Source organism: Arachis ipaensis, chromosome B9 (genome assembly GCF_059453495.1).
Source record: "Arachis ipaensis isolate K30076 ecotype BB chromosome B9, ASM5945349v1, whole genome shotgun sequence".
Lineage (NCBI taxonomy): Eukaryota > Viridiplantae > Streptophyta > Magnoliopsida > Fabales > Fabaceae > Arachis > Arachis ipaensis.
The window spans coordinates 47,970,880-48,115,058 of NC_142444.1; the positions used below are offsets into that span (position 1 = coordinate 47,970,880).

Below are 144,179 nucleotides of genomic sequence, written 5' to 3' on the forward strand. Positions count from 1 at the left end.
AAGGGTGATGTAAAAGGTAGGCTAATTTTGGGATAAGTGAGCTAAAGTCAAACAATGGCCTCAATCATATGCAAGCATGTAAATACACTAAATATTGGACATATAGAATGGAACAAAAAATAGATTACAATCATAGAGAAGGAAACACACAGGAATAAAATATTTATGGTTAAATAATGTAACCATATAAATAAGCTCAAATCTCACAGGTTGTGTGTTCTTTGGCTTAAAAACCATGTTCCAAATACAACTTCAAACAAGTTTAACACAAAAATCTTCATTTTAAATTAGTGAAATTTTTCAAAAATAGGGTCCTAAAAAGAATTTTATTACTTTAACCAAGTAGTAACTAAATGCATAAAATCAAATAAACATGCAATCAAATATGTAGATGCAACAATGAACAAATTAACATTGGTGTTGAAATAGGAAATAACTAACCCATGGAGATCGGTATCGACCTCCCCACACTTAAAGATTGCACCGTCCTCGGTGCATGCTGAGATATACAAGTGGACGGGTTGCTTCAACTGGGGCTCTTTTTGTTCCTTTCCTTACTGGTGATTTGGGAGTAGCTTTCTCTTTACCCTTCTTGGTGGCCATCCTGAAAAGGGAAAAAGAAAGTGACTTTTAAAGCTAAGGGTTAGAGCAAGGAAGAGAGCTGGAAAAGGTGGTAATCAATGCACAATAAAGAAGAATGACGTTAACACATGCTCATGAGTACATGTGAAAAGTCATCAATAAAAAATAGCTAGTGCATATGATAACAATTGAATGCAAGGTGTTTATTGGCATGCAGGCAAAGGCATGAGTAGCATAGATCAAGCATTTAATGTCCAAGTTAGATTACCAAGTCTTTCAAACTAACAACATATTTGTAATGACAATTATATTGAATGAATATGATATGAAAAAAGGTTTTGTGAAAAGCAGGCATTCAGAATAGTAGGATAAAAGATACTAAAAAGCAGTGCACAATGCCATACGGGCATTTTTACAAACACATAGCATGCATGGTAAATAATCTAATGAAAATAATAAATTGAACATGCAAGCAACCCTTTAAAAATAAATATATATAATTGTCAAATAATTCCTCTAATAATCCACAAGTAAAATATAGAAATAATGACCCAAATAAATTTCTAACACCAATGAAAATAATGCAATGAATGAAAATATGCAAATAAATTAAAATAAAATAAAAATAAAAATAAGAAGAATGAGAAGGGAAAGAAGATAAGAAAGGAAGAAGAAAGAAATAAGAAAAGATAAGAAAAATAAGGATTAGAGAAGAAAAGATAAGAAAATTGGCTGATCTAGATATTCTGTGCGCCGCTTGTGACGCGGACGCGTGAGTGACGCGGTCGCGTGGTGCGTGATAAGGTCAGGTGACGCGGACGCGTGGGTCACGCGATCGCGTGACCTGTTTTGTGCTATTGGCGCGAGTGCAGCCTCGCGATCGCGCAACTCTCTGTTCGAAACTCTTTTGCCAAAAATCTGGGTGACACGATCGCGTGGGGCATGCGATCGCGTGAATGGCCATCTTTTTAAAAAACGACGCGGACGCGTGGGGCACGCATTTGCGTGGTGAGGCTTGGGCTTCCAGCACGAGTCCAGCTCAACTCTAGCTCAACTTTCTGCCATACACCCATTTACGTCGACTTCTCAGAGTCACGCGGTCGCGTGGGTGACGCGATCGCGTGGGAAGCTATTTTTCCAAATGACGCGGCCGCGTCAGCGACGCGGTCACGTGGATCAAATTGTGCCATTAGCACGCCTCCAGCCCTGTTCCTGCATAACTCTCTGTTCAATTTCTTTTCCTCCTAACGCACTGGTGACGCGGACGCGTCAGCGACGCTGCCGCGTCACGTGCGTTTTTTTTTTTTTTTTTGTAATCTGAAAAATGCAGAATGCAGTGTTAATATGAATGTGATGCAAAACTCCAGGTTCAATATGACAAAATAAAATAAAATTCAAAAACAAAAAAAAAACTAAATAAAATTAAAATTGAGAAAGGAATGATTATACCATAGTGGGTTGTCTCCCACCTTGCACTTTCAGTTAGAGTCCTTAAGTTAGACATTTGGTGAGCTTCCTGTTATGGTGGCTTGTGCTTGAACTCATCCAGGAATCTCCACCACTGTTTGCATCTCCAGTAGCCTCCGGGGTCCCAAACTAGGCACAGAAAGCCTTCAAGTAAGCTAAAGCAAGTGACAAGGCCCCAAGAGTGCTGATTTCTCGATTGAATTCCGGGGTCCCAGACCTTGCCTTTACACCCATCTTCTTGTTGATCATCATTTTTCCACTTGGGTGGTGAACAGTCGGAATTCTCACTGAGACATCCAAACAGCTTCCTAGACCCATTCAGTTGAGCTTTATACCAATATTTGCGTTTAAACTTAAAGCTCCCAACCATAATGAACTTTGCAGGACAGTTCTTACCACTGACCATCTTTCTCTTACTCTTAATGCCACAAAGAGTTCTAAGTTGACCATCCGTCTCCAGTAGCCCATATTCAAGTGGAATTAGAAAGCTAGGAGATATGAAATTTACACACTTGAATGTTGTGAAGGATGATGGCAACTTAGGGGGAGGTATTTTCAATGAAATTGCAAGCTCCACTCCCTTGTGCTCTTTTCTGATAACTACCACCTCCTTGCAAGCTTCTTCAATTTCAACCTCTTCCTCTTGGTAGCTTTCTTCCAATTCAATCTTCTCTTCATTGCTTTCCAAGGGCATGGGAGGTTGTGCTTCTTCTTCTTGAATCTCCATCTCTTGATCAACCTCTTCCAAGTCTTCAACTGTGATATGCCTTGGAGGTTGTACACCCTCCTCAGCATCAATTTCAAACGTCTTGGAAGGGGGTTCTATGACTGGACTTTCCTATGGAGGTTCTGCATCTCCTAAGTCTTCAACCAACTCTTCTTCTTGAATAATGACAGCTTCTTCTAACTGTTCTAGTACGAATTCATTCTCTGTCTTGTCCACTGGAGTTTCTGATATCTCCTTCATGCTACGCTCTTCGTTAGACTGTTCACATGGGGCTGTGGCTGATCCTTGTGTATTTGAGCGCCTAGAAACCCATTGAATTACTGCTTGTTCCAGTTGTCGAAGGGTTGCCTGAAATCGATCCACTGTTTCCTTGAAACGATCCTTTGTCTCTTGATGCACTCGACTTTCATAAATAGGATCATAGTGCTCTTGGATTGATGGATATGGAGATGATGAATATTGAAGTGGTGGTTCTTGTGAGTAATTGGGTTGGAATTGGGGTGGTTCTATATATGGTTCATATGGCTCATAAGGTGGTTGGTATGGTGGTTGAGGGTCAGGGTCATATGGAGGTGAATGGCGGAAAGGGGCTTGTGAGTTTGGTGGTCCAAAGTTATGTTAAGGAGAGGGTTCATAGGCATATGGTGGTGGTTGTTGATAGTCTATTGGAGGTGGTTGTTTCCATGAGGGTTGACCAAATCCTTGTGGCTCCTCCCATCTTTGATTGTTCTAACCTTGATGCCTGTTCTCATTGTAATTTCTTCTTCCTGCAACATAATTGTAACCAGACTCATAGCCAAAGGGGTGAGAGTTCATAGTAGCAAAATAAAAATTAAAAATGAAAATAAAAATAAATTTAAATTAAAAGGTTATTTAAATTTTGAATTTGAAAATTAAATTTTGAAATTTAAATTTTAAATTTTTGAAATTTGAATTTTTTTGAAATTTGAAATTTAAAAATTTTTAAATTTGAATTTTGAAATTTGACTTTTGAAATAAGATAATATAAAAATTTTAAAATAAAAATCAATAACCTCTTAATTTAATAAAAATAAAAATAAAAACAAATCAAAAAGCAAATATTTACAATAACCAATAATAAGGCACACGTTTGCAATTCCCCGGCAACGGCGCCATTTTGACGTTGGGATTTTTGCCAGTAAAGAAGTTCATAAAAACAGTCGCGTTGTAGATATAGTCTCTAAACTGACAGAAATCCCTTCGTACAAACGTTTTGGTTGTCACAAGTAACAAACCCCTTTAAAATTGATAACTGAGTATTTAAACCTCGGGTCGTCTTCTCAAGGAATTGCAGGGAGGTATGTTCTTATTATTGGTTATGAGTTTGTAAATTGGGAAAATTTGGAGTTTGGGCAATGGGCACAGGTATATTTTCAAAGCAATAAAAATAAATAAATAACTGTAAAGCAAACTTTTGGCAAGGTATGAGAAATTGGAAGTCCAGACTTAGTTATTCTTATCAACAACAATGAAAGTTGAATCTCAATTCCACTTAGTCAACCTTTACTAAAGTAAAGGAAAGTCAAGGGACTAATTAGTTTAATCTTCGAATCCTATTTATTTCCTAAGAAAAGGTTGGGATTATTGAAGCTCAGTTCAATTAGCAAAGATAACAGTTATCAATTATGCTGTTGAGTTGGATAACTTCTGAGTTACTGATTTCTTAACCAAAACCAAAAATGTAAAAAGCTAAATATAAATCACAAATATCTGGAATAACTCAAATAAAATACATTCAAAGCAGTAAAATCTAACATGGAAAAGTTCATAAGCCAATTGGAAAAATAAAAATAAAGAACCTGGGATTGAGAGTTACTCCTAAAACTAGAAGTCCTAAATCCTAAGAGAGAGAGGAGAGAACCTCTCTCAAAACTAATCTAAATCATGAGAAGTGAATTATGAGAGCCTCCCTATGAATGGATGCAATCCCCCACTTTATAGCCTCTAATCTGTGTTTTCTGGGCCGCGAACTGGGTCGAAAACAGCCCGGAAATCGCTGGAGAAGAATTCAAACACGCTGATTTCTGTCACTGCGACGCGCCCGCATGGATCACGCGGTCGCGTCGCCTAGCGTCAGGGGAACTATAGCATATTATATATCAAATCGAAGCCCCAGACGTTAGCTTTCCAACACAACTGAAACCGCGTCATTTAGACCTCTGTAGTTATAGCTGTTTGAGTGCGAAGAGGTCGGGCTGGACAGCTTAGCAATTTCTCCAACTTCTTGTATTCCTTCCACTTTCGCATGCTCTTTTCCATCCTCCAAGCCATTCCTGCCTTATAATATCTGAAAACACTTAACACACATATCAAGGCATATAATGGTAATAAGAGAGGATTAATAATAAGCAATTATAAGATCAAAGAAGCATGTTTTCAATCATAGCATAAAATTAGGAAGGAAATATAAAACCATGCAAATATTATGAATAAGTGGGTAAAGAGTTGATAAAATCCACTCAATTGAGCACAAGATAAACCATAAAATAGTGGTTTATCACTAATTTTGAGCTCAAAACCGCCTTGATCAATCTTCTACCCAAGTTCCATGGACTTCCCGCTCAAGATCCTATTAGACACCTTAAAGACTTTCAAGGTGTATGCTAAACAACTAGGCGGGAGGGTTCCGATGAGGTTGTTATTTGGTTGTTTGCCTTCCCATTCTCTCTTGAGGGAAGTGCTAAAGAGTGGTTTTACACTTTGCCCGATGAGATTGTTGGCGATTGGGATTTGCTTAGAAGGGAGTTTTTAGATAAATTCTTTCCTCTGGAGGTGACGGATAGATTAAGGAAAGAAATTTCATGCATTGTCCAAGGTGAATTGGAAACTCTTTATGAGTATTGGGAACGATTTTGGAAGCTTCTTGACTCATGTCCTCACCACATGATCGACACTTTAGTGTGGATTAGCTATTTTTGCCAAGGAATGAAACCTCAAAACAAGATCCTCTTGGATGCTTCAAGCAATGGTTCCTTGACAAAGTTTAGAACGGAAGAGGAAGCATGGCAACTAATCACCGATTTGGCCGAGTCTATTGACGAACGGATTTTTGATGGTTTAGAATTCACAATAAATTCTCGTTGCAAGTATAGTTTCTAAACCAATATTAATCCTTTCATACAAAAATTTGTTTGTCACAAGTAACAAACCCCTAAAATTATAAACCAAAGTATTAAACCTCGGGTCGTTCTCCCTAGGAATTGCGATAAAGTGTCCTGTTATTGGTTATAAGGTATGTTTTGGGGTTTTTGAGATTTTAGACAAGAAATATAAATGGCAAGGCAAATAAACTAATAGCTACAAAGGTCTTGGCAAGGATTAGTGGTCAAGGATCTCTATCCCTATCACTAACCACAACATGAGAATTGGCAAGGATCAATCCCACTAAGTCATCCCCTAACTAATAGTAAAGGAAAGTCAAGTGAGCTATATCAATCCAAGTCCATAAGTTCTAGTTCTCCACCAAATCAATTAGTGAGATCTAGAGTTAATGGCTCCCAATCATCAATTACTTGGACATTAGTAACTCAAGAGTTCCTAAGTTACCTTCCCAAGCCAAGAACATAAAATCCTACTCTAAAATCCTTCCAAGCATTTTATCAAACACTTGGAAGGTATAAAAGGAAAACATAGTAAAATTGCAAGGAAAGTAAATCTACACTACTCAATTGCAAGGAATTAACAACAACAAATCAAATGAACAATAAAGGAACATGAAAACATAAATTGCATTAAAGAGAAATAGAAGAACAAAAGTGCATCAACATAAAAGTAGAGAATTACAAGAATTAAATGCTAAACTAGAGAGAAGAGATGTAGAAGAAGAAAAATTACAAAAGGAAAAGTAAATCTAAGTATGAAATTAACCTAGATCTAAGAATTCCTAATCTAGATCTAACATACTCCTAATTCTAGAGAGAAGAGAGAGCTTCTCTCTCTAGAAACTAACTAAAGCATGATAAAACTAAAATAAAACTCACTAACTAACTAGATTCCCCATCCCTCTTCAATCCTTGGGTTAAATGGCATCAAAAATGAGTTGGATTGGGCCAACAAGGCTTCTAAAATCGCTGGCCACGAATTGCATTAAGTGAATCATGTGCAACCATCGGCGCGTACGCATCTAGTGCGCGTGCGCGCCCATAAACGTGATGCAACTCTGGCAAATCTTATATCATTTTGAAGCCCCAGATGTTAGCTTTCCAACACAACTAGAACCGCATCATTTGGATCTCTGTAGCTCAAGTTATGGTTGATTAAGTGCGAAGAGGTCGGCTTGACAGCTTTTGCGATTCCTTCATTTCTTCATAAGTTCTCCATTTTTACATGCTTTTCCTTCATTCCCTTGATCCAATCTTTGCCTCCTAAATCTGAGATCACTTAACAAACATATCAAGGCATCTAATGGAATCAAGGTGAGTTAAATTTAGCTATTTTAAGACCTAAAAAGCATGTTTTCACTCTTAAGCACAATTAATAGAGAATTTACAAAACCATGCTATTTCATTGAATAAATGTGCGAAAAGATGATAAAATCCTCTAAATTCAACACAAGATAAACCCTAAAAATGGGGTTTATCAACCTCCCCACACTTAAACCAAGCATGTCCTCATGCTTAAACCAAGAAGGATAAGAGAAGGGGTATGGACATTTATTCAATGCAAAGAAACTATATAAACCTATCTACATGCATCCTATCTAAATGAATGTAACTAAATGCAAAATGATTCTACCTACTTGGTTAAAAATAAATCAATCCTCCAAGACATACATGCACAAGTAGGGCCAAGATTATATAACAATTCATGAATCCTACCAATTCAATTATAAAAATGAAGTTCAAATAAACTTGCAAGAAGAACGCTCATGAAAGCCGGGAATCAAGGAATTGAGCATCGAACCCTCACCGGAAGTGTTTGCACTCTAGTCGCTCAAGTGTATAGGGTCGATTCTCTCAATTCTCCCCTAATCATGCTTTCCAAGATTTGTTTTTCATCTAACAATCGACAATTATTCAATGCATGCATACATTCATCATGAGGTCTTTTCATAGGTTGTAATGGGGATAGGGTCAATGTAGGATCATATATGGTTAAGTGAGCTAAAAATTTGAATCTTTGATCAACTTAAACTTTCCACCTAACCTATGAAAACCTATACAATTTAAGTGCTAACCTAACTACACATTCTTCACTTTTTCATATACTTATACATTTTCTTTTTTATTTCACAACACTTATGCATTGACTCTTATTTTTACTTCACTTTGGGGCATTTTGTCCCCCATTTATTGTTTTTCTTCTTTTTCTATCTTTTTTTTCTCTTTTTTTTCTTTTATTTTCTTTTTCACATTTATATTTTTTTTCTTATTTTTATTTTTTCTTTTTTTTTACAAGAAATGGTATGTTACACTGAAATAAATCCAAGTTCAGGACAAGCAAGGTGAGGATAAGAGTTTGTAAGGTGAGGATAAATGTTTCAAAAGATTCAAGCAACAACCAGATACGGAGTCAAGCAAGGACATGCACGAATGATAATACAAGATTAGTAAGAAATAGAGAGCATACGTCGAAACGGAACTAATCTCTAGAATTTAGTTTCTAACGTCCCCAAAATCTCGTAATTTGCATTAACCTATCACTTTTATTTCGTCTATGATAACCCATTAGTGTTCCATATACATAAATCATTAGTATTAAGTTGGCCAAACTTGATACTATGAGGTATGCAATGGTAAACTAATAGCGTTAATCATCAGACAATCATGCATATAAAACAAAAACTCTCGTCACCAAGACAAGTCTTAAGGCATGACAGACACTCAGAGTATGCAATGAAGCATAGTCAGTCCATTCCCAAGGCTCTACAGGAAGGACTGCTCTGATACCATATTGTAACATCCCTTCCAGCAAAATACCTTGCTTAAGTCTGGGTATTTCTACTAGAAAGAACGTTACGTGACCTTTTCTAATATTAACTACTTAATTACTGAGCCTTTGTATCGATTTTGCATTTCAGTTTTAAGAAAATGCCAGAAAATTTTGTTTTTATTCATTAATGACATCTATCAAGGATAAACATTGCAAATAATAATAACAATCACATAAGTATTATTAATAGTAATTCTTATACATAAGGAGTCATATAAACCCAAATACAACACCTACCCCTCTGTTAAAATAAAACCTCAAAGGACAAGAGCGAGGGGACTCTATGAAAGCAATTAAAACCACAAAGAAAACCTACTAATCGTTTGCAGCTTCATATTGCATCTTCAAACCTGTGTCACTGAAAGGGTGAAAAATTTAGGGGTGAGAACCAAACCACATGTTCTCAGTAGAGGTCGAGAATGCCGTGAAAGTAAAGAATAAAGCGCAAATAGTTAATTTCATTCAGAGACATCTAAAAGAAAATTAACCTTTTTTTTTAAAAGCATTAGTTAATTCTTCAAAATCCTAGACCTATATTTTCTTTATAAAACTCTTAAAAGTTTCCTAGACTGTATGAATGACCAACCTGTTCCAAGCATAGGTTCATTAAGTCTATGCTGAACCAGTTTGATTTTTCATACTTTATTAGACCATAACATAAAAGAAGTTACCTACGCGGTATAAATGATCATCCTGCTCCAAGCATAGGTTCATTAAGTCTATGCTGAACCAGTCAGATACTTTATACAGAACTAGACCTCAAATATACCAATCACGGCCTCAGGCCCAAATAACTCAATCAACATCCAATCACCACAATCCAAACAATCAGTTACAAACACAGGTAATGAGGTTCAAACACAATCAAGAGCAATTACATCAAGTATAGCAATTAGCAATTAAACAGAATTATTTACTTAGGCAAACCAATTACAATATACACACCCAAACAATGTCACATAGATGCATATGATGAATGTCTAGTCCTAGTGCAGGCCATGAGCTCATGTGTTGGTTAGCACCTGCATTCCCGATATTTATCCGGTCACGAGTTCACGATTTTCCGAATACGATTTTCCGTTCAAATAAATGCGCATATAATTATTAGCAGCTCTATTGAGACAGCCTCTGCTTTCTACTCGCAGGAAATATACTCTTGGGAACGAAAAATTGCTGTAGGTATCCTAGTTTCCCTACAGAAGCTCTTGGGTTGCTTTAAGCAACAGATAAATAAATATTATCTCTTGGGTTGCATTTAAGGAACAAATAAGCAAACGATATCTCTTAGGTTACCTAAGCAAGAAACAAACATCTCTTGGGTTGCTTCAAGCAACAAACTAATAAACAAATATCTCTTGGGTTGCCTCAAGCAACAGATAATCATACCATAAGTACTTTACTCTTTCCTTTTTCTTTCATAATTGCAAATACGCAAGCGGGACAAGACCCACGCCCTTGCCAACAATCTCGTATACCAAATAATCTTTTCTTAAAAGAATCATTGAAGTTATTATCATTAAATAAGCCTTAAATATTGATTTTGATTAAGTCCTTATACTTTTATAAAAATTTCGACATAATCTCCTTTAAAAATAGGACTTAGCCACCCATACGGGTTCCTTCTTTCTCAACATTTCATCAGCCTCTTTCAGCAATTGCCACAACAATATATTCTCAAAAATATTTGATAATAGTATAGAAAATCTATTTCTTAAATTCCATATCCAAAATAATTACCAACACAACTTGGCAGCCTGATTTCCATTTTGTTTTTAAAATATCCAATGAATTCGGAATCATGCAAAATTTATATCCATGTGACCGTCTTGGATTAAAATTTCTATTAAACCAAAAATCATAATTTTTCACTGACTCTAGCTTCAGGAATATAAGCAAAACCGTGACTGCTCTGCAGTGTTTTAAAACCAGAAGACAGCAGCAACGTACAACATTCGAAATTTCATATAAATTCCAAATTAAATCCAACCACCTTCAAAATTAATGTGGTTAAACATAACTTATCCAAATTTCTTTCTCAATTGGTTCCAGGGTCATACCATTTTTAATGAAGAAGTAACGTAGCTTCGAAGTTAGATAATTTTCTGCTGAATTCTGTTTTACAAATCATTGAACACAACCTCTTCCTAGTCCCATAACTCACTTATTAAAATATGAAAAACCCTGAAATTTAAATCACATATGCTAAACATACTTAATTTTTACCTCCAATTGGTTACATCTCAATATCTATCCAGGATCAAAAGTTATAAACCCTCAAAGTTACTAATTTAAGAAAACAGAATCTGGCTTTTTCTGCATAATGCATCATCTTTCAAAACTTTATATCTTTAAAACTACAAGTCCAATTGTTCTGAAATTTTACGGAATTAAAATAATAGGAATAAAGTTTTATATAAAATTGGTTCCATTTCAAAATTCAAACTGGAAAATTTCCAATAGAAGAAACAAGTTGCTGATGTGTTAAACGTTCTGCAGAAAAAACCAGATTTGACATCCATAATTCAAAAATTTACCATAAATCATAAACTTAATGAAAAAGTCTCAAATTTACCAGTCCAACTCCCTATATTCCCAAGCTTAATCCAGACTTAGTCCTACGCAAATCCGATCATCATAGAATTAGTTATAGATTTTTAAAGTTTCTAATTTCATTTAAAATAGTGCAGAAAATCAAATCCACGATTTAACTTTGAAAAATCATAACTAATGTTCCAGTTAATACGAAACCTTCAAAATTGAATCTCAACAATCACACTTAATATAATTTAACATTTAAATTCTCATCATTTCAGTCACTATAGAGCCACTGATTCACTTTCAAAGTTGCTGTTTAATTTCAAGAGAATCTGATTTTCAGTAAACCATGTTGTATTCAAAATCCAACCCTTCAATACCCCTCAAAACCAGTTCCAAATCAACCACCAACCAAGTTCATTAACATTACAATATACCAAATAACAGCTCAGCGACAACAAATCCAACATTACCCATTAAAATTCAGAAATTATCAACAATTAGTCATCAAACAATTCCCAATCCACATAATCAATCAATATCACTAATCAACAATTCCAAATCACAATCTCAACCATTCCAATCACAATTTCAGCCACAATTCAATATTCACATAATCAATCAATTACTCACAGCTATTAAATCTATTTGCAGTTATTCAATAAACCTTGTAGGCATTCTTAAATTAAAATCGTTTTAAACCCCCTACCTCGATGTCGTAATCACAGGATCTAACACATCAATTCCCTTTATTTCCTAGTTCGTGGCAGCAATCGCAACAGTGGTGCCAATGACTCTCTGTAGCAGCGATGTCATCAATAATCGTGATAATGATGGCTAGACGGAAACAAAAATATTTTTGGGCATTTTTCCTATAACGATGAAGCAGCAAGCAGAGATAACAATAATCAAAATAGGTTGTTAATGATACAGATTCAGATACAAGGATGAAGGAGGCTGTGGTAACCGAGCAATACCAGGACAGCATCAGCGATCTTGAACCCAACAAACAGCAGCGGCAGTGGCGTTTTCTCCGATTCCAGAAACCAGAAGCAGCGGCGGGACAGCGTCTTCTTCCTTTGATTCTCGTGACGCTCCTCTTCTCTGTACACACAATAGCAGCAGCTTCCTCTGATGGCAACGGCGTGTAGCTCGACAGCAACCTCCGTCTCCAGCAACAGCGGCAGTGTTACGAGCCCTTATCTTCCTCGTCACGTCTCTGTTCTCTATGAACTCCTATCTCTCCCTTCGTGCTCGTCAGTAGTGGCAGAAATGGCGGTGATGAAATCCCCTTCAAGCGGCGACAGGGGCGTCGTTAGTGGCTTCATCAATTGCGACGACGATGGCGGGCTTCAGTGACAGCAACAGCGCATGGCCTCTCGCAGCAGGTCGCGCTCCTCCTTCACATGCATCCTTCTTTTCCCGACGACATCGACGGCGTGGCGAGCAGCTGGACGGCGCAGAGTATGGCTCCCTCTTCTCCGATTCCAAGCTCTCTGTTCTCCCTTTCCATTTATGCGTTTCTTTCTTTTGTTTTTTGTGTTAGTGTTTTAGGAAGAAAGGGGGTGGGCTGCGTGCTTCAGGGCTGGGGAAAGGGAAATTAGGTTTCTGATTAGGGATTTAGAACTAGGGTTTCAATTTAGAGAATTAGGGTAAAATTAGGATTTTTATAAAGGAATAAAGATAAATATGAATAGATATTTTGATAAAATTAAAGGATAGAATAATTTTAAAATCAAACATACTTTATTAAAAATATCTAAGAACATTATTTATCAACATATTGGTAAGTTGAATTAATTATTTCTAATTTAAATTATAAAATAAGCATATTAATCACATTTTTATAAAATATAATTTAAACTCAATACTAATTAGTCAAATTAAATGATTTAACTTTTTATTATTTTTCTATCACCAAAACTTTAATTTCAATTTACAAAATATCTAATTATAATAAAATTATTTAAACTTTAAGTATTTATAAAAATCTATTTAATCATTCCTAATAAATTAATCTCTAAAGCTCAAACTAATAAAATAAACCATAATTCATTCATAATAGAAATTACCTAAATTAAATTATATAATACTTTCATTACTAAATTTTATTTCCAAAGCATATGAAATAACCAATTATAAAAATTACATAAGAATATTAATCAACTTAAACTCCAAATATTAATAAAACTAATTTAATTACTCTTAATTAATTAATTTATAAAATAAGATATCAAATTAATAAAATAAATCATAACCTTTTTCAGGATAAAAGTTACTTAAATTAAATTGTACAATTCTTTCTTATTTTTCAATTACTAAAATTATACCAAATATTCTATTATAATAAAATTACTTAAAAATATTAATTGATTCAAAATAAAACTATCTCCGAATCTATTTAATTATTTCTAAAAAAATAATTTCTAAAATTACAAAATTTAAACTTAACAAGATAAAATCACAATTTATTTATATTTAGATTTTCAAAAGTGCAGGATGTTACAGGCGGGGGCTAATGCCAAGTAAGAGTATGGTTCTCTACTACATGGTAGCTACGCATGTGAGTAAGAAAGCAATATAGGGAAATGGCATATCAACTAATACTTGATGCAAGAGTAAAGTTAAAACATGAAGAGCATATTGAGCATCAAGATAAATAATAAAAAAATGGATCATGAAAAACAATATGAGCTCATATCAATGCACAAGGGATACAAGAGTCATACAAGATGAAGCATTGATTTAAAAGTGTCATCACCCATCAATATCAAACAAGTCACGAAGCACCAAAATAATGCAAGAAATTCTCAACAATTGAGTAAGAGAATTCAACACCATTATTAAAATAAGAAACTCGAAAAAAATAAAGTAAAAACAAGCCATAAAAATAAAATAAAAATGCAAAGAATAAAAGTATGTGAATGCAATGGACAAAAAAAAATGGAAGATGAGAAAAAAACTTCTTTTTTTACCGGCGGGTACGCGTCATGCACGCCCACGCGCCGATGCGCAGTTTGGCAGAAGGACGCGTACGCGCCAGGTATGCGCACGCGGGGGTCAGGTTAGGCGCAGGGCATAGTGTCAGCCCAGGGTTGGCCCAACTCTCTGGAAAATGTACCAGGTATGCAGTGCCGCTATCGACGCGCGCGTGTACGGCATGCGTACGCGTGCATTGCGCATTTGGGATCATGGACGCGTACGCGCACCACGGGTTGGTTTGTGCCTTAGGTCTAATGTTTGCACAGTGCAGGCCTAACTCTCGGGTTTTTGGCTGGGGATGAAATTTTTGCATCCACGCGTACGCGCCATGTACGCGTGCGTGTGGATGGTCAAAAATGCTTGGGCACGCGTACGCGCCAGGTGCGCGCACGCGTGGGTTGGTGCTCTATTTTTCAAAATTTTTTCAAGTTCTTGCATCAAACCAAGCTTTCCAAACCTCCAAACAGCTACCAAAACACCCTAAAACCTTATTTAACATATTATACTCCCAAATATACTCAAGTAACTAAACTAAACATGAAATTAAACTAATTCTATTAATATGTACAAAAGAGAAAAATGAAAAAAATTTACCATGGTGGAGTGTCTCCCACCTAGAACTTTTGTTTAATGTCCTTAAGTTGGACTTATGGGGAGCTCCTCTCAAGGTGGCTTGTGCTTGAATTCATCCTTGAGCATCCACCAATGCTTGAATCTCCAATAAGCTCCATTCTTCAATTTTAATATCTTCAAGCTTTGGTGGAGTTCTTCACAAACCATGGGCTCCCAAATTTGATTTTCCTTGTGCGATCCGGGATCCCACACTTTGTTTTGACACCCGTCCTTAAAGTGGTCGTCATTATTCCATCCAGGTGGCATAACCTTAGAATTCTCAAAGAAGCTTCCAAACAACTTCCTAGACCCATGCAATTTGGTTCTCCATCAATAATTATTATACAACTTTGAGCATGCAACCATCATGAGCTTATAGTGATATTTCCAACCACTACACAACTCTCTTCTACTTTTAACTCCACAAAGAGCTCTAAGTTGACCATCATTTTCAATCAAACCATATTCAAGTGAGAAAGTAAAGCTTAGGGATAAGAATTTTACCCACTTGAATGTTGTGTAGGATGGTGACTTAGGAAGCAGTGGTCCTAATGATCTTGCAAGCTCCACTCTTTTGTGCTCTTCTTTGACTATCTCCACCTTTTTGCGAGCTTCTTCAATTTCAACCTTTTCCCTTTTATCACTTGGCTTGGTGTTGTCTTCAAGGATTTCGATTTCTTGCTCAATGGGAGGTGATTCAATTTTGGATAGGAATTCATTGATGAATGAATCCGTCTCTTGATCAACCTCTTCATATTCTTCAATTTTGATATACAACATGCCAACTTTTTCCTCTTGGTAGCTCTCTTCCGAGTCACTCTCTTTCTCATTGTTCACCAAGGGTATGGGAGGTTGTGCACATTCTTCTATAATTTTAACTTCATGTCCAACGGGAGAGGATTCAATTGTAGATAGAAATTCCTCCATGATTGAATCCATCTCTTGATAAACCTCTTTCAAGTCTCCAACTACGATATGCCTTGGAGGTTGCGCACCCTCCTCAATATCAATATCAAGCTTCTTGGAAGAGTGCTGCATGATGCTACATTCCCATGGACTTTCAACATCTCCTAAATCTTCAACCACTTCTTCCTTTCCTTCAATAACCATAGGTTCCTCCAATTGCTCTAATACGAAATAACACCCCTCATTTTCCACCGGAGTATTCAATCTCTCCTTCATGCTATGCTCTTCAATTGATTCTTCACATGTGGCTATGGAAGCACCTTGAGTGTTCAAGTATTGGTAGGCTAAAGGATGCACTACCTTAGTCAAGTTAGTCACAAACTCTAAGGTGTTTCTTTGCATATCCGCTTGTCCTTAAAGTAGCAAGGTAAGAGAGTCATCTATTGGAGCTTGGGGTGGATAAGGGAGTTCATTATTTTGGAGAAATGGTTCATAGTAGGAAGGTGGTTCTTCATAGTAAGGGTATGGAGATGGTGTGCATTGAGGTGGTTCTTCATAGTAGTCATGATAAGGTTGTGGTGGTTCCAAAGGTTCTTGCTCAAAATGGTCATAAGGATATGGTATGGGTGATTGGTTATATGATGGATATGGGTCACAAGAAGGTGCTTGGTATAGAAAGGCTTGTGAGTATGGTTGAGGTTCATGTTGAGGATAAGAGTCATAGGCATATGATGGTGGTACTTGATTATCACAAAAAGAGTCACCATAGCCATTGAATTGACATGCATTAGGATGGTGATTATACCTATAAGTATCCAGAGGTTGTTGCCAATAGGAGTGATCAATTCCTTGATACTCCTCCCATCTTTGTTGATTCCATCCATAATGAGTGTCATTATTGAAGTTCACATTTCCTACAACACAATTAGAACCAAGCTCATAGCCAAAATGAGAATTCATGATAGCAAGAGAAAATGAAAACAAAATCAAATAAGAAGCAAGAAAATTGAAACCTAAAACTAGCAAGAACTAACAAAGAAGCAAAAGGAAAACATATTCACAATATTCACATATATACAATAATCAATAACACAACACCATTGCGATTCCCCGGCAACGGCGCCATTTTGATGAACGGATTTTTGACGGTTTAGAATTCACAATAAATTCTCGTTGCAAGTATAGTTTCTAAACCAACATTAATCCTTTCATACAAAAATTTGTTTGTCACAAGTAACAAACCCCTAAAATTATAAACCGAAGTATTAAACCTTGGGTCGTTATTCCTAGGAATTGCGATAAAGTGTCTTGTTATTGGTTATGAGATATGTTTGGGGGTTTTTAAGATTTTAGACAAGAAATATAAATGGCAAGGAAAATAAACTAATAGCTACAAAGGTCTTGGCAAGGATTTGTGGTCAAGGATCTCTATCCCTATCACTAACCACAACATGAGAATTGGCAAGGATCAATCCCACTAAGTCATCCCCTAACAAATAGTAAAGGAAAGTCAAGTGAGCTATATCAATCCAAGTCCATAAGTCCTAGTTCTCCATCAAATCAATTAGTGAGATCTAGAGTTAATGGCTTTCAATCGTCAATTACTTGGACATTAGTAACTCAAGAGTTCCTAAGTTACCTTCCCAAGCCAAGAACATAAAATCCTACTCTAAAATCCTTCCAAGCATTTTATCAAACAATTGGAAGGCATAAAAGAAAAACATAGTAAAATTACAAGGAAAATAAATCTACACTACTCAATTGCAAGGAATTAAACAACAACAAATCAAATGAACAATAAAGGAACATGAAAACATAAATTGCATTAAAGAGAAATAAAAGAACAAAAGTGCATCAACATAAAAGTAGAGAATTCAAAGAATTAAATATTAAACTAGAGAGAAGAGATGTAGAAGAAGAAAAATTACAAAAGGAAAAGTAAATCTAAGCATGAAATTAACCTAGATCTAAGAATTCCTAATCTAAATCTAACCTACTCCTAATTCTAGAGAGAAGAGAGAGCTTCTCTCTATAGAAACTAACGAAAGCATGATAAAACTAAAATAAAACTCACTAACTAACTAGATGCCCCATCCCTCTTCAATCCTTGGGTTAAATAGCATCAGAAATGAGTTGGATTGGGCCCACAAGGCTTCTAAAATCGCTGGCCACGAGTTGCATTAAGTGAATCATGTGCAACCATCAGCGCGTACAGGTACAGTGTGCGTGCGCGCCCCTAAACGCGATGCAACTATGGCATATCTTCTATCATTTTGAAGCCCCGGATGTTAGCTTTCCAACGCAACTAGATCCGCATCATTTGGACCTCTGTAGCTCATGTTATGGTCGATTAAGTGCGAAGAGGTCAGCTTGACAGCTTTTGCGATTCCTTCATTTCTTCACGAGTTCTTCATTTTTACATGATTTTCCTTCATTCCCTTGATCCAATCTTTGCCTCCTAAATCTGAAATCACTTAACAAACATATCAAGGCATCTAATGGAATCAAGGTGAATTAAATTTAGCTATTTTAAGATCTAAAAAGCATATTTTCACTCTTAAGCACAATTAAAAGAAAATTTACAAAACCAAGCTATTTCATTGAATAAATGTGGAAAAAGATGATAAAACCCTCTAAATTCAATACAAGATAAACCCTAAAAATAGGGTTTATCATCCACCCAACATGCTAGACAAAGAAACAACCATCCAAGAGCCATAAATGAAGTTTCTTCTAGTGGTACGACTGCCGCCCTTACCAAAACCTTGGGAGAGATGACTAATATTCTCAAACAACTCCAACTCAATCAACAACAACCTCCACCTCCTCAACAACAACAGTGTCAACAGTTGGTCCCTCAACGAGTGTACGAAATTTGCTCGTTACTCCCATTACACCGATGAATGCCCAAGTCTCCACGAGGACAATACCTTGGCGGCTACTTATGCCTATTATAATCGTCCAAACCAAGGTTATCACCAACAAGGAGGCAACTATAATCAATGGGGTAACTACAATCAAGGCTGGCAAGACAATTCCAACCAAGGATGGAGGGACAACTATAATCAAGGAGGAAGGGACAATGGTAGGAACCAAAGGTGGAATAACAACAACCAACAAAACTGGTACCAACAAAACCCTCCATACCAACACCAAAACCAAGGAAAGACCTACCAAACCTACCAACCACCTCATCAAAGGCAAGCACCTCAATTCAACCAACCACAAGTATCCCAAATCACCTACCCTCCTTCTTTCCACCAACCAAGATGAGACACTCCATTCTATTCTTCAAGGACAAAAAGAGTTTCAAGCTTCGCATAACTCTAGCATCAACGGTCTTACCTCTACCATCCAAGCCCTTCTTTCCCGTATGGAACCAACCTCTACCTCTAATGTTCAACCCTCAAGCTCAAGTGCACTACCTTCTCAACCTTTACCCAACCCAAGGGTGGCATCAATGCCATCACCTTGAGGTCCGACACTAAATTGCAAAAGATGGGTCCCAATGAGCCAAGTTCAAGACATGTTACTCAAGATGAGGATGTGGTGGAGGTAGAAGACATTGAAAAGGAGGATGAGGTACAAAAGGTAGTTGAAGAAGTGATTGCTCAACCAAGGAGCGGAGTTCTTAAGGATGAAAATGTCTTGTGAGAAGCTACTCCAATTCCATTTTTCACATTGGCAAGGAAGACCAAGAAGCAAGTTGAGCTAGATCCCAAGATGGTGGAGATATTAAAAAAGGTCGAGGTAACCATTCCTCTTTTTGATGCTATTCGCCAAGTTCCTAAATATGCAAAGTTTCTAAAGGATTTGTGCATGAACAAGGAAAAGATCCACGAGTTAGAAACTATTCCATTAGGAAGCTCAATTTCAACTTTGATGGGTGATATACCGGAGAAAAGGGGTGGCCCCGGTCCTTGCCTAGTCACTTGCAATATAGATGGGATACAATTTATTGATTGCATGTGTTATCTAGGCGCTTGTGTGAGCATTATGCCTTTGTCTGTTTATGAGGTCTTGAAACTTCCACCGTTGAAACGGTCGGCTGCCTGGTTTGTTTTGGCGGATAAAAGCATAATTTTTGTAGTTGGCATTACGGAGGATGTTCTAGTGAGTATAAAGGAGTTGGTCTTTCCGATTGATTTTCATATTCTTGAGATGCCCCCTAGTTATTCCGGGAGAACTTCATCTATCTTGCTTGGGAGGCCGATTTTGAAGACCTCCCATTTCAAATTAAATGCTTTTTCGGGTACATATTCTTTTGAGATCGATGGAAGAGCTGTGAGTTTTAATCTTGATGAAGTCATGAGTCATCCACCGGAGGACCATTCTATTTTTTGGTGTGATATGATTGATAATGTGATGGCCGAAGTCCACTGATAAACCCCATTTGTAGGGTTTATCTTGAGTTGAATTTAGAGGGTTTTATCATCTTTTCCCACATTTATCCAATGAAATAGCATGGTTTTATAAATTCTCCTTTAATTGTGCTTAAGAGTGAAAACATGTTTTTTAGGTCCTTAATTGTTTAATCTTAATTCACTTTGATTCCATTAAATGCCTTGATATGTTTGTTAAGTGATTTCAGATTTAGGAGGCAAAGATTGGATCAAGGGAATGAAGGAAAAGCATGTAAAAATGGAGAACTCATGAAGAAATGAAGGAATCGCAAAAGCTGTCAAGCCGACCTCTTCGCACTTAATTGACCATAACTTGAGCTACAAAGGTCCAAATGACACGGTTCCAGCTGCGTTGAAAAGCTAACATTCGGGGCTTCGAAACGATATAAGATTTGCTATAGTTGCTACACGTATGGTGATGCGTACGTGCACTGTACGTGCACGCATCGTTGCTGCCATATGATCCACTTAAAGCAATACGTGGCCAGCGAATTCTAAAGCCTTGTGGGCCCAATCCAACTCATTTCTGATGCTATTTGACCTAAGGATTGAAGAGGGATGAGACATCTAGCCATTAGTTTAGTTTTATTTTAATTTTCACATGCTTTTAGTTAGTTTCTAGAGAGAGAAGCTCTCTCTTCTCTCTAGAATTAGGAGTAGGTTAGATCTAGATTAGGAACTCTTAGATCTAGTTTAATTTCATGCTTTGATTTACTTTTCTCTTTGTAATTCTTCTTCTTCTACCTTTCCTCTTTCTAGTTTTGCATTTAATTGATGTAATTCTCTACTTTTATGTTGATGCACTTTTGTTTCTTCTATTTTCCTTTAATGCAATTTATGATTCATGTTCCTTTATTGTTGATTTGATTTGTTGTTGTTTAATTCCTTGCAATTGAGTAGTGTAGATTTACTTTCCTTGCTATTTTACTATGTTTTCCTTTTATGCCTTCCAAGTGTTTGATAAAATGCTTGGTTGGATTTTAGAGTAGATTTACATTCCTTGCAATTTTACTATGTTTTCCTTTTATGCCTTCCAAGTATTTGATAAAATGATTAGTTGGATTTTAGAGTAGAATTTTAGTGCTCTTGGCTTGGGAAGGTAACTTAGGAACTCTTGAGTTACTAATGTCCAAGTGATTGACGATTGGGAGCCATTAACTATAGATCTCACTAATTGAATTGGTGGAGAACTAGGATTTATGGACTTGGATTGACATAGCTCATTTGACTTTCCTTTATTAGTTAGAGGATGACTTAATGGGGTTGATCCTTGCCAATTCTCATGTTGTAGTTATTGATTAAGATAGAGATCCTTGATCACCAACCCTTGCCAAAATGCCAAGGCCTTTTTGTTATTTGAATTTCATTTCCATTTACTTTTCATGTTTCTTATCTTAAAAACCCCAAAACACCTCATAACCAATAACAAGACACTTCATTATAATTCCTAGGGAGAACGACCCGAGGTTTAAATACTTCGGTTTATATATTTTAGGGGTTTGTACTTGTGACAAACAAATTTTTGTATGAAAGGATTATTGTTGGTTTAGAAACTATACTTTACAACGAGATTTCATTTGTGAATTCTAAACCGTCAAAAGTCCTCTCATCAAAATGGCACTGTTGCCGGAGAATTGCAATGGTGTTATGTTATTGGTTATTGTATATATGTAAATATTGTGAATAACTTGATTTTTGGATTGTTTGCTAGTCTTTACTAGTTTAGGACTTTGTTTCATTATTTTGCTATTTGCTTTTGAATTTTATTTTCTCTTTTCACCATGAATTCTCACTTTGGCTATGAGTGTGATTACAACTATATTGTAGGAAATGGGAGCTACAATGAAGATATGCATCAAGGATGGAATAACCAAAGGTGGGAGGAGCCATATGCATATGATCAATCTTCATGGCAACAACCTCCACCTATGCACTATGAAGAAGAGCCATTCTATGATGCATACCAATCCAATGGTTATGGTGAGTCCCCTTGTGACTTCCAAGAACCACCACCATACACCTATGAGCCATACCCTTAACATAGCCACCTACCACACTCACAAGCCTCTTTTCACCAACCACCTTCATATGACCCTCATCCATATCCACCATTACAACAACCATATGAGCCATATGAACCACATATAGAGCCACCACCATCCCAACATCAATACTTTCAAGAGATCAACTTCAAGGGATCATGAGTCAAGGGATCGTCTCAAGGAAGCATTGGATCAATTTCAAGCAACCATGGAGTGTGTTGTGCAACAAGTGGAAAGGATAGAAAATATTGAACCACCACAACTCTACCAAGAAGAACCACCTTCCTACAATGAATCCTTCCCCCAAATTGATGAACCCTTCCATCCACCCCAACCTCCAATGGATGATATCCTTGATGTTCTTGTTCAAGGACAAGAGGAGATGAAAAGGGATGTAGAACAATTCACGGCCGCCTTGGATGAGGTGGTAAACCGGTTGGCATCCCAATGGTTAAATACTCAAGGAACTCCCATGGCTACATGTGGAGAATCAAATGAAGAGGATAACATGAAGGAAAGATTGTTGGAGAATGAGGGAAGTTACTTTGTATTGGAACAATTGGAGGAAGCTACAATTGTTGAAGAAAAGGAAGAAGTGGTTGAAGACTTAGGAGATGCGGAACCACCTTGGGAACATAGAGTTGAAGAAAATCCCTCCAAGATGATTGAAATTGATGCTAGGGAGGAAAGTGCACACCTTCCAAGGCATATTCCATATGAAGACTTGGATGGGATAGAGCAAGAATTGAGTTCCCTTGGTGAGGAAGATCAAGCATCAAGTCTTAGTGGTGAAGAATCCTTTGAGCATGAAGAACCTTCTCCCGTTGAATTTGAAAGTGTTGTGGAAGTAAATCTCTCTCATCCTCCCATTTATGATTTGAGTAAGGGAAAAGGATTAGGTAGTATTGTTGAACAAAGGATTACATTTGAGAAATCTTGTAAAGAGGTGGAAGTCCTTAGAAAAAGGAGGAGGGGAATTGAATACGCTTTGTCAAGACCCTTGGAATCACCTTTGCCTAGGTTGCCATCTACACCTTCATTTGAGTGGGTGAAACTCATTTCTATTAGCTTTATTATCCCACTTGAATATGGTTTGCTTGAAACGGATGACCAACTTAGGATGCTTTGTGGGATGAAGCGTAAAAGAAAGATGTTTCGTGGTTGGCGTTGCAAGTCAAGGCTTATTATGGTTGATGCATCAAACATGAGATATAAAGGTTGGAGTAGTGCTCACCTAGATGGGTCTAGAAGGATTGTTGATCACTTTATAGAGAATTCACCTTGTTCACCACCCGGTTGGACTAATAATGATGATCAACTTCAAGATGGGTGTGAAAATTAAGTGTGGGATCCCAGATCACAAAAAGAGGATCAACTTTGGGAGCCCCAAACTTGTGAAGAACTCCATCAACACTTGGTGCAACAAATAAGAAATCTTGGGGCACAATGGAGAACCAAGCATTGGTGGGAGTTCAAGGATAGCTTCAAGCACAAGCCACCTTGAGAGGAGCTCCCCATAAGTCCAACTTAAGGACAATAAAGAAAAGTGCTAGGTGGGAGACACCCCACCATGGTAAACTCTTTTCATTTTTTTCTTTTGTAAATATTGGTAGAATAGGTTTGATTTCATGTTTTGTTTAGTTTGTTTAGTTTAATTGGTAGTTTGGTATGTTAAATAAGGTTTTAGGGTGTTTTAGTAGCTGTTTGGAGGTTTGGAATGCTTGGAATGGTGCAAAAACATAGAAAAAATTTTTGAAAAAAAAAAAGCACCATCCGAGCATACGCGCACTGCCCGCGTACGCGTGCATCAAGCATTTTCGCCAATCCGCGCGCACGCGCCATGTACGCGTACGCGTGGATTGAGAAATTCCACCCCCAAGCCAAAAACCTGAGAGTTGTGCGAACGTTACGCGCGTATTGTGCCTTTCGCACAAACCAACTCGCGCGTACGCACACATGATGCGTACGCGTCACTCTCAAAATAAGCCATCGACGTGGACGCGCCATGTACGCATACGCGTCACATCCATTGCACCACCATCAGCGCGCGCGCACCATGCACGCGTACGCGCGGATGCCCTTCTTTTAACACATCTCTTTTCTTCTCCTCTTTCCATTTCTTTCCTTCCCCTTTCTTCTTCCCTTCTTCTACCCCTCATCCAACACTCCCAAACACCATTGATAACCATTTATTTTAGTTAACTAATTAGTTAGTTAGTTTGTTAGTTAGTTGGTTTTAGTTTAGTTTTCATTTCATTTTCTCTCTTTTCATTATAAATGTTGGATTATTGATTTTGTTTACTACACATTGCTGCCTCTTATTGCCTAAATGCTATGTTAGCATAAATGTTTTTAGATGCTCCTTGTTGGATTCTATTGTTGAGGTTATATTTTGCTACTTGGTTTTGAGTTTTTCATGCTTACATGAGAATTGCCTTCGAGTTTGTAACTCTTCCTGAATTGCATGATTTGGCCACCATGTAATTTCAATTCTTTCTTTCGATTTGGCAATTTCTTGATATTGGATGTTGAGCATTTATCTTAATGCATTGTATTTCATGATGATATGCATCCATATGCTTATAGCTTGAATGCTCTCATGCTTCTTTAATGCTTGTTTTACCTTACAAGTTTACTTAAAGCATCTCAAGCATACTAGGATAAGTAAAATACATGCTTCTTTTGTGACATCGCTTTTTATGCTAGTGTGTGTTCTAAACCGCGCAATTTAGAATTCACACACTTTTTTGTGATTAATGTCACACTAATTCACTCACTTAATTTTAGTGATTAGTACCTCATTCCAACAATGCATGCTTCCTTGCTTTTGTTTTCTCATCTTATTGTGTTATATTTTTGTCTTTCATGAATGATGCACCGTAAGCAAAAATGGAAGCAGAAGAAAGAACACACAGCAACCAGTTCGTACCCCCTAGCTCATCTTTGAATGCACCGAGGACGGTGCAATCTTCAAGTGTGGGGAGGTCGTCCGACCGGTCGGCGATTTTGGGTGACAAATTTCTAATCTCAAACTTTTGCATTTCATTTTAGTTTTTTTGGATTTTTGTTGTATTTTCTTAATTTTGCATATATATATACACAATAAGCTTAGTCAAAATAATGAGATTTTTCAAGATTTCTATCTATAGGGCACCAATTGATTTGAGTGAAAACTTTTCATTAAACTTGCTTGAATTATATATATTTTGGAACATGGTTTTGAGCTAAGAACACAAGCTTGTGAGATTTGAGCCTAATAGTGTGGTTACATCTTATAACCACTTATTTTTCCTTCTTGTGTGCATTATTCTCTTTCTATGATTGTAATCTTTGATTTGTTTGATTCTCTATGTCCATTATTTTGTGTATTCATGCATTTATATGATTGAGGCCATCATTTCATTTAGTTCACTTACCCAAATAGCCTTACCTTTTATCTTCCATTGTTAGCCAATTTGAGCCTACGATTAACCACTTGTTCTTAATTTATCACATTACAAGCCTTAAAGCGGAAAACAATAAATATCCTCTATTTGGATCTTTGATTAGCTTAGGCTAGTGTGTGTGAGTATCATTCAAGTGTGAGAACCTTGGGACATTAGGGGAATAAAATGGTAGTTTTGTATTTTTGTTGTAGATATTGGGAATTGGGTACATGCTTAAGTATTGATAAAATGAATAGACCTTATGCATTGATGTTCTTGTATATAGTTTGAAAGAAAGAAAAAAATGAGAAAAGAAAAGAAAAAAAAAGGAAAAGAAACAAAAAGAAAAGTATAGAAAAGAAAAAAAATATATAGAAAAAAAAAGAAATAAAAAGGGGACAAAATACCCCAAAGTAAAGTTCAATAAAGATCAATGCATAAGGGTTGTGACAAAGAAAAAGAAATGCATGAGTGTGTGAAAAAGTGAAAAATGGGTAGTTAGGTTAGTTTGAATTGTATTGGATGTCATAGGTTAGGTGGGAAGTTTAAGCTTATCAAAGATTCAAATTTTAAGCTCACTTGACCATATATGCATCCTACCTTGACCCTATCCCCATTACAACCTATGAAAAGACCTCATGATACTTGTATGCATGCATGAAATAAATGTTGATTGTTAGATGAAAAACAAATTTTGGAAAGCATGATAAGGGGAGGATTGAGTGAATCAACCCTAAACACTTGAGCGAATAGAGTGCAAACACATCCGGTGAGGGTTTGATGCTCAATTACATGTTTTCACCTATGATCATCATTCTTCATGCAAGTTTGTAAAAATATTTAATAGCTCAATTCGATTGTGGTTTGGCACGGTTGTTAATACCTTTGGCCCTTGTGCATATATGTATCCTTGAGAATTGATTTATTTTGACCAAACAATTGCATTCATATAGATAGTTGCATATAGGTAGGGTGCATTTAGTTAGATTTCATTGAATAAATATTGATACCCTTAGCTCTCTCTTGGTTTAGGCATGAGGACATGCTTGGTTTAAGTGTGGGGAGGTTGATAAATCCTATTTGTAGGGTTTATCTTGTGTTGAATTTAGAGGGTTTTATCATCTTTTCCCATATTTATCCAATGAAATAGCATGGTTTTGTAAATTCTCCTTTAATTGTACTTAAGAGTGAAAACATGTTTTTTAGGTCCTTAATTGTTTAATCTTAATTCACCTTGATTCCATTAGATGTCTTGATATGTTTGTTAAGTGATTTCAGATTTAGGAGGCAAAGATTGGATCAAGGGAATGAAGGAAAAGCATGTAAAAATGGAGAACTCATGAAGAAATGAAGGAATCGCAAAAGCTGTCAAGCCGACCTCTTCGCACTTAATCGACCATAACTTGAGCTACAGAGGTCCAAATGACGCGGTTCCAGTTGCGTTGGAAAGCTAACATCTGGGACTTCGAAACGATATAAGATTTGCCATAGTTGCTACACGTATGGTGACGCATACACGCACTGTATGCGCACGCTTCGTTGCTGCCATATGATCCACTTAAAGCAATACATGGCCAGCGAATTCTAAAGCCTTGTGGGCCCAATCCAACTCATTTCTGATGCTATTTGACCCAAGGATTGAAGAGGGATGAGACATCTAACCATTAGTTTAGTTTTATTTTAGTTTTCACATGCTTTTAGTTAGTTTCTAGAGAGAAAAGCTCTCTAGAATTAGGAGTAGGTTAGATCTAAATTAGGAACTCTTAGATCTAGTTTAATTTCATGCTTTGATTTACTTTTCTCTTTGTAATTCTTCTTCTTCTACCTTTCCTCTTTCTAGTTTTGCATTTAATTGATGTAATTCTCTACTTTTATGTTGATACACTTTTGTTTCTTCTATTTTCCTTTAATGCAATTTATGATTCATGTTCCTTTATTGTTGATTTGATTTGTTGTTGTTTAATTCCTTGCAATTGAGTAGTGTAGATTTACTTTCCTTGCTATTTTACTATGTTTTTCTTTTATGCCTTCCAAGTATTTGATAAAATGCTTGGTTGGATTTTAGAGTGGATTTACATTCCTTGCAATTTTACTATGTTTTCCTTTTATGCCTTCTAAGTGTTTGATAAAATGCTTGGTTGGATTTTAGAGTAGAATTTTAGTGCTCTTGGCTTGGGAAGGTAACTTAGAAACTCTTGAGTTACTAATGTCCAAGTGATTGACGATTGGGAGCCACTAACTCTAGATCTCACTAATTGAATTGGTGGAGAACTAGGACTTATGGACTTGGATTGACATAGCTCATTTGACTTTCCTTTATTAGCTAGAGGATAACTTAATAGGGTTGATCCTTGCCAATTCTCATGTTGTAGTTAGTGATTAGGATAGAGATCCTTGACCACCAACCCTTGCCAAAGCCTTTTTGTTATTTGAATTTCATTTCCATTTACTTTTCATGTTTCTTATCTCAAAACCCCCAAAACACCTCATAACCAATAACAAGACACTTCATTGTAATTTCTAGGGAGAACGACCCGATGTTTAAATACTTCGATTTATAGATTTTAGGGGTTTGTACTTGTGACAAACAAATTTTTATATGAAAGGATTATTGCTGGTTTAGAAACTATACTTTACAACGAGATTTCATTTGTGAATTCTAAACCGTCAAAAGTCCTCTCATCATCCACCATGATGGTTTTGATGAGAAAAGTATGATTCAAGGTCCAAGTGTGGGGAGTTCCCATATATGTGAAGAAGACGCCTTACCACCTCCGGTGTTACCGGATGATCGAGTGCCAAGTCATGAACAAGATGTAGACTTGAAACCACTTCCACCTCACCTAAAATATGCCTTTCTTGAAGATAATCAAAAGCTCCCGATGATTATTGTAAAGGAGCTCACCTCCCAACAAGAGGAGAAGTTGCTTAATATCTTGAGGAGAAACAAAAAGGCTATTGGATGGAGCTTGGCGGACTTAGTTGGCATAAGCCCTCAAGTATGTGAACACCGAATTTTCCTAGAAGAATGAGCCAAACCCATTCGGCAACCTCAAAGGCGTTTAAATCCCACCATTCTAGAGGTTGTGAAGAAGGAGGTCACCCAGTTGCTAGAAGCCGACATTATTTATCCGATTCGGATAGTGAGGGGGTTTGCCCCGTGCAAGTGGTTCCAAAGAAATCCGGTGTTACTACAATCAAGAATGAGAATGAAGAGATTATAGCCACAAAGGTCCAAAATTCATGGAGGGTCTGTATTGACTATAGGCGCTTGAACTTAGCCACTAGGAATGATCATTTCCCATTATCTTTCATCGATCAAATGCTTGATCGCTTGTCCGGTAAATCTCATTACTGTTTCTTAGATGGCTATTCTGGTTATTTCCAAATCCACATTGCTCCGGAAGACCAAGAGAAAACCACTTTCACATGCCCCTTCGGAACGTATGCATATAAAAGAATGCCCTTTGGCTTGTGCAACGCACCGGCTACGTTCCAAAGGTGTATGATGAGTATATTTGCGGATCTTCTTGAGCATTGCATGGAGGTGTTTATGGACGATTCTAGTGTTTATGGGGACTCCTTTGATCTTTGTTTGGATAATCTTGCAAAAGTATTATAGAGGTGTACTAAATCAAACCTTGTACTTAATTTCGAAAAATGCCACTTTATGGTAAGACAATGTATTGTTTTAGGGCACATCGTCTCTAATGATGGTATTTCTGTTGATCCGGCAAAGGTCGATGTTATTTCTGGTTTGCCTTACCCGTCTTCTGGGAGGGAAGTTCGTACTTTTCTTGGTCACACAGGTTTCTACTGGTGTTTCATCAAGGACTTTAGTAAGGTGGCACTACCTCTCTCTCGATTATTGCAAAAAGATGTGGAATTTAATTTGAGTGAAGATTGCATGGAGGCATTTGACAAGTTGAAGATTGCTTTGACCCAAGGTCCTATTGTGAGAGGGCCTGATTGGAGTAGGCCATTCGAGATTATGTGTGACGCCTCAAACTATGCGGTAGGAGCGGCGCTAGCTCAGCGCGAGGGTAAAAATTCTTATGTCATTGCCTATGCCTCTAAGACTTTAGATAGAACCCAGTCTAACTATACTACCACCGAAAAGGAATTGTTAGCAATTGTCTTTGCCTTGGATAAATTCTGGGCTTATTTACTTGGCTCTAAGGTGGTAGTATATTCGGAACATGCGGCTTTGAAGTATTTGTTGGCCAAAAAAGAATCGAAACCAAGGTTAATCTGATGGGTATTGCTTTTTGCAAGAGTTTGATCTAGAGATCAAAGATAGGAGTGGTTCCCAAAATTTAGTGGTGGATCACTTGAGTCGCCTTGAGCACACAAAGGGCGATTCCACTCCTATCAATGATTCATTTCCTCTTGAGGGCTTGCTAGCAATATCTGAGGTGATTCCTTGGTATGCACCTATTGCCAATTACTTGGTTGGTCGCACATTTCCTCCCAATTTTTCTCAACATCAAAAGGATAAGCTTAAAAGCGAATCCAAATATTATGTATGGGATGACCCATACTTGTGGAGATGTGGTGCCGACCAAGTAATTAAAAGGTGTATTCCACAATCCGAATTTCAATCTATTTTGGAGGCTTGCTACTCTTCTGAGGGTGGTGGCCACTTTGGTCCTCAAAGAACTTCTCGAAAGATCTTAGACTGCGGGTTTTGGTGGCCTACACTCTTTAAAGATGCATCTCTCTTTTGTAGCTCTTGTCCACAATGCCTTAAGTTTGGGAATATTTTCAAGAAGAATGAGATACCCCAACAAACCATGTTTTGCAAAATTTTTTATGTTTAGAGTATTGACTTCATGGACCCTTTTCCAAACTCTAATGGTTTCATATATATTCTGCTAGTTGTTGACTATGTTTCCAAGTGGGTGGAGGCGATTCCCACCCGAACTAATTATGCTAATGTGGTTCTCTCTTTTGTTTGGAATAACATTATTTGTCGTTTTGGATCACCACGAGCAATCGTGAGTGATCAAGGCTCTCATTTTTGCAACAAGAGAATGACAGGGTTGATGAAGAAGTATGGCATCATTCACAAGGTGGCATCATTTGTTTGGGGGTGGTAAGCTTTAGCCACCTTGTGAATAATGTCATATTTTTTCATCAAACCTGTCATTCTCTTATTACAAAAATGAGTGTCTTTATCACTCACGATTGCTCGCGGTGATCCAAAGCGACAAATGAGGTTATTCCGAACAAAAGAGACAACCACGTTAGCATCGTCAGTACGGGTTGGAATTGCTTCCACCCACTTAGAGACATAATCAACAGCTAATAAGATATACAATAAACCATTAGAGTTTAAAAAGGGACCCATAAAGTCAATACCCCAAACATAAAAAATTTCGCAAAACAACATGAGTTGTTGGAGCATCTCATCCCTCTTGGATATGTTTTCAAATCTTTGGCATTGGTGACAAGAGTTACAAAAAAGGGTTGCATCTTTAAAGAGTGTGTGGGCCACCAAAATCTGTAGTCTAATATCTTCCTAACAGTTCTTTGAGGACCAAAGTGGCCACCACTTTCAGAAGAGTTGCAAGCCTCTAAAATAGACTAAAACTTGGATTGTGGAACACATCTTCTAATTATTTGGTCAGCATCACATCTCCACAAATATGGTTCATCCCATATGTAATATTTGGACTCACTCTTGAGCTTGTCCCTTTGATGCTTAGAGAATTTTGGAGGGAAGATGCGGCCAACCAAATAATTAGCAATGCATGCATACCAAAGAACTACCTCGGATATTACTTGCAAGCTATCAAGAGGAAATGCATTTTGATAGTAGTGGAGTCACTCTTTAAGTGCTCTATGTGACTCAAGTGGTCCGCCACCAAATTTTGGAAACCACTCATATCCTTAATCTCTAAATCCAACTCTTGCAAAAGCAATATCCAACGAATTAGCCTTGGCTTTGATTCTTTCATGGCTAGAAAGTACTTCAACGCCACATGGTCTGAATATACTACCACTTTGATTCCAAGTAAATAGAGCCGAAATTTATCTAAGGCAAAAACAATTGCTAAAAACTCATTTTCAGTAGTAGTATAGTTAGACTGGGCACCATCTAATGTCTTAGAAGCATAAGCAATGATATAGGGATCTTACCCTCACGCTAAGCAAGCGCCGCTCCTACTACATAGTTAAATGCATCTCAAACGGCCTACTCCAATCAGGCCCTCTCACAATAAGAGCTTGGGTCAAGGCATTATTCAACTTATCAAATGCTTCCATACAATATTCACTCAAGTCAAACTCTACATCTTTTTGCAATAAATGAGAAAGGGATAGTGCAACTTTACTTAAGTCTTTGATGAATCGCCAACAGAAACCTGCGTGACCAAGAAAAGCACGGATCTCCCTCACCGAGGAGAGGTAAGGTACTCCAGATATAACATCCACCTTGGCAGAGTCAACAGAAATACCATCATTAGAAACGATGTGATCCAAAACAATACCTTGCTTTACCATAGAGTGGTATTTCTCAAAGTTAAGCACAAGGTTTTAAAGTGGTGCATCGTTCTAATACTCTAGTAAGATTATCCAAACAAAGGTCAAAAGAATCACCATGAACACTGAAATCATCCACAAACACCTCCATACAGTGCTCAAGAAGATCCGAAAAGATGCTTATCATGCACCTTTGAAACGTAGCTGGTGCATTACACAAGTTAAAGGACATTCTTTTGAAGCAATATGGATTTGGAAGTAACCAGTATAGCAATCTAAAAAGCAATAATAGGACTTACCAGACAAGCAATCAAACATCTAATCGAAGAATGGTAATGGATAATAATCCTTTCTAGTAACCAAATTCAAGCGCCTATAGTCGATGCAAACCCTCCACGAGTTCTGTATCCTTGTGGCCATAAGTTGCCCACTCTCGTTATTGACGATGGTGACACTAGACTTTTTCGGGTAGATAATGTCGAGTTCTAGCAATCGGGTCACCTCTTTCTTCACAACTTCTAAGATTGTGGGGTTTAAGCGCCTTTGAGGTTGACGGATAGGCTTGGCTCCCTCCTCTAGAAAAATGCGATGCTCACAAACTTGAAGGTATACCAACTATATCTGCCAAACTCTACCCAATAGCCTTCTTGTTCCTTCGCAACACATCAAGCAACCTCTCTTGTTGAGATGTAAGCTCCTTTGCAATGATCACTAGGAGCTTTTGATTTTCTTCAAGAAAGGCGTATTTAAGATGCGGTGGAAGTGGTTTTAAATCCACACTTAACTCATGGCTTGCCACTTGATCATCCCGGCAACACCGGAGGTGGTAAGATGTCTTCTTCATACTCACGAGGTTTTCCCACACTTGCACCTTGAACCATATTGTTCTCATCAAGGCTATCATGGTGAACTTCATCCACAATGTCATCAATCATGTCACACCGGAAGATAGAATGGTCTTCCAAAGAATGTTTCATAGCCTGATCAAAATTAAAACTTACAACTCTTTCATCAATTTCAAAGGAGTAGGTACCAGAGAAAACATCCAATTTAAACCGAAAGGTTTTCAAAAACGGCTTCCTTAACAAGATAGATGATGGTCTTCTACAGTCATTAAGGGGCATCTCAAAAATATAGAAATCAATTGCAAAAGTCACCCCTTGATGCTCACTAAGACATCTTCCGCAATGTCAACCACAGAGATTATACTTTTATCCGCCAAAACAAAACGGTCTGCCGACCGTTTCAACGGTGGAAGCTTCAATGTAACACAAAAAGACAAAGGCATAATGCTAACACAAGCACCTAGATCACACATGCAATCAACTAATTGTACACTATTTATAGTGCAAGTGACTAGACAAGGACCGAGATCACCACATTTCTCCGGTATAGCACCCATCAAAGTAGAAATTGAGCTATCCAAAGAAATAGTTTCTAAATCATGAATCTTCTCTTTCTTGATGCACAAATCTTTTAGAAACTTAGCATACTTGGAAACTTAGCGAATTGCATCAAAAAGGAAAATTATTACCTCAACCTTTTTAAAGATATCCACCATCTTTGGATCTAGCTCTAATTGCTTCTTGGTCCTCCTTGCTAAGTTGGGGAAAGGAATTGGAATAACATCCTTCAAAACATTTTCTTCCTTGGAGACTCCATCCCTTACTTGAGCAACTTCTTCTTCAACCATCCCTTGCACTTCATCTTCCATTTCAACATCTTCATCTTGAGTAACCTTCCTTGAACTTGGCTCCTCAAGACTTCTCTCTTGTAATGTAGTGTCGGACCTCAAGGTGATGGCATTGAGGCCACCCTTGGAGTTAAGTAAGGGTTGAGAGAAAAGTGCACTAGAACTTGAAGGTTGAGTGTTTGAAGTGGAAGGTAGAGCCATTCGAGATATGACTTTGGTCAAAGTGACCATATAAGATTCTTGCCTCTTTTGGAACTCCATTTGCTCTTGAAAGAGAATGTGGAGGGTGTCATCCGTTGGAGCTTGATTGGAGGAAGAAGAGGGGTAGGTGATTTGGGGGACTTGAGGTTGAGTGATTTGAGGAACTTGAGCTTGTCTTAGGTGAGGTGGTTGGTATCTTTGACCATAATTTTGAGGATACCAATTTTGTTGGTAATTATTGTTCCACCTTTAGTTTGCACCATTGTCTCTCCCTCCTTGATTGTGATTATCTTGCTAACTTTAGTTGTTGATACCAGTTTTGTTGGTAATTATTGTTCCACCGTTAGTTTGCACCATTGTCTCTCTCTCCTTGATTGTAGTTCTCTCTCTATCCTTAATTGTGATTATCTTGCCAACTTTGGTTGTAGTTACCCCCTTGAGTCGGACGGTTGAAGTAAGCATTGGTGGTCGCCAAGTTATTGTCCTCTTGGAGTTGTGGACATTCATCGATAGAGTGAGTAACAAGCACAAATTCCACATATTCTGAGGGACTATCTGTTGGCATTGTTGTTGTGGAGGAGGTGGAGGTTGTTGGTTGAGATGGATTTGCTTGAGAATGGTGGTCATCTCCCCTAAGGTCTTGGTGAGGGCAGACTCATTAGAGGAAACTACATTGATCGCCCTTGGATGATTATTTCTTTGCCTTGCATGTTGGGTAGATTCGGCTAGATCGACAATAAGTTGCCAAGCTTCTTCCACCGTTTTGTACTTCGTTAAAGAACCACTATTTGAAGCATCCAAAAAGATCTTGTTTTGAGACTTCATGTCTTGGCAAAAGTAACTAATCAACACCAAATCGTCAATCATGTGATGAGGATATGAATCAAGGAACTTCCTAAAACGCTCCCAATACTCATAGAGAGTTTCTAGGTCACCTTGAATGATACATGAGATCTCTTTTCTCAACCTATCCGTCACCTCCGATGGAAATAACTTATCTAGAAATTCCCTTCTAAACAAATCCCAATTAGTGAAAACCTCCTCAGATTGGGTATAGAACCATTCTTTAGCTCTTCCCTCAAGAGAGAATGGGAAGGTATATAACCAAATGGCAACTTCATCCGCACCATACCGCCTAGTAGTTGAACAAGCCGTTTGAAAGTCTCTAAGGTGCTTGATGGGATCTTGAGCGAATAGACCATGGAACTTAGGAAGTAGATTAATCAACCCGGTCTTTAGCTCAAAATCGGCATTTAAATCCGGATAATGCGCTTGAAATTATTGGAGAGTGAAATCCAGAGCTCCCGCCTCCTTGAGAGTGATTCTTCTAGGAGCGGTCATAGTGTCAGTACCTAAATCAATGGAAGAGTTATCAATAGTATCAATGGAAGAGTAGATAGTTCCTTCCTCAAATGACGCTTCGAATTCAACATTGGATAAGGTTGGTGAATTGGCGGAAACTCTTTCACCACCTCCAAAGGCTAACCGACGCCAAGCTTGCCTAATGTGAGATAAAGTCCTTTCAATTTCGAGATCAAATGAAGTTAAGCTCGGATCCGACAATGAACGCGTCATTCAATGATAGAAACATAGAGCTCATGATAACAAAATATACTAAGCAAAGTAACTACTAAATGCTACTAAAAATGAATCCTAACTATAACCAAACTAGCAAATAATCAAGGGACGTGCAAATATTCACATATGAACATATTTACACCAACCAATAACATGGCACACATATGCAACTCCTCGGCAACAGCACCAAAACTTGACGCGAGGATAAGCGTCGGTTAGGAATTACCAAAGAGATTTTCCAATTCAAAGTCGCGAAGTATAGTCCCAATCAACGAGATATCCTCTAGTCAAAGTTAGAAAGTGTGTCACAACAATAAGATCAATAACCGAGAGTGGAATCTCAGGTCGTGAAATAAAAACTAAAAAATTTTAAGAGATATCTAAGTTAATATATATTATACGTAAACCTCATATGCAGTATGCACTTCCGATAGGCTGATTGTCCGCTCCTCTAAGATTAACTGCTGCTCCACCACAAGATTCATTACCTTAGATTGTGAAACAGTTAGAGTTCCATCAGTGCCAAAATACTTGGTGAACATTCTTAAGAATTTAATTAGGCAGGAGAAAAAAGTATTTGCCATTCTGCCTTTTATGTTCTTCAAAAATTTATTTTATGCCAAGAAATGGTGCAACTAAGAAGCCGAGTAAGAGTACAAAATATAGTTATCACCGGGGTTGGAAAGCCATTGTGAATTTTGATGTTCCAACATATTTGCTACAATATACCTCAATTTATAGTAATTTGGTAAGAGTCGTACAAAATATTTCATATAATACCAGTATTGAAGTATATATAGAAGTTATTGAACACCTTTAATACTATTCTCTTGTTCACAATTGGTCCTGGACAATCATAATGAAAACTTATCTTTTGAGCACTATATTTTACTTAACCTAAAACTTTAGCATGACTAATTGGAGCATAAAAACCCCTTGTAATTCTAGTACTTTATTTTTTAGTGAAATCTAAATTGGTATAAAAAGAAGAGTGAATTTACACAACTTACAGTAGCTCGAGTAATGTCTGGAAGACAGTAATCAGCATGAGGTGTTAGGACACAACCCTTTTTAACTATGAACTGCACCAAGCAAAGCAACAAATAATTTGAAGTGTAGCAAATCACTATAAAAGGAGAATCATATAATCCTTCTAAAATATTGAGACTTAACGGAATTTCCCACACTTCTAGTATACAACCTAGGTGAAGAAAATTAGCAAAAAAAAATTGTTTGTACTGATGGATCTTGTAGGGAGATGATTTTGCATAAATTATGCATTGAGTTGACTGATATTCATCAATCTTCAATATTTAAGGTTATCTATGCTAAAAAGATTATCTTCTTCCTTTCAAAGTTTTTTCATATATCTATAATGGCGTACGATGTTTGTTGCATTGGTTTCAGACAGATAACCATCTTTGTCAAGCATGATTGCATCATCTGCTTTTGCATTATTGCCTTCAATCTGCAATGGACAAAAACAACATAATAAGGAGTACTATTCAGAATGGCAGCATATCATCATAACAAAGTTTTAATAACTATGGTCTCCGGCATGGTTGCATTAATCAATTATCATATACAACAGTTCCTCTTGTAGTAAAATGTAATCAATTATCGTAAACACTCCCAAATTGAGAATGTATCAGCATGCACAAGGAAAAAAGAGAGTTGCAATTTTTTATCTTATAATATAGTGTGCTCAGTACTCTAGATTGATATTACTTTGAAGAATAGACCTTTCTAAATTCATGATTAGCTCAACAACCATCATAATTCCAATGTAAGATAATCTATCAGCACTTGTACTACTCAAACTCAACACCCAACATATTTTTACATACATTACATGTAATAATTCATTAGGAGAATAGGAAAATACCTTTGCAAGTATATTATTAAGGAGGTTATTGTGATGAATTTTTGAATCCAGATTCTGGTATGAAACAGAAAAAAGGGGGACATGGTCAACTGATAGAATAACAAAGTGTGTAGCTCAAACAGGAATTTTGTTAGTTTCAAATGAATCTAATGCATTCATTGGCATAGCCAATGCAATGCCTTCTCCATTTCAATTATTAAAAAAGTTATATAAACAAGAAACTTACATTTGGTGAATTACGGCGTGTTGAAGCAGTCACAAGAACTATACCATGTGTATTATCATAAACTGGGGGCTTCCACTCAGCAAGAACTGCACATTTCAAGAGGGGCCATGTTCAGCATAAAATTGCTTATCCATTTGAAGAGCACATTGGATAACCCATAAATTTAACAAATGTAATTTATAAGCAAAAAATGAACTCATGAAAACCTCCTTCATAGCTCCATAAAAAACTCAGGCATTGTTCTAAAACTAAAATGGTTCCAACTTCCACATTACACGTGTAAAATCTTGAATTGTTGCTCTTACAAGCATCCCATGTTTATTAATCCATTGTTTATAATATGATAAATCCCTAAAAAACATTATTCCTAACTTGGATCATAAGAATTTGACTAAATCATGCTGTCTAAGGCTACATGAACAAAATCTTGCTGCTAATATAATTGTTTTGGAACCAAATATTGGACTTGATGATACATGCCGACGAGGACAATCTGAACATCCAAACACAAAGAGACAAAATGAAAATCTTACATTGTGTGACGGTGCCATCACTAGGGCACGTCCAAAGAAGCTCAAGGAGAGCTTTGAGAACTTAGCAACACATGAAGAAATGCATCAATTGCTAGCCAAGGAAGAGAAGATCAAGCCCAAGAGTTCGTTTCAAGTTCATTAGGAATGAACTGAGACAAAAGTTTAGAATTAAATTCAAAGTTGATTTTGATTCTTATCTTCTGTTCAAATTTCAAGTAGGATAGTTTAGAGTTAAATTTGATTTACTTTGGGTCTTGTTAAAAGATTTGATTTGGTTTTGATGTTTTTAGCATATCTTTAGGAGTTTAAATTTTAAATAAAATCTAATCTAATTTATTAAGATAAAATTTGATTTAAATTTATCAGAATCAAGTCTAGAACCATATCTTTAGTTTAATTTCAGATTTTATAGTTTTACTCTAGGGAGATCTGACCCACATTAAGACCGGTCAATTAGGGGTCTATTTAAACAATTTTGTAAGACACTTTGATGCGATTTTGATGAATAAAATTCTCTAGTTTCTAATGAAGCATGAATTTCTATGTATTCAAGTAAGGTGAACAACTTGCATTGCTTGTTGCATGAAGAAATTGTTTGTTCTTTCAATTTATTCCTTTGATCTAGGTTATCAAAGACAAGCTTTTTTGAAAGCCTAGTAAGAAAAACTCTTTCAGTTACCTAGGTTACTAAGAATAGGTTTTTTAGAAGTCTAGTAGGAAAACTCTTTTCATTATCTTATAGTTCCGGTGTGTCTTTTATTCTAGGTTATTTCTCCATCACTTAGAATATCAAAAGCCATTATACATTCATTGCGAAAGTTGCACCATTTCTTCGGGTAACACCAAACTTAACAAAAGTCATGTATGCAATTAATACCAATATACCCATGCTTTTGCCCATGCAAAAATCAAATAAATAAATAAAAATGGAAACGATAAAGCAGATCTTGGTCTACTAATCCAAAATTACTGTGCAAACATTGATATACAATTAATCTTTTGGGAATATAAATATTTTTTATACCAAAATCAATGTTAATTGGTAAAGGATAGGACGTTACCAATTAATGTGCATCCATACCGATTGAATGCTGGACTCATGCCAGAAGTAACCTTGAAAATAAAATAATATTTTTTTCCGTCAGTTAAAAGCAAGATTATTCAACAGAACTATTATGTTTGATGACTTCGTAGCTGTTGCTGAAGAAAATGAAATAACATATTGCCACATAAAAATATAGATTATCATTCGGCTTATGCATATTGACATCAGATTCATTGATAAACCACAGTGGCAGTAGGACACTTACATAAGACCAGAGACTCTTAATTTTCATCAATTGTATCAATCAATTTCACTTAGATATTTATTATACTTTATTGACACAAAACTCATTCAAGAGGTTTCTAATGGACCACAGTTTTTACCATCATTGAGATTTCAGGTCAGTATAATAAATAGAAGAAACGGAGTTGAAAACCTGCAGCTTCTACCATACATTCCGGTAACTTTGATGAATAAATTTAAGTTTGGATTCATTACAAAAGAGGAATCTACATAACTGAAACTACAGAGAGAAACTGGGAGAAAGCAAAACCTTCTTTCCCCGTGTCAGAGAAAGCCGGATGTGGGAATTGTCAAACATTCCATTCGTTACAAGTGTTTGGAAAATAGCTTCCTTGATCTGCAATGCCATTACAACAATATTCACTATGAAGAACTAAAAACAAGACTGAAGACAACAGAATTAGCACTCCTTTTTTGAAGTGATGCATGATGAAGGCATATTCAGACTCACCTCATCTCGTGTTGGAACATTCTCAAAAGCTAAAGCTTTTGCTGAATCAAACATCCTGTTGAGAAGCAATAAATGTCAAGAGATAACAAACAATAGTGAGGGAAACCAGATCATTTTTCAAAATAAAATACTATATCATGAATCCAGAGTAAATTATGAGTCATTCAATCTATTGCTGCCCATGAGGGGCATTGAACGCCTAGTGATGGCTTCCTCACTGGCTTCAACTTTGACACTCCATTCAGAGTGCTCTGTTTTTACTGCTGTGAAATTCTGTCTCTTGACTGAATGCTACATATGATCATGATTCTAATAACTAAAAGCAAAACAAAATGAAAGAAAATAAATATAGTTGAGTAAGGTTGGGTTGCCTCCTAACAAACGCTTCTTTAACGTCACTAGCTTGACCTTTAGCTCCTTACGGAGTTATGGGCTCAGATTTTCGCCCCTTATAGTGAATTTTCTTTCTGTCCTCTAATGAATGATCTCTACATGCTCTAGAGACAGGACACGACTCACTGTATATGGTAAGGCTGGCTTCTTAGTGAAGATAACTCTCATGCCAGGTGAGAGGCCTTCAGTTGGGACTTTCTTGTCCCTCCAATCTTTAGGTACTTTCTTTTTAGTACCTTTGTACTTAGAGCTTGTTGATATCTGTCCAACACCAAACTTAGAATTGATGTCTAGGGGCTCTGTAAAGTTCTGCACAGAAAGAAAGGGTTGGAATACTAGGTGTTGCTGATGAATGGATTTTTGACGATTTAGAATTCACAAATGAAATCTTGTTACAAGTATAGTTTCTAAACCAAGCAATAAACCTTTCATACAAAAATTTGTTTGTCACAAGTACAAACCCCTAAAATTATAAACCGAAGTATTAAAACCTTAGGTCATTCTCCCTAGGAAGTGCAATAAAGTGTTCTTGTTATTGGTTATGAGGTATGTTTTAGGGTTGTTGGCATAAGAGACAAGAAAATTAAATGGCAAGGAAGTAAACTAATAGCTACAAAGGTCTTGGCAAGGTTTGGTAGTCAAGGATCTCTATCCCTATCACTAACTACAACATGAGAATTGGTAAGGATCAATCCCATTAAGTCATCCTCTAACTAGTAAAGGAAAGTCAAATGAGCCATATCAATCCAAGTCCATAAGTCCTAGCTCTCCACCAATTCAATTAGTGAGAACTAGAGTTAATGGCTCCCAATCATCAATCACTTGGACATTAGTAACTCAAGAGTTCCTAAATTACCATCCCAAGCCAAGAGTATAAAATTCTACTCTAACATCCTTCCAAGCATTTCATCAAACACTTGGAAGGGACAAAAGAAAAGCATAGTAAAATTGCAAGGAAAGTAAATCTACACTACTCAATTGCAAGGAATTAACAACAATAAAGCAAATAAACAATAAAGGAAATCAAAACATGAATTGCATTGAAGAGAAAATAGAAGAACAAAAGTGCATCAACATAAAAGTAGAGAATTACAAGAATTAAATGCTAAACTAGAGAGAGGAGAAGTAGAAGAAGAAGAATTACAAAAGGAAAAGTAAATCTCTGAGATTTACAAGATGACCATAGCTTGCTTCAAGCTGACAATCTCCGTGGGATCGACCCTTACTCACGTAAGGTTTATTACTTGGACGACCCAGTGCACTTGCTGGTTAGTTGTGCGGAGATGTGAAAAGTGTGAATCACGATTTCCCATACCAGAGGCTGATGTCAGGGTATCTTGGCTAGTTTCACAAGCCATTTTGAGTATGTTTTAAGATAGTTTCATGCATTTTCTTAGGTAATAAGCAAGCATTTAGATGAGTTGTGCATTCATGTCTTAATTCAATCAAATATTGTAAATTCTAAACATTTTTCATGAGAATAGTGCAAGGATTGAATGATGTAATGAATAATGCATTATCTTATGATTAGAGCAAGGCTTTGATGCAAATTGTTTGATTGATTTCAGGTAAGAAGAAGAAGAGAAGAGCCACGTTAGTGGCCACATTAGTGCCACTAACGTGGGCAATAGGAGAATAAGCCACGTTAGTGGCTGAGTTAATGCCACTAACGTGGGCATTAACGTGGAAGAAGGGAGCAGCTTGGGACGTTAATGGTGAAGTTAACACCATTAACGTGAGCGAAAGGAGAATCCAAGGAATAAGCTACGTTAGTGCCACTAACGTGGAAGAAGGGGCAGCTTGGGACGTTAATGGTGAAGTTAACACCATTAACGTGATCGAAGGGCAAGGAAGGCCACGTTAGTGGCCACGTTAATGCCACTAACGTGGGCATTAACGTAGGCTTAAGGCAATAGTAGTGCCGTTAGTGCCACTAACGGCTGTGTTAACATGATTCAAGGGAGATTGGGGACGTTAGTGACCACGTTGGTGTCACTAACGTCTTCGAGCCAGGAATTTGCACATCACATTACTCACACTAACGGCCTAACTAACGTGACTACTGCCTAACTTAAACTCCTCTAGCAAGCTGAGCAAAGCCCAATGAGTTTGTTAACTGCTTCAACTAAGGCCAAGGGCCCACATCCAGATACTTGCAGACTCAACTGAGGATCAGAGAAGTAGTATATATGGGAGTATTTTTGAACTAGAATGGGGATTGGGACCTGGGGGATCCAGGATTGTAAACACCCACAATATACTTTTCTCTGTACTAAGTTTACTTTCTAATGCATTCAACATTTTCATTTTCATTTCCTAGAGCCATGATCAACTAAACCCCACTTCATTGGAGGAGGGAGCTGTGCTGTAATTCAATGGATCAATCATAGTTCTTGTTATTCTTCTTCTTTTCCTTCTCTTTGATTTGATTGAAAGCTTTCGATCTTCATCCAATTGAGCAATTGTCTCGAAAGAGAAATTGTTCATACTTGGATTTCCTCAGAACCTTGGAAGAGGAATGAGAAAATCATGCTAGAAATGGTTTCTCATGTTGGACTAGATTGGAGGTTGGACGGATATAGTGACATATAATCCTCCCGATACTTTGATCTAGAAAAACATGTGGTATAATCAGTGATCGCACTCCATCGCTTCCCATGAGCAATTAGATCAAGGAATTGGGCAATTGTTCAAGTTTAGAGAGATTGAATTGCCAAGAAATTGGGATTCAATCACCTAAGATTGCCAAGAGGTCAATGAGTTGCATGGATTGAGGAAGAGATGAGAATGAACTTAATCCGGAGAATGCAACATCTCCTGAACCTAATGAACTTCCCTATTCTTATCTTCCTATTCTCTATATTCTGTTATTTACTTTGATGTTCATCATCCCCATTCCCATTTACTTTTCTGTAATTTACTTTCCGAGTTTTACTTTCTGTAATTTACATTTAGCTATTTACTTTCCCGTCATTTATATTTCTTGCTATTTATGTTTTCCCGCCATTTAAATTCTGCAATTCTCAATTCAATTCTGTTTAGTTCAACTAGAACATTCCTCTGATTAAAGTTGCTCAACCAATCAATCCCTGTGGAATTCGACCTCACTCTACTATGAGTTTTTACTTGATGACAAGTTCGGTATACTTGCCGAAGGAAATTTCTTGAGAGACAGATTTCCCGTGATCAAGTTTATGGTGCCGTTGCTGGGGATTGATTTTGCATTGACAATGATTAAATCGAAGGATAACTAGATTAAACACTTTTCTTTTCTTTTGTTGATTAGTTTTATTTCAGTTTGTTTACTTTCATTCTCAGCAATTTCAATTACTTTTCATTGTTTATTTACATTCTTTCACACTAATCCACTAACTGTTTGACAAATTGCACCAATCACTCTAACCACACTTCTTAACAAGAGTGATTCCTTCACTTGTTTTCTTTTGTTTGCTTTGCTATGTGTATGACAAGTAGAAGAGGAGGAACCTCAACCTCTTTTGATAGTGAACCTGAGAGAACCTTCCTTAGACTAAGGAGGAGGAAAGCAAGAGGTAAAGGAATAGCTGGTGAGGAAGAGGTGGAAGAAGATCTATATGTTACCATAGAGGAAGAAGTACACAATCATGTTGGAGAGGGTGCTGGTAATCATGTTGGGCATGAGAGAAGAGTTTTAAGCTCTTTCATCAACCCAAACTCAGAAAATTGTGGAAGTAGCATCCTAAAACTAACCATTCATGCCAATAACTTTGAGCTAAAACCTCATCTCATCACCCTGGTTCAAAACAATTGTTCATTTAGAGGAAGTGCTCAGGAAGACCCCAACCAACATCTAACCACATTCTTGAGAATCTGTGACACTGTGAAAGACAATGGTATTCATCCTGACACCTATAGACTGCTTTTGTTTCCCTTTTCTCTTAGGGTCAAGGCATCTAAGTGGCTTGAATCCTTTCCTAAGGAGAGTCTTACCACCTGGGAGGATGTTGTCAACAAGTTTCTAACAAAGTTTTACCCTCCACAGAGGATAATCAAGTTGAGAACGGAAGTACAAACTTTCAGACAACTAGATGGAGAAACTTTGTATGAAGCATGGGAAAGATATAAGGAGCTAACAAGAAGATGTCCCCCTGATATGTTCAACGAATGGGTGCAGCTGCACATTTTCTATGAAGGTCTCTGTAGAGAAGTAAAGAAGGCCTTGGACCACTCTTCAGGAGGTTCTCTCAATACCAAAAAGACCATAGATGAGGCCATAGATATCATTGAAATAGTGGCTAATAATGAGTACTTCTATGCCTCAGATCAGAGCACCAATAGAGGAGTAATGGAGCTGAGTCATATGGATACATTGCGAGCTCAAAACAAGTTAATTACCAAGCAGATGGAGAAAAATCAGGTTGCCGCAGTCAACACTCAACCACCAGCTCAAGAAGGGGTGAACACAAAGGAAAGAGGTGATTGGGAACAAGCCAATTATGTTGGAAACTCATCAAGACAACCTTATTATCCACACTCCAAAACCTACAATCCTGATTGGAAGAACCACCCAAACTTTGGGTGGCGAAGCCAGCAAAACCAAACACAAGATCATAGGCCTCAAAACTCCAACCTTTACAACAATTCCACTTATTAACACTCCAAACAAAGACCATATCAAGCCCCACATAACACTTCCTTCCAACCTCCATATCAAGCACAAAACAACCATCGTCAACCTCCACTTTCCAACCCACCATAACAATCATCATCTGAGGATAGGATTTCCTGGATTGAGGCATTACTTGAAGAACTTTTCTAGGAGTCTAACGACAACAAGGCATTCAAGGAGGAAGTAAGGTCCAGTATGCTAAACCAGGGAGCTGCCATCAAGAAGCTTGAAGCCCAAGTAGGATATCTCTCTCAGCAAATTCCTAAACCCACTGACAGCTTTCTAAGTGACACTAAGAAGAATCCAAGAGGAGAAACAAGGAATTTGAAATAGGAAGAATGTAAGACAATCACTCTAAGGAGTGAAGAGATCTTGGAGGAAGAAGTTATCAGGCTAATAGAGCACAACAAAGGGTTCCCAAAGGAGAAATTAGAAAGGACAGAACAAGAAATTAACCCTGCACAAAGGAAGGATCCAATGGAGAAGGGAGTCTTGGAACCATATGTACCAAAAGCACCATTCCCTCAAAGGCTCAAGGGTGGTGCTAAAGAGAAGTAGTATTCTAGGTTTCTGGACATATTTAAATCTCTCCATGTCAACATATCGTTTATTAAAGCCCTCCAACAAATGCCTTCATATATCAAATGCATGAAAGAGTTGCTAACCAAGAAGAATCCCCTGAAGGATGGACAGACAGTAGTGATGACCAAGGAGTGCAGTGCTCTTATCCAGAAAGACCTACCTACAAAGAAGAAGGACCCAGGAAGTTTTCACATCCCTTGTGCTATAGGGGATACAATGATTGACAGAGGGTTTTGTGATTTTGGAGCGAGCATAAATTTAATGCCCCTGTCTCTCATGAGGAAGCTGCAAATCAATGAGTTGAAATCCACAAACATAACCCTTCAGTTGGCTGACAAGACCCAGAAACAAGCATTAGGAATGGTTGAAAATGTGCTGGTGAAGGTAGGGAGGTACTTCCTCCCTACAGACTTTGTTATTCTTGAGATGGAAGAAAGCTATCTTCACCCAATCATTCTGGGAAAACTATTCTTAGCTACAGCCAAAGCACTCATAGATGTTGAGAAGGGAGAGCTAATATTAAGAATACATGACGAACAACTCACCTTTCATGTCTTCAAACCCTTACATGAGTCTGAGCAAGAGAACAGAGGCCTGAAGGATGATTATGGGAAAGCAATTGTGAAGGAGACAAGCAGTAAATCACAAGCAGAGCCTCTGAAGGCATCTCTGGTGGACAAACAGGAAATCCAAGTGGTACAACAATAAAAAAGATCCAAAGAGGAGCTAAAACCACAAGATTCAAAAGGGACAATCAACAAGGACCCTCCTGACACAAGAATCACTGAAGCACCACTTGAAGAAGAGAAGAAATTTGACAAGAAGATGCCAATAGGATGTAAAAACAAGAAGATCCCTACAAAGGACTTCTCTCCAGGGGACAGAGTGATATCAATTCACCAACCACTAATCTCACCTCATCTTCCTATAATTCCATCTCAGCTACCTCAAGTGTACACAATCAATAGAGTCCTCTCCTTGGAGCATGTAGAGATTCTCAAAGAAGAAAGTGGAGATAGATTCACCATGAGAGGAGAAGACCTGAGACACTGCCAACCTCCCTAACAAGGGTCAACCGTCAAGCTAATGACGTTAAAGAAGCGCTTCATGGGAGGCAAACCATGCTTTATATCCTTTTTAGTTTATGTTTTGATAATAGATAATAAAGTAGTACTCATGATAATCAATTCAAAAAGTGACAAGCACTTAATTGAATTCTTGCATAAAACATATAGTGAATGACAAGTTTGGTGTGCAAGGCACCTAGGATGATATATAAGGTGCATACTATGTATATCTTAGGAGTTTAATCAATTTTCCTTGCACCACATGACCGAAAACTAAGTTTGGTGTTCACCAATGTTATACGCATACTCATAAATAGTCAAGTTGATTTTAATTCATGAGTAATACTTAGTTTGTTTTATTTGGTTAATTGATGAAAATTCAAAAAGTAGTTAGCTACATTTCATTTTGCCACCACCAATTGAATTTAATTTTTGGTTCTTGTATTGAATAGGGAAATGAAGGAAGAAATGGATGGAAATGACAAGTCAATGCAAGGGAGGATTCGGCTACTTTATGAAGGGCTAAGCACATAGCCTTGAATGGTATTCCTTAGGAAATGTTACCATGCAAGCATTGGGTAGTTGAATGTGTCATAGCCTCCACCTTTGAAGACCGAACCCAACCACCTCATAAAGTGGTGATCCTTGTGCCTATGCTACTTCATATACACACCATCCATTCTCACCATACAAGATTAATCTCTACCCTTCATTTACCCACCACCTTGCAAATAAATAGCTCCCACTCTAGGTGACCGAACCTCATATTCACTCCCACACTTCAACTCTTCTACACTTCAACTTTGCTTCCCTTCCATTGCAAGTTACTTGCTAATCTCCTTCATACAATATACTCTCCACAACTATCCACACTTATATCTTTTCTAATCAACTCCTCACCCATGACAGCACCAAGTTCAAAGAGACGAAAAGGAAAGGAGCCCGTGGAGGACATCCTTTTTGATGAGTGGAAGTTTAAGTCCATATTCCATGAAATTCAATTCGATTGGATGGCACCCAAGGAGATATTACTTGATCTGGCTTTCCAATTCAAAGATGATGAATGTCCAGAGATAAAAGAAAAGATTGAAAGGAGGAGGTGGCAATTGCTCACAAACCCACTCACAAGAATAAACGCAACTCTCATCAAGGAGTTCTATGCTAATGTAGTGAGAGAAGACACCACAAAGGCCCCCACTTTTAAGAGCTATGTGAAAGGGATGGAAATTGATTTTAGCCCCAACACCATCATGAAGGTTCTTCAGTTAATATCAAGGCCCTTTGAAGAAGCTAGTTGATGAGCGGATATTTTATACCTTTTTTGGCATTGTTTTTACATAGTTTTTAGTATGTTTTAGTTATTTTTTATTATATTTTTATTAATTTTTATGCAAAAATTATATTTCTGAACTTTACTATGAGTTTGTGTATTTTTATGTAATTTCAAATACTTTCTGGCTGAAATTAAGGGACCTGAGCAAAAGTCTAATTCAGAGGCTGAGAACGGACTGCAAATGCTGTTGGATTCTGACCCTTCTGCGCGCGAAGTAGATTTTCTGGAGCTACAGAAGCCCAATTGGTGCTTTCTCAATTGAGTTGAAAAGTAGACATCTTACGTTTTCCAGCAATGTATAATAGTCCATACTTTTTCCGAGATTTGATGGCCCAAACTGGCGTCTAAACGCCAGTCAGAGACCCTTTTCTGGTGTAAAACGCCAGAACTGGCACCAGAAATGGAGTTAAACGCCTAAACAGGCCTCCAAGCTGACGTTTAACTCTAGAAAATTCCTATTCACATGTAAATCTCAATGCTCAGCCCAAGCACACACCAAGTGGGTCCCGGAAGTGGATTTCTGCACTATCTGCACTTAGTAACTTATTTTCTGTAATCCTTAGTAACTAGTTTAGTATAAATAGCACTTTTTACTAGGGATCTAGAGACTTTTAATCGATCTTTGGACTTTTATGTTACATTTGGGAGGCTGGCCATTCGGCCATGCCTAGACCTTTTTCTCTTATGTATTTTCTACGGTGGAGTTTCTACTCCTCATAGATTAAGGTGCGGAGCTCTGCTGTTCTTCATGAATTAATGCAAGTACTATTGTTTCTCTTTCAATTCACGCTTACTTCTTCTCTAAGATATACTCTTATACTTAATTCAGTTAAGTCAGAATGAAGGGGTGACCCGTGACAATCACCCACTATCTTCGTTACTCGCTTAGCAAAGATCCGCGTGCCTGACAACCACAAGCAGTCTACATGATGTTCAACGTAGTCATTGGACGACAGCTGGAGTATAATCTCTTGGGTCTCTAATCCACGGACCGAGTCTGTGAGATTAGAACCTTCACGGTAGAGGCTAGAACCAATTGGCAGCATTCCTGAGATCCGAAAAGTCTAAACCTTGTCTGTGGTATTCTGAGTAGGATCTGGGATGGGATGACTGTAACGAGCTTCAAACTCACAAATGTTGGGCGCAGTGACAGTGTGCAAAAGGATAGACAGATCCTATTCTAACACAAGTGAGAACCGACAGATGATTTGCCGTGCGGTAGCTGTACCTGGTATTTTTCATCCGAGACGAGAAATCCAACAGTTGATTAGCCGTGCAAAAACCGTACTTGGACCATTTTCACTGAGAGGATCATACAGCTTGCCATGGAAGGGAGCACGCATGATTGGATGAAGACAATAGGAAAGCAGAGGTTCAGAAGTAACAAAGCATCTCCAAACGCTTATCTGAAATTCCCACCAATGAATTACATAAGTATCTTTATTTTAATTTACGTTTTATTTATCTTTTAATTATTAAAACCTCATAACCATTTGAATCCGTCTGACTAAGATTTACAGGATAACCATAGCTTGCTTCAAGCCGACAATCTCTGTGGGATCGACCCTGCGTCAGGTTTTATTACTTGGACGACCCAGTGCACTTGCTGGTTAGTTGTGCGGAGTTGTGAAAAGTGTGATCACAATTCCGTGCACCAAGTTTTTGGCGCTGCTGCCGGGGATTGTTCAAGTTTGAACAACTGACGGTTCATCTTGTTGCTTAGATTGGGTAATTTTATTTTATGTTTAAGCTTTTTGTTTTTATTTTCGAAAAAAAATTTTAGTTTTCAAAAAATTCATAAAAATTTTTAAAAATGAATTCCACCTTAGAGCTTCATGATGATATGTTGAAGTCTGGCTGGCTATTAAGCCATGTCTAATCTTTTGGACTGAGGTTTCCACTTATCATTGCAGGAGCCTTTGGATTTTTATTTATTGGATTGTTGTATGTAATGCTATGCTAAAGCTTGGCTGGCCATTTGGCCATGTCTAATCTTTTGGACCGAAACTTTAGACTAACATTACAGGAACCTTAGAATTCTTATTAAAACTTTTTTGAATTTCTTATTTCTCTTTTTCCAAAATAATTTTTCGAAAAAATACAAAAAAAAAATTAATAAAATCATAAAAACAAAAATAAAATTTATGTTTCTTGTTTGAGTCTAGTGTCAAATTTGAAGTTTGGTGTCAACTGCATGTTTTTAATTTTTTTTAGATTTTCGAAAATTCATGCATTGTGTTCTTTGATCTTCAAGTTGTTCTTGATGATTTTCCTTGTTTGATCTTTAAATTTTCTTGTTTTGTGTTTTTTCTTATTTTCATATGCATTTTCGAATTCATAGTGTCTAAACATTAAAAATTTCTAAGTTTGGTGTCTTGCATATCTTTCTTTTCTTAAAAATTTTCAAAAATATATTCTTGATGTTCATCATGATCTTCAAAGTGTTCTTGGTATTCATCTTGACACTCATAGTGTTCTTGCATGCATTAATCATTTTGATCTTAAATTTTTATGTTTTGTTTCATTTTATTGTTTTTCTCTCTCCTCATTAAAAATAAAAAAATAAAAAAAATATCTTTTCCTTATTCTTCTCATAATTTTCGAAATTTTTAGTTGACTTGGTCAAAAATTTTTAAAAACTTAGTTGTTTCTTGTTAGTCAAGTCAAAATTTCAATTTAAAAATTCTATCTTTTCAAATCTTTTTCAAAATAAAATCTTTTTCATTTTTCTTAATATTTTCAAATTTCTTAAATAAATTTTCAAAATCTTTTTCTTATTTTTATTTTACATTTTCGAAAACTTTACTAACAATTAATATTTTGATTCAAAAAATTTCAAGTTTGTTACTTTCTTGTTAAGAAAGGTTCAATCTTTAAATTCTAGAATCATATCTTTTAGTTTCTTGCTAGTCAAGTCATCAGCTTTAATTTTAAAAATCACATCTTTTTTTTTGAATTTCATTTTCAAATCTTTTGCAAAATAAATTTCAATCATATCTTTTTAAAATTTTAATTTCAAAATCTTTTTCTAACTTCTTATCTTTTCAAAATTTATTTTCAAATCTTTTTCAATTAATTACTTGATTTGTTTGTTTTAAATTTAAAAAGTTTACTATTTCTTATCTTCTTTAAAACCACCTAACTACTTTTCTCTCTCATTAATTTCGAAAACTAACTAACAAATTTTTCAAAAATCTTTTTATTTAATTAATTTATTTAGTTTTCAATTTGCTTTTATTTCTTTTCTTAAATTTCGAATTCTAACTTATAATTAAAATAAAAACAAAAACATTTTTCTTTTCTTTTAATTAATATTCGAATACTCTCTCTATCATCTCTTTCTATTTATTTATTTAATTACTAATACTTCTCTTCTACTCATAATTCGAAACCCTCTCTCTCTCTTCTCTGTTCGAATTACTCATCTCCTCTCTCTTCTCATTCTTCTATTCTTCTATTCTTATACTCACATAAAGGAATCTCTATACTGTGACATAGAGGATTCCACTATTCTCTTTGTTCTCTTCTTTTTCATATGAGCAGGAACAAGGATAAGGACATTTTTGTTGAAGCTGATCCTGAACCTGAAAAGGACTTTGAAGAGGAAGCTAAGAGAAGCTAAAGCACAACACTCCGGAGAGGACCTTACAGAAAATTTCGAAAAAGAAGCAGATATGGCAGCCGAACCGAACAACAATGGTGGAGATACAAGGAAGATGCTTGGTGACTTTACTGCACCAACTTCCAACTTCTATGGAAGAAGCATCTCAATTCCTGCAATTGGAGCAAACAACTTTGAGCTTAAGCCTCAATTAGTTTCTCTAATACAGCAGAATTGTAAGTTTCATGGACTTCCATTGGAAGATCCTCATCAGTTCTTAGCTGAATTCTTGCAAATCTATGACACTGTTAAGACCAATGGGGTTAATCCCGAAGTCTACAGACTTCTGCTTTTCCCCTTTGCTGTAAGAGACAGAGCTAGGATATAGTTAGACTCACAACCTAAAGAAAGCCTAAACTCTTGGGAAAAGTTAGTCAATGCTTTCTTGGCCAAATTCTTTCCACCTCAAAAGATGAGCAAGCTTAGAGTGGAAGTTCAAACCTTCAGACAGAAGGAAGGTGAATCCCTCTACGAAGCTTGGGAAAGATACAAGCAATTAATCAGAAGGTGTCCTTCTGACATGCTTTCAGAATGGAGCATCTTATGTATATTCTATGATGGTCTGTCTGAATTGTCCAAGATGTCATTGGACCACTCTGCTGGTGGATCTCTTCATATGAAGAAAACACCTGCAGAAGCCTAGGAACTCATTGAAATGGTTATAAATAACCAGTTCATGTATACTTCTGAAAGAAATTGTGTGAATAATGGGATGACTCAGAAGAAAGGAGTTCTTGAGATTGATACTTTGAATGCCATATTGGCTCAGAATAAAATATTGACTCTGCAAGTCAGTATGATTTCTCAGAATCTGACTGGAATGCAAGCTGCATCCGGCAGTACTAAAGAAGCTTCCTCTGAAGGAGAAGTTTATGAACCTGCGAATCCTGCAATGGAAGAGGTGAATTACATGGGAGAATCCCATGGAAACACCTATAATCCTTCATGGAGAAATCATCTAAATTTCTCATGGAAGGATCAACAGAAGCCTCAACAAGGCTTCAATAATAATAATGATGGGAGAAATAGGTTTGGCAATAGCAAACCTTTTCCATCATCTTCTCAGCAACAGACAGAGAATTCTAAGCGGAGCCTCTCTAACTTAGCAACCATAGTCTCTGATCTATCTAAGACCACTCTCAGTTTCATGACTGAAACAAGGTCCTCCATCAGAAATTTGGAGGCACAAGTGGGTCATCTGAGTAAAAGAGTTACTGAAGTCCCTCCTAGTACTCTCCCAAGCAATACAGAAGAGAATCCAAAGAGAGAGTGCAAGGCCATCAATATATCCAAAGTGGCCGAACCTATAGAGGAGGAAGAGGCAGTGATTTCCAGTGAGGAAGACCTCAATGGATGTCCACTTACCACTAAGGAGTTTCCTAATGAGGAACCAAAGGAATCTGAGGATCATACAGCGACCATAGAGATTCCAATGAACTTACTGTTGCAGTTCATGAGCTCTGATGAAGATTCTTCCTCTGATGAGGATGAAGATATTGTTGAAGAGCAAGTAGCTTGGTATCTAGGAGCAATCATAAAACTGAATGCCTTGGTTCAACAGAAGTTACCTCAGAAGAAACCGGATCCCGGAAAGTTCTTAATACCTTGTACCATAGGCACCATGACCTTTGAGAAGGCTCTGTGTGACCTGGGGTCAGGAATAAACCACATGCCACTCTCTGTAATGGAGAAACTAGGGATCTTTGAGGTACAAGCTGCAAGAATCTCATTAGAGATGGCAGACAAATTAATGAAACAGGCTTATGGACTTGTAGAGGATGTCTTAGTGAAGGTTGAAGGTTTTTACATCCCTGCTGACTTCATAATCCTAGACACTGGGAAGGATAAGAATGAATCCATCATCCTTGGAAGACCCTTCCTAGCCACAGCAAGGGCTGTGATTGATGTAGATAGAGGAGAGTTAGTCCTTCAATTGAATGAGGACTACCTTGTGTTTAAGGCTCAAGGATCTTTTTTTGTAAACATGGAGAAGAAGCATGAAAAGCTTCTCTCAATACAGAGTCAGGCAGAGCCCCCACATTCAAACTCTAAGCTTGGTGTTGGAAGGCCACCATCATGCTCTGAGTCTCTATGAAGCTCTCTAAGAGTTCACTGTCAAGCTATTGACATTAAAGAAGCGCTTATTGGGAGGCAACACAATCTTATTTATCTATGTTAATTACTTTTTTATTTTATTTTCCATTATTATTTTATGTTTTCTTTAGGTTGATGATCATGTGAAATCACAAAAATAGCTGCAGAATTAAAATAGAATCAAAAATAGAATAAAAAACAACACACCCTGGAGGACAAGCTTACTGGCGTTTAAACGCCAGTAAGGATAGCAGAATGGGCATTTAACGCCCATGCAGGTAGCATTCTGAGCGTTCAACGCCAGAATGGGCAGCATTCTGGGCGTTTAACGCCAGAAATGGCAGCATTCTGGGCATTCAGAAAAATGCCCAGTAAAGAAGGATTCCTGGCATTTAACGCTAGCCAGGGTATCTGGCTGGGCGTTAAATGCCTAAAGAGGCAGTCGAGTTGCTGTTTAACGCCAGGATGACACAAGGGAGGTAATTTTGTTTCCAATTCAATTTTTTTCAATTTTTCATGTTTTAATTCATAATTTTTTGCATCAAACATATTTTAAACGTTCATCTTTCAATTTGTATTTTCAAAAATTAATAATCTTTCCAATTCTTTTTAACTCTTTTTCAATTCCTTTCAAAACATTTTCAAAACTTACATATCTTTTCAAATTCTTTTCAACTCTTTTTAATTTTTCTTGTATACAGTAATAAGTTTTCAAAATTAATTGCATCATTCTTCTTCTACTCCCTTCTATCTTATTTTTCTCGAGGACGAGCAAAGCTTTTAAGTTTGGTGTGGAAAAGCTCAGTTTTTTGCTTTCCATAACCACTAATGGCACCTAAGGCTGGAGAAACCTCTAGGAAGAGGAAAGAAAAGGCAGTTGCTTCCAACTCTGAGTCATGGGAGATGGAGAGATTCATCTCAAAAGCCCATCACTAGAAAGAGGATGGAGCAAACAAGAGAGCCCACTCATGGACCTCAACAAGAGCATGAGGAAGTCCCTCATCAAGAAATTCCTGAGATGCCTCAAGGGATGCATTTCTCTCCACACAACTATTGGGAGCAACTCAACACCTCTTTAGGATAATTGAGTTCCAACATGGAGCAACTAATAGTGGAGCACCAAGAGCACTCCATCATCCTCCATGAAATCAGAAAGGACCAAAAGGCCATGAGAGAGGAGCAACAAAGGCAAGGAAGAGACATAGAGGAGCTCAAGAACTCCATTGGTTCTTCAAGAGGAAGAAGAAGCCACCATCACTAAGGTGGACCCGTTCTTTAATCTCCTTGTTTATTTTCTTTTCTGTTTTCGATTTTCATGCTTTATGTTTTGCCTATATTTTTGTCTTTATTACATGATCATTAGTGTTTAGTGTCTATGTCTTAAAGCTATGAATGTTCTATGAATTCTTCACCTTTCTTAAATGAAAAATATTTTCTGAAAAAGAAAAAGAAGTACATGAATTTCGAATTCTATCTTGAAAATAGTTTAATTATTTTGATGTGGTGGCAATACTTTTTGTTTTCTGAATGAATGCTTGAACAGTGCATATTTTTGATAGTGAAGTTTATGAATGTTAAAATTGTTGGCTCTTGAAAGAATAATGAAAAAAGAGAAATGTTATTGATAATCTGAAAAATCATAAAATTGATTCTTGAAGCAAGAAAAAACAGTGAAAAACACAAAGCTTGCGAAAAAAATGGCAAAAAATAAAGAAAAAGAAAAAAAGCAACTAGAAAAAAGGATCCAAGGCTTTGAGTATCAATAGATAGGAAGGCCCAAAGGAAGAAAATTATGGCCTAAGCGGCTAAATCAAGCTGTCCCTAACCATGTGCTTGTGTCATGAAGGTCCAAGTGAAAAGCTTGAGACTGAGTGGTTAAAGTCGTGATCCAAAGCAAAAAGAGTGTGCTTAAGAACTTTGGGCACCTCTAACTGGGGACTCTAGCAAAGCTGAGTCACAATCTAGAAAGGTTCGCCCAGTTATGTGTCTGTGGCATTTATGTATCTGGTGGTAATATTGGAAAACAAAATGCTTAGGGTCACGGGCAAGACTCATAAAGTAGCTGTGTTCAATAATCAACATACTAAATTAGGAGAATCAATAACACTATCTGAATTCTGAGTTCCTATAGATGCCAATCATTCTGAACTTCAAAGGATAAAGTGAGATGCCAAAACTGTTCAGAAGCAAAAAGCTACTAGTCCCGCTCATCTAATTAAAACTAATCTTCATTGATATTTTTGAAATTTATTGTATTTTCTCTTCTTTTTATCCTATTTTGTTTTTAGTTGCTTGGGGACAAGCAACAATTTACGTTTGGTGTTGTGATGAGCGAATATTTTATACCCTTTTTGGCATTATTTTTACGTAGTTTTTAGTATGTTTTAGTTACTTTTTATTTTATTTTTATTAGTTTTTATGCAAAAATCACATTTCTGGAATTTAATATGAGTTTGTGTATTTTTCTATAATTTCAGGTATTTTCTGGCTGAAATTGAGGGACCTGAGCAAAAGTCTGATTCAGAGGCTGAGAAAGGACTATAGATGCTGTTGAATTCTGACCCTCCTACGCGCGAAGTGGATTTTCTGGAACAACAGAAGTTTAATTGGTGCGCTCTCAATTGCGTTAGAAATTAGACATCTTGGGCTTTCCAGCAATGTATAATAGTCCATACTTTGCCCGATATTTGATGGCCCAAACTGGCGTCTAAACGCCGGCCAGAGACCCTTTTCTAGCGTAAAATGCCAGAACTGGCACCAGAACTGGAGTTAAACGCCCAAACTGGCATCCAAGCTGACGTTTAACTCTAGAAAAGGCCTATGCATGTGTAAAGCTCAATGCTCAGCCCAAGCACACACCAAGTGGACCCCAGAAGTGGATTTCTACACTATCTGCACTTAGTTACTTATTTTCTGTAATCCTTAGTAACTAGTTTAGTATAAATAGAACTTTTTACTAGGGATCTAGAGACTTTTAATCGATCTTTGAACTTTTATGTTACATTTGGGAGGCTGGTCATTCGGTCATGCCTAGACCTTTTTCTCTTATGTATTTTCTACAGTGGAGTTTCTACACCTCATAGATTAAGATGCGGAGCTCTGGTGTTCTTCATGATATTATGCAAGTACTATTGTTTCTCTTTCAATTCACGCTTACTTCTTCTCTAATATATACTTTTTCTCTTATGTGATCTGCGTTACTCGCTTAGCCAAGATCCGCGTGCCTGACAACCACAAGCGGTCTACATGATGTTCAACGTAGTCATTGGATGACAACTGGAGTATAATCTCTTGGGTCTCTAATCCACGGACCGAGTCTGTGAGATTAGAACCTTCGTGGTAGATGCTAGAACCAATTGGCAACATTCCTGAGATTCGAAAAGTCTAAATCTTGTATGTGATATTCCGAGTAGGATCTGGGATGGGATGACTGTGACGAGCTTCAAACTCATGAATGTTGGGCGCAGTGACAGTGTGCAAAAGGATAGAGAGATCCTATTCCGACACAATTTAAAACTGATAAATGATTAGCCGCGCGGTAGCTGTACCTGGTATTTTTCATCTGAGATGAGAAATCCGACAGTTGATTAGCCGTGCAGAAATCGTACTTGGACCATTTTCACTGAGAGGATCATACAGCTTGCCATGGAAGGGAGCACGCATGATTGGATGAAGACAATAGGAAAGCAAAGGTTCAGAAGCAACAAAGCATCTCCAAACGCTTATCTGAAATTCCCACCAATAAATTACATAAGTATCTTTAGTTTAATTTATGTTCTAATTATCTTTTAATTATTAAAACCTCATAACCATTTGAATCCGCCTGAGTAAGATTTACAGGATAACCATAGCTTGCTTCAAGCCGACAATCTCTGTGGGATCGACCCTTACTCGCGTAAGGTTTTATTACTTGGACGACCCAGTGCACTTGCTGGTTAGTTGTACGGAGTTGTGAAAAGTGTGATCACAATTTCGTGCACCACTAGTTATCATTCAAGAATAAGCGATGACCCTGATTGTGAGGAAATTGTGAACGACATATGTGTTGTAGGGGCTGATTGGGTGAGGTATTTAGACAAAAAACTGAGGTATATTAGAAGATGAGACCTTATCCTTGAAGCTAAGGGATGGTTTGAGATCATAAGGAGATCCATCCTCCCTGCCTCAAACAATTCAGAAGTTAACATTGCTCGAGCCACCATGGTGCATTGTATAATGAGGGGTGGAGACATAAAAGTTCATGAAATTATAGCTAAAGGTATCCAAAAGATAGTGGAAAAAAATTATCTGGATGCTTGGCTTGGATATCCGAGCACCATCCTGAGGCTATGTATGAAAGCCAAGGTGGTTTTTGAGGATAAAGACCCAATACGGTTTACTGTTAGGAAGCCAATCACTCCTCAGTGAATGAATTATGTTGCACCTGCTCAACAATAAATAAGGCCTCAAAGAAAGAAGAGAATGCTTCAAGAAGAAGCACAACAAGAAGAGCCTCAACAAGGAGAGCAGTACACTTTAGCTGCCTTGGACATGAATCAAATTTAAGAAGCTATTAATGGGCTATCAAAGAAATATGTGGAGAGCCAAGAACAACAAAGGCACTTCCAATTCTAGCTGATGAATCAACAAAAGGAGTTGCACAAGCAACTGATGGAGCAGCAACAAGAACATTACTCCCAACTTTCTCAAGCCATCAACCAAGTGACTGAAAGACAAGTGCATCAAGAAAGGCGTATTCAAGAACTTAACCAACGTCAATTAGCTAAAATGAAAGCATTCAATGAGTTCAATGTGCTCAATGAAGGGAGGAACAAAATCAAGACTGATTATTACATGAACACCCAGGCTAAGCTCAATTACTTAGCTGGGTACATGCCTAATTTGCACCCAGCAATCCCAAAATATGATGCAATCTATGAGGAGCTAAAAGAGAAGGAAGAGGAAAGGGCATAGCGCCATGAAGAAGCATTGAGAAAGAGGATGGAGAAGGCTGGATTCTGGAAGAAACTGAATGAAAAACAAAAAGAGAGAGGAGATACAAGCAACCATGAATAAAGTCAATAAGAGGAGAAAAACAAGAAAGGAAAGTGAACCAAAGAGTGAAAGGTGGTAAAATTCTGCAATTTACATTCAGCTATTTACTTTCCCGTCATTTATATTTCTTGCTGTTTACATTTCCCTGCCATTTAAATTCTGAAATTCTCAATTCAATTCTATTTAGTTCAACTAGAACATTCCTCTTATTAAAGTTGCTCAATTAATCAATCCCTGTGGGATTCGACCTCACTCTACTGTGAGTTTTTACTTGACAACAAATTCGGTATACTTGCTGAAGGGAATTTGTTGAGAGACAGATTTCCTATGATCGGAGGCATAATCCTCAGGAGGAAGGAAGTCCGTTATTTATAGTAAAATACTAGACTTAAAAGATGTTAATTTAAATTTAAATTTAAAAGTTATAAAAATATGACTAGGTAAGCTAAGGAGTGCTAAAATCCACTTTGGGGCCCACTTGAAGTGCTTTGGGCTGAAGACTGGCATTTAACTTGGATTCTGGAATTGAACTTCGCTGGTCCTGCTCCCTGGCTGGCGTTGAATGCCAGTTTGGGCGTTCAACTTGGGAGGTTGGTCCTGTTTGGGTGTTGAACGCCAGAAAAGGGGTAAGTTGGGCGTTCAACGCCTATTTTGGGTAGTCGTATCCAAAGAAAAGTATAGATCATTATATATTGCTAGAAAGACCTGGAAGTTAGCTTTCTAACACTGTTGAAAGCGCGTCAATTGGACCTCTGTAGCTCTAGAAATGCTCGTTTAAATTCATGGAGGTAAGAATTTGACAGCATCTGCTATCCTTTCTTTGCCTCTGAATCAGACTTTGCCAAAATTTGCCAAATTCACCTAAAAATCTCCTAAAATTATAGAAAAAATACAAAAACTCAAAGTAGCATCCAAAATGTGAATTTTTAACTAAAACATACTAAAACTTAATAAAACTTAATAAAATATAACTAAAAACTCACTAAAAATACTGGTAAAAAGGGTATAAGAAAACCCGTCATCAAGAATCACAAGAGTTCATGTAGAATAATGGTCATACTCTCGTTCCTCCCAGATTCATGAGATTAAGAAAAGAAATCACACCTTAGATATGAATCAAACATTAATTAAAGTAGAAAAATAATAATCTTAATCCATAGAAATAAACAGAGCTCCTAACCTTAACCAAGAGGTTTAGTTACTTATGACTTACAGCGAAAACAAAAAAATAAAGAAGAAGATCTGAGGTAATGTCTGATGATGATCTCTAATCCTAAGTGATCTCCTTTTTAAATAGTAAAAGCTAACCCTAAAAGATGTTAATTTAAATTTAAAAGTTACAAGGATCAGTTAAGATAAGCTAAGGAGTGCTAAAATCCACTTTGGGGCCCATTTGGAGTGATTCGGGTTGAAGACTGGCATTCAACTTGGGTTTGGGCATTGAACTTTGCTAGTCCTGCTCCCTGGCTGGTGTTGAACTCCAGTTCAACTCTGGGGGTTAGTCCTTCTTGGGCGTTAAACGCCGAGACTTGGCGTTTAACGCCAGTTTTGGCAGTAATTCTGGAAGAAAGGTATAGACTATTATATATTGCTGGAAAGCTCTGGAAGTTAGCTTTTTAATGCCATTGAGACAGCTCAATTGGATCTTTGTAGCTCAAGTTATGCTTGTTGGAATACAAGGAGGTCAGGATTGCAGCATCTTCTATCCTTTCTTCGTCTCTGAACAAGACTCTGCCAAATTTTCCCAAAATTCACCTAAAAATCATAGAAACAACGAAACTCAAAGTAGCATCCAAAGATGAATTTTTGCACTAAAACATAGTAAAACTTAATAAAATCTAGCTAAAACCACTATAAAAACAATGAGAAAAAAGGTATAAGATGCTCACGCATCAACTTGGTGGATGGATCGGAAGACCCGAGGAAGAGAAGGAGAGATGAAAAAGGAGGACAACAAGAACATCCACCTCAAACTCCCGAGTGACACATACACATGATTAATGGCGGATTTGCTGGCGGAGAATATCAAAACCATCACGAAAAAGGCATCTCAAAGAGGTGTACCAAGTCAGGAAAGATAGTAGATCTCCCGACTTGCCCACCATCTTGTTCACTAAAGAAGATACTCAAGGGATAACACCTGGCCACGACGATCCTATGGTAATAACAATCATCCTCGCTAATGCAAACCTCCACAGAACCCTAATAGATCAGGGTTGCTCGATAGATATACTGTTTAAACCCGCGTTTGATAAGCTCGAATTGGAAGAAAAGGATCTAAAGTCATACCTAGATAACCTCTTCGGTCTGGGAGATACACCGATCCAACCTCTTGGATATATACCTCTATACACCACTTTTGGAAAGGGTGCAAAGTCAAAAACATTTAGCATTGATTACATCGTGGTTGACGTTACCTCGGCATACAATACCTTAATAGGTCAGACAACCTTGAATAGACTTACAGTTGATGTCTCTACACCCCATGTATGCATGAAGTTTAACATAGTAGAAGGGATCGCCACCATAAAAGGAGATCATAAACTAGCGGGCAAATGCTACAATGAAAATCTTAATTTAAAAGGCAGTCCTAGGAGAAAAGAAGTCAATACCATCGAGCTTGGAGATGTTCAAACTTGGGAGGAAATGTGTCCCCAACCCCGAGGGAAATTGGAAGAAGTGCAAATTGGAGATCACCCTAAAAAAATAACAAATATAGGGGCTAACTTGGAAGAATTTTTTAAAAGGAAACTTATTGACCTTTTGAGGAGGAATGCCAACCTCTTCGCTTGGAAAGCCTCCAACATGCCTGGCATAGATCCCGACCTGATGTCCCACAAACTTGCCGTCTACCCGGGTTTCCAGCCTATCCAGGAAAAGCGCCGAAAGCTAGGGCCCGAAAGAACACAGGTCGTAGAGGAACAAGTTCAAGCCCTATTAGAAGCAGGATTCATAAGAGAGGTAAAGTATCTATTGTGGCTGGACAACGAAGTTTTGGTAAAGAAACAAAATGAAAAATGGAGGATGTGTGTCAATTACACCGACCTCAACAAGGCTTGTCCCAAGGATCTTTACCCCCTTCCCAGCATTTATGCCCTAGTCGACTCATCCTCTGGTTATCGATACTTGTCCTTCATGGACACTTACTTGGGATACAACCAAATCCTGATGTATAAGCCAGACCAAGAGAAGACCTCGTTTATAACTCCAAAAGCTAACTACTTCTACGTGATAATGCCTTTTGGGTTAAAGAATACCGAAACCACCTACCAGAGATTGATGAACAAGATGTTTTCCTCCTACATGGGAAAACTTATGGAAGTTCATGTGGACAACATGCTTGTTAAAACCAAGGACGACTCAGCACTTTTGTCCGATCTTTCTGAGGTATTTTCTACCATAAGGAAGCATGAGATGAGGTTAAGCTCCTCAAAATGCACATTCGCAGTAGAAGCTGAAAAATTATTAGGCTTCATTCTAACTCAGAGAGGCATAGAAGCTAACCTAGACAAATGCAGGGATATACTCGACATGAAGAGCCGGACCTGTCTTAAAGAAGTTCAACAACTAAATGAAAGGTTGGCAGCCCTAACCAGATTCCTAGCAGGGTCAGCACTAAAATCACTTCCCCTATACTCGATCCTCAGAAAGAGGAAGCAATTTGAGTGGACCCCAAAATGTGAGTGAGCTTTTCAAGAATTCAAAGCTTTTCTTAGTCAACCCCCCCATACTCACCCGACCTACAGCAGGGGAAGAGCTCGTCCTCTATCTGGCAGTAGCAAGTCAAGCTATAGCTAAGATAAGAATGGACAACAACCCATCTACTTTGTCAGAAATGCCTTACAAGGAGCCAAATTAAACTATCAAAAGATAGAAAAGTTCGCTTATGTTCTTATCCTCGCTTCTCGAAGGCTCCAACCTTATTTCTAAGCTCACACCATAAAGGTATGTACTAATCAACACACGAAACACATTCTACAAAATATGGACCTAGCAGGACGGATGCCACAATCGGCTACAGAGCTATCCAAATTTGACCAAAAATATGAAGCCCGAACAGCAATGAAATCTCAATATCTCGCCGACTTCATTGCCAAATATACAGAAAGTTAGGGAAATCCAAAGACATGGAGCCTATATGTAGACAGGTCATCCAATAAAGTCGGCAATGAGGCCAGCATTATCTTGGAAAGCGAGCAAGGAACTCGGATAGAACTCTTGTTAAGGTTCGAGTTTCCTGCTTCTAATAATCAGGTAGATTATAAAGCCTTGCTTGCTGGCATGAAGTTGTCTAAAGAAGTCAGGGAAGAGAGGCTGATAGTCTTCAGTAACTCTCAAGTGGTAACTTCATAGATCAATGGTACCTATCAGGCTAAAGATCCCAACATGAAGAAATACTTAGAAGAAGTACGAAAATAATTAGCACAGTTCTCAGAAGGAGAGGTCCAACATATAACTTGGGAATCAAATGTCTGAGCAGATGCCCTCTCCAAATTAGCCAACACCAAGCCAAGGGCAACAATAGAAGCTTTATCCAAGAAATTTAACATGCACCATCAATATCAAAGGGAGATAACAACTCAGATATAATGACTATATCTAATCAAAATTTAGGATGGATGATCCCTATAGTCAACTATCTTAAATTTGATGTCATCCCTGAAAATGAAAAAGAGGACTAAAGACTTATTAAAGAGGCACAAAACTACATGTTGGTCCACAATGTCCTACATAATAGAGGAATACCCACACCTCTCTTGAAGTGCGTCCTGACCTCTAACACCAGAAAGGTCCTAGAGGAAGTACACAACGGCATATATGGGAACCACCTGGGAGCCCGGTCACTAGCCAAGAAGGTGATCTGGGCTGGTTTTTTCTAGCCAACCTTACAAAGGGAGGCGGCCGAGCTTGTTAAAAAGTGCCTGCCTTGCCAGAAGCATGCCAACTTCCATGTTGCTCCTTCTGAAGAGCTTATAAGTGTTACCTCGCCATGGCCATTTGTGAAATAGGGTCTCGACCATCTTGGACCATTTTTCCAAGCTCTGGGACAAGTTAAATACCTCATAGTAGGGATTGACTACTTTACCAAGTGGATTGAGTTGGAGCCACTAGCAACTATCACTGCTCAAAGAAGTCAGAAATTCTTCTATAAGAATATTATCACAAGGTTTGAAGTTCCACACTCCATCACCACGAATAGTGAAACCCAGTTTACCGACTCAACCTTTAGAAATTCAGTGGCCGACTTAAAAATTAAGCTCCAATTCACATCGCTGGAACATCCTCAAGGCAATGGACAAGTTGAGGCGGCCAACAAAGTCATATTGGCCAGCTTGAAGCGCCGATTGTAAGAAGCAAAGGAGGCATGGGCAGACGAGCTCCTCCAAGTCTTATGGGCATATCGGACAACCCCTCATTCCACAACAGGAGAGTCATCCTTCTGACATGCCTACAGAATGGAAGCCATGATCCCTATAGAAATTGTTAAAAAATTACCTCGAGTCATACTCTACGATGAAGGGGCTAATACCTAGGCACAGAAGGAGGAGCTCGACCTCCTCCCAGAAGTCCAAGAACGAGCTCGAATCAAAGAGAAAGCATTACAACAAAGGATGGCCCTAAGGTATAATCAGAAGGTGATCAAAAGAAACTTTGCTAGACACGACCTCATACTGATCCAAAATGACATCAAAGTTCAGAAGCCAGGCGAAGAGAAGCTAGTAGCAAATTGGAAAAGACCCTACAAGATTGTTGAAGTCCTAGGAAAATGTTTCTACAAAGTATCTGACCTACAAGGACGGGAGCTCTCGAGGTCTTGGCACGCGAAGTACTACAGTTAGGAAGTAAGCCTTGTTCTCTGGTGTACTCTTTTCCCTAACTTTAAGATTTTTTCCCTAGAAAGGATTTTTTCTAAAGGGAGTTTTAACGAGGCACCAAAGAAAGGGCTAAGGGCATTCAAACCATTAGTAAGTAGTTATAAATGCATTAATTTAAGTTTGACAAATTGTAAAAATCATTGCCCAACCTAAAATGGTCGGCAAGATGAAGCGACGATGTACAAATTAATGTAAGAAGCTATATAAACAACTCGTTAAAACCGACCTTAATTATATGGAGGAATAAAAACAAAGTGTAGAAGTAAATTAGCAGAGTCTGACTACACAAAGTTGGAACTTAAAAAGAAAATCCATATGAATAAATTCATTGTTTGAATTCAGCAAAGGAATAGCATCGGATAAGTTGTTAGGGTATAACACCCAACTAAGCGATTGAACAAAGGCCAAATCCAACTTCTAAAAAAGACCTAGCCTCGTTATTTGAAGAGCAAAAAGGTTCCTTAAAAAGATGTTTGAATACAAAAAGTTGTTAAAACTACAACTGTTATAAAAGTATCCGGAAAACTACTAGCCATTACAAAAACTAAATTGTTCAAAGACCCACAGGTTGGGCCATCCTAAATACCATGAAAATAAAACTACGAAGAAATTATGAAGCAGTGCCAAGTAGGGGATTAAGATCTTCCTCAGTATCGGCATCTTTACCTCAGACAGAAGAGGTTGGAGGATGCACAGAGACCAGGATAGTCGGGATAGCACCAGGAGGTGAAGGAAGAAGCTCGGCAGTTACCACTTCAAGAAGAGACTCAGGGGCCTGAGAAGTTTTCCCGACCCCAATACCTGAAGACTTCGAGTCGGGTAAACGCTCTTCATCATCCTCAGGGGCAGGTACGATCTTTCCTTCAATCACAATATTGTATTGGCTGAACAATGAGAGGTCGACCTCGGGAGCAAGGACTTGGACTTGAGCCTTCAAGTTGTTGAACATTTCGTCCATACCCTCGATCACAGACTCTTGAAGAGAAGCATCTTCCTCTATGGAATTTTTTAACTCCTCTTGAAGGTCGAGCTTTTCCCCATAAACCCAGGTATAACTCTCCTCCGCCCTCTTCTTTACACCCTCTGCCATAGTTGCGGCAGCTTCAGCCATCTTTACCGGGGCTCGGGTTTTTTCTAGGTCGGACCTCAGCCTAAATCTCTCCTCCTCCAACTCCTTTTTCAATTTTTTTAGTCTCTCCACCTCGGCTCGGGCAGCATCAATAGAACTTTGAGTGGCACTAAGGGGAGTCTTTCTCAACTCTTTGGATAAGGATATCATATTCCCACAATCTGAATATCTTTTTGGGCCATAAGCTGGAGGTGATTCTGGATAGCCACATCATCCATACTAATGCGACTGTGAAGGAGAATATTTCTCTCACTCCAGGTAATCCCATTAAAATTCTTGTCATAAATACTCCCTTCTTCAACAGTCTTTTGTCTCTTTGGGGGAGGCTCGAAAGATGAGGGAGAAGGAGGAGCAACAAAACTCTCTAGAGGAGGGTCAAGAGAGATTAGCCAACTTGTTGGAGTGGGAATGATCTTCTTTTGACCTGAAGGGTCAGAATCTAACTTTTTCGGGGAAGGACGGGAAGAAGCACTCCTGGCCTCTTTGTCCTGAAGACCACGGGCCATGACAGGCTTCGGAGTTTGGCATAGTTGTTTCATAGCTGCAGTCATGGGAGCCATGGTCTCTGCAAAACAATAATAAAATGCACATTAGTCGAACAAATTACAACTAAGGAGTCATAAAAGTTAAGGGTCAGAAAGCTACCTAACTCGGACCAAAACTGACTAGGATCCCCTAAGACTCTCTTAGTGTCCAAGTGAGGAACCCGGCCCTACACTCTTCTAATACGTCTACAAAATATTTTTCAATCTCATCTAAGGCATCTACGTTGTATTTAGCTATCACCGATTTTTTCTTTCAGTACAATGGAAAAGAAGCCTCATCATTTTCATCCAAAAAGAAAGGCCGGACACCCTCTACAGCCCAAACTCTAAAGAAATAGTTCTTAAAGTCGTGGAGAATTAATCAAAAATGGAAAAAACTTTTTTTCCCTGAACAGCGCGAAAGAAAAACCAAGAAGACTTTCCTTTCGATGACCCGGGTTTGGTCAACACAAAAAGATGAAAGAAGACCTTAGTAGAGGTCGGACATCAAGCTCCCAACACAGAAGCTGATAAATTTCAAGAAAGTCCGAGAATTCAGGTGAAGCTAGGAAGGAGCAACATTACAAGCCCTAAGGATATTTGTCTCAAAATAAAAAAAAAAGGAAAATGAAATGCCTAACTTTGTGAAGAAGCAGTCATTTGCATAGAAAAATGGGCGCTCCGAGTTACCTAAAAGAGGGAAACACACTCTCTCCTCGGGGTTAAGTACTACCAACTCATAATTCCTTTCATCCTCTCTATTTTTGCATATCCTATGATGCCTACCGAAAATATCAAGATACTCTCTATTGACTACGGAAACAGAAGAAAGGACAGGAGTATCTACCAAAGCCAAAAGATTAGGGAAAATTTTTGACGACATATTGAGAACGACAGATCGAGACATAAAGGCTACACCTACAAATACAAAATAAAGAAATCCTTATTGAAAGAGCTCGGACATCGTCCAATGGAAGTCGGGTAAAATAAAATGAAACAAAAAAAACACACTTTCAAAGATTTTCTACATAAAAGAAAGCATCGAAATGGCGTCTCTCTTACACTATCAATAGCAATACCATTAGGGATAGCACAGATATATTCAATAAAGTCACAAACAACGACAAGTTCTCCAAATTTCAGAAGCATAGCCAAAACATGCAACAAGAAATCTCGATCTGGAAAATGGTTCAAATGGGAAAAAGGGTTTTCTAGTAGTAAACAAGGCAACAACAAGGACCGCCATCAAAGAAATCTCAAAATCCAAGTATCGACAACAAAAATCCAGTGTTAGCACTACTATTCTGGGACCATTCAAAACAGTTACAAGACAAACAGAGCACAAAAATACTGACAAAATGAACAAAAGCACCAACCTTGATGAAAATTCGAAAAGAGGAGGGACACGTCAAGTAGCAAACCATGAACGTTCCTCTCCACACTAGCAAAATAAGACCTTCAGAGGACCTAAGATGGAGAAATCTTGGAACCAAGAGTAATAAAAAAGCAAGAAAAGAAGGAGAAGATTTTTGCGAAGAAGGGAGCAACGAAAGCTTTTCAGAAATGGGAAAAGAAGAATAGCTAAAACATTTTTATAAGAGAGAAGGGGTAAAATAGTAATTTCAACCCCCTCTTTAAAGACGTACACATATCCCAAGAAAACTGCCGTGCAACGTTTGCCCCTCATTTAAAGAGACAATGTTCAAATTTTCAAAAATACGTCGAGTACCCGAGCTCTGAAAGGCGGTGTACCCGACAAAAGTCACGAATTGCTTGAGCCCGAATTCTGGAAAGCTCAGGACTCAAGTAGGAGTACTGTTCATACCCTAACCCAGCAAATAAAATCAGGCCTAACATGGCCAAAAGGCCCACCCAAAAAGGGTGGCCACTACCATTAACCCGACCTCTTTAAAGAGGTCGGACACGCCAACAAGGGGCAGTTTCACTTATCCAAATAAGTTACTACCTCCGTGAATCTCTCCCACTATCTCTATCTTCTTTTAAAGATAGATCCTAAACAAACCTCCAAGATAAAAGAAACGGTTATTCATCAATAAAGATATAACTACTCCAACAATGGTGGTTAGCAACTCTACTATAAATACACTAATATCCCTCAGGTATACCAACGTTCTAATCTACTGAAAAAAAACCTGCCTAAAACCCTTGCTAACTTAAGCATTGGAGTTTCTTGCAGGTTCCACCCACACCTCCTCACGAGGAACTCGTATGGTGACACCTTAACACTGAACAAGTCGGACGCTGTCTCAGAAGGAGTCTAGACCTCACGTTCAAGCCCAAAGTCAACGTTTCAGGTAACCTTCGGAACAGTATTAGTGAATATAAGTTTGAGTAATATTAGATATTTACTTAATAAATTTTTAATTTAGGTGTAAAATTAAAAAAAAAAAAGACAATTTAAGATAATTCAACCAAATTTTATTAATTGAGGTGTGATAGTAGCCTTTTCCTCCATGTAATGATAGAAAAATATTCAAATAAATAACTATATTATAAGTATAAAAGTAATTTACCATTTTTATTTTAAATATGTTTCACACAATTGGCTTTATTATTAACCATTTAAATGATGATATAATTGGGTCATGCATAGTTGAAAAAATATTATTAAAGATATATTAATTATCTTTGATGCACTAATAATAAATTAAAAAACGTTGAAAGAGTTTAATACACTCAATTGGATCTTGTGAAGATAATTAGTTATCTTCTATAAAAAAAAAAAGGCTGGTTATTTATAAAAGTCCACTAAGGTCCAATAACCTTTTTCCATATTCATGAACAGCCTAACCAATATTCAATTCACTGATTTAACTAGACCGCCTTATACCGGTTTACAATTAACTTAAATCTTGGGTCACATGTAACACAATCAATATCCCATGTACGAAACCGACCTCCACCTCACAATTGGAATATTCTCACACGGTCCTTAAAGGACCAAATACAACTTTCTCCACCATAGACAAAGCCATCTATATAAATATATTCATGTCTTTTATCTTGTATATTTCCAATATTCCATCCTAATATCCTAAGATGATAATTATAGTAGTGGTGATCATCAATGCACATTCTTGAGATGTTGTATCATTGGACTTTTGACACTACATTTGGAAGTAGAACAATATAATAATTTTCTTTTTTGGAGAAGAATTTTGAGAAAATAATAAGAACTTGAACTAACTAATTACCTTGTTATAAGTTAAGGCAATTGACATTGCACCTCTTATTAGTCCTGCTCACCATATTATGAACTGAAACTTTTAAGAGTTAAGCAGAAATTTCATTAAGTTTGTTGAGTTTAGATTTGATTTGAAACCTTATTATGACAAACGTAATTGATTATTTTCTATTATAATCTTCATGATGAGTAATGTAGGAATCAACCAAGTATGATCAATCAATCAAGCTAGAATCATGTAAAGCATCTACATTAATGGAAATATCATTGAAGATGATATTGAGCTATGATTGAAAAATTCTACACGATCAACATAGCAAGAAAAGCTCTCCAAATCAGATCCTAATCATAATGAGTAGTCGCACAATGTAATTGAATAAGAAAAGCTTTTTCCTCTTTTTGGAGAGTTGCTGCATGCTTTACTGGAGAACAAAGATAGAAAATTTCACCCTTGAATGCACAAATGGCTAGTTGATAAAAAGGGGAATGATCCCAACATTAAAGAGAAGATATCAAGCTCTATAAAAAAAGATTTTATCTAAGGAAGATACAACCAATTCGTATATATTTTCAGATCATATAAACATCCTTTGTTTTTTTGTTTTTGAGTGTGTTCATATTTTTGTATTGTCTATAATTAATCTTATATTAAGAGATACAAAAGGCAAATAGAGTTGATCACACAAAAGCCATTTTAATATATTGTTTGAGTATTTGATTTCAAAAGTGTGCTGGAACTAGAGTGCACTTGGTTCCCCTTAACAAAACTTGGAATAGCTTAGGTGAGTTATAAGAGTGTGATTCTCTTAAAATTGGTATTTATAATAATCTTAATTATAGTGAAAACTCTACTATTGTTGTGGTAGAGACTGAACGTAGGTCACATTGTACTTCGTAACCAAACCAGGATATATCATAGTGTTACTCTTCTTCTTTCTTAAAATTTGCAACTTTCATTTCATTTTATTCTCCTACTGTGGGAAAAGACAAAAACAAAAACAAAAATAATCTCTTTATCAGTTTTGTTGCATAATCTAAAAAAGTGTTTATCAATTTATGTTTTCTTGATTCAACCCCCTTCTTAACGAACTTGGAAACCTTCAGAGTTTAATTATAATATTGTCACTTGAGGAATACTACAAGCCTGCCACATCACTTGCGATTGAAATTTAATTTTGGTACTCCCTCTTGTCTTGATGCACTTTGTAATGTTTGCAATAGGAAAAACAAAAGCAGCTCTACCAATCAACACTAATGCTAACTGAGCTAAATTGAGAGCAACCGAAGTTCCTGCACTACTCCAAAAGCACGACAATGTTTAAAGTAAATAGTGCTAAAAAAAATTAACGTTATGGACATAAATAATTTTATCAATGTTGATGCACTATCTAATACAGTGTGAGATTGAGAAGTTTTATATTACCTAACTTTGCTAGTTTTCCATTTGTCAATATTTAGGGCATCCATACCAACATATATAAATATAACGCTTCAACAATGAATGAAATAGTTGCAAAGGAGAACCTGAAATCGAAAAGTGATTCCAAAATTTTCTAATTACTTTTATTTTGGATGCGGTTCACCCTGCATTAAGGTAGGATGCTTATGGATTGATCTGTCTTTTTTGTATAGAACTTACGTCAAGTTCAACTTTTAAAAGCATCAAAACAAAGTTTGAAGTTCTTTGTCATTACTTGGTTGTTATCCTTGAGCTTGCTGTAACATTGTACCATCTGTAGTATGCCATAATAATGTTACAGAAGAAAATAGTCAAAATTCCACTAAGATATAAAAGATGCAACTATATATAGCTTGAAATTGTAAAAGTGAACTATTGAATTTATGATCCAAATTGATACTGTATTTTTTGCTTTCTTATACTAGAAAATCAATAGTTACTTTGTACACATTGTGTGAATTTGCATGTTTGGTGTGTTGAGAACTTTGATGAATTGGATAATGATTATTGGTTTGTGGAATATGCATTGAAATTTTGAATTTGGGCCGGAGGCCATAAATTTTGGGCTAGAGGCCGAGAAAAGGTAAGGACGATAAGTGATGATTGAATTGTGTGATAATGTATGAGATTGAATGAAGAATTGGTATGGAATGTATGCGAATTTGATTGATTGATGAAATAGTGGAAAATGAGGTTTTTGAAATGTGGAATGGATGTATTTGAATTGGAATGTGTAGAAGGAGTAGGTTTAGAATTGGTTTTGTGTGAATATGTAACTTGAGTTGGTTTGGGTTCATTTTGTTGGTTGAAAATGATTGAGCCTTGTGAATCATTGAAAAATTAGTAAATGTGTATTTTTCGTAAAAACATATTTTTGACCAATTTTGGCGGGCCGTAACTCGTTCCTTGGAGTTGAAAAACTTTCAAAATTAGATTTTTATGAAAAATCATTTATCGATCTTTCCAACGGTTCAAGAATGGTTGAAAACAAAATTTCACGGAAAAAGTTTTGATATAGATGCCCACGCGGCACATGACATGTGTATGCAGGCATTGGTCTCTGCCAAGTGCTTCCACGTATGCGGACACTGCCTACATACGCGGTATAGTCCAAAATTGGAGTATACGTACACGGGGCTTTGCATGCGTATGCGGACACCCAAGTTTCAACCTGTGCGTACGCACACTACATGTAGGCATACGCACACCTCCCAGAATTTGGAAAAATATATTTTTATAGCTTTCAACCATTCTTTTGGTCTTCTAAACCTTTATAAACTTCGATACGATTCTAGAGCCAGTGGAACTGAGGATGGAAGAGTTAGGGATAAAGCCAAATGAGTTGGGTTAGTAAAATTAAGAGAAAAGAACAAGATGCTAAGTGAGAATGATTATGATTATGAGATTTCTAATGAGAATGATGATGATTATGAAATTGATAATGAGAATGATGATTATTATAAGATTGATAATGAGAATGATGATGATTACGAGATTGATAATGAGAATGATTATGATTATGAGATTGATAATGAGAATGATGGTGATTATGAGATTGATGATGAGAATGATAATGAATATGAGATTGTTATCTAAGCTTGATTTTGAATTTAATATACCTGCCTGGGTAAATACAGTGGGGATGATTCACTTGCTCCGGGTTTGGTTTGAGTCTGCTAGGGTAGATGCAGTGGTTAGCCCCCACTTGCTTCCAGTCGAGAATGATTTGAGATTTGAGAAATTATCTGAGTTTCGGATTTCCTTGGGTAGATGTAGCGGGTCGGCTCCAGTTGCTCCAAGTTGAGATCCGATTCTGTTGACCCTGCGTCATAAGTGCCGGACACTTATATCTTTCCAGTTGAGCTCTCCCCCAAACATATATATATATATATATATATATATATATATATATATATATATATATATGTATTGAATGATTTATGATTTTAAGCTTGGGAATGCGCGCTCGTATGGACTGTCCAATGGTTAGCTACCAGGACATGTCGGGTTGGCTATATAACTGACAGATGATCTCATCAGCTATAGGGCAGCCATACATAATTTGCATATGTTTGATTTGTTTAGGTTTGATTACTTGTATTTGGTTTGCCTAATTGTATATGCCATACAATGTGATTATGTGCTATTTTCCTTACTTGAATCTACTTATGTATTACTTGTCTGCATTGTTTGTGTTTTTACAATTGAGAGGTCCCTCATGCTGGTGTCGATTGACGCTGAGGGTTGTCCTTGTTGAAATGAAATGATGAGATGATTGATTAACAATGATGAATATTGAATGAGATGACTTGAGCTCCCTGGGTAGATACATTGAAGTGATTTCACTTGCTCTAGGTGAAGATATGAGGTATTGATATAGTTTTACTGAGACAAAAGAGCTGGTAATGATTCTGTTTATGATTCTGGTTCTATTATGTTGGAGAGTTGGAAGTTAAAAAAGATGAGAAATATGAATTAGATTTAACATTCCCTTATGACAGTTGCCTATTTATGGATTAGTCAGAACCTAGGATGAATATTTGATGAAAGGAAGCTTATGATGCTTAGTGAGTTCCTATTATAGTGCATTGTATTTATTTCCCACTTTTACCGTGTAACAACCCTAATTTTTGAGTACGCGAGATCTTTTCTAAAGGCACGGATTTCTCCGGAAGATCAGTAAAGGGAACACCTCTTCTATATCAACAAGTATCTCGATCCTCATTGTCATTATGTCATCCTTAAGCTAGAACCTTTTCTAAGGCAAGCTCGATAATGCAATCACGAAGAACCTAGTTTTTGAACCGTACCGGTTAGGAGTTTTAATTCTGATTTTTGTAAGTAGTCTCAGTTTGACGAACCGGACTCGATTCATTATAGAAGAGAGATAATAGTATAATATTATCATTAAATTAGTATTAGAAGATGCTTGAATGATATTATAAGGCTACCTGGTCTGTTTTAGTTAAAAACAGAAAATCGGTTTAACCGGGTTCACAGTTTACTGGTGCAGCTTAGCACCAGCACTCCCTGATGACTTTAGCAATGCGGAGGCCTCCTCATACATACTCTATTCTCATAATAAATATGTTACTAGTGTCATTTATGCTAGTAGCTCAGAAAAGAATTTTTAGAGATATTTTACAAGTGTTTCGATACATTTAATTTTAGAATTATACACCTGAAATATTTTAATATTATTTTAACCCACCTCCAAGCCAACCAATCACAACTCACCCTACATCCCCAAGACCTCAAAGGCTGTCTCATTTCATCATTTTGGCCGAAAATAACAAGAGAGAAAAGAGAGAAACTTTCATGAACACTTAATCTTCAAAGCTTGATTTCTTCTGAACTAAAACTCAAATATGATCCTCTCTTCTTTCTCTACATGATCATATGACTTATCAAGGCTGGAATCAGGTGAGTTGGCTGCACCATCTCCCTTTTGCTTCAGTTTCAAGGAAACATGCTTAAACATGTGTTTTCTTGATGTTCTTCCTTAGGAATCATGCTTAACTTAACTTGAGGGCCAAGAAACGTTAATTTCCAGCGAGTCGAAGGTGAGATATCCCTTCCTAATGTGCTGAGAGAGATTTGGTTATTTGAGGGTTTTTGAATTTAAAGTTGTTCTTTATGTGATTTAGGAGGAAAAAGTGCTTAAGGACCACTTGATTGATTGTGTTTGAGTTGTATGATTATGATATGGTTTGGCTGTGCTTGAAATTGATGATTTTTATGAGTGATTCTTGTTGAAAATTTGATGAAAATTTGATGAAATTTGATGAAATTCAAGCTATGAATTTATGTTCTTGAGTGCAGCTGGAAACTGAAACCCTAGAGCTTAAATTGGGGTTTAATTTATGTTAAAATCATGTGAAAAATATGGGGTTTTAATGAATGGGAATTTATTATGAATTATGGTAAAAATTGGTTGCTGAAAAGATTGAAAAACGGGTAAAAACAGAGAAAGAATCTAAAGAATTTATGAAGAAGATGAAGAACACTTTGAGTGTGGTGAAAAACATTGAAGAACACCTTTTAAATCTTAAAAAGGGCAAAGTTGTAATTATTTTGGTGTTTGAGGAGTTATTTGGTAATTTTCACAAGTTAGGGTGGTTAAAGTAGAAATATTAAAAGTTACGGGTGGTAAAAAGTGAATTTATAAAGTAAAAGGTTAAAAGAAGGTAATTTTCAAAAATATATTAATAAAATAATAAATAATAATAAAATATTAAATAATAATATTTACTTAAAAATAATATTTTAATAAAAATAATAAAATAATACAGAAAAGGCAGTTTTCTGTAAAGGCTTTAGAAAGACAACTTTAAGTGCAGAATCTCATAATTACCTTCATAAAACACTTAGGGAGTGGTAAGAACATATTATTGAGGCAAAGATAAAAGAAAGATAAAAAGATAAAGAAAAGATAAAAACCAAAGAAAAGTCTGTAAAGTTTTAACGATAGAAAAACAGACAGAGAATAGTGAACGAACTAGGACAACATAGTTAGTCCTTGAGTTGCGACTAGGGTTAGGTATAATATGAAAAGTTAAACTGTTTCAGTATAGACTTAATGAACCTATACTTGGGACAGGCTAACTATTCATACCGAAATTTACATAAGCTTTAAATACATACGTTAAGCAGAGAAATCAGAGCAGAGTAGAGAAACATAGAAAATAGAATAACCAGAGCAGAGTAAAGAGGTAAAGAGAAAAGGAGTAATATAGATACAGAGAAAAGAGTAATCAAAGCAGAGTAAAGAGATAGAGAGAGAAGAGTAGTAGTACCCACGAACTGAATGATCATTGGTCTCAGGGAAACCTATGAACTGGTAACTATTTCGTGTGCGGAAAAAACCCACAAATTGATAATCATTGATTACGGAAATAACCCACTAACTGTTATATGTTGATCTCGTGTATAACCCACGAACTGAGGATCGCTGTGTTGTTGTGTGCTGATCTCGGGTATAACCCATAAACTGAGGATCTCTGTTTTGTTGTACGTTGATCTCGGGAAAACCCACGAACTGAGGATCTCTGTTTTATTTGTGTATTGATCTCGGGAAAACCCATGAACTGAGGATCTTTATTTTGTTTGTGTTTTGATCTCGGGGACGCCCACGAACTAAGGATCACTGTTTCCCCTTGTGTGTATATTTTGGGGTCGAGCTTTGTGCCGACTGCTGGTAGTCACAAAGGAGTGGTATTCTTACCACCGACACATATGCACTAAGGACACAAAGGGAAGCCATATCTAGGACTTGTTCCTAGGTAATGTCGGGCTGCAGGGTGTAAACCGACACGTGAGCTCATGGCCTGCATAGAACAGACATGCATCATACTTGGTTGTGCATTTTCTCTGTTATGATTGTTGTATGAATGTATGCTTTCCTTGTTTGTATTCTATTCTCTGTGTTTGTGTTTTACTTTCTTATATTCTTCTGTTGGTGATCTGTTTTCAGTTTACTCTATTTTCTCTATTCATCTATCTTCTGTTTACTGCATCTCTATATTCTGCTATATGTCTACTAAGTGACACAGATTAATGAACTTAACTAAAAACCCCGACCCTACTAAGAACTCCCCAGTTCTTACCCCTTCTCTCTCCTTTCCCCCTTCAGATGGAAGCATGAGTACCCTTCTGTAGTTCACTGACGACCGTTCATAAAAAAGATTCCGCTCTAGGTAGTCTTCTGAGTCTAGGGTGAATCTCGTTCTCTGTTTATATGTATATATTGTGAGACCAGCCAATGTCTGCACCCTGTTTGTACGTGAACTTTAACTTAAGACCTATGTACGAGACTCCTGTTGTGTGGCTACATGATGTGGTATCAGAGAGACGTCATATGGCAATATCTGATTGTGCAGAGGAGTAGCAGATGATGTTCTACCTTTTGGTGACGTTTCACCTGACTTGAGTTTTGAAGACCTAGAACGTACTTTTCCTCGCTTTAGTAGTTTAGAGGAACTAGGTGAGTATAGAGTTTAGGCTAGCCTAGGTGCTAGCTTAGGGACCTCTTGAATAGGTCAGGACCTGGGATGTTGTATGTATATATATGTATATAGTTATTATCTAGCTACATCTAGGGGTGTTCTAACTAAAGATCTTTACTCTAATAAAGGCTGGATAACTGAACATTGTTAACTGTTTGAGATGTACATAAGTGTGGTTGTTTATAACTGTTGTATCTGTTATCATCTGTGAATTGATTCTGAATGAATCCATCTATTAATCCAAACATTTTCAAAAAAAAAAAGTACCTCTCAAAATAACTACGTTTTTAACAGCGAATCAGGCTCATATAATAAATAATAGATAATAATTAGGAAGATAAGTTGGTGACGCTCAGTTTCCGGTATGAGCTAGACATACTAAAAATTGGGTCGTTACATACCGTACTGAAAATAAAGCAGTGTAGGATTAGGAAAAATAGCTCCTAAATCCACTAACCCAGGAAGAATGCCATCAACTCCCTCCATCCAACAGCCGGTAAGCAAGGAATATTCCCAGTCAAACTGATATTACCTGCTTGTCTATCCTCCAGGACAATAAGTATTTTCCCATAACAGCCAATACAAAAAATTTCCATGATAGCCGAGGCTGCTAACAACCGAAAGAAGGACTAATAGGAGTTTGTTGCCGAAACTATCTCGCTACCACCGGTTTCCCTTACCTACCGGAATAAAATACAGGAATTAGAACCAAAAACTGCTAGGATGAACAGATGGAGGTATTCACCCAATAGGTTTGGGGTTTTCATTCCGTATATATCTCTTGTTTTTTAGATGCAGGTCTTGGAGCTCAGCAGTGAGCTGTGATTCATCTGAAAGATGGCGAAGATCATCGGACTCCTGTTTTACTTTTACTTAGAATCTCTCCATATTTATCTTAAAAACTTATATGTGTGTATTTATCATTTTGGAAAACTTGTCTATACAAGCTTTGATGTATATTTTGGGAGAGATTGGAAATATTGTTGTCAAACTGATTTCATTCTGTACCCTAGCCAGCCTAAACTTTGCAGGTCACAACTAGTGACTATTTACTTATGTTATTTACTTATATCATATCTTTATCTTATTCTCCTTTACTAAGTTGTCTTTATGTAGCTTTTCAGGTGCGCCTTCTCTCCTGTCAACTTATCAAAACATGAGTGTTCTGTTTCGTGATTTTATTTTACTCCTTTTTCAGGCTTCTCGTTTAATACTTCCTTTCAACTTATATATATGTTTATGTATTATAATCCACCTTGAGGGTCGTACCACCTTATTATCATTGACTTATGGCTCGAGTATAAGGATTTGAATATTAGGGTGTTACATTATGGTATCAAAGCAGTTCGTCCTTGTGAGCCTGAGGGATGGATTGCTTATGCTTCAATTTTATACTTTGAGTGTCCGTCATGTAGTAGGTCTTGTCCATATGACAAGAGTTAGAGCTTTATGCACATGACTATTGATAGTAAAAATTTGTACCGGTTCGGAATTTAGCAAAATAATTTCGTTGTGAGCATAGCTCCAAACCGATAGTCAATCCTCGAATCAAATTTAAATATATTGGTTGTCACAAGTACAAACCCCAATGAAAATTAACCGAAGTATTTAAACATCGGGTCGTCTCACAAGGAATTACAATGAAGTGAATGATTATTGGCTACGAAGGAATACGGGGGGTTTGATTTGATAAAAAGAGCAAGGAAATAAATGGCAAGAAAAGTAAAGAAATAATTAAAGAAAGCAATTAATAAAAGAGAGACATTCATGACAAGGATTGAGAATATAGGCTTTCTATCCTAGTCACTAATCATAACAATAATTAACAAGAATTTATCTTATTTTGGCATCCCTAACAATGGAAGAAAGTACAATGTTGTCTTCACACGAGAGAAAGTCAAATAAGACTAGCTAATCTCACTCCAAAAGTCCTAATCAACTTACTAATTGAATTAGCAAAAGATTAGCGTCAATGGAAACAATACTAGCTAACAACTCTAGATCACCAACATAGGTTGGGTCTTTAATGACTCAAGATTACCTAATTTCTCTTTCCAAGCTAAGAATGCTCAAAAATCTACTTTAGCATCCTTCCAAGCATTTTGTCAAACACTTGGAAGGCAAAAAAAGAAAGCATGGTAAAATTGTAAGAATCATAAATCTACAACTACCCAATTGTAAGAAAACAATAACAACAACTCAATTAACAATAAAAGAACAGCAAACAAAGTAAATTCAACAAAATGCTCATTAATGAAATCCACTACTACCCAATACAAGAAATTAACAACAACAACTAAGGATAGCACATTGAACATGAAATACCTCAAAATTGCATTAAAGAAGAATTAAATCCACAAGAGTTCATGACATAAAAATAACCAAAATGAGAAATTAACAAGAGAAAAGAGAAGAATTAAGCCAATGCAACAAGAAATTGTAAAGGAAAGAAGATGAAAACAAGGAATTAAACCTAGATCTAAGATGCAATTAAACCGAGGAACCCTAATTCTAGAGAGAAGAGGGAGCTTCTCTCTCTAGAAACTAAACTACATGATGCTAATCTACAACTAAGTGCTCCCCCTTTGCCCAAGCTTGAATTCTGCATGAAATAGTCTCAGAAATGAGTTGGATTTGGGCCTAGGCAGCTCAGAAATTGCCCCCAGCATTTTCACTTTAAGTGAGTCACGTGCCGAGCGTCACGCGTGCGCGTGGGTGATGTGTGCGCGTCGTTGGCTAAAATTTCTCCTCACGCGTACGCATGGGTGACACGTGCTCATGACTTGTAGATCTTCAACTCATGCGTACGCGTGGATGACGCGTGCGCGTGGCCCTCAATTCTCCAAATTATCATTTCTTCATGAATTCTCCACTTTGCATGCTTTTCTCTTCATTTCTTCCATCCAATACTTGCCTTATGAACCTAAAATCACTCAACAAACACATCAAGGCATCGAATGGAATTAAGGTGAATTAAAATCACCAATTTAAGGTCCTAAAAACCATGTTTTTACACTTAAGCACAAATTAAAGGAGAATTACAAAACCATGATATTTCATAGAATAAATGTGAGAAAAGGTGATAAAATCCCCTAAATTAAGCACAAGATAAACCACAAAATTGGGGTTTATCAAACCTCCCCACACTTAAACTAAGCATGTCCTCATGCTAAACTCAAGAAAGAAACAAAGGGTATCAACATTTATTCAATGAAAATTATCTATATGCAACCTATCTAAATGCAATCTATCTAAATGAATGTAAGTACTTGGTCAAAATAAATCAATTCCCAAGAAAGCATATATGAACACAAGGGCTAAAGCAATAGCAATCAAAGCAAACCCACAATTGAATTGAGTTATTGAAAGATTTTACAAACTTGCAAGAAAAGAGATGATCACGGCTAGAAACATGTAATTGAGCAATCGAACCCTCACCAGATGTGTATCCGCTCTAGTCACTCAAGTGTATAGGGTTGATTCACTCAATTCTCCCCTAATCATACTTTCCAAGATTTGTTTTTCATCTAATAATCAACAATTATTTCATGCATGCATACAATTATCATGAGGTCTTTTCCATAGGTTGTAATGGGGCTAGGGTCAAGGTAGGGTGCATATGGCTAAGTGGACTAGAAATTTGAATCTTTGATTAACTTAAACTTCCCACCTAACCTATATAACAGCCTATACAATTTCAAAGCTAACCTAACTACCCATTCTTCACTTTTCACATACTCATACATTCTATTTTTTATCACCACCCATATGCATTGATTTTTATTGAACTTCACTTTGGGGTATTTTGGCCCCTTTTTATTGGTTTTCTTTTTCTTTTTTCTATTTTTTTTCTTTTTAATATATATTTTTCTTTATTTTGTTTTTCTCATTTTTTTTCAAACTAAAATATACGCAAAAGCATCAATGCATATGGTTTAAACATAATTGATACATGAGTATGTACCCAATTCCCATGATTTTCAACAAAACCACAAAATACACTTTTATCTCTACCCAATGTTCCCCGCTCTCCCAAAATTAACTAATAAGCACTCTCACTAGCTTAAGCTAATCAAAGATCCAAACAAGGGACATTTATTGTTTTTCACTTAGGGCTTGTAATATGCTAAAATTAAGAACAAATGGGTTAAGCATAGGCTCAAAATTGGCTAACAATGGAAGATAAAAGGTAGGCTATTTGGGTAAGCGAGCTCAATGAACATTGGCCTCAATCATATAAGTGCATTCATACAGAAAATAATAGACATAAAGAATCAAACAAATCAAAGATTACAATCATAGAAAGAGAATAATGCACACAAGAATGAAAATAAGTGGTTATATGATGTAACCACACAATTAGGCTCAAATCTCACATGTTTGTGTTCTTAGCTCAAAAACATGATCCACAATGTATAATTCAAGCAAGTTCTAAAAAAAATTTCAATCAATTGGGGTACCCTATAGATAACATACTTGAAAATTTTTATTATTTTGACTAAGCTTATTATGTATAGATGCAAAATAAGAAAATGCAACAGAAAATCCTAAAAGATCTAAAGAAATAAAATGCAAAAGTGTTGGGATTAGAAATTTGTCACCCAAAAATGCCGATTGGTCGGATGACCTCCCCACACTTAAAAGTTTGCACCGTCCTCGGTGCACTCAAAGATGAGCAAGGGGGTACGGCGACTTTCCGGATTGTCACCTTCAGCTGGTGTGTCAACCGGTTGCTGCATGTTCTTCTCCCACGCTGTCTTTGCTTATGATGGCTCACCCATGAAAAATAGAAAAGAACACAATAAGATGAGAAGCAAGGAAGCGTAAATTGTTAGAATGAGGTAAGAACCACTAGAATGGAGTGAGTGAATTAGTGTGACATCAAGGAAGAGTAGTGTGTGAGTTCTAAGTTGCATGCGGTTTAGAACACATGCACTAGCATAGAAAGCTATGTCACCATTACACAAAAGAAGGTATGCACTTCACTCATTCTAGTGTGCTTGAGATACTTTAAAAGACTTGTAGATTAAGACAACCAAACAAGTTGTGAAGAAGCATAAAAGCATTCAAGCAACAATCAAGCAATTGTGAAATTGGATAATGAATGGACATTGATTGATGTGTAAGTAAGCTTAATGAACCAAATGAAATATAGAGCTCACACATCAAACAATGACACACGTTGAAGTTGTTGCAACACCTAAGTGACATAGAAGTGAAACACATGGGTGCTATGAAACTTAGGAAAAAGATGATAGAAGTGAAAATCAATCACATAGCAAGCATGGTTTACAAAGCTTAGAAAGTTCAAAAATATGTCACTAGGTAAACTTACGATCCAATTCAACAATTCTAAAATCTCAATGCATGAAATAGGTAGTATGGATAAGGGTCAATCATAAACAAGCATCACCTAACAAAAAATGCATTGATAATGTACAATTGCCTAACAATGGATGATGAATGCATGGTGGCCAAATCATGCAATTCAAAAAATTTAGAAGCTTGAAGGCAGTGTACAAGTACTTGGTGTTCAAAAGGGTTAAGCATGAAGAATTCAAAACCAAGTAACAAAGTGTAACCTCAACAAAGAATCCAACAATGACAATTAATAACAATGATGTTAAAATAACATCTTATCAATAATCAGCAGCAATAAACAACAAACAAGATTAATAATCCAACACTCATAATGAAAAACAAAAAAAATAAACATGAAACAAACTAACTAAACAACTAACTAATTAACTAACCAAAAGAAATGATGTTATATGGTGCTTGGTAGTGATGGGTGATGGTTGAAGGGTGGAAAGAAAAGAAGAGAAGAGAGAAGAAGGAAAGAAATAGAAAGAAGAGAAGAAAAGAAGGATGGTGAAACAGGGCAACCCATGCATACGCGTGGGGTGACGCGTAAGCGTGGATTGGTGAAATGCGTTCGACACGTACGCGTGGTGGGTTATTCAGAGAGGAGACGCGTACGCGTGAGTTAACGCGTACGCGTGGGTTGGCTTGTGCTAAAGGCACAATCCCAGCCCAAAACTCACACAACTCTCTGGAATTTGTATGGGAGATGAAATTTTTGGATCCACACGTACGCGTGGACGACGCGTGCGCGTGGATAGTGGAAAAACTTGGGGTCACGCGTACGCGTGGCATGGTGCTCTGTTTTTCAAAATTTTTCAAGTTCTTGCACCAAACCAAGCATTCCAAACCTCCAAATAGCTACCAAAACACCATAAAACCTTATTTAACCTACTAGACTCCCAATTAAACTCAACTAACTAAACAAAACATGAAATTAAACCTATTTTACCAATATTTACAAAAAGGAAAAATGAAAAGAGTTTACCATGGTGGGGTGTCTCCCACCTAACACTTTTGTTTATTGTCCTTAAGTTGGACTTAAGGGGGGCTCTCATCAAGGTGGCTTGTGCTTGAATCCATCCTTGAACATCCACCAATGCTTAGACTTCCAGTAAGCTCCATCATTCAAAATTAATAGCTCCAAGCCTTGATGGAGTTCTTCACAAACCATGAGCTCTCAAAGTTGATCCTCACATTGTAATCCAGGATCCCACACTTTGTTTTCACACCCGTCTTCAAATTGATCATGGTAATCCTCTTTGGGTGGTAAGAAGGTTGAATTCTCACTAAGGCACCAAGCAATCCTCCTAGACCCATTCAATTGAGAACTACACCAACCCTTGCTCCTCAATTTTGAGCTTCCCACCATAATAAGCCTAGATTTATGATAAACCCCAATTTTGTGGTTTATATTGTATAGAATTTGGGGGTTTTTTTCAATATTTCTCACACTTATTCACAAGAAATGCATGGTTTTGTGTTCTCTTCCTAATATTGCTCCATGATGAAAAACATGCTTATTTTGCCTTAAAATTGCTATATTTTGATCCTCTTTTATTGCCATTCGATGCCATGATGTATTTGTTGAGTGATTTCAGGATTTATAGGACAAGAATGGCCTAGAAGAGAGAAAGAAAGCATGCACAAAAGGAAGGAACATGAAGATTTGGATTTTGGGAACTTCAGCATCGGCGCGCACGCGTGGATGTAGATAGTTGGAAGTGGCACGCAAGGATGGACGCATCCGCACTGATCAGAGAATTCCCACCGACGCGCACGCATGGCGCGCACGCGCGGAAAGCTCACGTGACCTCATTAAAAGAAATCATGCCTGGCAATTTCTGAGGCTCATCAGGCCCAATTTCAAGCTGTTTCTGCATGGAAAAGACCCAAGGATGCTAGGGGAAAGGGGGGATCAATCATTTTGACACTTAGACATAATTTTAGCTAGTTTTTAGTTCTTTGTTCTTCTAGAGAGAGAAACCTTTGTTCCTCTCTATATCTAGCCTTAATTTGATCTTCCCTTGTTGAATTCTGAATTGGATCTTATTAATTACTAGTTTTAGTTATTTAATTTGAATTCTCTAGTATAAGTTTGTTTAGATCTTGTGTTAGTTTTATGTTTTCTTGTTGTTTATCATTTTATACCCATTTCATGAATCTTGTAGATCTCGATTTGTTATTGTTTCATTGATGATTTCCATGATTAATTGTGTTGTTTGAATGATTGTATGTTAATAATTGTTAGTGGGTTCTTATTAGTTCCAATTTAATTGCAATTTAAATAGGTCTTTTATTAATGCTTACCATGTGTTTGATGAAATGTTTCCTTTGATTATGGAGTAGTTATCTTTACTCTTGGCCTAGGCTAAGGGAATTGGGTAACTTTGAGTCATTGGGTCTAATGGATTGATGATTTGGGAACCCTTAGTGGTCAATTTGATAGCCATTGACACTAACCTACTACCAAGCTAATTGGTAGTTAGGTTGGACCTTATGGGTAGATGTTGACCAAACCATTTAACATACTTCAAGTATAGAAGTAAACTTAATGAGTTTGGTTCCTCATATATAATTGTCAAGATATGGTTATTAGACAAGGATAGTGATTTCAATTCCCATGCCTAGCCAAGAGTTGCTTTTATCATTCATATTTGAAAACCCAAAAATCTTGACTACTTTGTCTTAGTTATAGTCACTTATTTAGTTTAGAATAGAATTACTTTGTATGTTATCTTATGAGTTTGGAATTATTTACATTTTGCTCTAATTATTTGCATTAGTATCTTGCATTCCAAGATTACTTGCTTGTTAAAATTCCTAGTTTAATTTCTTGCTCATGACTTGCAACCCCGGATTTCTAACCAATGTTGAAGCACATGTTTGCCCATTCCTTGTGAGACGACCCGAGGTTTGAATACTTCGGTTACTTTTATTGGGGTTAAACTTGTGACAACCAAATTCCCTTCTAAATTTGATACTCGAGGATTGTTGTTGGGAAGAACTATACTTGCAATGGGATTTTATTGAGAAATTCTATACCAACATAGTCCACGGGGCCCATCAATTTACAACGCCAACCACTAAACATTCTCCTCTTACGCTTAATTCCGCAAAGCGCCCTAAGTTGGCCATCTGTCTCAAGCAAACCAAATTCAATTGGGATAATAAAGCTAAGAGTTAGAAGTTTTACTCACTCAAATGAAGGATTAGATGGCAACTTAGGTGGAGGGGTTCCCAACGGTCTTGATAAAGCACGTTCTACTCCTATCCATCCTCTTCTAGAGGCTTCCACTACTTGGCATGGTTCTTCAAGCTTTACCTCTTGCCAAGCTTCCTCAAGTTCACATTCTTCTTCACCAAATTCTTCTAGCTCTTCCCCATCACTCAAATCATAAATAGGAGGTTGAGTGAAATCTATCTCATCATCAATTCCAAGCATAGTGGGGAAGGATTCATCAAGCTCAAAAGGATCATATGTTGATGCAGAATCATCATAGATAGGGGAACTTGGTGCTTGCCCAACTTCTTCCAAACCTTCAATCACATTGTGCCTTGGAGGTTGTGCACTATTCTCCTCAACACCAATTTCAAACTCCATGAAAGAGGGCTCTTCAACTCTAAATTCCTCTTTGCATCCAACATCTCCTAAATCTTTAACCACTTCATTTTGTACAATAATCTCTACCTCCTCCTTTCTTTGAACTTGTTGTTTTAACTCCTCTTCTTCACCTTGAAACTCCAAAATCTCCTCCTCATTGTGCTCCTCAACTAATCCTCCACATTCAATAATGGGAGTATCTTGGATACTTGAGTACATTGAGGTAAATTGGCTCATCACTTCGGTCAAGTTAGCTGTGAATTCCCCTAACATCTTTTGTTCTTCTTCTTGCCTAAGACACCTAGCTAGAAGTTCTTGTAGTTCTTGCCATAGGGGTTAGAGAGATTGGTCCACTGAATGTGGTGGTGGAAGAGAGGGTTCATCATTTGAGGGAAAGGCATTGTAGTTGGAAGGTGGTTCATATTGGTGAAAGTTTTGAGGTGGTGTATAAGAAAATTGTGGTTCTTGGAAGTATTGGTGTTGGAATGGTGGTGGCTCTAGGTATGGTTCGTATATTGGTTGGTATGGTGGGTATGGGTTAGGATCATATGGAGGTGTTTGGTGGTATGAGGCTTGTGAGTATAGTTTTTGAGGATTATGTTGAGGGAAGGGGTCATATGTATGTGGTGGTTTCGGTTGACAATCACAATAAGGATCACCACACACATTAGATTGGTACACATCTTGGGGTGGCTCTTACTCATAATACATTGGTGGGAGTTGTTGCCATGAAGGTTGATCAAATGCTTGAGGCTCCTCCCACCTTTGATTGTCCCATCCTTGATGTATGTTGTCATTGTAAGTTCCATCTCCTACAACATAGTTGTAACCACACTCATAGCCAAAAGGATGAGAATTCATAGTGAAAGAGAAAATAAAAACAAAAGCTAACAAGAAATAAAGAAAACAAAGTCCTACAACTAGCAAAATCTAACAAAGAAGTAAAAGGCAAACATATTCACATATATACAATAGCCAATAACATAGCACCATTGCAATTCCCCAGCAACGGCGCCATAAATTTGATAGTAAGAATTTGTACCGGTTCAGAATTTAGCAAAATAATTTTGTTGTGAGCATAGCTACAAACCGATAGTCAATCCTCGAATCAAATTTAAATATGTTGGTTGTCACAAGTACAAACCCCAATAAAAATTAACTGAAGTATTTAAACATCGGGTCGTCTCACAAGAAATTACAATGAAGTGAATGATTATTAGCTATGAAGGAATACGGGGGGTTTGATTTGATGAAAAGAGCAAGGAAATAAATGGCAAGAAAAGTAAAGAAACAATTAAAGAAAGCAATTAATAAAAGAGAGGCATTCATGGCAAGGATTAAGAATATAGGCTTTCTATCCTAGCCACTAATCATAACAATAATTAACAAGAATTTATGTTATTTTGGCATCCCTAACAATGGAAGAAAGTACAATGTTGTCTTCACACGAGAGAAAGTCAAATAAGACTAGCTAATCTCACTCCAAAAGTCCTAATAAACTTACTAATTGAATTAGCAAAAGATTAGCGTCAATGGAAACAATACTAGCTAACAACTCTAGATCACCAACATAGGTTGGGTCTTTAATGACTCAAGATTACCTAATTTCTCTTTCCAAGGCAAGAATGCTCAAAAATCTACTCTAACATCCTTCCAAACATTTTGTCAAACACTTGGAAGGCAAAAAAGGAAAGCATGGTAAAATTGCAAGAATCATAAATCTACAACTACCCAATTGTAAGAAAACAATAACAACAACTCAATTAACAATAAAAGAACATCAAACAAATTAAATTCAACAAAATGCTCATTAATAAAATTCACTACTACCCAATACAAGAAATTAACAACAACAACTAAGGAAAGCACATTGAACATGAAATACCTCAAAATTGTATTAAAGAAGAATTAAATCCACAAGAGTTCATGACATAAAAATAACCAAAATGAGAAATTAATAAGAGAAAAGAGAAGAATTAAGACAATGCAACAAGGAATTGTAAAGGAAACAAGATGAAAACAAGGAATTAAACCTAGATCTAAGATGCAATTAAACCTAAGAATCCTAATTCTAGAGAGAAGATGGAGCTTCTCTCTCTAGAAACTAAACTACATGATGCTAATTTACAACTAAGTGCTCTCCATTTGCCCAAGCTTGAATTCTGCATGAAATAGTCTCAGAAACGAGTTGGATTTGGGCTTGGGCAGCTCAGAAATTGCCCCCAGCGTTTTCACTTTAAGTGAGTGACGTGCCGAGCGTCACGCGTGCGCGTGGGTGACGCGTGCGCATCGCTGGCCAAAATTTCTCCTCATGCGTACGCATGGGTGACGCGTGCGCGTGACTTGCAGATCTTCAACTCACGCGTACGCGTGGATGACGCGTGCGCGTGGCCCTCAATTCTCGAAATTATCATTTCTTTATGAATTCTCCACTTTGCATGCTTTTCTCTTCATTTCTTCCATCCAATACTTGCCTTATGAACCTGAAATCACTCAACAAACACATCAAGGCATCGAATGGAATTAAGGTGAATTAAAATCACCAATTTAAGGGCCTAAAAAGCATGTTTTTACACTTAAGTACCAATTAAAGGAGAATTACAAAAACCATGCTATTTCATTGAATAAATGTGAGAAAATATGATAAAATCTCCTAAATTAAGCACAAGATAAACCACAAAATTAGAGTTTATCAACTGTCTGCTGATTTAACGCTGTTAGTCTACCGTACACATTTCGTGGTATCTGGTTTGGCCAACCAAATGCTATGGGTTTGTGTATTGGGAAAACTAATAGGTTATCAAAGACAAATTCGAATTGGAAAGTGATGGGGATCGCTAAGTTTAGAAACGTAATTTTAGGGAATGGTTCTATTTTGACGTATGCTCTTTACTCGTGCTTGGCATTATCTCTTTCTCTATCAATTGCATTAAGATTTCTTGTTCTTTATTTCTTTCTTGGAATGGGATTGACTTATTTGCCCACCCTTTATCTTATCATTCATGCATGCCCTTACTTAGTTTTGTATCTGGTTGTATCATAAATCTTTTGAAACGATTATGCTTATCACCATTTATAGCCTTTTTCACAAATTCCTTACTCCTTGATTTGATTCTGGATTTGTTCTGATACAACAAATGATTCTTGGGTCTCTAAAAATATTAACTCTTGATTTCATCTACTCTCACTTGTGAACTTTGTGTTCTTGTCCTGAAATAAACTCATTCCACCACGACAACGATCCTTAGATCTTTGAAAAACATCAAAAATATTCCTTTTAACTAGTGTATGCCGACGGATGCGCTATAAGTATGCCACATTGTTTGACGAGTCATGTATCCTTCTTTTTCTCATCTTGAAATTTCCTGTTTCACTGCTTTTCTTAAATGTGATTTGAGTTTTCTTATGCGTAATTTGATTGATCATACTCTCAGTTTCTCTTTTTTATTTTTGCAACACAGTTGCTGAATTCACATTCCTCCATAAGAGCTATGAAACCCTTGAGACAATTTGAAGTTGCTCCGCAGTGATACGTCACATTTTATGAAATTCTCTTGGAGTTTTGTATTAGATCTTTTGACGAACAATTTAGTTGGTTCTTTCTACAAGGTTGTCGTCGATCTTGCGTTTCATTACGTGGATGATATAATTTCTTGATCAACTCTGAACCTGTTTTTGTACAATATAACTTTCTTTGTAAAGTTCTCCCTGGTTGGACAACATCTGCTCCTTCTTGCAAATCCGGTTCAATAAAATTTCACAGGTGATGAGCCTTCAAATGGATAGACATCAAAGTCTCCCAATAATTATAATCAATTTTAGCGGCCACTACAAGAAAAATTACTTTTAGTGGCCATTTATTTTGCTTTTATCGGCAATAAAAATAGCCGCTAATACATTTACCGGCAATTAGACATTAGCCGTCTTATGCTTTGCCGGTAAAGACCTTTTTAATGGCCGCAAAAAGCATATAACTATTAGTGGCCATTTTTTTGGCAATTTATATAGCCACTAAAAATAATTCTAAAATTACAATGTTATTCATTTTTAGCAGCCATTATTATTGCCGCCAAAACCCATTTTACTTGCTGCTAAAACCCATTTTACTGGCAATTTATATGGCCACTAAAAATAATTCTAAAATTATAATGTTATTTACTTTTAGTTCCCATTATTATTGCCGCTAAAATTTTAAGACTTTTTTTTAGTTATATTATACTCAATTTTGTAGAAACAACGAAATTCCTTTTTTTTTCCTGGAATTTCAATTATTTGTGCCAACAATTATTATTATTATTATTATTATTATTATTATTATTATTATTATTATTATTATTATTATTATTATTATTATTATTATGCATAATATAAATATACTAAAATTAATTATTACAAAATGAGATATTTCATAAAACTTAAAATATTGATACACAAATTTCTCTTAAAAAATAATAAATCATGTTACAAATCTAAATAACAAAAAATGCTACAAGCCTATAACTATATTACATCAAGTTAGGATATAATGGTAGCAAGGGAGAAAATAAAAGAATGAACATAAGTTATATATAAGTAACAAGTTGCCCCTGCATCAGAAACAGAATAGGAAGCCATTGTCTGCAGTAACAATTCAAAACAAACAAAATAAAGAAATGAATAAAAAGAGAAATCAGGAAGTCATCATTGGCAATAACAATTAAAATGAACAAAACTTAAATCAATAAAATTAGCCTATGCTCGTACCTGAAGCCACTTAAAGTGTCAATTATCTATGTATAATGAATCAAAGAAATTTGGTTAATCAAAATGAAAACAAACCATATGAATGTTCTTCAAATTTTTGCTTCCATCTCTCTTCATAAAGTAACTTGGCCGTATATATAGACACAGCACACACATTCAACTTGAAGAAATTAGGAGTACAGATAATCAACTAATTATTATAAAGTAACAATAATGTAACTCTTATATGATAGTTGATTATAGACAAGCTGCAACAAAGTAACATTGACCATTTGATCCCAAATATTTTTTCCCAAAAATCAACACATTGAATTAAAACTAAAGTAACAATAATTTTCCAATAACAATAAATTAAAACTTGTCTTGAGATAATTATTCATCATTGATGAACATAATTGTAGTGCATCCCATTTATCTGCAGCATAAGCAAAAACCAATTTAGCTTTATTTGGGATCCCCTCGTTTGATTCCACGTGATCATCTTGTCAACATAAGAGTTGAAGGCAGTGAGCTAAACCAGCTTATGCTCTGAGACCTCATTTTTCACTCACAGTAAGCCACAAAATACTTGCCAAATTCCAGTAAAGCAGAATGCTTAAAGAGAATAAAATCCTTCGACTAGTTAAACTTACAAGAATTAGGAAGTCATTAGTCAGCCTATTCTCACGATCAATGTCCTTATCCTGATTGTTTCCACAATTTTCACTGCAAAATTGTTTATAAGCCATAAGAATCACAATTTGGATCCAACATGCTCCCTCATCCCAGAAAAATTAAAAGTAAGAATTTAAACCTTCTCCCAATAACAAATCGTGCAACAATGCCCTTCCATCCTCCAGTTTCTTCAAAGCTACACCTGCAAAGAAAGAACTATTAATGTTAAAACCACCTCTAATCCACAATCTCAGTGAGCAAACCGTGCAATATTAATCATGGCAGAGTAATTTACAATGTCAGTGATTTCTAATTAAGCAAGAGAAAGAACAAAACATATATAATTACCACTTCCCATCCAGACATTGCGAATGGCGTTCCTATTCTTCTGGTGGCCAAATGTTGTGAGTACACCTATCATGACCAAAGGCTTTCCCTCAGAGTAAATCCCATTGGTCTCAAGTAGTTGCTTCAAAAGAAAACCCTCATTCCTAGCAGCAGCAAGTTCCATCTCAAGGGAATAGAGCTTCTTGTGTTGTTTCCTAAACAATCACACGATGAAACAAGTACTGAACAAGTTCCAAGCATGAAATGATCATCATTAACAAATATCCAAACAAGAATTAAGAGATCAAGTTGAGTGAACCTGCAGATTATGATCTTCAAGGTATCTTCTACTGATATCGCAGATTGTCCCTATAACAGTTAACAGAACGAAACCCTAAGCATGATTAGACTAAAATGAATAAAAATCATATTGTTAGGAACTTGAAGAATTACCTGGCCAGTGATCCTGTCGAGCTGTTTGATTGCAATTCTGGTAAACATACCAAATACCAACTTTAGCTTCCCAGCTCCATTAATTACAGTATCAGTGGCCCGATACTGATCACCAAAAGCATTTCAAATGGCCCGATTCAAATTCCATTATCTAAAAACAATTTAAAAGTGCATTACTATTGCATCTTAGAAGGTTCAACACACATTCATGTTCAAAAACATGGACATGACCCTAAAATAATGTGTCCTTGATGTAAAATGAGCATAAGTAACTTGATCAAAGTATTGTCCTTCAAAGAATCATCACCATCGTCATCTCAGATCACAAACCAAGAAAGTAATAATAATTAAGATTACAAAAATAGAATTCATCAAATCTGGACTTAGGAATTCCAGTAATCAATCCCTAATAGAAAAAAGATAAAATTAAAAATTAAAAAGGAAATTGGTAAAGCAAGAATTGAGGCCCCAGTCAACAATTTAATATATAACTTCCATGATGCAGGAGTCTCACTAACTTGAATTAACTTGAATCACGGTTAATTAGAACCGTACCTTGGGATCGGTACTCAGAGGCCTTCTGGCGAAAATCACGAGCGACGAGACGCGCAGCTTCGTCTTTGGCTTTGGAGACGATTAAGAGGCCGTGCAAATGCAAGATGCTGCGAGGCGTGTACTCAAACTCTGGGACGGGTTTGTCGGCGGCTTCTAATGTCTTCGCCAACAACTCACTCACTTCCTCGATCCGAGAAGACGCATCGGAGCCGCTCTTCGGTTCTGGCTCCGCAGGATTTTGATCGGCCATTCATAATTCGAGCTGGAAGAGACAGAGTGCGAAATGAGAGGTAATTTTGGGATTTGTATTGACGTCACAGCTTGTTGCTGAAGATCGGCGGTGTCAAAGAAAGGCGTAGATGTCAGAGGTTTGGGCATTGCTACTAGATCTAGAGATAAGTTAGTGGAAGAGGCGCCTTTGCTCGACGGTGGTGGCGATGGCGGCAGCGACGGCTACAATGAGATTAGGGTTTTGGCGGTGAGACTATTTTTCACCTTCAACATAAGCTAGATCCCTTTCTCTCTGAATATCTGAATCAACATTTTTTACGCCAAAGTTCTAAGAAGCACAAGAAATAACTCATTAAAAAAATATATTTTAATGATAATAATACTGGCCATAACTCTTTGGCCACTAAAAATTTTTTACAAACAAAATTTTTTTTGTATTTATTAGTGGCAATAGAAACAATTGCCATTATAATATATATATAGTAATAAAGGCAAATATATAATTACCACAAAAACATAACTTAAATTAAAAAATTAGTGGCCATTATATTATTGCCACTAAAAATTTGTCGCTAAAACACATTTTGTTTGTAGTGACACTCCCACCTATGATGATGCAAGCGCAGAGGAGCGTGAAGAACACGCAAGGTGCCAAGATGGTGCTTGTGCTGGGATGGCTTCAGCTTGGCGCAAAGCCATCTTTGGAGTTTAAGGACTACTGAGTTGAGTTTGAATGCCTTATTTCTAAGTTTCAGCAGCTGTGGTGACCGTTTTGGAAATGAATGCAGTGGAGACTTTGTTCTTGAAGGACAAGAATTGAAGAACGGTCGGTAGTTGGAGCTTGTTATACACTTGCACTTATGTTTGTTGCTTCTTTGAGCAAAGTAATATGTACACTAAATATACGTGTTGTTTTTCCTTTTTCTTGATTTAAACGTCAATTATTTTTGGATAAGTTATGAGTTTATCGATATTTTGGATTAGTTATCACTTATGAGAATAATTGATTAATGATTTATTTTTAACAGACTCAGTAATAAATGAATTGTAAACCGTTTACCATATGTAAGTTCACCACATAAAAAAGGTTTATTTGTAGTACTAATGATGTTATTTATGATAAAAAAAAATGCTAAGTGCATACTAAAACGCAATCATTAAATTAGTTACAATGCATTTAAATAAATACACATATAGTTTAACTAATTTTTAATGTGTATTTTATATTTCAATATATATTTTATATAGGTGATTAATTTTGGTATATACTAATAGGAAAAAGCTCTACAATAATTTTTTCATCCAAACTATCCAAGTAACTTCAATCAGACGAGCCTCCACAATTCCCTTATGCGTTTGTTATACACGCGCCTCATATAACGTATATAACGCCTTCTGCTGCGTGATAAACCTTTCTCAACGTAAACCTTGTTCACTTCTCGCGTTTTCGTTCTTCTTCTTCTTCAACCTAATAAAATTCGTCGTTCTCCTCTTTTCGCATTTTTCTTCTCTGCTCGCATTCTTCATTATTGATCTATATTGAATTCAACGTAATAAGAATGGAAACAATGAATGATTCAACTTCAAATCAGTTGAATGAGGTTATTACGTTGAGACAGCTAGGAAATAATTGCTGCATGCTATCACAATAATCTTAAACACTAAACAAAGTAAAAGGAGGCTACCGAACCGAACAACATTCATCTGGTGAATCAAAATCACAAAGGCCATCGAACCGAACAATGTTCTTGTGGTGAATAAATGGTGATCAACTTTCAATCAACAAGAATAGTATTTCTCCTCCTCCTTCTTCTTTCAAATTCGCGCACGTAAATTCTTCTTTCGTTATAATCATCACCAACAGCACCAACATTTTGCTCGGTTAAGTGGAGTTGCTCATTTTAATTCACTTGATTGTTAATGTGTTCAGTTGAGTTCTTGTGCATGCAAAAATGTTTTTCTTACTGATTGAATGCTTATCACATTTATTCAGCACATGATTGGTGTTCGGTTCAGTGGTGTTGACCATTTCGGTTCACTTGATTGTTATGTGTTCAGTTAACTTCTTTTGCATGGAAAAATACTATTCTTGATGATTGAATGTTTATGACATTTTATTCAGCACATAAATGTTGTTCGATTCAGTGAAGTTGCTCATTTTGATTTACTTGATTGTTAGTTTGTTCAATTGAGTCTTTGTGCATGTAGAAATATTTTTCTTGATGATTAAATGTTCATGACGTTTTATTCAGCACATGAATGATGTTCGGTTCAGTGGAGTTGGCCATTTCGATTCATTTCTATTCTGCACAATTCAAAACTCTTTTTCCTCACCTTCTTCACCAGGGAGAGAAAGAGGAAAAGACAAAAAAAAATACAACAGCAATAACAACAAAAGAATGAAGATAAGGAGAAAACACGTGAAGAAGAAGGAACGCGAAAAAGAAGGAGAATGAGAAGGAGGAGGAAGGTGAATATCTGTTGCTGTTTTCTTCATTTCTGGTTGTTCCTTGCCAAATCTTCTCGCGATTCTTCTCCAGTAGTGGTTTTTGCAGAGAACGTGACTGAAATTTGAGTGATTTTGAGAGAGATTCGAAGAGAATGAGCGGTTTCGTGTTGAAAAAGAAGTAACGTTTTTTCATAATGGGCACGAAGTAACGAAGGGTTTTCGGGCGTGCGTTTTCACTCGTCATTAATGCGCGTGACTCTATTTGGGCTTGTGCCAACTTGGTTACATGGATGTGTTGCGCGCCCCATACTAATATTATGTTGTTATAAAATAAACCTCATAGCTTTTAATTCCATAATTGTTCCTTCCTTACTAACAAACAAATTCAAACTATGATTAGCAAATGTCATGAAGATACATGGAAGTAGCAAAACATCGATATCTAAATTTGACAGAAAGCTACTAGTCATTGGTGTGCATTTATTACTTTAATTTGGAAGCTGGAATTATTTCTGAAAACTTAAAAAAAAAAAAAAAAAACTAACATTCAGAACAGTGCAAAGTGAATTGATGTTTGTATTTTAACGTTATCAGCCATTCATACAAGTGAATGCCAAAAGAATCAAACTGATCTTCCATACACTGGAGCTTTTATATATAATATTAGTACAAAAATATTGAGAACCGCTACTATAGCATAGGAAAAATGAGCGACACTGTGAAAGTAACAAGTTAAGAAATTCGAGCATATGACTAGAGAATTTTAAGCGATACAGCAGCAGATCGAAGTTTTACACCATCACTGTCCCATTTGGATTGTGGCGCCGTTGCTCCGGCAATGATTGCCTGTACAATATAGAGGACCAGAAATTTATGCAGATGGAAATGGAATTATAGAAAAGATTTGCATGCATCAGTAGTAAGGATTTACTTCATCGGTACTGTTGTACTTGGCTATAGCCTAGAGGGCCAACTACCTAGAGTTGCTGACCTAAATTGTTCATAGATTAACTTGTATTCCATATGTGCTATCAATATTAAACTATTTTACAGACGTCTAATCTTATAGTTGAATGGTCATTCAAAACAAAAAACTAGTTGGAGTTTTAATTATTCTGTTAGTCCTATAGTTCTATCAATTTTTTAACTAGATCCTTATATTAGATAAAAAGTTTGTTACTGACTCCTTATATAAGATAAAATTTTTTAATTAGATTCTTAGTAATAATTATTTTTCAGAAAAAAAAACACTAATCTTAAAATATTTTGCTTTTAGAATATTTCGTAATTCATTCTACATCAAACACAAAAACAAATATTTAAAAAAAGTTTGTATTTTTATAACAAAAAATAGTTAGAAAAGACTTCATTAAAAGTTTTTATCTAATATGAAGACCCAATTACAAACTTCTACATTATAAAGATCTAATTGAAAATTTGATGAAGGAATAAGGACTAACATAGTATTAAACCATAGTTAAGTGACGAGTCTAAACTTTTATAAAAGTTATTGACATCGATATAATGATATCTGCAAATTCCAACTTGCAAATGTAGTAACATACCTTTCCACCACTGACACCTGCAACTAATGCTATGTGCTGCTCATCTCTACCAAATTCATAGAAATAGTAAGTCCTGAAATCAGAAATGGCAACGCTGCGTTAAAGAGTTATAGGGGGGAGAAAAGACTCAATGTGGCATGTAATAGAGCTCAACAAGGTTGCTTCTAGATGACATACAAATTACAAAATTAATCAAGCCGTAGATAGTTGTAGACCTTCATTTCTTTAGACACCCCTTTTTTTTTTCTTCACCGTTTTATTTTTAAAAATAGAAATTCCTACATGGATTTTATCCTCAAAGACAAAGCCTTTGACAGGTTGACCTATATAGTTCAAGTCTTCTTTTCTTTTTGTGTGTCTCTGCGATCGATATCCAAACTCTCTTGTAAGGAGTCTTACTAATCCAGTTCTAACTCTCCCAGCATCGGTTTTTATCTTTTACCCAAGACTCACACTCGAGACTGCAGAAAAAGAGACAAACTTACCTATCACTTGACCAACCAAAACTTGGTATAACTCAAGTCACTGAAAACCAACTTACCTAAAGCCATCATCTTCCTTTATTTTTATGGATCGTGCAGCATAAAGTGTTGCACCACCTACAAGTAAGTCAAGGGCTAACTAAGAAAACAAGAGAACTAAGAAAAACAGAAATCGCAATTAAGTGCATCATATCGTTTAAGTAACTTAATGCAGCTAGATAATGCTCTATGCCACAAAGATAAACTTAGAAGGAAAAATCATCTTTCAGAACCAATGCAAGGCATACAGATTACAGAAACTTAAATATGCACCTGGAACAAATATTTTTGCTGTGTCCTTTAAGGAGCCTAAATCAGTTATATCCTGAGCCTGCGCTGGTCAAGAAGAATATGTTATTTTTAAGTTCTCTCTGGATTTTATATCAAGAATCAAACAACAAAAATAAATCTATTCTCAGTTACACTGACTTGTAAAAACATTGTTACAGGAACAGATGGCAGATAGACAACACATATTCTTAGCGAAAGACAGAGATACCCAAAGTTTAAATAGAACACATCAGATCAATTTCTTATCAAGAGAAGAAAGTTCTTCAAGTTGTCGGTAACTAACGAAAGCGAAATCTTGCACCAAGAAAGACTAATGCTAGCTTGATACTCAACCGTAAAGGAACCAAATGGGGAACAATTGAAAAGGATAAAGAAGATAAAATACAAGGCCAAGCCTTTGCAGTGGCATTGAAAGCTTTTTCTGATGTGCGATATGCAAAATGCCAAGTCTTTGTTATTAAAATTACAAGTATTTCTTTGGAGAGAATTCAATATGCAATATGCAAAATGAAGAACTTGATACAAAGGTAAATAAGAGAACCGAGGTAACTATAAGTAATAATGTAACGGTTTGATTACCTCTAAGAAGGTGATTTTAAGTTGATTGGTCGGTCGAGTAACAACACTCAGAACCTCATATCTGTTTCCAACCGAAGACAACATGCTGAGGTTTCCATCTAAACATATCTAAATGCATATCAAGAAAAGAAGCATGGTATTGGGAGTTTTTCTAATCAAAATACCCATCGGGAGATGCAAATCGCGCAGCAAATGTCTTTGGCTTCACCTTGTCTCCGTAAAGAGACAGCCCAGCATTAAAATCCTACAAGCAAATGGAGGACCAGCTCACTCAACTGAACATTTCAATTTTCAACAGTAACATTGTGTTATCACTGGCACACTCCAAGTTCCTAACTATGTATTCATATTCTTTCACCAACCACTTTCAATTGTTATAATAACTAATTTTCCAAAAAATTGGAAAGACTTGAACAGAGAAATAACGATTAATTTTAACACAGTACCGATTCAAAGTGTTTACCAACAACTAATCACATCACATCTTACACAAGAAAATCATATAGAACTAATGATATTGCCGATTGAAATGCTAATCCCCCAATATTACACAACCAACACTGAAGCCAATATTTAACATGAGAAAAAAAAAATCCGAAACTCTTAATAGCAAAACATCCGAAACACAATTAGAAGAACCATCCAAAATATAAACTCAACAAAAGCTCATTTTAGTTTGCTTTGAGCTTGTTTGGCAACTTATTATATTGTTGGCTGAAATAGGCTGCTAAAGTGTTGGTTCCCTAGCATTACTCGTACAGAATATAGTGCAGTTAGTTTGAATGAATGAGTTACCTCTGGTTCCATGATATCCTGAAAATCAGGAGGGACTCGAATGGCGAAGCCATCACCATAGAACTGAAACCAAGATTTGGTGTTTTCGATGGCAGAAAGGAGAGGCTTGGAGGGCGATACTTGAGCTGAAGAGTGGAGAAGTGGAGCTTGTGGAATGAGGGCAATGGCAATGGAAAGAAAAGGAGTTTGGAGAAAGAGGGTCCTTCTAGAGGTGAAAGGGAACAAGTGTTTGGTGGTTGTGGTGATGGCGGGAATGGGATTCGGAGTTTGGAGACTGAGAATTGCCATCAAATGAACCCTTGATAATTATGATAACGTGGGGTATCATTCTTCAGAACACCATGTCTTCGAGTCATTTCTAATTTTCTATGGAAGAATTTTTATTGAAAACCAAACCGCCAACGGATCCCGTTATACTAATAGGTCAAATCATTTAATCCAACAATAAATATTTAAAATTATAATAAAAATAAAAATAATAACTCATAATTAAGGTTGGAAGCTAGGTTGTGCAAAAAAACTGGTTTCACTGAACTGAATTTTAACTGAACTGAAACTATCTTAAATAAACCAGTTTTTTTAAATAAAAAACTGAATTGAAACCATAGTTTTTATGAAAACCAGTTTATTAAAAACCAATTTTTATGGTTCAGTTTAGTTTTAAACCAAATTAAAACTGGTTTTATTTAAACTCTAAAATTAGTTTTTACATACTCTTTCTCTCTCTCTACCTTCACTTTCTCTCTCCTCTTTCTCTCTCTCTCTCTCCTCTTTCTCCCTTCTCTCTCCTCTTTCTCCCCTTTTTCTCCCTTCTCTCTCTTTTTCCTTTATTCTTTCTCTCTTCCCTCTCTCTCTCTCCTCTTTGTCTCTCTCTCTCTCTTTCTCTCTCTCTCCCTTCCTGTCTCTCTTCCTCTCTCTCTCCTCCTTTTTTCCCTCTCTTCTCTCTCTCCTCTCCCTCCTCTCTCTCCCACTCCCATCTCTCTTTGTCTCTCTCTCTCCCTCTCTCTTCCCGTCTCTCTTCCTCTCTCTCCTCCTCTTTCTCCCTCTCCTCTCTCTCTCCCTCTCTCTTCCCCTTTCTTTCTCTCTCTCTCCTCTCCCTCTCCCTCCCATATCTCTTCGTCTCTCTCTCTCTCCTTTCCCTCCTCTCCCTCTCTCTCCCGGTTCCTTCCTCTCTCTCTCTCTCCCTCCTTTTCCTCGCTCTCCCCTTTTCTTTCTCTCTCTCTCCTCCTCTTTCTCCCTCCCCTCTCTCTCTCCCTCTCTTTTTCCCTTTCTTTCTCTCTCTCTCTCCTCTCCCTCCCCCTCCCATCTCTCTTCGTCTCTCTCTCTCTCTCCCCTTTCCTTTCTCTCTCTCTCCTCTCCATCCTCTCTCTCGAGCTCTCCCCACTCTTTCTTCCTCTCTCTCTTCTTCTCCTCTTTCTTCCCCTCCCCTCTCTCTCTTTTTCCTCTCGCTTTCTCTCCCTCTCTTTCCTTTTTCTCCCCTCTCCCTCGCTTCCCTTCCTTCCCCCTTCTCTCTCTCTCTCTCTCTCTTCCCTCTCTCTCCCCTTTTGTTTCTCTCTCCTCTCCCTCTTCTCTCTCTCCCTCCCTTCTCTCTTCCTCTTTCTCTCTCTCTTCTTTTTCCTTTTTCTCTCTTTCTCTCTCCTATTTCTCTCTCTCTTCCCTTTTCCTTCTTTCTCTGTGCTCTTCTCTCTCTTTCTTTGTACTCCTCTCTCTCTTTCTCTTCTTTCTTCCCTTTTTTTCTCTCTTTTCTCTTTCTCTCTCAACCTTCTCTCTCCTCCTCTTTTCTCCAAAATAAGAGAGAGAAGGAGGGAGAGAAAAAAGAGAAAAAATAGGGAAGAAGGAGAGATAGGAAAAAGAGAGAGAAGAGGAGGAGGAGCGAGAGAACGAGAGAGAAGGGAGGGGGAGAAAGAGAGCAAGAGAGAGAGAGGAAGAGAGAGAAGGAGAGAAAGTGAGAGAGATAGAGAGAAAGAGAGAGGGAGAGAGAGGGGAGGGGAAGAGGGAAGGAGAGAAAGTGAGATAGGGAGAGAGAGAAAGAGGAGGGGAAGAGGGAAGAGGGAAGGAGAGAGAGATAGAGAGGAAGAGAGATAGGGGAGAGAGAATGAGAGAAAGGGATAGAGGGAGAAAAGGGAGAGAGAAAGAAAGGGAATGTGGAGAAAGAGGGCAGGGGAGAGAGAGGGGAGGAGAAGAGAGAGGAAGATAAGAAGAGAGAGAGGGAGAGAGAGAGAAAAGGAAAAGGGGGAGAGAGAGGAAGACAAAGAGAGGGGAAGGGGAGAAAGAGGGGGAGAGAGAGAGAAGAGGAAGAGTGAGAGGGGAAAGAGAGAGAGAAAGGGAGAGAAGGAGAGAGAGAGAGAGAGAGAAAGGAGGGAGAGAAAGGGAGAGAAGAGGAAAAAGAGAGGAAGAGGGGAAGAAAAGAGAAAAAGGGAGAGAAGGGAGAGAAGGAGAGAGAGAGGGAGGGAGAGAGAGAGAGGGGGAAGAAAGAGAATGTAAAATCTAATTTTATATATGTTAAGAGAGAGAGGGAGCGAGAGAGAGAGAGAGAAAGAAGGGGGGAGAGAAAGAGAGAGAGGAGGGGGAGAAGAAAGGTGAAGAGGGAGAGAGAGAGAGAAAGATGGATAGTGGAGGGAGAGAATGAGAGAAAGGGAAAGAGAAGGAAAAAAGGGAGAGAGAGAGAGAGAGAGAGAGAAAGACAAAAAGAGGATAGGGGAGAAAGAGGGAAAGGGGGAGAGAGAGAGAAAATGAAAAGAGAGAGGAGGGAGAGAGAGAAAGGAGCGGGAGAGAGGGAGAGAAGAAGAGAGAGAGGAAGAGGGAAAGAAGAGAAAGGAGGGGGAGAGAGGGAGAGAAGAAGAGAGAGAGAGGGAGAACGGAAGGAGAGAGAGGGAGAGAGAGGGAGAGAGAGAAAATGTAAAAACTAATTTTATATATGTTAAAAGTTAAAACTAGTTTTAGCCTATAAACCAGTTTAAACTGGTTTTTTCAATTAAAACTGGTTTTATTTTTATGAACTGATTTAAACTGGTGCACTGTGTTGTAAACTGGTTTAAAACCAGTTTCTTATTTGACAAAGTAGTTTGGTTCAGTTTTTAAACCATTTAAAATGGTTTAGTGCAGTTTCAGTTCAGTTTATGAAAAAACTGAACCATGAACACCCCTAGTTGGAAGTAAGACAAGTCAGCTTATGAATCAGCATAAGTTAAACATGTAAGTTAGTAAGTCGAACTTAAACTTAATTGAGCTCATAAATTAAAAGAGTCCACTTTGATAAAGATACTAAAAATATCTTTTTGTTAAGACGTTTACATATGTCATGAAGTTATTAGACATTTTTATTAAACTGGTTAATAATTTATTTTTTAATAAATCAGAATAAAATCGGTTTATTATAGCAATAATAATAAACCCAATTATCCACACTATAATTATTAAACCCAATTTGATCCGACCGATTTACACAATTTAAACTGAATTATATTTAAATTTTTTGATAAAAAGACAAATATATCCCTGATTTTTGTTTTAAAAAAATTAAAAAAAATTCATGATCCAGTGAATTATGTAAATTGGTCGATTTGACCGGATCCGGTTTTATTCTAATTTGTTAAGAAATTCAAAAATAACCGATTCATTAATACATCCAATAATAATGTGACACATAAATTTATTTACAAAAAGATGTTTTACGCTCCTTTATGGGAGCATCCTCCTAAATTAAATTAGTCAGATTGAGTTTTGACAAATTCAACACATTAATTCATGAATGGGCTCAATTTTATATATATATATATATATATATATATATATATATATATATATATATATATATATATATAAAATATTATATTATATATATAGATATAAAATAGTAATATATAATATACATACATAAATAGTAATATTTTTTAATATATATAAGTTATAATTTATTGATATAGAGTTATAGTTTATTTTCTTGTTATTTGAGTCAACTCATGAGTTTTCGGCAAAGCGAGCTTGAACTTAAGAAATAGATTTGATTATTAATGAGTCAAACTGTGAGCCAGACAATTTTCGTGAGCCGAACTGGAACTTGGTTTAGTTCGATTCAGTTCAGCTCACTTCCAGCATAAATCACAATTAACAAAATTAAATAAAATGGAACAATAAATAAAATTTCGTTACACATCCAAGTATTTTTTGTCAACCAAATATAATGAAGTTGGTCAAAATTCAACAAAAATTACTCACAAAAAATACGTAAAAATCATACATTTTTCATGAATTTTCTCTCTTCATCGTTCTTTTATTGCTGCTGTTGTTGCTATAATTTTTTTTTCTATTTTTCTTCTTTTTTTTGGTGTTATTGTAGTATTTTTTTATTTTTTTTTAATTGACATTTTTTTAATTTTTTTTAAAAGGGTGAAAATAAGAAAAATAATAAAAAGATAAAATTAAAAAAAATGAAAGAAAAATAAAAAATTGACGAATCGGTCATATGATGGGTTCATCAGTTTTCAATTCAACTGATCAGTTCGAGTCGGTCTAGTTTTAATATGGTATGGAAATTATAAACTCTTTATAGTTTATATCTTTACTTTCTTAATTCATATCCAAAAAATATTTTTCAATTTAAAGTCTATTTTGACTGGATTTTGATTGCATTGACTGAATTAAATCCATTTCCAATTTGATGTGTCAACCGAACTTTTCATATGGCTAGTTCATCAATTTTTCGGTTCAGCTGATAGAATCGGCTTGGTTTGAATGATAAGTAAAAAAAAAAATAGGCAGAACTTGTTTTATTTAGCATTAATTAATTGTCGCAACACTTAATGAATGCTAAATAAGATAAATTATGATTATTTTTAGCTGATTTTTTTTTGTTACCAAACATTTCCGTTTAATAATATGGTATAGAAGTTACAAATTTATTGTATCTTTACTTTCTTATACAAAAAACCTTTTCAAGTTTAGGCGGGGGATAATGTTTTTTTCTTTAGATTTAATTATCTTGTTAGTTTTTATAATTTTCTATTAATTTTAGCTAAATCTTTATAATTTAAAAATTTATAATTAAATATATATATTAGATAAAATTTTTTAGTTATCTTCTTTTTAACTTTTTTTTGGTTAAAAGCTACAAATTATTTTTAAAATATTTATTTTTGTGTTTGATATGGATGAATTGTGAAATATTTAAAAAAATATATTTTAAAATTTTTTTATAGAAACTGATAATTAGTAAAAACCTAATTATATATTTTTATCTAATACGGGGTTCAATTGCAAATTTTTAAATTATTAAGATTTAATTAAAAATTTAGTGAGACTATAAAGACTAATAGAAGAAATAAAGTCAATTTAATAAAATTTTTATTTTTTTAAAATAATTTATCAAAATTGACTTTTAAAAGAGCTTTCTAAAAGTTACGGTATGATAAATCAAACTAAAAATTATTTTTAATAAGCAAAAGTCACGACAATTGTATTTAGTAAAATAATTTTAAAAATTTAAACAGACCATATATAATATACATAAATATAAGGAGATGTTGGAATATTTATTAATATATAAAATTATATTGGACTTTTAATTTTAATAAGGACATGTTAATTTTGAAAAGTACCTTCTTGATTTTAAAAGCACTTCTAACATTTTAAAGCCACAAATAATGCATATAATTTTTTTTATTTATCAAATACAAAATAAAGTATTGTGCTAACAAGTAAGTGTGTGTTTGGATTACAGTTTACAAATGAGAGTTTGTATAGAATTGATTTTGCAAACTTAGATTTTGATGAAAAGTAAGTTTATGTTAACCTGATTTATGTTTGGCAATCTTTATGTCAAATGAATTATAGTAAAATAAATGTTGTTTGTATTATAATACTCAAAATCACTTCTAGATGAAAAATTACTAAAAAAGACATCAATTAAAATAATTTTGAATATTATTCTATTATTTTACTTTAGATATTTGAATAAATCTTATTAATTCATTTTATAATAAAGTTAATATTTACTTACTAAATTAAAGTAATATATAAAAATTGACAAAATATATTTTAATAGATAAAAATACTAATAAATATTAAATTAAAAGATAAAACACTAATGAAATACATAAAAAATAATATCTTATACAAAATTAGTACATAAAAACACTATTATTTCTACTGCATGTGATTAATAATTTGGTCCTTAATTGAATCTTGAATACGGTCCATTTCTACAGAAGATAAAGTATAATAAAATATAAAACGAGAACTCATGTAAATAAAAAACGATAAAAATTTTATAAAACCAACAATATAGGTCATATGAATAACAGAAATATAATAAAAGATAAAAAAAATTATATGAACTATATCAAATAAAAAAAATAAAATAAACTTCGTATAAGATATAAATACAATGCATAAAAGAGAAAAAAAATATAATTCATATGAACAAGAAATAATAAGAATACCATAAAAAAATTAATAACATACCTAAGAGATTAGAACACAAAATTATGTAGTTATCTGCATCCTTTTTATAGAAGAAATGAAGGGTACAGTTGGTAGATATGTGCACCAAGTTTTTCGAAATCACAATCACACTTTTGTAATTCCACACAACTAACCAGCAAGTGCACTGAGTCGTCCAAGTAATACCTTACGTGAGTAAGGGTCGATCCCACGGAGATTGTCGGCTTGAAGCAAGCTATGGTTATCTTGTAACTCTCAGTCAGGATATCAATAATAATTCTCAGTTTTAATTTAAATGAGTAAAAGAACATGGATTAAATAACACTTGTTATGCAGTAATGGAGAACAGGTTGAGGTTTTGAATATGCTCTATCTTCTAAATCTCTGCTTTCCTACTGTCTTCTTCTTCACGCACGCAAGGCTCCTTCCATGGCAAGCTGTATGTTGGTGGATCACCGTTATCAATGGCTACCATCCGTCCTCTTAGTGAAAATGGTCCAAATGCGCTGTCACCGCATGGCTAATCATCTGTCGGTTCTCACTCATATTGGAATAGGATCCATTGATCCTTTTGCGTCTATCACTACGCCCAACACTCGTGAGTTTGAAACTCGTCACAGTCATCCCATCCCAGATCCTACTCGGAATACCACAGACAAGGTTTAGACTTTCTGAATCTCAAGAATAGCCGCCAATAATTCTAGCCTATACCACGAAGACTCCGATCTCACAGATTCGAATGCTCTGTTGTCAGGAGAGGCAATCAAACTCGTGAATCAGGAACCAAAGAGATACACACTCAATCTAAGATAGAACGGGAGTGGTTGTCAGGAACGCGTTCATAGGTTGAGAATAGTGATGAGTGTCACGGATCATCACATTCATCATGTTGAAGTGCGAGTGGATATCTTAGAATAGAAACAAACGTGATTGAATAGAAAACAGTAGTAATTGCATTAATCCATCGAGACACAGCAGAGCTCCTCACCCCCATCCATGGAGTTTAGAGAATCATGCCATAGAAGATACAAAATTCAGATGTAAAAATGTCATAAGGTCTATAGTAAGTCTCTAAAAGTAGTTTTTATACTCAACTAGTGACCTAGGTTTACAGAAAATGAGTAAACTAAGATAGATAGTACAGAAATCCACTTCCGGAGCCCACTTGGTGTGTGTTTGGGCTGAGCATTGAAGCTTTCACGTGCATAGGCTACTCTTGGCATTTAACTCCAGCTTTTGTGCCATTTTGGGCGTTTAACTCCAACTTTTATGCCAATTCTGGCGTTTTACGCTAGAATAGGGTAGAAAGTTGGTGTTAAACGCCAGTTTGCGTGATCTCAACTTGGAAAAAGTATGGACTATTATATATTTCTGGAAAGCCCAGGATGTCTACTTTCCAATGCAATTGAGAGCGCGCTAATTGGGTTTCTGTAGCTCCAGAAAATCCATTTCGAGTGCAGAGAGGTCAGAATCCAACAGCATCTGCAGTCCTTTTTCAGCCTCTGAATCAGATTTTTGCTCAGGTCCCTCAATTTCATCCAGAAAATACCTGAAATAAAAAAAACACACAAACTCATAGTAAAGTCCAAAAATAAATTTTGCTTGAAAACTAATAAAAATATACTAGAAAGTAGCTAGATCCTACTAAAAACTACCTAAAAATAATGCCAAAAAGCGTATAAATTATCTGCTCATCACAACACCAAACTTAAATTGTTGCTTGTCCCCAGGCAACTGAAAATCAAATAGGATAAAAAGAAGAGAATATACTATAAATTCCAAAATATCAATGAAACTTAGCTCCAATTAGATGAGCGGGACTAGTAGCTTTTTGCCTCTGAACAGTTTTGGCATCTCACTTTATCATTTGAAGTTCAGAATGATTGGCATCTATAGGAACACAGAATGATTGGCAACTGAACAGTTTTTGCCTCCTAGTTCAGTATGTTGATTCTTGAACACAGCTACTTTATGAGTCTTGGACGTGGCCCTAAGCACTTTGTTTTCCAGTATTACCACCGGATACATAAATGCCACAGACACATAACTGGGTGAATCTTTTCAGATTGTGACACAGCTTTGCTAGAGTCCCCAATTAGAGGTGTCCAGGGTTCTTAAGCACACTCTTTTTGCTTTGGATCATGACTTTAACCGCTCAGTCTCAAGCTTTTCACTTGACACCTTCACGCCACAAGCACATGGTTAGGGACAGCTTGATTTAGCCGCTTAGGCCAGGATTTTATTCCTTTGGGCCCTCCTATCCATTAATCCTCAAAGCCTTGGATCCTTTTTATTTTACCCTTGCCTTTTGGTTTAAAGGGCTATTGGCTTTTTCTGCTTGCTTTTTTTTTCTTTCTTTCTCTTTTTTTTTTTTGCTTTTTTTTTTGCAAGCTTTTCACTGCTTTTTCTTGCTTCAAGAATCAATTATATGATTTTTCAGATTATCAAATAACATTTCTTCTTTTTCATCATTCTTTCAAGAGCCAACAATTTTAACATTCATAAGCAACAAATTCAAAAATATGCACTGTTCAAGCATTCATTTAGAAAACAAAAGGTATTATCACCACATCAAAATAATTAAACTAATTTCAAGATAGAATTCAAAATCATGTACTTCTTGTTCTTTTGTAATTAAAACATTTTTCATTTAAGAAAGGTGATGGATTCATAGGACATTCATAGCTTTAAGGCATAGACACTAAGATACTAATGATCATGTAATAAAGACACAAATATAAATAAAACATAAAGAATGGTAAACAAAAAATAGAAAATAAAGAGCAAAGAAATTAAAGAACGGGTCCACCTTAGTGATGGCGGCTAGTTCTTCTTCTTGAAGATCTTATGGAGTGCTTGAGCTCCTCTATGTCTCTTCCTTGCCTTTGTTGCTCCTCCCTCATGGCTTTTTGGTCTTCTCTAATTTCATGGAGGAGGATGGAATGCTCTTGGTACTCCACCCTTAGTTGTCCCATGTTAGAACTTAATTCTCCTAGGGAGGTGTTGATTTGCTCCCAATAGTTTTGTGGAGGAAAGTGCATCCCTTGAGGTATCTCAGAGATTTCTAGATGAGGAACTTCCTCATGCTCTTGTTGAGGTCCATGAGTGGGCTCTCTTGTTTGCCCCATCCTCTTTTTAGTGATGGGCTTGTCCTCTTCAATGAGAATGTCTCCCTCTATGACAATCCCAGCCGAATTGCAGAGGTGACAAATGAGGTAAGGAAAGGCTAACCTTGCCAAAGTGGAGGACTTGTCAGCCACCTTGCAGAGTTCTTGACGTATAATCTCATGAACTTCCACTTCCTCCCCAATCATGATACTATGGATCATGATGGCCCGATCCACAGTTACTTCAGATCGGTTGCTAGTAGGAATGATAGAGCATTGGATGAACTCCAACCATCCTCTAGCTATAGGCTTAAGGTCTGGTCTTCTCAATTGAACCGGTTTGCCTCTTGAGTCACTTTTCTATTGAGCTCCTTCCACACATATGTCCATGAGGACTTGGTCCAACCTTTGATCTAAGTTGACCCTTCTAGTGTAGGGGCGTGCGTTTTCTTGCATCGTTGGCAAGTTGAACGCCAACCTTACATTTTTCGGACTGAAATCTAAGTATTTCCCCCGAACCATTGTAAGCCAATTCTTTGGATTCGGGTTCATACTTTGATCATGGTTCCTAGTGATCCATGCGTTTGCATAGAACTCTTGAACCATTAAGATTCCGATTTGTTGAATAGGATTGGAGAGAACTTCCCATCCTCTTCTTCTAATCTCATGTCGGATCTCCGGATACTCACTCCTTTTGAGCTTGAAAGGGACCTCAGGAATCACCTTCTTCTTGGCCACAACTTCATAGAAGTGGTCTTGATGGACCTTTGAGATGAATCTCTCCATCTCCCATGACTCGGAGGTGGAAGCTTTTGCCTTTCCTTTCCTCTTTCTAGAGGTTTCTCCGGCCTTAGGTGCCATAAATGGTTATGAAAAACAAAAGTAATGCTTTTACCACACCAAACTTAAAGTGTTTGCTCATCCTCGAGCAAAGAAGAAAGAATGAAGGAGAAGAAGAAGAAAATGGAGGAGGTGGAGGGTGAGGGTGAGTTCGGCCAATGGGGTATAAGGTGTTTGTGATGTGTGAAATTGAAGGAGTGATGAGGGATATATATAGGAGTGGGGGGAGGCTTGGTTCATGTATTTGGGGTTGGGTTTGGGAGGGAAAAAGAGTTTTGAATTTGAAGGTAGGTGGTATTTTGGGGAAAGTGAATAAGGTGATTGGTGAAGGGTATTTGGGGGAGAGGGTAGGATTTGATGGGTGAAGGGTATTTGGGAAAGAGTGTAAAACTCTGGTCCAGGAATTAGACATGGCTTACTAGCCAGCCAAGCTTTCAGAGAAAGCTTCGGTCTAAAACACTAGACATGGCCAATGGCCAGCCAAGCTTTAGCAGATCATTACATTCAACAGCAAGATTGATAGAAATCAACAAGCTCTTGTGATGATAAGTTGAAACCTCGATCCAAAAGTTTAGACATGGTTTCACAACCAGCCAGACTTCAACAAATCATCATGAAACTCTAGAATTCGTTCTTAAAAATTTTGAAGACATATAATAATTTATTTTTTTGAAAATTTTTCGAAAATAAAAATAATAAAAACAAAAAAGCTTAAAATCAAAATAAAATGACCTAATCTGAGCAACAAGATGAACTGTCAGTTGTCCAAACTCGAACAATCTCCGGCAACGGCGCCAAAAACTTGGTGCACGAAATTGTGATATCTGAAATGGTGCCAAAAACTTGGTACACGCAATCATAATCTCAACTCTTTTTCACAACTCCGCACAACTAACCAGCAAGTGCACTGGGTCGTCCAAGTAATAAACCTTACGTGAGTAAGGGTCGATCCCACGGAGATTGTCGGCTTGAAGCAAGCTATGGTCATCTTGTAAATCTCAGTCAGGCAGATTCAAATGATTATGAGGTTTTGAGAATTAAAATATAAATAAAATATAAAATAAGATAGAAATACTTATGTAATTCATTGGTGGGATTTCAGATAAGCGTATGGAGATGCTTGTTGCTTCTGAATCTCTGCTTTCCTACTGTCTTCATTCAATCATTCATACTCCTTTCCATGGCAAGCTGTATGTTGGGGATCACCATTGTCAATGGCTACCGTCCGCCCTCTCAGTGAAAATGGTCCAAATATGCTGTCACCGCACGGCTAATCATCTGTCGGTTCTCACTCATGTTGGAATAGGATCCATTGATCCTTTTGCGTCTGTCACTACGTCCAACATTCGCGAGTTTGAAGCTCGTCACAGTCATCCTATCCCAGATCCTACTCGGAATACCACAGATAAGGTTTAGACTTTCCGGATCTCAAGAATGCTGCCAATTGATTCTAGCTTATACCACGAAGACTTTGATCTCAAGGAATTGAAGGCTCTGTTGTCAGGAGAGACAATCAAACACATGGACCAGGAATCCAAGAGATACGCATTTAAGCTTGTTTTCATGTAGAACGGAAGTGTTTGTCAGGCACGCGTTCATAAGTGAGAATGGTGATGAGTGTCACTTGATCATCACATTCATCATGTTCTTGTGTGCGAATGAATATCTTAGAATAAGAATAAGCTTGAATTGAATAGAAAAACAATAGTACTTTTCATTAATTCATGAGGTACAACAGAGCTCCACACCTTAATCTATGGGGTGTAAAAACTCCACCGTTGAAAATACATAAGTGATAATGATCCAGGCATGGCCGAATGGCCAGTCCCCAAAACGTGATCAAAGATGAAAAGATATAAAGATGATCTAGATATTCATTCTCCGATGTGAAATAAATCACTAAAAGTAATTTTTATACTAAACTAGTCACTAGGGTTTACAGAAATTGAGTAACTAATTGCAGATAGTGCAGAAATCCACTTCTAGGGCCCACTTGGTGTGTGCTTGGGCTGAGCATTGAAGTTTTCACATGTAGAGACTCTTCTTGGAGTTAAACGCCAGCTTTGGTGCCAGTTTGGGCGTTTAACTCCAGCTTTTAGGCCAGTTCTAGCGTTTAATGCCAGAATAGGGTAGAAATTTGGTATTCAAACGCCAATTTGCGTTATCAAAAACTACTTTTAGAGACTTACTATGGACCTCATGATATTTTTACATCTGAATTTTGTATCTTCTACGGCATGAGTCTCTAAACTCCATGGTTGGGGGTGAGGAGCTCTGCTGTGTCTCGATGGATTAATGCAATTACTACTGTTTTCTATTCAATCACATTTGTTTCTATTCTAAGATATCCACTCGCACTTCAACATGATGAATGTGATGATCCGTGACACTCATCACTATTCTCAACCTATGAACGCGTGCCTGACAACCACTCCCGTTCTATCTTAGATTGAGTGTGTATCTCTTTGGTTCCTGATTCACGAGTTTGATTGCCTCTCCTAACAACAGAGCATTCGAATCTGTGAGATCGGAGTCTTCGTGGTATAGGCTAGAATTATTAGCGGCTATTCTTGAGATCCAGAAAGTCTAAACCTTGTCTGTGGTATTCTGAGTAGGATCTGGGATGGGATGACTGTGACGAGCTTCAAACTCGCGAGTGTTGGGCATAATGACAGACGCAAAAGGATCAATGGATCCTATTCTAATATGAGTGAGAACCGACAGATGATTAGCGCATTTGGACCATTTTCACTAAGAGGACGGATGGTAGCCATTGACAATGGTGATCTCCGAATATACAGCTTGCCATGGAAGGAGCCTTGCGTGTGTGAAGAAGAAGACAATAGGAAAGCAGAGATTCAGAAGACAGAGCATCTCCAAAACTTCAACCTGTTCTCCATTACTGCATAACAAGTATTATTTAATCTATGTTCTTTTACTCATTCCAATTAAAACTGAGAATTATTATTGATATCCTGACTGAGAGTTACAAGATAACCATAGCTTGCTTCAAGCCGACAATCTCCGTGGGATCGACCCTTACTCACGTAAGGTGTTACTTGGACGACCCAGTGCACTTGCTGGTTAGTTGTGCAGAATTGCAAAAGTGTGATTGTGATTTTGTGCACCAGGGTACACTTATCTCTCCACTATGTATGTATTATGTTTTGTTCCTCCTAGAGGTTGACTTGGAGAAATAGGTTTTGTAAACAGTATTTTTGGTATTTTGGGCTATCTTTGTATATATGTAGGTATATATATGCTCTAATCGGTTTTAACTTCGCTAATCAAGTCAAAAGCTTTGTTATCTTTATCCTTGAAAGTCACATCTTGTATATATATATATATATATATATATATATATATATATATATTGTTTTACTCTTATCCTATCTTATTTACGTTTATCGTGTTTGTGAGTGCTGCACTTTTCGGTTTAACACTTTTGTTTTAACTTTCTTTCAAAGGCTCCTAGATAAAACAAATTTTCACCTATATTATATTATATATAATTTTATTTTTAGATGTCGTAATGTCTCACCACCTCGGTTTCATGACTTAAGCATAAAACTCTGTGTGATAGGGTATTACATTATGGTATCAGAGTAGTTCTTTTCTGTATAGCCTGAGGGACGGATTGACTATGCTTCTGTGCATACTCTATGTGTATGTGTGTCTATGTGCTATTAGAATATCTAAATGATATATGTGGCATAAACGTTCATGAACATGCATTTGGAACTTTGAAGCACTAAACTTGCAATATTGAGACTGATCAATTTGATATCACTTGTTTGGTATGAACAGGAACCAGATGTCGACTCGCGGGTGCGGTCACGGGCGAGGCAGTGGTAGATTAGGCAATACAAAACTTGAAACGGTAGGGAACAACCCTGTGGACTTTATGACTACCCTCGGAAACATGATTGCAGCTATGCAGGCAACAGCCGAAGCGCTAGGAAATCAGGCGAACCATGGAAATGGTAATAACAGGGATGACGAGCCGATGACACTTGCTGCTTTTCTGAAGGTGCATCGTCTGACCTTCGGGGGGACTACGAACCCTACAGAGGCCGACAACTAGCTCCAAGCAATAGAGCGGGCTCTGCAAGCTAAACAGGTTCCCAAGGAACACTGGGTGGAGTTTGCGACCTACCAGTTACAAGGTGAAGCTCAATATTGGTGGCAGGGAACACGACGTATTCTATAACCAGACGGCACTGCGATATCATGGGAGGTGTTTCGAACTGAATCCTATCGAAAATACTTCCCTAATTCAGTTAGGAATGCTAAGGGGCTTGAACTGCTACAGTTAAAACAGGGGCAAATGTCAGTTGCTGAGTATACGAACAAATTTGAAGAACTGTGCCAATTTTTCTGAATCTATCAAGGTTTTTCGGAGGACTTTGCTGAGTGGAAATGTATTAAGTATGAGGGAGTACTTTGGAGTGACATTCTGAGCTCTGTTGGGCTGATGGAGATTAGGGTATTTTTCGAACTTGTGAACAAGAGCCGAATTGCTGAAGAATGTGTGAAAAGGCTACTGTGGCAAAGAACGATAACCAGGAGTTCCATCGAAGAGGCCACAATTAGAATTTAGCAGCAAGGGGCTAGGAATTCAAGCGAAGAGGATACACTCAACCATTTCCTCATGGTCGAAACCAGGTTGGAACGTATGACGATTACCAAGGAGACAGTAAAGGAAAACAAACAAGAGCTACTGTGGAGGATCTGACTTTTCAGAGGTGTAGATGCTACCATCCGAATAGGCCGTGTCATTTTGGATTAGGTGTATGTTACAAGTGCGGGTTACTAGGGCATGTATCTAGAAATTGTCAATATGGAAGAAGTCAGGATGCGAGCCGATCGTGACAATAAGTTTGAGGTAATTGCAATAACCGGGTTTAAAGAACGGTGCATGATTTTACAATACCAAATTTACTCATAGCCTAAAATAAGGATGAAAACCTAAAACTGGAAATGTCAAACTTAGTATTAGACTTAGAACTAAACCGAATCATTTCGAGTAGGGTATTGCCATTGGAGCTTGTAGAGTTTAGTGAGACTTTTGGTTGGCGTTGGACGAATGATCAAGACTCTTAGAGATAAGCAAATTAGAGTGCGACAGGAAAAGCGCATAGATTAGGAAGACCTTAGGACTACTATATGTCGAGTTAAAAGGAGGATTATGCTCATGAACTCGTGTGCCGGACGATATTTTCGAGGGCGAAAATTCCTATTAGGGGGGCAGGATGTAAAATCCGCAAAATTTGTATTAGCTAATAAATTAATTATTAATAAAAAATATTAGAAAATAAAATTCTATAGTTTAATGGGATAGAGATAATTAAAATAAGAATTTTGACACTAATTTTAAAAAATTTGACCGAAGATTGGAAGGAACGGGCCGAACCAGACAAATCGGGCCCATATTGGCCCAAGGCCCAACATATATAACCTTAGTCCAGCCACTTTTTCCCCATTAAACATAAGAAATCACACTGGGAGCAGGGAAGAAAGGAGAAGCCACAAAACCTAACCCTTGCCCAAATTCGATTGCTGCACCGTTTGCGGCCACGCGACTAGCACGACGAGCTCTACAAAGCCCAGTCCTTGATTAGGTATGAAATCCACTTTTCAGTTTCAATTTCCTTCTCCCTAAATTTCAAAAATTCAATGTGAAATTATGTTAAATTTTGTATGATTTCGGTGTTTAGGTTCGAGTTAACTCGCGGGTATTGTCGGGTTTAGCTCAATTGAGTTATGGGTCATGTAAGCACCCTCAAACCCTTGGTATAAGTATTGAATCAATGATAAACCCCAATTTTAGGGTTTATCTTGTGTTGAATTTAGAGAATTTTATCAACTTATCTCACATTTATTCAATGAAATAGCATGGTTTTGTGAATTTCTCCTAATTTGTGCTTAAGAGTTAAAACATGCTTTGTAGGCCCTTAATTTTCTAAATTTAATTCACTTTGATTCCACTCGATGCCTTGATGTATTTGTTTAGTGATCTCAGGTTTAGGAAGCAAGGATTGGATCAAAGAAGTGAAGAAAAAGCATGCATGATGGAGAATTCATGAAGAAATAAGGATTTGGTGGATTCATGGCCACGCGTACGCGTGTCTCACGCATGCGTGTGAGGGAGGATTTAGCCAGGCCATGTGTACGCGTGATAAGCAGCACGTGACCAACTTAAAGAAACACGCTGGGGATGATTTCTGAGCTCATTGAGGCCCAAATTTAACTCAATTCTAAAGTATTTGAGGCCGAATTCAAGAAGAAATAAGGGGAGAACAATTAGGGTAGGTTAGAAATATGTTTTAGGGTTGTTTTCTAGAGAGAGAAGATTCCTCTTCTCTCTAGAATTAGGGTAGAATTAAGTTAACTCTTAGATTTAGGTTTTATTTCTTATTTTCATCTAGTTTCTTTTACCTTTCCTTATTCTATTGCCTTAATTTTGTTAGTTTATCTTGTTTATTTCTCATTTTGGTTACTTTTTATGTTTATGAACACTATTGCTAAATTCAATTTTCTTTAATGTAATTTGATATTTTATGTTCTTTTAATGCTTGTTTGAGTCATTATTGTTATTTTCTTGCATTTGATAGTAGTAGATTTCATTATTATTACAATTTAATATGCTTTTATTTTTATTGCACATCAAGTGTTTGATAAAATGCTTGGCTTAGTCTTAGAGTAGATTTTTTAGCATTCTTGCCTTGGAAAGAGAAATTAGGCAATCATGAGTCATTAATACCCAACTTGGATTGGTGATCTAGAGTTGTTAGTTAATCTTGTTTCCATTGATACTACTTATAGATTGGGATTAACTAGGCCTATTTGACTTTCTCTCAATATGGGGATAACGTAATAGGCTTAGCTCTTGATAAAGATTAATGACTAGGATAGAAAACCTTGATTCTCAATCCTTGCCATAAATGCCTCTTTAGTGTTTGTTATCTTTAGCTGTTTTTTTTTATTTTATTGTCATTTAAATTCTTGCCTTTTTATCATCAACCCACCCCCGTAAATCTCATAACTAATAATTGAGCATTCAATTATAATTCCTAGGGAGAACGACCCGGTAGCAATACTCTCGGTTAATTTTTATTGGGTTGAACTTGTGACAACCAAGTTAAACTTTGATGGATAATCCATTGTTGGTCTAGACTATGCTTGCAACGAAGTGATTCTTTTTATTGAGAAATTCTAGACTGGAAAAAATTCTTATCATCACTTTCGGACTCCCGATTTTTACCAAACTTATCTTGAATGAAAATTAGGTTCGAGAAGTTTATGTCAATCGAAGAACGGATGAAAATTGTTTTAAAACGAAAAAGTTATGCGCGTCGGAAGTTTGGTGTGCAAAATAGGGAATCCTGGACATAACAGCTTTTTGGCACATTTTTTGAAGCACAAGTACGCGAAGGCACACGCAACATGGCCACTGGGCACTGCCTAGAGGTCCCGCATACGCATGCTATGTGGTGCATGCGGGAGTGTAATTTTCATGGTTGCGTACGCGACCACATGGCATGTGACGCGAGCAATACTCTCGGGTTAAGGGGCTCGCGTACGCAGACCAAGTGACGTGTATGTGAGAGTGTTGAGGATTGCTTCATGCGTACGCGCGTAGGATGATGCGTACGCAGACCCCACTTTTCTGAAATATGAGTTTTTGTATTTTTAAACCATTTCTCTAGCTTTCAAAACCTTTATAACTCTCATTTAAAGCCCGATAGATAGATTTTGGGTAGTGGAGTATGGTTGGGACTGTTAGGAAAGATATCTTGTTAGTGAAGAAAGAGGTAAAGTGGATGAAGATGAATAAAGAAAGGCTATGATATTATATATATGCTGTGATTGATGGCTAAATTCATGATACTTAATGATATGTTTATTGATGATTGAACTGAGATTAAATGAATTATTGATTGAGATACCTAGGCAGTAGCAAAGATTATGGTTTGTCCCGCTTGCTCCAGGTTAGTGTTTGTGACACCTGGGTAGTAGCAGCAGTAGTGAATTGTTCCACTTGCTCCAGGTTGAGCTTTTAAACACCCATCTGGGTAGTAGCAGCAGTAGTGCTTATTCCACTTGCTCTGGGTTAAGCGGGTAGTAGCAACGGGGTTGTAGCTCAAACTCACTTGTTTCGCAATGGATGTTTCTGTCCATGGTTAGCAACCAGGACGTGTCAGGTTGGCTATATAACCGATAAATGATATCATCAGCCATAGGACAGGCATGCATCATATACATTTGTATGTCTTGTTTGATTCTGCATTTAATTGGGCTTGCCTATATGATTATTATGCCTACTTACTAAATTTGCTACTTGCTGTAATTAAATTCTACTTGTGCTTGCTTTATCTGTATTTTGATTGTCTATGCTATAGAGTTCTGGAGGAACGGAGGAAGGTGAGAGGCTAAAGGATCAAGTTATGAGTTAGAATTTTGAATCCTTAGCTACCCCCACTTTGTTTATGGCTTATTTATGGTTGTAAAGATTAGCTTTAAGTTTGAATCTGTTGTCGAAAATTCTCGGATCGCCTTCGGCTTTTCTGGGACATTATATGTAAGTTATGTGGGCACTGTTACCATGCTAAGAACCTCTGGTTCTCACTCCATACATATTTTGTGTTTTCAGATGCAGGTCAAGTGACACTTCGCTGAGGCATTTTGAGAGCATCTGTCAACAAAGGATTCTTGGGTTTTGGGTTTACGTTTTGGTTATGTTGTATATATGGATACACTTATCTTTCCACTATGTATATATTATGTTTTGTCCCTTCTAAAGGTTGACTTGGAAACAGATTTTGTAAACAGTATTTTGGGTATTTTGGGCTATCCTTGTATATATGTATGTATATATATGCTCTGATCGGTTTTAACTTCGCTAATCGAGTCAGAAGCTTTGTTATTTGTATCCTTGGAAGTCACCTCTTGTGTGTGTATATATATATATATATATATATATTGTTTTACTCTTATCATATCTGATTTACGTTTATCGTATTCGTGAGTGCTGCGCTTTTCGGTTTAACGCTTTTGTTTTAACTTTCTTTCAAAGGCTCCTAGATAAAACAATTTTTCACCTATATTATATTATATATAATTTTACTTTTAGAGGTCGTAATGCCTCACCACCTCGGTTTTAGGACTTTAGCATAAGACTCTGTGTGGTAGAGTGTTACAGAAAAATATCTAAGGTTTGGTGAAGTAATAATATCTAACATTCTTAGATTATCCAATCAATTGAATATCTAAAATTCTTAGTTGGTGAGGTATCCGATCAAGTTATTCATAGTCCTAATAAGGCTTGAGAAACAATATCTAACATTCTTAGAATATCTAATCTAAGTCTTTTCAGAAAAAGTCAGTTGAATATCTAAGATTCTTTATTGATGGAATATCCAATTAAGTTACTTCTTAGTCTAAGAAGGTTTTAGATAATAATATATAATATTTTAAAATAGTGGGGTATCTAATCTGCATTATTTATAGTCTTAAGAATGATTGTAGAAAGAATATCTAAATTTCTTAGTTTAGGTTATGATTTATCTTGAGTTTTGTTTAAAAAGTTCAATATAATATCAAAAATTCTTAGACTGTGCTGTGGTGGAATATGAACTAAAATAGTAACCTAAGAATACTCAATACAAACAATATTTATTATACATTCATTTTATGGTGGATTCTCTGGTGTAGAAAAGGAGGTATGTTCCACACGTATAGAAAGCTGGTGGTAGGATAATTCAGCGACACTTGTTCACTCTAGGAGACCAAATTTGAAAAAGCTAGTGATAATATGCAGTGAAGACAGTGAAAACATGAGAGTGTTGAAGCACATGAGTTTAGGATGTTACCGAATAAAATATGTTAATTAGGTTGTATTACGCAATCCGTTATGATAGTTAATAATGGGCCTCTCTGAAGTGGGTTTTTTTTGTTCTAAACTATTTGTAAATGGAGGAGAAAAATGGCTGAGGTGGGGTTTTTTATTTCTAAACTATTTGTAAATGGAGGAGAAAAAATGGCTCTGGTGGCTTCAGGTTGCTTCGCAGAAAATAAAAAGAGTGTAACCTAGATAAAGAACTTGACACAGGAGAAAAAAAAACCCTAGATAGAGAGAAGAAGTTGGTCCTCCTCCGATGGCACCAAAGCAAGATTAATCTCCTCTGGATGGCGGCTCAACATGTATTGGGATAGATTGGTTGACTTCACTAGAGAGTGCGCGGTTCGGCGAGTAGAACGACGTCACTGCGCCAAAAACGGAGGACAAGAGTTGGTCAAGACTGGCGTCAATCGTAATCTGCTAGTAGAGGTAAGCATTGTGTATTTTCCTTGACCAAAATCCAGATGAAACTATTATCGCGTAAGTTTTTTTTGTCTCTGAAATGTGGGTATGGTCTTGTTTGGGCGAAGATGTCATGTGCTTCCTAAGGAAAGGTTAGAATTTTGATTCTACCTTTGTAGGACAATATTTATAATTTTTTATGCGAACAATATTTTTTATTCTACCTTTATAGGACAATATTCATCATTATAGAAGCTAGTTTAATCGTTTTCATTGTTTAGGAAAAATTCTTTTCGCCGGATGAACTTTTGAATTAGTTAAATATTGTGATGGTTGATTTGTTTATTTTTTTTTAACTCTACATTCTGCAATGCACTATTACCAGGCCTTATCCATTTTGTTGTCTCATTTAAAAATAAATTACAAATGTCCTTCATTTCCTTCACTCAATCATCATTTTCAGCCTTTTATAGTTTGCAAAGTAAAGAAGAAAACCTAAAGAAAAGCTAAATCTAAATGTTTTTTCCTAAACCATTGTTTTTTTTTTTTTTGGTTTTTGGAAGTTTTAATGGTCATAGGAACCTAAAACTTTAAAACAGAATTTTGACCATGAGCTTATCTACATTTGCAAAATATTTTATGGAAGTTACTGATTCATAAAAGTCATGGACATGTAGCTGAAACAAACCTCCCAAATTCAAAAGAGAAAGGAAAAATTTTGAAATGCTACAACTAATGTGGTCCCTTTTTACTCCTTTTGATTATAGATTGAACATCATCTAAATATCTGATCTTTTACTTTCTATTGCTTTGTAGATGTGCAAGGAAATTGATCTTGCAGAATTTTCTGCTTAGTTCACATTGTTGTATTGTTCTTCACGCCACCTTTTTAGCTGCGTAGTCTTCGACTGCTTCTTTTGCAGAATCTGCCATATTTGCATTCCTAAGAGTTGTGTCGTTGTAGCCTGAGAATGTGTAGCAGCTTCTGTATCCTAAAAGTCTCTTGAACAAATATTTCTATAAATACATTGAAGACTCTTGTAGGAATTGTTTAGATTAGTTGTGCACAAAGTGACTTATATCAATTATTATATGTATAATTTGTTTTTTCATAATTGATTATGATAAAAACTAATTGGATGCTATTTGGTGTAAAATGAATATGAATATTCATGTATAAGGTATGAATGACCGCATAATGATTGTTATAGAGTAGTTGAGTATATTGTTGATAGAGGAATGTTAGGGGCAGCAACTTTTGTGATTTGCAGCCATCAAATAGCTATCAATGATGGTTTTAATGGTGTGAGATTGGTGTGAGATTTCATCCAATGGCTCACTTTTTTTTACTGGTTAGATGCTGGCCAGAATTTAACAAAGTTACTAGCCCTCTAGACTTTTTCTTGTTGATAAATGTGAATGAAAAGAGGAAAACAAAATGAAGTTCACATTTGATTTTATAAAATAAAATTAAAAGGTTTAATTATTCTGTTAGTCCCTATAGTTTCATGAAATTTTTAATTAGGTCCCTATACTTTTTTTTCTTTTTAATTGGGTCCATGTACTACTTTTTTTTCAATTAAGTCCCTCTTAGTAGTAATTGGCTTAATTTTATAGGGACCCAACTAAAAAAAAAGAATTGGTATAAGGACCTAAATAAAAGGAAAAAAAAAAGTGTAGGGACCCAATTAAAAAAAATTAGTGCAAGGACTCAATTAAAAGAAAAAAAAAGTATAGGGACCTAATTGAAAATTTCGCGAAACTATAGGGACCAACAGAGTAATTAAACCAAATTAAAAAGGACAAAACATTCATCTAATTAAAAGAAAAAAATAAACGTTCTTTTTACAGCCAAATGGTAAAATGATTTCTTTTTTAGGAAAAAATGGAGAAAAAAGATGACATTATGGATATAACACCAAAAATGTATCCGAATAATTGAACGTTGATTGAATTTCATTATCAACAAAAATATCTTCAAATAATTTAATATATTGACAAAACTGTCTAACATTAAATACGTATTTTTTAAAAAATACTTTACAGATTGAATTTTAATGAAAATTTTTGCAAATATGATTAGAAAAAATGAGTTATTTTTATCCGTAAAATTTGGTGATTTTTTCGTTATTTTTTATATTTTTTTTTACTTTTTTTTGTCAACAATCAATAATACTTTTCACAAATCACAAAAAACTATATGCTTAACAAAAAAATTTGCAAATTTTAAGAAAAAATACCACATTTTTTTAATTATACTTGCAAAATACCGCATTAAAAGCACAATCTCTAAAGTATTTTTTTGATAAATACTTATTTAATGTTGAATATTTTTGTCGCATTTTAAAATTATTTGACAGAATTTTTGTCAATAACAAAACTCAAATACATTCTTTCAATGATAAAATTATTCGATTGTATTTTTGGTAATTTACCCTATTATTATTAATCCAATTCTTTTTATTATTATTTTGTTCTAGTAATGTACCATTCTTAATATTTTTTTTTCATGCTTCATTTTCTTTTTACACCACTTCACTTTGTATTTGATTTTGATATGTTTTTTTAAATTACATTTTAATTTCCTAAACACCTAAAGCAACCAAATAAGCCCATATTTTCTGACATATAAAATAAGCCCACGTTAGGCATTCCTATTCAAATTCATTCACAATAAATTGCTTATAGCCCAAAATAGTCCCAACGTTAATCAATAAACTCACTTTACACAAAAAAATTTGTTTTTCAACCCATTATGAGGCCCTTTACAAAAAAACTCTTAATTAGTAATATTATCATTAACTAACAACGGGAGCTTCTAGGACAGGCCTTCTGCACAACCTGCAACACAGCGCAGAATTTGTTCTTTAACGGACACTTGTCCTCATCTCACATCGCCACCAATTTTCTATGTGTAGAAGCAATACCTCGTTCTACACCAAAGAATCCACCTCATTTTATTAGAGTAAGTCTCAAATTAGTTGAGGAGTAGATGTAGGCATTTTAAATTGAACTAATATATATTATTTGTGTACCTCATTTGATCCCTTTACCTCTTATTTTCAGTTCTTTGATTGTGCATTTATTTTTTCTTGAGTTTAGAAGCAACTTACATATTTTTGGCATACCTAAGATAGTTCAAAAACTTCAAAAAAAATTAAAGTCATCCAAATACTTCAAAAGATATCTCTTAAAAAATCTGTTATCTCAAAATCTATTTTAACAAACTTATCTAGCTTGCACTCTAATATGTTAACTTTCATTACCGCTTTAAACAAGTCAAAGACTAGAAATGATTTTTAATTCTTAAGTCAGAATTAAAATAATTTCCCCCTTTTTTATGCATTTTTTACACTTTCAATTAGTATCAAGCTAGAATTTTTAAGGGGTACATCTTTGTAAAAAAAATAAAGATTCATAATCAATTATGGAAAATGTTATGGTAAAGAAGCAAATGATACATATTTACAAATATTTTAATTTGTAGTTTTTTAAAGGGGTAAGTACGATTTTGGTCCCTTAAGTTTAGTGCCAGAATCGAATTCGTCCCTCTTGTTATTTTGTCATTAAAATCGTCCTTAATGTTTTTTTTCGTATTAAAATCGTCCTTTTTATTAAAATTTTTAATTTAATACCTAAACTACCCCTATTCCTATTTTAATAATAAAAATTATAAAATTAAAAAAAAAAAAAACAAAACGCGTTTGGGGAGGAGGGGGGAAGAAAACGCGTGGGTGGGTGAGGGGGGAGGGAGATGGCACCGGGGAAGGGAGCGGGGGAGGGGGATGGCGCCGGGGAGGGAGCTGCTCACGTTGCTGCCGTCAGACCCTGTCGCCGCCGTTCGTGCTTCAGTCGCCGCTGCTGGTCGCCGCCTCGCCGCTGCTGCTCGTCGCCTCTGCTTCTTGCTTCGTCTTCTGCTTCTTCTTCTTCTTCTTCCCTTCTTCTTCTTCTTCTTATTATTATTGTTGTTGCTGATTTGTTGCTGATTTGTGGAATATTATTGTTGTTTTCTGTCTCTGATTTGTTGATTTGGGTGAGGGAGAGACGGGGAGGGGGAGGTGACGCGGGGTGGGGGTGGAGGTGCTGGGAAGGGAAGACGGGGAGAGGGAGGTGACGCGGGGTGGAGGTGGGGGTGCTGGGAAGGGAAGACGGGGAGGGGGGTGACGCGGGGTGGGGGTGGGGGTGCTGGGAAGGGAAGACGGGGAGAGGGGGGGTGACGCCGGGTGGGGGGTGGGGGTGCTGGGAAGGGAAGACGGAGAGGGGGAGGGGGAGGGGGAGGGGAAGGGGAAGGGGGGACGACGGCAGCGTTGATGGTGGTGCTGGTGGTGCTGCGGTGGTGTTAGTGGAGGTTGTGGCGGTGGTGTTGGTGTTGGTGGTGGTGGTGGTGGAGGAAGTAATTATGTTGGTAGTGGTGAGGGTATTTTTGTCCAAAAAAAATAAAAAGGACGATTTTAATACGAAAAAAAACATTAAGGACGATTTTAATGGCAAAATAACAAGAGGGACGAATTCGATTCTGGCACTAAACTTAAGGGACCAAAATCGTACTTACCCCTTTTTTAAAGAACTACGTGTGGAGACTAGTGTGTGTCTCTATTAATAAGTTACAAATTTTGTTTTATTAGACAATAATTTTATAACTGTCATTAGTCTTAAACCATGGTCTATTTTAAAACTAATATTTTTATTTATTTTATATTTAAATTAATATTAATCCATTTTTATTTTTTATTAAAAATATTGATTTTTCATTTCACCATAAAAAGGCTAAAAAAATAAATGAAATTAATTTAAGAAATATATAAAAAAATAATAATATTATTCTTATAGAAAATACTTTTGATATTTATGTTAAAATAGGATTATTATTATTAACTAATTATGATTTAGCAAAATAAAAAGAGTTCATGTAATAATTATCACAAAATATTAATATCAAAATAATTTATATTATAAAAAATGCATATACGTTAAAATTTAGAATGTTTTATGTAAATAAAATAAATATTTATTTATCAATATATATAATTCTTGAATACATCAATTATGTGTAATAAATATAAAAATTTCAGATGATGTACTTTTGAAATAAGTAAGATTTAAAATTATTCAAATTGTGATTTTATCTGTAATGTATAATTAGGACTATGAAAATACGGAGACATCAACTGATTAAATGAGATGTAATACATCATCGAGATATTGAATTTTTGGGATTAGTGTTATATATTTTTGAGTTTATTTTAGAAAAAAATATTTTTTATTATTTAGATTGTTTAGTTATATTACGATAATTTTAAGTTAAATAGATCAAAATAAAAACAAAATAATTTAAGGCATTTTAGGTTAGTTAGTGTTCTGAGATGTTACCTAAAAACAAAATTAATTTGGACCTAGACGTGAGGTCCAAATATTTGAGTGAGAGTTTCGACTTATTCACCGGAAAGGCAGTTTATCCGACATCCTCGTCTGGACAGTAGTAGAGAATGCCTGCAAGATATTTTGGTGCCTAAGTCAGCAAAAGTTTATGTAGGTTTTAAGCCAATGAATTGCAGGTTATGGCTGACTCGTATTTTATGTGAGTCTCTTAAAACCTACATAAATTTTTGTTGACTTACGTATCAAAATTCTTTACAGGCATTTTCCACTACCATCCAGGCGGATAAACCGCCTTTTCGATGAACAAGTCAAAAGTCTCACTCCAAAGCATTTGGACCTCACGTCTAGGTCCAAATTAATTTTATTTTTAGGTAACATCTCGAAACACTAACTAACCTAGCTAAAATGCCTTAAAATTATTTTGTTTTTATTCTGATCTGTTTAACTTAAAATTATTGTAAGATAACTAAACAATGAAAAAAAAATTTCTAAAATAAACTCAAAAAATATAACATCAATCCCAAAAATTTAGTGCCTTAATGATGTGTTATACCTTGTTCAGTCAGTTGATGTCTCCGTATCTTCATAGTCCTAATTATACATTACAGATGAAATTGAAATCTGATCTATTTCAAATTTTACTTATTTTAAATGCACATCGTCTAAAAATTGTGCATTTATTATACATAATCAATGTATTCAAGAATTATATATATATATATATATATATATATATATATATATATATATATATATATTTATTTATTTTATTTATATAAAACATTCTAAATTTTAACATGTATGCATTTTCTATAATATACATTATTTTAATATTAATATTTTGTGATAATCATTACATGAATTCTTTATTTTGCCAAAACAAAATTAGTTAATAATAATAATCTTATTTTAACATAAATATCAAAAGTATTTGGTATAAGAATAATATTATTATTTTGTTTTTATATTTTTGTTAAGTTACTTCCATTTATTTTTTCAGCCTTTTTAGGGCGAAATGAAAAATTAATTTTTTAATAAAAATAAAAATTGATTAATATTAATTTAAATATAAAATAAATAAAAATATTAGTTTTAAAAATACACCACAGTTTAAGAAAGACTAATTATAGTTATAAAGTCACGGTTTAAGAAAAAAAATTTAGTAACTTGCTAATAGGAACTCACACACTAGTCTCTACGTGGTGCTCTAAAGAATTATAAATTAAAAGGGAGTGTTACCAGTAAAGATGCAAATGATACATGTAAGATCCCTAAATTTTTAAAAGTTATTAATAAATTATTATGATATATTATATTTATTTAAGACTACATTTTAGATATTTTTATATAAAAATTAAGTAAACTCTTATTTATTATTTAGAATTTTTATAATTAAAAAATAATGAATAATTTATATACCTTAATTTTAATATATAGATTTTAACCTTATTTTATAAACAAAAGAGGATTAATTTACTTATCTCAAATTTTCACTAAATTGGTATTTAATCGAAATTTATTTAAAAATTATTAATTAAAAGATATGTTTAAAGATAGATACTTTATATTTAATTTGATTCTTATTATTATCCTACTTTTTATTTATTTTATAAAATTATACTATTATACCTAAAATTTTAATAAAAATATCTAACCTAATCCCAATTTTATCTAAACCTAATTTTACCCTAGTTATATAATTCCTAAACCTAACCTAATCTAAACACATACACACCTTTCAGAAAGGGAAAGTAAGGAACGGGGAAGCAAGAAAGGAAGGGAAAGGGGGTGAAGAAGAGAGAAAGAGAAGCGGACAGGGAGAAGAAGAGGAGAGTGGGGGAGGAACGGCGCCGGCGAGGAGCCCACGGTCGCCGTCGTCGCGTCGCCAAAGGAATCAGAGCCGCGAAGAGGGAGAGGGAGAGGGAGAGGGAGAGGGAGAGGGAGAGAGAGAGAGGAGCGTCACCATCGTCGTCACGGTCGCAGGCGTGAAGGCCGCCGCTGTCGCCGCGCCTTGTCCAGTCGCCGATGAGATGGCAGAGCGCGAGGAGGAAGTAGCCTTCGTCGTGACCAAGCCGTCACCACCGCCAGAACCGCGAGGAGAGGAGACGCGTGTCTGACCCGTCGCCGCCGGCCCGTCTAGCCCGAGCCTCATCGCCGTCACCATCCTTGTCAGATCCACCGCCTCTGAAGCTTCTGGCTGCGCACTTACCGCCGGAAAACGCCGCTGCCGCCCAGAAGCCGCCACTGAAGCCTAGGTCTGCTTGTCATCGCAAGTTTCTCTGTTGTACGCTGCCGTGGGATGCTGCCGTGACCACCACTGAACTCTACGCTGTCCTTAGTCACTGATAGAGGTATCTTTGCTGCCGCTATTCCGCTTTAGGTCCTTCGCTTCCTTAAACTTGTTCTACTTTTACTTTTACTTTGCTTTTATCCTATTTTCTGCTACAATTAGGTTGAGTATTGACGCTAGTGTTGCCACAGGGCTGCTGAAGCTACTGCTAGTTCTGATTTTATTATCTTGGTATTGGTCTGATCTTTTCCTTAGGTTTGGTCAATTTGTATGTTCTGTTTTATCAATGCTATAGTTTCCATGTTCTGATTTTAATTCTGGTTTCCATGTTCTGATTTTAATTCTAGTCCTTACTTTGTCTTGAATCCCCAGGGTTGTAATTGCTTTTAATTCCTATCCAATTTGAATCTTCCATTTTGCTGCAACCATGGCCATTGCTGTGAAGATTAACATTATCGCTGTTTCGGTTCCTGCCACTGCCGTTCCAATTGCGTGAGAGTCGCAGCTGCTGCCATGAATTAAAAGGGGAGGGAATTATCACGACAAATTTGTGCGAACTCGGTTAATCGAGGTAGGGATTTTCTTAAATCTATTTTACATTATAAATCGATATTGACTAGTAAAATACATTTTTGTGATTTCGTGAGTCTTATGAATTGAATCGAGTTGTTTTGGTTGAATGAGATTATTAGTTTATTTGATACACTGATCGATTGAGAAAGTTGGATATTTGGATTAGTTGATTGATGTTGTTAAAGTGGTTTTCCTTGAATTATTAGAGAAGATTTATTATTGCCTTTTAGGTTAATTTTGGAAACGGTTTGACTTTAGAAAAGATTTAATATTGAGATTTGATTTGATATTAAATCTGTTTTGATATCGGAATTTGATTTTAAAATAAATTTGGAAAGGACTTGATATTTGAAAACGGGTTATTTATTGAGCATGACTTGCTATTTTGGAAATGATTCGAAAAGTGTTTGAGGAATGGTTTGGTTTGAAACTGTTTGAGAAGACCGAGAATTCTTAACTATTGATTGATGCTGTTGGTTGAAGTTGGTTTAAATTGCGATTTATAGGATTGGTTGATTGAATTCTGGATTTTGCAATTTCCTTGGATTGAGTGTTGTTGTGATAATGGTTATTGGAAGTGATTTGACTGATTAACAGGCATTTGGTTTGGTTTGGTTGGGACCCGAAAAGGGTGGCAGTGTCCAAGTTTTAGAGGACATGCTGCCAAAATTTTATAAAATTGGAAGTTTTATTTGAAGTAACTAATCAGAAAGATTTGTTTTTAAATATTATATGTTTTAAGATTGATTTATTTATCAAAGAAAGAATTATGTTTTGAATTGGGATTGTTAATGAACGGGATGGAAAGAAGGATGATGAGGATTGATGAAGATTTTCTTTGAAATATGGTTTTTGAATGAATTTGGAAATGAGATATGGATTGATGAATGATTATGATGTTGAGAATCTTGAGATATGATCTTTGAATTATTTATATGGCTGATGAATTTGAAATATCTGAGATACGAGGTTCTCTGGATTAAGTGCCGTGGCTTGCCACGACGTGTACCAGGTTGAAAACTCGATACTCTGTTGACCTTACGACGTAAGTGTGACCGGGCACTATATAAATTCCTGGGAATGTTACCTCCATTGAGAAATATTTATTATTTGAGAAAAAGCTATGCATAGACTCTTGGGGATGTATGTCGGGGGACAGTCTAAGGACAATTCAGACTTGTCAGGTTGGCTGGATAACCGACAGATGAGCCTCATCAGCCATAGGACAGGCATGCATCATATGCATTTGTATGCTTTGCTTGGGTTTGAACTTGTTTTGGCTTGCCTAATTGCTAAACTGTTCTTAACTGCTACTTGAACTATTTGCTGTAACTACTTCCTACTTGTGCTTTCCTTGTCTGTCTTGCCTGTGTTTATCCTGGCGTGTTACATTTGAGAATGGACTTTGGTGCTGAATTAATGATTGTGTTGTTTGATTGCGTGGTTGGTTTCTGATTGAGATTTGCTTATGAGAAAAGAAAGACTTTGGATTTCTGAAAATATTAAACATTGTTTCTTTGAAAAGGTTTTGAACGATTAGCTATTGGATTTTAAAAGGATTCATAAGGCAATGATAATCACTGAATTTGAAAACAGTTTTCTTATTGAATATCTTCTTATGACAACTTTGAAACTCCGTGGTGAGACCGTGTGGTTAGTTCTCACCCCCCCTACAGCTTTACCTTTTCAGGAACCAGATGAAGAAGCATTAAGAAGAGTTATACTACGTTTGGTTTATATGTTGTTGTATTAATTAGATTATTTTCTCCCCTCGTCTTGTATATGAATCTATGTCTGCTTGTATTTTTCTTAAAATAAAGTATTTATTTCCGGTTTTCAAAGAAATCAGCGATACAGTATCAAGTCACAGGCTCCTATTCTAGTATTTAGTATGTAAAGTAGTCGTAATACTTCTTGCTATATGAGTAGCGCAGCCGGATGCGTGACTTCTGATAGTGAGGGTGTTACATTATGGTATCAGAGCAGTTCATCCTGATTAGAGCCTTGGGAATGGACTGACTATGCTTCATTGTATACTCTGAGTGTTTGTCATGTGGTAGGTTTTGTTTAGATAACAAGAATTAGAGTTTTATGAACATGACTGTCTATTGATTAATACTGTTAGCTTTTCGTTGCATAACTGCTGATGTTAAGTCTGGCCAACTTAATGTTAAAAGTTATGTCTACGAAAAAGTTAATGGGTTATCATAGATAAAGTAATATTGATAAGTGATACGATTCATGGGATTTGAGAGCGTTCGAAATTAATTTTGAAGTTAATTCTGTATCGACGTATAATCCTTTAATCATGCCTAGTGTTATCTCCTTTTTTATCAATTGCATTGGAATTTCTTATTCATTATTTCCTTCATAAAATGTGATTGATTTAACTGCCAACCTTATCTTACCATTCATACATTGCCTTGTTTGGTTTTGTATTTGGTTGTTGCTTGAAACTTTAGAGGTATTTACCTTTATCACTGTTAATAGCCATCTTTATAAATTCTGACTCCTTGACTTGATCTTGGATTTATTTTGGTGCCACAAATGATTCACAGATCTCTGAAAACATTGATGATTGATTTTAGCTATCTTCACTTGTGAGCTTTGTATTTTTTTTCTAACTGGATGGTGTCAACGGATGTGCTGTGAATCGTGCCATGTTATCTGACATATCATTTATTTCTCTTTTCTTCATTTTGGAATCACTTGCTCGACCACATCTTGAAAAGCAATTTGAATTTTCTTACGCATAATCTAGTTGATCGGTTCTTAGTTTTCTCTTTTGATTCTTACAATGTGGTCATCGATTTTGAATTCCTTTACATGAGCTAGAAAAACCCTTGAATTGACTCAAACCTGCACCGTTTATTTAATCCTCTCGAAAATTTTGTTTCAGACCTTTCTAAAGAAGTTTTAATTTGATTTCTTTTCTGTTTTAATGTATTCCTGTAAGTTTTCTTGAATCTTTTTGAAATATCTTTCTTAAGAAGTACATGCACAGCCCTTTAATTTTAAGCGGTTTCGAACTCTGAGAGTTATTATCATAGTGAACTAATTATGCAGTTTGATCCTTCCACTCTATGTTCTGTATTTCATTTGTATCTTGTCCTGTTGTGATACTTTGTGTCTTATAGCATTCTTTTTTAATTTTTACTTAGGATCTTTTAAAGGAATTTCACTTTCATTTTTCTCTATTTGATTATGCCCACAACTATTCTTTGAAAATCTCAACAAGATTGTCCTTACTTTTGCCTGCACTTTCTTATGTGAATTTTGAAAGCTTTTATGTGGTTTGAATACAACTTAAATTCTTCCAACCATACTACAGTCTTCTATGCAAATTTTTACTTGATTATATACTTGAGTATCTTCCAAGATTTTGTATTTTCCCTAGTTAAAATTAACAAGCTTTTTATACCTTATTTTGACTTAAGCTCGTCTTGACATAATGTAACACTTATGTTTCTAAAATTTCCTTTGAAAAACGTTTGTTTCATATCTCTTTTTAAGAAGGTGAAATGATTTTCTTAGTTCTATCCATTGTTAATGGATGTCCTAATTAAGTGTGTTTCATGTCATCCTCTTAACATCTTGTAAACATTGTCTTGAATCATGTTATCTTCTCTTTTGCGAACTTTGTATGTCCTTTATTTGGCCTAAACTTTTCAGCTGGATATGTTAACTTTTCTTATGATTCCTATTGAAGTTCTTTAATTCACATCTCCTAGAAAAGATGTAAATTGACTCTCCTTCTGGAACATTTCATTGTTATTGTGCATTCCTGTTAAATTACGATTCTATTCACCCTTTGGACCTCATGTGAACATTGTCCTTGTCATTTGATTTGCTCTTCCTAGGTGTTGTATCCCTCCAAGTAAACTCGAGTTTTTCGGTGACTCCTAGAAATGGGTAACAATATGTTAGTTTGCTAGTACACAGCTTGTTAACACAGGAGGTGAATTTGGTGAGTTTGAAAATGTCGCAGATTATGGCGTTTGATTTTACACTGATGTGTTTGAGCACGTGTTAGGTTGCTAAGTTTTCGAACTAAGATCGATTGTTTAAATTGCCGCTTAATAATGAATGAGTTTAAAACTTTGATTGAGTTTGTTGGAAGTCAAAAATAATAGTTGAACGTGGATACAGATGAGAATTCAAAAGGAATGGAAGTTGAGAAGTTTTCATATAAGAAAAAGTGTGTTTACGAAAATTTTTACCTCGGATTTCTTTTCTAAATAGAGTTTGACTTCTATCTGTGGTATAACTTCTATACATGTTTATTTGAATATGAATTTCGAGAATTTTTGAACAATCATTTGACTTCCTCCCAATTTTTATGATTACCTTTGGTTGAGTCGTGTACCTAACTATCTTTCTAAAATATTTGAGAAAATATTTTTGCTCTTAGTCCAACCAGTGTTTACTTTGTTTTATAAATTCTACATAATATTTTTCAACATGAAATTGTATTAAAATAATGCCATATTTATACTTGTGTTATTCTTTTACAAGGAGTTTGTTGCGCACCTTTTCTTTAAGAACATAAAATAATTTTTGAAAAGTTTTATACTCTTCATGAGCAATGCATTCGAAAGTATTTTAATCCTACTCTTGAGTCTTGTAAGATTTGTTTTCGATTTTAGACATTCTCCTTTTGTAAACCTTATACTTCTTTGACTCAACTTAATTTTGTTCAAGCTACCGCACTACCTTTTCTTTTATCATTCCTATCGGACTTCTTTTATTCCGGTGTTATTCTTAAGGTTACCAAAATAATTTCTTTCCTAACACTCTTCATTGCTTGTATATCCTTGTTTACTTGTAGTTTTATCAGTTCTTTCAAAACTCTTGCGGAGGCTATTTTGTTGCTTGTCCTTCTTTTCAAAGTCTTACATCTTCTTGAATAAACTCGAGGGTTGCTTTAGAATCACATATGACTCTTAAGCGTAGCAAACGAAACGTTAGTTTCTTTAGAATACTGTTCGTGAACATGGAAAGGTGAAATTTTTAAATGCACAGTATCACAGAAAGCTGTGGAGTTCACGCGAGAGTTTTGCGCGTGTTGGATTTGAGACCGGTAGTAAGCGTGCGAAGGGAGTGGAGATGTCGAGAATTCTCGGACGAGTTGTTTGATATAGTATGACTAGTAATGATGGAAATGCGTCTGGATAGACTGGAATTTTAAGTTATGAAATGGGTACGTTATATGGGTGCGAACGTTACACCCGTCGTTTTATGACCAGCTTGCCTTGTATCTTCTACTTACAGCCACACTTATACCCTTATATCTTTATGATATATGAAATTCTTGGTATTTGAAAATTTTATACATATATACTGAGATCTGTTTACTATTTTCTTAAATGTGTTCAAAAGTAAGGTGATATAAAATCTCTTTAGTTTTGTATTAATTTTTGAGGACGAAAATTTTTATTAGTGGGGTAGGATGTAAGACCCCTAAATTTTTAAAAGTTATTAATAAATTATTATGATGTATTATATTTATTTAAGACTACAATTTAGATATTTTTATATAAAAATTGAGTAAACTCTTATTTATTATTTAAAATTTTTATAATTGAAAAATAATGAGTAATTTATATGGCTTAATTTTAATATATAGATTTTAACCTTATTTTATAAACAAAGGAGGATTAATTTACTTATCTCAAATTTTCACTAAATTGGTATTTAACCAAAAATTATTTAAAAATTATTAATTAGAAGATATTTTTAAAGATAGATACTTTATATTTAATTTGATTCTTATTATTATCCTACTTTTTATTTATTTTATAAAATTATACTACTATACCTAATATTTTAATAAAAATATCTAACTTAATCCCAATTTTATCTAAACCTAATTTTACCTTAATTATACAATTACTAAACCTAACCTAATCTAAACACATACACACCTTTCAGAAAGGGAAAGTAAGGAACGGGGAAGCAAGAAAGGAAGGGAAAGGGGGTGAAGAAGAGAGAAAGAAAAGCGGACAGGGAGAAGAAGAGGAGAGTGGGGGAGGAACGGCGCCGGCGAGGAGCCCACGGTCGCCGCCGTCGCGTCGCCGAAGGAATCAGAGCCGCGAAGAGAGAGAGAGAGCTTAGGAGAGAGAGGAACGTCACCATCGTAGTCACGGTCGCAGGCGTGAAGGCCGCCGCTGTTGCCGCGCCTTGCCCAGTCGCCGATGAGATGGCTGAGCGCGAGGAGGAAGTAGCCTTCGTCGTCACCAAGCCATCACCGCCGCCAAAACCGCGGGAGAGGAGATGCGTGTTTGACCCGTCGCCGCCGGCCCGTCTAGCCCGAGCCTTGTCACCATCGCCATCCTTGTCAGATCCACCGCCTCTGAAGCTTCTGGCCGCGCCCTTACCGCCGGAGAACGCCTCTGCCGCCACTGAAGCCTAGGTCTGCTTGTCATCACAAGTTTCTCTGTTGTATGCCGCCGTCAAATGCCGCCGTGACCACCACTGAACTCTACACTGCTGTTAGTCACTGATAGATGTATCTTTGCTGCCTCTATTCCGCTTTAGGTCCTTCGCTTCCTTAAACTTGTTCTACTTTTATTTTTACTTTGCTTTTATCCTATTTTCTGCTACAATTAGGTTGAGTATTGACGCTAGTGTTGCCGCGGGGTTGCTGAAGCTGCTGCTAGATCTGATTTTATTATCTTGGTACTGGTCTGATCTTTTCCTTAGGTTTGGTCAATTTGTATGTTCTGTTTTATTACTGCTATGGTTTCCATGTTTTGATTTTAATTCTAGTCCTTACTTTGTCTTGAATCCCCAGGGTTGTAATTGCTTTTAATTCCTATCCAATTTGAATCTTCCATTTTGCTGCAACCATGGCCACTGCTGTGAAGATTAACAATGTTGCTGTTCCGGTTCCTGCCACTGCCGTTCCAATTGCGTGAGAGTCGCAGCTGCTGCCATGAATTAAAAGGGGAGGGAATTATCACAACAAATTTGTGCGAACTCGGTTAATCGAGGTAGGGATTTTTCTTAAATCTATTTTACATTACAGGGTTGTTATAAATCGATATTGACCAGTAAAATATATTTTTGTGATTTTGTGAGTCTTATGAATTGAATCGAGTTGTTTTGGTTGAATGAGATTATTAGTTTATTTGATACACTGATCGATTGAGAAAGTTGGATATTTGGATTAGTTGATTGATGTTGTTAAAGTGGTTTTCCTTGAATTATTAGAGAAGATTTATTATTGCCTTTTAGGTTAATTTTGGAAATGGTTTGATTTTAGAAAAGATTTAATATTGAGATTTGATTTGATATTAAATCTGTTTTGATATCGGAATTTGATTTTAAAATAAATTTGGAAAGGACTTGATATTTGAAAACGGGTTATTTATTGAGCATGACTTGCTATTTTGGAAATGATTCGAAAAGTGTTTGAGGAATGGTTTTGTTTGAAACTATTTGAGAAGACTGAGAATTCTTAACTATTGATTGATGCTGTTGGTTGAAGTCGGTTTAAATTGTGATTTATAGGATTGGTTGATTGAATTCTGGATTTTGCAATTTTCTTGGATTGAGTGTTGTTGTGATAATGGTTATTGGAAGTGATTTGACTGATTAACAGGCGTTTGGTTTGGTTTAGTTGGACCCAAAAAGGGTGGCAGTGTCCATTTTTTAGAGGAGATGCTGCCGAAATTTTATAAAATTGGAAGTTTTATTTGAAGTAACTAATCAGAAAGATTTGTTTTTAAACATTATATGTTTTAAGATTGATTTATTTATCAAAGAAAGAATTATGTTTTGAATTGGGATTGTTAATGAACGGGATAGAAAGAAGGATGATAAGGATTGATGAGGATTTTCTTTGAAATATGGTTTTTCAATGAATTTAGAAATGAGATTTGGATTGATGAATGATTATCATGTTGAGAATATTGAGATATGATCTTTGAATTATTTATATAGCTTATGAATTTGAAATATCTGAGATACGAGGTTCTCTGGATTAAGTGTCGTGGCTTGCCACCACGTGTACCAGGTTGAAAACTCGATACTCTATTGACCCTACAACGTAAGTGTGACCGGACACTATATAAATTCCCGGGAATGTTACCCCCATTGAGCAATATTGATTATTTGAGAAAAAGCTATGCATAGACTCTTGGGGATGCACGTCGGGGGACAGTCTAAGGACAATTCAGACTTGTCGGGTTGGCTGGATAACCGACAGATGAGCCTCATCAGCCATAGGACAGGCATGCATCATATGCATTTGTATGCTTTGCTTGCGTTTGAACTTGTTTTGGTTTTCCTAATTGCTAAACTGTTCTTAACCACTACTTGAACTATTTGCTGTAACTGCTTCCTACTTGTGCTTTCCTTGTCTGTCTTGCCTGTGTTTGTCCTGGCGTGTTACATTTGAGAATGGACTTTGGTGCTGAATTAATGATTGTGTTGTTTGATTGCGTGGTTGGTTTCTGATTGAGATTTGCTTATGAGAAAAGAAAGACTTTGGATTTCTGAAAATATTAAACATTGTTTCTTTGAAAAGGTTTTGAACGATTAGCTCTTGGATTTTAAAAGGATTCATAAGGCAATGATAATCACTGAATTTAAAAACAGTTTTCTTATTGAATATCTTCTTATGACAACTTTGAAACTCCGTGGTTAGACCGTGTGGTTAGGTTCTTACCCCCTACAGTTTTACCTTTTCAGGAACCAGATGAAGAAGCATTAAGAAGAGTTATACTACGTTTAGTTTATATGTTGTTGTATTAATTAGATTATTTTCTCCCTTCGTCTTTGTTATTACAAGTTTGTAAGAGGGATAGGAATTGTATGTTTTATACGTATATTATATTGAGTTATTATGTAAGGAATCTTGTATATGAATCTATGCTTGCTTGTATTTTTCTTAAAATAAAGTATTTATTTCTAATTTTCAAAGAAATCACCGATACAGTATCAAGTCACAGGCTCCTATTCTAGTATTTAGTATGTATAGTAGTGGTAATACTTCTTGCTATCTGAGTAGCGCAGCCGGAAGCGTGACCTCTGATAGTGAGGGTGTTACAATACATATTTACAAATATTTTAATTTCTGATTTTTTAAAGTACCACGTGTGGAGACTAGTGTGTGTCTTTATTAGTAAATTACTAATTTTGTTTTATTAGACAGTAACTTTATAACTGTCATTAGTCCATAACCATGGTCTATTTTTAAACTAATATTCTTATTTATTAACTTTATAACTGTCATTAGTCCATAACTATGGTCTATTTTAAAATTAATATTCTTATTTATTTTATATTTAAATTAATGTTAATTAATTTTTATTTTTTATTAAAAATATTGATTTTTCATTTCACCATAAAAAGGCTAAAAAAATAAATAAAATTAACTTAAGAAATATATAAAAACAAAATAATAATATTATTCTTATAAAAAAATACTTTTGATATTTATGTTAAAATATGATTATTATTATTATTAATTAATTATGATTTAGCAAAATAAAGAGTTCATGTTATAATTATCACAAAATATTAATATCAAAATAATGTATATTATAAAAAATGCATACACGTTAAAATTTAGAATGTTTTATATAAATAAAATAAATATTTATTTATCAATATATATAATTCTTGAATACATCAATTATGTGTAATAAATATAAAAATTTTAGAGATGTGCTTTTGAAATAAGTAAAATTTAAAATTGTCCAGATTTCGATTTCACCTATAATGTATAATTAGGACTTTAAAAATACGGAGACATCAATTGATTAAACGAGATGTAACTCATCATCGAGATATTGAATTTTTAGGATTAGTGTTATATATTTTTGAGTTTATTTTAGAAAAAAAAATATTTTTTTATTATTTAGATTGTTTAGTTATATTACGATAATTTTAAGTTAAATAGATCAGCATAAAAACAAAATAATTTTAAGGCATGTTAGGTTAGTTAGTGTTTCGAGATGTTAACTAAAAACAAAATTAATTTGAACCTAGACGTGAGATCCAAATGTTTTAAAGTGAGAGTTTTGATTTATTCGCCGTAAGGCGATTTATCCGACATCCTCGCCTGGACAGTAGTGGAAAATGCCTGCAAGAGATTTTGGTGCCTAAGTTAGCAAAAGTTTATGTAGATTTTAAGTCAAGAAACTGCAGGTTATGGCAGACTCGTATTTTATGTGAGTCCCTTAAAACCTATATAAATTTTTGTTGACTTAGGCATAAAAAATCTTTACAGGCATTCTCTACCACTATCCAGGCGGATAAACCGCCTTTTCGGTGAACAAATCGAATCTTTCACTCCAAAGCATTTGGACCTCACGTTTAGGTCCAAATTAATTTTGTTTTCAGGTAACACTTTGGAACACTAACTAACCTAACTAAAATGTCTTAAAATTATTTTGTTTTTATTCTGATCTATTTCACTTAAAATTATTGTAATATAACTAAACAATGAAAAATATTATTTTTCTAAAATAAACTCAAAAAATATAACATCAATTCCAAAAATTTAGTACCTTAATAATGTGTTATACCTTGTTCAGTCAGTTGATGTCTTCGTATCTTCATAGTCCTAATTACACATTACAGATAAAATTGAAATTTAGTCAATTTCAAATTTTACTTATTTTAAATGCACATCGTCTAAAAATTGTGCATTTATTATACATAATCGATGTATTCAAGAATTATATATATATTGATAAATAAATATTTATTTTATTTATATAAAACATTCTAAATTTTAACGTGTATCCATTTTTTATAATATACATTATTTTAATATTAATATTTTGTGATAATCATTACATGAATTCTTTATTTTTCCAAAACATAATTAGTTAATAATAATAATCTTATTTTAACATAAATATCAAAAATATTTGGTATAAGAATAATATTATTATTTTGTTTTTATATTTTTCTTAAGTTATTTTCATTTATTTTTTTCGGCCTTTTTAGGGCGAAATGAAAAATCAATTTTTTTAATAAAAAATAAAAATTAGTTAATATTAATTTAAATATAAAATAAATAAAAATATTAGTTTTAAAAATAGACCATAGTTTAGGAAAGACTAATGATAGTTATAAAGTCACAATTTAAGAAAAAATTTAGTAACTTGCTAATAGGAACCCACACACTAGTCTTCACGTGGTGCTCTAAAGAACCATAAATTAAAGGGGAGTATTACGGTAAAGATGCAAATGATACATATTTACAAATATTTTAATTTGTAGTTTTTAAAGCACCACGTGTGGAGACTAGTGTGTGTCTCTATTAGTAAGTTAGTAATTTTATTTTATTAGACAGTAACTTTATAAGTGTCATTAGTCTTAAATCATGGTCTATTTTAAAATTAATATTTTTATTTATTTTATATTTAAATTAATATTAATTTATTTTTATTTTTTATTAAAAATGTTGATTTTTCATTTCACCATAAAAAGGCTAAAAAAATAAATGGAATTAACTTAAAAATATATATAAAAAATAGAAAATACTTTTGATATTTATGTTAAAATAGGATTATTATTATTAACTAATTATGATTTAGCAAAATAAAAAGAGTTCATGTAATAATTATCACAAAATATTAATATCAAAATAATGTATATTATTAAAAATGCATACACGTTAAAATTTAGAATATTTTATATAAATAAAATAAATATTTATTTTTCAATATATATAATTCTTGAATCATCAATTATGTGTAATAAATATAAAAATTTCAGACGATGTGCTTTTGAAATAACTAAGATTTAAAATTGTCGAGATTTTGATTTCACCTGTAATATATAATTAGGACTATGAAAATATGGAGACATCAACTGATTAAACAAGATGTAACACATCATCGAAATATTAAATTTTTGGGATTAGTGTTATATATTTTTGAGTTTATTTTAGAAAAAAATATTTTTTATTATTTAGATTGTTTAGTTATATTATGATAATTTTAAGTTAAATAGATCATAATAAAAACAAAATAATTTTAAGGCATTTTAGGTTAATTAGTGTTCCGAGATGTTGCCTAAAAACAAAAATAATTTGGACCTAGACGTGAGGTCCAAATGTTTTAGAGTGAGAGTTTCGACTTATTCGCCAGAAGGCGGTTTATCCGACATCCTCGCCTGGACAGTAGTGGATAATGCCTGCAAGAGATTTTGGTGCCTAAGTCAGGAAAAGTTTATGTAGGTTTTAAGCCAAGGGACTGCAGGATGTGGCAGACTTGTATTTTATGTGAGTCCCTTAAAATCCACATAAATTTTTGTTGTCTTAGGCATCAAAATTCTTTACAGGCATTGTCCACTACCATCCAGGCGGATAAACCGCCTTTTCGGTGAACAAGTCGAAACTCTCACTCCAACGCATTTGGACCTCACGTCTAGGTCCAAATTAATTTTGTTTTTAGGTAACTCCTCGAAACACTAACTAACCTAGACCTAGCTAAAATGCCTTAAAATTATTTTGTTTTTATTCTGATCTATTTAACTTAAAATTATTGTAATATAACTAAACAATGAAAAATATTTTTTTTTCTAAAATAAACTCAAAAAATATAACATCAATCTCAAAAATTTAGTGCCTTAATGATGTGTTATACCTTGTTCAGTCAATTGATATTTCCGTATCTTTAGAGTCCTAATTATACATTACAAATGAAATTGAAATCTGGTCAATTTCAAATTTTACTTATTTTAAATGCACATCGTCTAAAAATTGTGCATTTATTATACATAATCAAAGTATTCAAGAATTATATATATATTGATAAATAAATATTTATTTTATTTATATAAACCATTCTAAATTTTAACGCGTATGCATTTTTTATAATATATATTATTTTAATATTAATATTTTGTGATAATCATTACATGAATTCTTTATTTTGCCAAAACATAATTAGTTAATAATAATAATTTTATTTTAACATAAATATCAAAAGTATTTGGTATAAGAATAATATTATTATTTTGTTTTTATATTTTTCTTAAGTTACTTCCATTTATTTTTTCAGTCTTTTTAGGGCGAAATGAAAAATCAATTTTTTAATAAAAAATAAAAATTGATTAATACTAATTTAAATATAAAATAAATAAAAATATTAGTTTTAAAAATAGACCATAATTTAAGAAAGACTAATGATAGTTATAAAGTTACAATTTAAGAAAAAAATTTAATAATTTGCTAATAGAAACCCACACACTAATCTCTACGTGGTACTCTAAAGAACCATAAATTAAAATATTTGTAAATATGTATTATTTGCATTTTTACCGTAACATTCTCCTAATTTTATTTCCAACTATTTCTCTATAACTGTAAGACCCGGTTAATTAACGGCTAATTAACCCATATATGAGAATTTATTCTAGAAAGCCAAAAATGATATTTTTATGGCTTAATATGATAGAGGAAATTGAGACGAGAATTTCGGTACCAATTTTATAGAATTCGGACCAAGATTGGACCGAACGGGCCAAACCGGGCCAACCGGACCCAAAGTGGACCCTTGGCCCAACATAACTAAACCAAAACCCTAGTTTTCAGCACTCTCTCTCCTCACAACACACTCAAACACGCTGAAATTGAAGAGAGGGGAGGAAGAACACTCTCTCAAGTTCTTTCTCTCACTTGATCTTCAAACCACCATAACTTTTGATCTAGAGCTCCGATTGCCGCTCCGTTTGCGGCCACGCGTTCACCGCGGAGAGCTCTACAAAACCCATACAACTAATCTTGAGGTAAGCCACGTGTTTCTGTTCGAAATTCCAGCCCTTATTTTCGAGTTTCATGGGTAAAATGTTGAGATTTTGGGTTCTTTGATGTTATAGGACCCAACTCTCTTGAAGGAGAAGGTTAATGTTGTCTCCTTGGACCTTGGGTGTGGTAAGATTCTCAACCCTAGTGTGATTTTGTTGTTCTATGATGTTTGGGTTTTGAGATGTTGTGTATGGGTATGATGATTGTGGCTTAGGTTGTGTATATGTGAATATTGGAGCTTGATTGGTGATTTTGGAAAGCTTGGAAGAGGGTTTTGTGTGATAAAATCTGTTCTTGGAGGTGTTGATACCTTGAGAGCTTGTGGACAAGTGGTTTGGAAGTGCTCCGGTTGAGCTTGGGGAATCGGCTAAGGTATGGTTTTAGTTTCCCGTATCTAATATGTAATGTGGTAGGAAATACTTAGGCTAGAGGCCCTAAGATAGGCATTGAATTGTTGGTGTTGTTGAATGGTTGAAATATATGATGTGTTCATATATGTGATTATGAATATTGATGCCTTGATTGTGTGAAATATGAGAAATGCATGTTGTGATATATGCTTGATGGATGATTGAGGTTGAATTGATGGGTGGTACCATGTTGATGGTGAGTATGATGTTGATTATGTATAATGATGGTTAATTGGAAATGGTATTATTGGAAATTGGGATGAGGAAGGATGTATGACATGATATTGTGTTTGTCCTTTAGCCATTTGATTGAGAAGTGTTAAAATGGTTGGATGTGGTTTTGGAAACCTTGGTAAAGTGTCAATGTGTGAGTTGAGGATGGCTTGTTGTTGATTTTGGTACATTTTGAATGATTTCAAAGAGAAGGATTGAAATTGGCATGTTTGATTGATTTTGAAAAGAGTTGAAAGTGGCTTGTTTTGAAAATGGCACCTTGTGGTTTTGTATGAAAACATGGTTTTTGGGCATACTTTGACGGGACATAACTTGGACTACGGATCTCTGATTTGTGCCAAATCTGTTTAGAAATGAAATTGGATCCAGGATGTCCATGCCGTTCGAAGAACGAGTGAAAAACGATTTAAAATGAGGAAGTTATGTCCGTCGGAAGATTGGGGTTTGAATCTGTAAATTCTGCAGCTTTTAACTTAGAAAATTTTTAGCAGAATGACCCCTCGCGCATAGGCGCACTTGGTGCGTACGCGCCGTTCTTCGAGAAAGCGCCATCCACGCGTGCGCGTGGAGTGCGCGTACGCGTGGACCTGTTTTCATCCCAAAGTTGATTTTTGAGTTTTAAAAGCCAAATTTCATACTTCTAAGCCTCCGATCTCACCACTTATGTCTTAAATCATTATGATATGCCTAGCATGAGAAAAAGGGCTAGTGAATGTGGTAACTTGCGAGTGAAGCAAGGGAAAAAATGAATGATCATTGAGGATCAAAGATGATTATGTGAGATGCGGAGAATGGCGGTGGAAGTGCTTGTTGTGCCATGGGCCGAAGGGCCGTAATTGTTAATGAATTGGCTGGTTATGGATTTAACCGTGAGCCGGATGGCTAGATTATTGCCGTGTTACGGCGGAGCCATGTTTATGGCCAAGTATAAATGCATATATGATGTTGATTGAATTGTGAAGGTTTGCACTTCCACCATTGGAGATGAGGGTTTCCCTGGGTAGTAGCAATGGCTAGCCACCATGTGCTCCAGGTTGAGACTCGAAGCTCTTTTGACCCTATGTCGTAAGTGTGGCCGGGCACTGTGAAAGGCCCGGATGAGCTCGCCCCCATAAATATTCACCAGTGATGGTGATGGATAAATATTCACCAGTGAGGGTGATGGATATGGATCATGATTATGATCAAGTTTATGATGAGTATAACTCGAGTTGGGGATGCACGACAGAGGGACAGTCCAATGGTTAGCTACCAGGACTTGTCGGGTTGGCTCTATAACCGACAGATGATATCATCAGCCACTAGGGACAGGCATTCATCATATGCATACTATGTGAATTGTTTGAGATTGCCTATTTGACTGCATATTACTTGCTAATTGTCTAAATGTCTTAACTGCTCCTATTTGTATATTCTTTGTCTGATATAACTGTGTTTGCTATAAAATACTCCTGCTGGTGGTTGGGAGGTTTGAAGGAATTGGAAAGGGAAGTATTAGTTAGACTGAAGAATCTTTAGTCAGATACCCTTATATGGTTTAGCTTGTTTATAAGCTTTGATATTATCTGGAGGAAGTTCTAGAATTGCCTTTGGCTTTCCTCTATTATTATGTATTATATATGTGGAAGCTGTTACCGTGCTGGGGACCTCTGGTTCTCACCC

The 144,179-nt window shown here is 35.9% G+C and overlaps 3 protein-coding genes, 2 non-coding genes and 1 pseudogene across 5 annotated transcripts; 2 read left to right on the forward strand and 4 right to left on the reverse strand.

Moving 5' to 3' along the window:
- Nucleotides 1-34,875: 34,875 nt before the first annotated feature.
- LOC148544566 (small nucleolar RNA R71) lies at nucleotides 34,876-34,979 on the forward strand. Its single transcript, XR_015900236.1, has one exon. It is a non-coding gene; the product is annotated as a small nucleolar RNA R71 (small nucleolar RNA).
- A 9,475-nt stretch (nucleotides 34,980-44,454) lies between these two features.
- LOC148544567 (small nucleolar RNA R71) lies at nucleotides 44,455-44,561 on the reverse strand. Its single transcript, XR_015901489.1, has one exon. It is a non-coding gene; the product is annotated as a small nucleolar RNA R71 (small nucleolar RNA).
- Nucleotides 44,562-45,774: 1,213 nt separating this feature from the next.
- Nucleotides 45,775-46,362, forward strand: LOC107615491 (uncharacterized). The gene has a single exon (XM_016317550.1). The coding sequence runs from the start codon at nucleotides 45,775-45,777 to the stop codon at nucleotides 46,360-46,362; it is 588 nt and encodes a 195-aa protein (XP_016173036.1).
- Nucleotides 46,363-69,419: 23,057 nt separating this feature from the next.
- On the reverse strand, nucleotides 69,420-86,225 carry LOC148544568 (sodium/hydrogen exchanger 1-like; annotated as a pseudogene).
- A 5,176-nt stretch (nucleotides 86,226-91,401) lies between these two features.
- On the reverse strand, nucleotides 91,402-92,265 carry LOC107619385 (hydroxyproline O-galactosyltransferase HPGT1-like). Its single transcript, XM_021111065.2, has 5 exons — nucleotides 92,184-92,265; nucleotides 92,050-92,099; nucleotides 91,752-91,945; nucleotides 91,543-91,605; nucleotides 91,402-91,454 (listed from the first exon to the last, which is right to left on the reverse strand). The coding sequence occupies exons 1-5, from the start codon at nucleotides 92,229-92,231 to the stop codon at nucleotides 91,402-91,404; spliced, it is 408 nt and encodes a 135-aa protein (XP_020966724.1). The 5' UTR covers nucleotides 92,232-92,265.
- A 3,709-nt stretch (nucleotides 92,266-95,974) lies between these two features.
- On the reverse strand, nucleotides 95,975-99,571 carry LOC107616662 (tagatose-6-phosphate ketose/aldose isomerase, putative (Mog1/PsbP/DUF1795-like photosystem II reaction center PsbP family protein)). The gene is made up of 7 exons (XM_016318616.3): nucleotides 99,170-99,571; nucleotides 98,539-98,618; nucleotides 98,375-98,435; nucleotides 97,778-97,835; nucleotides 97,525-97,582; nucleotides 96,984-97,056; nucleotides 95,975-96,264 (listed from the first exon to the last, which is right to left on the reverse strand). The coding sequence occupies exons 1-7, from the start codon at nucleotides 99,455-99,457 to the stop codon at nucleotides 96,172-96,174; spliced, it is 711 nt and encodes a 236-aa protein (XP_016174102.1). The 5' UTR covers nucleotides 99,458-99,571; the 3' UTR covers nucleotides 95,975-96,171.
- Nucleotides 99,572-144,179: the final 44,608 nt, after the last annotated feature.

Excerpts from the sequence above, each read along its gene's own strand:
- LOC107615491 (XM_016317550.1), top strand. The coding sequence starts at position 45,775 with ATGACCAAGGAGTGCAGTGCTCTTATCCAGAAAGACCTACCTACAAAG.
- LOC107619385 (XM_021111065.2), bottom strand. The coding sequence starts at position 92,231 with ATGTTTACCAGAATTGCAATCAAACAGCTCGACAGGATCACTGGCCAG. Across the intron at positions 92,100-92,183 it reads TCGACAGGATCACTGGCCAG|GGACAATCTGCGATATCAGT; the intron begins GTAATTCTTCAA and ends TAACTGTTATAG. Across the intron at positions 91,946-92,049 it reads TTGAAGATCATAATCTGCAG|GAAACAACACAAGAAGCTCT; the intron begins GTTCACTCAACT and ends GTGATTGTTTAG.
- LOC107616662 (XM_016318616.3), bottom strand. The coding sequence starts at position 99,457 with ATGGCAATTCTCAGTCTCCAAACTCCGAATCCCATTCCCGCCATCACC. Across the intron at positions 97,583-97,777 it reads AGCAAAAATATTTGTTCCAG|GTGGTGCAACACTTTATGCT; the intron begins GTGCATATTTAA and ends ACTTACTTGTAG. Across the intron at positions 96,265-96,983 it reads CAGGTGTCAGTGGTGGAAAG|GCAATCATTGCCGGAGCAAC; the intron begins GTATGTTACTAC and ends TATATTGTACAG.